The sequence below is a fragment of the Anolis sagrei genome, chromosome 3 (genome assembly GCF_037176765.1).
Source record: "Anolis sagrei isolate rAnoSag1 chromosome 3, rAnoSag1.mat, whole genome shotgun sequence".
NCBI classification, from domain to species: domain Eukaryota; kingdom Metazoa; phylum Chordata; class Lepidosauria; order Squamata; family Dactyloidae; genus Anolis; species Anolis sagrei.
Genome location: NC_090023.1, coordinates 32340283 through 32484461, shown reverse-complemented (window position 1 = coordinate 32484461; position 144179 = coordinate 32340283). Strand labels below are relative to the sequence as shown.

The 144179-nt window shown below is 40.1% G+C and overlaps 1 protein-coding gene across 1 annotated transcript; it reads left to right on the top strand.

Annotated features, from left to right (window-relative positions):
- Positions 1-82917: 82917 nt before the first annotated feature.
- On the top strand, positions 82918-122841 carry UBL3 (ubiquitin like 3). The gene is made up of 5 exons (XM_060770876.2): positions 82918-83925; positions 111085-111193; positions 115513-115599; positions 119935-120012; positions 121126-122841. Exons 1-5 carry the CDS (start codon positions 83899-83901, stop codon positions 121176-121178), a joined length of 354 nt encoding a protein of 117 aa, XP_060626859.1. The 5' UTR covers positions 82918-83898; the 3' UTR covers positions 121179-122841.
- Positions 122842-144179: the final 21338 nt, after the last annotated feature.

Below are 144179 nucleotides of genomic sequence, written 5' to 3'. Positions count from 1 at the left end.
TTGATATATCTTCCTAGAGCTGGAGGGGACCCCCAAGGGTCATCCAGTCCAACCCACAGCCATGCAAGAAGACACAATCAAAGCACTCCCAATCGACAACTTCCATTTGAAACCATTGCTCCCTTGTGCCCTGGAGAAAGTCAATTTTCCCCCTTCTCCTCAATGGGACACCCATTAAAATCTTGCAACACAGTTCTCATGTTCCCTCTTTATTTTGTCTTCTCCCAGATAAACATCCCTAGGAGGAAAGGAAGAAGGAAAAAGAGAAGGAAGGAAAGGAAAGGAAAGGAAGAAGAGAATGATGGAAGTGCAGGAAGGAAGGGAGAAAGGGAATGGAGAGAAGGGAGGGAGGAAAGAGAGGAGGAATGAAAGAAGGAAGGAAGGAAAGAAGGGAAGAAGGAAAGAAGAAAGGGAGAGAGGGAAGGAGGAAAGAAAGAGAAGGAAGGATAGGATGGTGAGAGAGAGGAGGACCTGAGAAAAGAGCTCAAAGCAGTTTACACATAAGTAATGGCAAAATTCAATGCCAGTACAAACAAATCACTCATTAATTCATCAAGGACACAGTACTGTATAGACTTCCAAACTTGTAATGTAGCATGTAAAGTAATGTAATTAAATATGGATTTGGATCCTGCTTTATGATGTATTTGCTAAAACAGATAGACTAATAAATCTTTAACTTACGAGGTGAACTGCACACCAGAACCTGAAAATGTTAACTAAAATTATTATTATTATTATTATTATTATTATTATTACTTTATTTGTACCCCGCTAGCATCTCCCAAGGGATTCGATGCGGCTTACAGCAGGCCGGAGCCCAACACAATACAACAAAACAGTACATAGCAAATAAAACAGTTAAAGCAGAAAACAATAAACAATAGCAATGCAACAGGACAATTATTAAAAACTGAGCCGGCCGGAGTAGGGGTACAGGATTAAAAAGTGCTGAAGTGTCGGAGGGATTCAACTATAATTCAACTATAATTCATTATACTCTGGCTAAAATGTGTAACATTTTTCAATAAATTGCAAAACTGTTCCTAGAATATATTTTTAAAAGAAAGAATAATATTATTCTGGTTCTTCGCCATCATTCAATCAATGATATGACATGTAGGGCCTTTTAAAAACTTAAATAAACATGGTAAATTCCTTTAACAAGGTCTCCTATTAATAAGACACCTTTTGATTACTGTACTTCTCTTTGTAGATCTCATAGAGAGGCCATAATGATGATGACAGGTAAAACATACAAGTTGAAATAAGGAGACGGAAACGTGCCTGTAAATGTATATGATTGCACGAAGCGTTCTTATTTAACTGCTGCGGGGCTCTTTGTTAGCATGTGGCTTAAAGGAAAGAGCATCCAGATGATAAAAACATGCCTTTTAGTGTGGTGAAGCATTGTTAATTCCAGGGTTCCTTTGCTTTGCCCTCTGTAGTTCCAGTGTTCAAATGATTCCATAGCTGTCACAAGTCGTCCATGAGTAATTATGATAATCAGCCACTGAAGCAGTGCTGCTAACTGTAGGTAGCTCTAAGCCCAGGAACTTGTTATACCTGTCATAATAAGCTTCCAGAATTGATCATTGAGCAATAATAAGCAGGTCAACAGGATGCAGAGAAGGTGATTAAAAAATTATGACTCTTAAGGACGGAGAGGATGTGAAACAAGAGCTGAAGTATGGAAGGAATACTATTACATGGAAGCTGGAACTTGTTGTTCCCATTACTGCTGAATCATAGAATGGATGTGATGAATCTTCAAATGCATTTTGAAAGGATAAAATGTTAAACAGCCAGACAGGAAAACCCTGCAGTGAGTTGCACAATTCGCGCTGCCTAATGTATGCTCCAAGCCCATTCTGCCCTTAAGCAAAGTCCACCTGAGGTGCCAAAATAATTTGGCTGGTGTCACATGCTAGGAATCTTCAATGGGTGGAGAATTCTCATTTGCTGATCTGTCTCAGGTGGCAAAGAGTCTTGCAGTTGGGAGCATCCAGCTGGAATGTGTTCAGAGGAGGGTGACTAAAATGATCAAGGGTCTGGAAAACAAGCCCTATGGGGAGCGGCTTAAAGAGCTGGGCATGTTTAGCCTGAAGAAGGGAAGGCTAAGAGGAGACATGATAGCCATGTATAAATAGGTTTATTTATTTATTGTGTCAGGAGTGAACCAAAACAGTTGTACTGCATTAAAAACAAACAAACAAAACACAAAGTTTGCAGATTTAGTATTCTATTAAATGTCCTTTGACCAGTAGCTGGCCGCTTGGAGTGCCTCTGGTGTTGCTGCAAGAAGGTCCTCCATTGTGCATGTGGCAGGGCTCAGGTTGCATTGCAGTAGGTGGTCTGTGGTTTGCTCTTCTCCACACTCGCATGTCGTGGATTCCACTTTGCAGCCCCATTTCTGAAGGTTGGCTCTGCATCTCATGGTGCCAGAGCGCAGTCTGCTCAGCACCTTCCAAGTCGCCCAGTTTTCTGTGTGCCCAGGAGGGAGTCTCTCAATTGGTATCAGCCATTGATTGAGGTTCTGGGTTTGAGCCTGCCACTTTTGGACTCCCGCTTGCTGAGGTGTTCCAGTGAGTGTCTCTGTAGATCTTAGAGAACTTTTTCTTGCTGAAGTCATTGGCATGCTGGCTGATACCCAAACAGATATAAATAGGTGAGAGGAAATCATAGGGAGGCGAGGAAGCTTGTTTTCTGTTGCTTCGGAGACTAGGACATGGAACAATGGCTTCAAACTACAAGAAAGTAAATCTGAACATGGAAGGAAGAGCTGGATCAATATGTAAATCTGAACATTAGGAAGAATTTCCTGACTGTGAGAGCTGTTCAGCAGTGGAACTCTCTGTCCTGGAGTGTGATGGAGGCTCCTTCTTTGGAAGCTTTTAAACAGAGGCTGGATGGCCATCTGTCGAGGGTTCTTTGAATGTATTTTCCTGCTTCTTGCCAGAGGGTTGGACTGGATGCCCACGAGGTCTCTTCCAGCTCTATTATTCTATGATTCTATGCCTTAGGCTTACTCTTAATATAAAATGATAAGAACAAGAGCCACAAAACAACATCTTCATTGTTCTTCATAAAGCCACAAGAGTTTCAGAATCCTAATGTGTCTCATGGGGATGGAAGAGCTCAGGAGACCACGAGTCCCAAAAGTCCCTTTTCCAGCTTAAGGAGGACTTCTCAGAGGGAGGGTGGTTAGGTCTCCAAACCTAGCACAGAGTCTCAGAGTCGTTTTACTTTCTTCTGTTCCTCAGGATAATAAGGAGGTCTATCAGGGCAAGAATATTGCCTTGAAAGATGTCTCTCTGTGTAGGCCTAACTCAGTTGACAAAGCTTCTGACAAAGAAACTCTTTTTTTAAACAAAGGTTTGTTCTACCTGCTCAGCCTTCCTTTCCTCTCTAACAGGCACCTTGAGTCACCTCCAGATTGGAGAAAGGTGGGGTAGAAATGTCATAAATAAATATATAAACAGCAGCTGCCTCCAACATCTCCCATCATCTTTTTTTTTGGGGGGGGGGGGCTTTTAGGTTATAACATTAACATTTTTTATTCAAGCAGGCTTTTAAAGATGAAGATTTTTAAGATTGTCAGGGGCTGCTGGGATTTTATATGCTTTCATGGTTTTAAGATGGCCCGGAAGACGACCCAGAAATTTCAGCAGGTACAACGGGTGGCAGCCAGGCTCCTAATTGGAGCAAATTATAGGGAGCATGCAACGCCCCTACTAAAACAGCTTCACTGGCTGCCAATAAGTTGCCGAGCTAAATTCAAGGTGCAGGTCATGACCTATAAAGCCCTAAATGGTTCAGGCCCCACCTATCTTCACAATCGCATCTCCTTCTATGAATCAGTGCAAACTCTGACATCTTCCAGGGAGGCTCTTCTCTCGCTCCCACCACTGTCACAAGTGCGGTTGGTGGGGACGAGAGAGAGGGCCTTCTTGGTGGTGGCCCTCTGCCTCTGGAATGCCCTCCCAGGGGAAATAAGACAGGCGCCATTTCTCTTTTCGCAAGAGCTTGAAGACTTGGTGGTTTCACCAGGCCTTTGAAAACAACTAGTCCTAGTCCTAGCCCCTAGTCACTGTTACAATCTGGCCAGCTCCTCCACCCATTACCCCAGATAGTTTCACAATAGGCCATGGAAATAGGCAGTCACAGGCCTCATTTTTGTTAATTGTTGGGACCGGTTTTTTGCACTTTACCCGTTCCCCTGGACTCTCCATGTCCTGCCTTGCAGTAGTCTTTGTCTGGCCTTTTTAATTAGTTTAGGCCCTTCTTGAAACTTTGGCCCTAACAGTAATTTTTGCATGAAGAATAGGGAAGAATTCGTTTTTAATGTATATATATTGTTGATAATTCTTATGTTTTTTGCTCACTTTGTATGCTTTGGTGTTTTGTTATATGGAAATTGCCCTGAGTCCCTTAGGGGAGATAGAGCGGTATATAAATAAAGTTGTTGTTGTTGTTGTTGTTGTTGTTATTATTATTATTATTATTATTATTATTATCATCATCCAGAATTGCTTTTAATATTAATGACATTTAACACTGTTTTAATATTTGCATATTTATATATTTTAAATTGAATTGTAATTATTTTAGTTGTGAGATGCTTTGAGTCTCTGTTTGGAGAGAAAAAGCAGGCTATAAATAAACATACTAAATAAATAAATAAATAAATAAATAAATGTGTCAGGAATACATCTCCTTTGTTAATTGCTGTATATTCTTATTTGCTTCATTGGTAGGTGTGGTGTTTTTTATTTGAATGGCATTCTCGATGCAACTATGGTTGATACTTAGGTGCTTATCATATTCATCAGTTTTTCCGAGTTGTTCCATTGGCTTCATTCATAATCACAAAGAGAGCTGAATGCTGACTCTGCACATCACACCCTCATCACATTTGCACCTTAATAACATAACATCGACTGTTTTCTTTTATGAACTATATATTCTGTAATGATGACAATGCTGTTCACACCCCAATTTTCTGCCTTGCCTCTTTGTCACCACTGGATTTCTTTGAACTGTTTTTAAAAACACAATTGTAATAATATAATTATGTCACAGTATTATAGCAGTCCCCGAGTTACAAACGTCTGACTTACAAATGACTCCTAGTTAATAACAGGAGTTAGACAACAGGAAGTGAGAGAAATCTACCCCTAGGAAGGGAAATTCACTCCTAAAAGAGTTATCGGGGGAAAAGATGTCTCCACAGAAGCTTTATCACCAATCCTTGTTTCCACAAGACTCATTTTCTGTTAGTCACAGGAGTTCTGTGTGCCAAGATTGGTTCAATTCCATCATTGGTGGAATTCAGAATGCTCTTTGATTGTAGGTGAACTATAAATCCCAGCAACTACAGCTCCCAAATGACAACAATCAATTCCCTCCCAACCCCACCAGTATTTAAATTTGGGCGTATCGGGTATTTGTGCCAAATTTGGTCCAGTGAATGAAAGTACATCCTGCATATCAGATATTTACATTATGATTCATAACAGTAGCAAAATTCCAGTTAGGAAGTAGCAACAAAAATAATTTTATGGTTGGGGGACAGTACAACATGAGGAACTGTATTAAGGGGTCATGGCATTAGGAAAGTAGAGAAACACTGATCTACAGTAACATGTTCATTATTTTCATTTATAGAATATGAAAGTCCCCAAATTTTATTTCCAAGATAGCAGATACTGCAGGCAACAGGGGTCTAAGTCATATCATTAGAGTTGTGTCACCCAGTGTAGTAATTCGTGGTTTCAACACCATCCTCTCTCCCTTTCATTTCATTTCCCTCCTCCTCATCCTGCTGCTTCTCCTCATATTGATCCAGCTCTTCCTTGCAATCAGAGCCGGACAAGCTCTGAGTCCCAGGTGGCAAATTTCACTGAGCTGATCCAGCTAAGCTCAGAGATGGAAAGAGCCAGAGTCACTACTGTCAGAGGCTGACCTGCTCTTCACTCAGTAATAGAACCCAACCATTGTCATTTTGGTGCTGACCCTTCTGATGGTGTCACCTGGTGAGGTTCGTGCCCTCTGCACCCTCCTAGTAATTCCATTGAGGGATCTGTTCCCCTGTTGATCAAGAAGCAGCAAGCTGTCATTCTCACCTCCACCCCTTCTGCAAATAATCTATGGTGCAAGTGGAATTTATTTATTTTTATTCCACCTTTTTCTCATAGAGACTCAAAGTAGCTAACAATAAGATGATACAACACACTAGAATTTAAAAACAAGGCAAATACATATGACTACCATGATTAAAAACTATTAAATACTTGTATCATGGATATTTAAAATACAATTAAATTTACATTTAAAAATTAAACATTTCTGCAAAATCACACCCAGCAGCTTGCCCCTCATCATCCCCCAAATGCCTGGCAAAGGTATGTCTTCACCTGCCTGCAAAAGGCAAGCAGGGATGGGGCTGTCCTGGTTTCTCTTGGGAGGGAGTTTCAAGGTCTGGGAGCAGCCACCAAAAAGGCCCTTCTCAGATGATTTTGGCATTCTAACAGGCTCACAGAGAGAGATATGGCCCTTCGAATAATCTGGAGCCAAGATGGAATTTTGACAGGGACCATGCTTCTCACTGTCACAATAGAGATTGCACACCAAAGGGGTGGAAACATCAACCAGCTGCTTTCTGGTTGGCAGGAGAATAGACCTCCCATTGTTCATGGTGGCTGCTGCTTGGTATGCTGGCATGGGGACAGGCTAGGAGATATTGCTTAGCTACATAACTAAGGGGGGTTATAAAGCTAGGTACATAATTCCAGCCACTTTTAAAAAAATGTAACACTGGGACAGTAATACTGTGGCACATGATGGAAAAGTGGAGGAGAGATCATTGGAAAACATTCCCATGCAGCAAAAAACATCTCAATGACTTGCAAAGGAAACTGGACAGGATCATAACATTATCGCACTACAACAGCAAACCATTTATATAAAAGTGATTGCAAAAAACCTTCAGAAGAGTTTCAAGAATGTAAAATGTAGGCAACAGACCATGAAACATAGCTCCCCCCCCCCCCCAAAAAAAGCCCTGGTCTTCCCACCCCAAGCACCAAAGGTTGTCTGAGGCTTCCTTAAAAGAGATTTCCTTGGGAAACCAAGTCACCACCTCCACTAATCGGTTCTTCTAACAGTGAAACTAACTGAGACATTCAGACTGGTTACTGAACCATAGTGAGAAAGGGGTTCACTAAAATGTTACAGTTTGACCCCCATATCTGTGAAATCCATAGTTTCATTTATCCATGTCTGACAAAATATGTCTTCTCGGCATTTTCCAGGTCATCCACTGGGACTCTGTGGTATTCTTGGACCAGAAATCCTTCGATTTCATAGGGTTTCCTATTATCCATGTTTCTGTGACATTGGGAATGTATCCCCATGGATATATTGTACTCCCAGCAGACAAAAGAACTGAATTCCCAATACATCTACAGTACCACATCAATGGGACAACCCTGTTACATTATCCTTGTTGGCAACAGCAGGGCCTGTCTAAACTGATATCACAGGTGGGGTTGTGTCCACATTTCAAGTTTTAGTCCAAAAAAACCTCAGCATCTAAGAAACCTTATCCAGGGACCACACTAGAACTTTTATGGGAATCCAAATGTGATCAGAAAGTCACTTCCCAGGGTCAGGGTAGGCGAGGAATCCTTAATTCCCATTTTCGTGAAGGAAATTGATTTTCTGATAGAACAAACTACTGGCCCGTTTGGAGAAGCCCTAAGACTCTTGGCATGCATTCCTTACTCCAACTACAAAGCTAGACATGTAAACAAGCAGGCATACCTCAGCAATGGTTCTGCTTGCTAAATATCTCTAACTCATTTTGACTCAACGTGTTCATTTACCTAATTAGAGCCTATGACCATGTAGACTGTAATGGGGCACGTGCATCACATGGCAATTGGTATTTCTATAGCTGATAGTAATATAATGTAATTCCTCTGTGTATTTATGGTTTTTACCAGGGTGATGTTGTCAAGAAAAGGGGATAGGAAGAAACTTGAGATGAACTGGTCTTCATGTTCTGGAATATTGTTTCTCCTTTACCTCTTAAAGAGCCAACACTGCAATAGGAGAACCACCAGAATATTTTGTTAGATTGTCCTTACAAAAAGGCTGCAGGGATGCGTCTTTGCAGACGTCCTTCCTTAACTGTGTTGGGTTGCCATGGAAATCTCTGACATTGGAAATCTGGTGACTGTCAACCTTTCAATGCATATAACCTGGGCTGGCACTAGTTTGTTGTGTCAGAGCTGCTTCTATTGATTTCAGAAAGGATGAAAGACATTTATATTGCAGTGCACATTATATTATCAGCCACCTAGACCTTGCTCTCATATTGGGGAGGACAGACGTTTCTGAAGTGTGTTGCAGACGCTCTAAGTCATCCATTCTTAGCATTGAGATCCTAAATGTCATTATGCTATATCTGCAGGATGATGACAGTTGTAGTTCAGCAATATCTGATTGGGAAATGCATTAAAATTAAACAGAGCAATGGCAAAAAGTTCAAAACAATATGTTGTAACAAGGATTTTATTCCCAACTAGAGCAGATCATTATAACAGTGCAATTTACTTATGTGTTGATTCACTGGTCAACAGCTGATTTAGGAAGTTTACTGAAATGGGCCAAAACTAACAAACATGAACTTCAGCAAGGTGAAATGTAAGGAACTACACTTATGCAGGAAAAAAAATACAAATATAGAATGGGTGACACCTGGCTTGACAACAATATAAGTGAAAAGAATCCAGGAGTCTTCACACAGGGCAAAATAGCCCTGTTTTGCCACTTTTATTTGCAGCTTGGACAGGGCCTGCTGAACTCCATGAAATGACCAATGGCAGATCCCATCAACATTCCTCCTAAATTGGAGGGGAAGTACCAGAAGGCATTTCCTCCACCACCATGGTGAGGAAAGTGTGATTTGAGTAGCTCCAACGGAGCTACCAACGCTTTCCTCCCTTTTTCCCTCTATGATGGGGGAAAGGGTGGTGGAGCAATGTGCATTGCCACCCTTTCTCTCATCTGATGGGGACAGAAGCAGGATGTCAATGCAAGAAATAGCTTCCTAAGATCTACAGAGATACTCTCTGGAACACCTCAGCAAGCAAGAGACCAAAAGTGGCAGGCTGAAACCTGGAGCCTCAATCAGTGGCTGATACCCGATGAGAAATTCCCTCCTGGGCACACAGAAGACTGGGAAACTTGGTGCTGAACAGGCTGCACTCTAGTATCACAAGATGCAGAGGCAATAATAAGAAATGTGGCTATAGAGTTCACAACATGCAAGTATGAACATTAGGAAGAACTTCTTGACTGTGAGAGCTGTTCAGCAGTGGAACTCTCTGCCCCAGATCATGGTGGAGGCTCCTTCTTTGGAAGCTTTTAAACAGAGGCTGGATGGCCATCTGTCAGGAGTGCTTTGAATGCAATATTCCTGCTTCTTGGCAAGGGGTTGGACTGGATGGCCCACGAGGTCTCTTCCAACTCTATGATTCTATGGAGAAGAGCAAACCAGAGACCACTTACTACAATGCAGTCTGAGCCCTGACACATGCACAATAGAGGACCTTCTTACAGCAACACCAGAGGCACTCCAAGTGGCCAGCTTCTGGTCAAAGGAAATCTAGTGCAATGCCAAATTTTTAACCTTGTTTGAGGTTTTTTATACATTATAATTGTATTCTCAATATGCTTCTGACACGATAAATAAACTGTATTATAGGGAAAATAGGGAGGGTGCATGGGACGCCACAAGCCACTCTGCATGCCTCTCTTTTTGCCGGTGACTGCTGGCGAAACGGCACAGCCCAAAAGGGCCATGTGAAGAGATCCCTAGTAGATGACAAGCCGAATAAGAGTCAACAATGAGATGTAGCAGTTAAAAAGCCAATCTGATTCTTTGTCGCATCAGTGAGAATTTAGTATTTCAGTAGGGGGAAGTCATGGTCTCACTCTCTTCTGCTTTATTCTCTATTCTGATCTCACCTGGAATATTGAGTCCAGTTCTGGGCACTGCAATTAAAGAAGCATATTGACAATCTTGAACATGTCTCAAAGAGAGTTTTTAAAAAATCAAATGTTAGGAAATTATGTTCTTTGATAAGTGGCTTAGGGAATTTGGTATGTTTATGCTGGAGAAATGATATCCATGTTTAAACATTTAAGGTGAAATGATATCCATGTTTAAATATTTGAAATGATGTCATATTGACGATGAAGCCAGTTTGTTTTCTGCTGCTTGAGAGACTAGTACATGGAGCAATGGATTCAAACCACCATCTAAACATTAGGAATAACCTTTTGACAGTAAGAACTGTTTGACAGTGGAATTAGTTGCCTTGGAGTTGGTGAAACATCTTTCTTTGGATGCTGGATAACCATCTGCCTGGAGCATTTTGATTGTGTATTCCTGCACGGCAAGGGGTTGGACTGGATGGTCCTTGTGGTCTCTTCCAGCTCTATGATTCTATGAAATTTTTTTTACCTGGAAGCGGGTTAAACCAGATAATTTAGATGTAGATATGCATGTATGGAGGGCAAAGCTAGTCAGACCTTCAGCCCTGTTTTACTGTCTCTGAGCTGTGCATTTCTAATTTCAAAGTCAAGGCTCTCTCAGTGAAAGAACCATTTGTCCCTTTTCGGCAATCGCCTCCCTCCATCTGCAAAGCTTTTCCATATGTTGGCTGGCCTCCTTGAAGCCAAGCCTTTGAACTGTTCTGTTCACGGGCTCTTGCTAGCTATGATTTCATCACAGAATATATAAACTTTGTTCATCCTCCAGATTCCAGACCCGTGGAACACAGGGCTCATTCACAACCTGCCTCTCCTAATAAAAGCCAGCTTTGCTAACAAGATATGGCAGGGGCTCCCCTTTCTTGCCACCCCCATATATATATATATATATATATATATATATATATATATATATTCTTTCACAATAGGTGGTTGTACTTATCCCTGTCTCCTTGCAAAAATAGTTGAGACAAAAAAGGGAGACAATCTAATTGCAAATATGGGTAAGTTGCAGAAAGGTGAGGCAGACAGGGAAGGAATCCATGACCCACAGGCTGAATAAACCCAAACACCGATTAACAAAATAGATTAGCTCCTTCCTTACCGAGTGACCTATTCTACTTGGTCTAAGATCACTGTTGTGAGAAGAGCATTGCACCAAAAGGCCCTTTCACATTATATACTTATACTGCTATAATTCCAGCTTAACCATCATGGCTGCATCCTGTGGAATCCTCGGGTTTGTAGACTGTTTAGAAACCCCAGATTTATGGCAGGGACTTCTAAATTGCAAATACATGTGTTAAACCGCTGAGCTGCTGAACTTGCTGAGTGAAAGGTCAGCAGTTTCAATTCAGGAAGTGGGGTGAGCTTCCACGGTTAGCCCCAGCTTCTGCCAACCTAGCAGTTCGAAAACATGCAAACGTGAGTAGATCAATAGGTACCGTTTTGTCGGGAAGGTAACAGCACTCCACGCAGTCAATCTGGCCACATGACCTTGGAGGTGTCAACGAACAACACCAGCTCTTTGGCTTAGAAATGGAAATGAGCACCACCCGCCAGAGTCCTACAACAACTAGAGTTTAACATCAAGGGGTTATCTTTACTCTTTACATATGAGTATGTTGACACTACACAATCAACATGTAAATTTATGGCTTTCGGAAATAGCATGTTTGATGTACAATTGACCCCCCACATCTGCAGATTTCACTTTTGAGGATTTGATTATTCATGGATTTGATTACTATATTCTCTCTATCAAACTGTATTATTTGGCAGTCTAGGTCCTCCTGTGCAACTCTGGTGTCAACTTCTGGCAAAAATCAATTTATTACAAGCTGGAATGGGTCCAGGGGAAGGCGGTCAAAATGGTAAATAGCCTGGAAACCATGCCCTATGAGAAGCAGCTTTGAGAGCTGGAAGAAAAAATGTTAAGAGGTGACAAGATAGTCATGTTTAAATACCTGGGGGCATTTTATGTAGAAGATAGTTCACACTTGTTTTCTGCTGCTCCAGAGACTAGGACATGGAGCAGTGAATTCAAATTGCAAGAAAAGGCATTCCACTAAAATATTCGAAAGAATTTGCTGACTGTAAAGCCATTAAACAGTGTGACAGACTGTGTCAGTGGGTCTTTGGAGGCTGGATGTCCATCATTTGATAGTGCTTTAGCCATTTACAAATCAGCCTTCCATATCCACAGATTGTGCATCCATGGGTTCCACCATCCACATCTTGAAATGTATAGAGTTGGATGAGACCTCGTAGGCCATTTAGTCCAATCCCTTGCCAAGAAGCAGGAAAATCACATTCAAAGCATCCCCAACAGATGGCCATCCAGCCTCTGTTTAAAAGCCTCCAAAGAAGGACCCTCCACCATACTCCGGGGCAGAGAGTTCCACTGCTGAACAGCTCTCACAGTCAGGAAGTTCTTCCTAATGTTCAGGTAGAATCTCCTTTCCTATAGTTTGAAGCCATTGTTCCACGTTCTAGTCTCCAGGGCAGCAGAAAACAAGTTAGAAAAACTATCCAAAAAACAAACCTTAATTTTGCAATTGAATAAAAGGGGTGTACTTTTACTATGTTGTATATATGTAAGTTGATCCTCTACAGATTTCAGGATCCCATGATAGGGGGAGGTACTAGAACCAAAAGCCCACAGTACTTCTGTGTGGCAGTGATGGAACTTGAATGGCCTTTTCCGATAAATGATTCCAATGTCCCTGGGAAGCCATTGTCGGGACTAAAGGACACTTAATCATATGTCTGCAGGCAGAGGAGAAGGGGGATGTCCAATTTTTGAGGGAAGGATCGAACTCCACAATCCCCACCTTGCATTAAAAAAACTTCATCAGTTCTTGTGGTTCTAAGATCACTTGAAACCACTCAGGTTCCTACCGCTGTTCAAAGTTTCCACTCTAGTTAATAGCTATGATCCTTCGCCAGGTCCCTTGGCACTAATCAACAGACTCATTACAGTGACATTTAAAGACATCCTTAAGAGTCCAAAGAAAAAGGTGCTAGGTGCTAGGCCATAAATAATTTATGGTTTTTTCCCCACCTGATAATTAAATGAGAAAACTCTCTAGAAATGTACCTGCAGGCTGGTTGAGGTTTCTGATTAATATGACACAGGGCATCTTCGGGGTATCCGAGAGCCAAAATATTCATTTGGGGAAAGGAAATATATTTCACTGAAAGTGGTCTCTTTTGACAGTTTTGCGAGGACATTTTTTTTCAAAGGTGACTCCATGGGGCTAAAAAATACCATTAGTGGAAGGATGTGTTCTTGGGAGTTGATAGCATTTTGTAGACTTCAGTGGTGCCTTGCTGTGTTACTGCAATTTTAAAAACCAACACAGCATTGAAGTCACTCGTTGCAATTTGCTGCATTTCTGCTCGTGATAAAGAGCCTTCAAATAGATTGATGGACAAACCTGTCTAGATTACAGGAGGAGGCTGAGATCATTTTATAAGGTTATATCCAACAGTGTCCTTCAGCTAGTGGCATAACTACGGCTAGCAGAGCAAATTCCCCTTCTTTCATATTGCTCCTCCTCCTCACCATTTGCCTCCTCAACTCTGCTTTATAGGGTTGGCGAACCCTTCAGAACAAATTGGGGAAATGCCATGTAGGCAGGTGGGGACTTTCCATTTGTTTGTTTATGTTGAAAACTGATTTTCTGGCTGAACAAGAATGCATCGGAACTCTTGTTATTGTTGTGTGCCTTCCACTTATTTCCAATATGTGACAACCTCACCATAGGGATTTCTGGGGCTGAGTGTATATGACTCATTCAAGGTCCCCCAGTGGATTTCCGTGACTGAGTAGGGAATCAAACTCTGGTCTCCTGAGTTGTAGTCAACTTCCCAACCACCATATCACAAACTCTGAATCAGACAAATCTGGATCCTATTATATTTCATCCTACTCCCATAACTGTATAAATGTGCTTTATATCTTGAGGCCTGGATATCACTCCGTACTACATCTGAAGACAGGGTTTCCATGGCTGAGCAGGGAATCAAACCCTGGTCTCCTGAGTTGTAGTCCACTTCCCAACCACTGCACCACAAACTCTGAATCAGAAAAATCTGGATCCTATTATGTTCCATCCTACTTCCATAATAAATGTGCTTTATATCCTGAGGCCTGGATATCAGTCTATAGTACATCTGAAGACGTGGTTTTACATGTATGAAGGTGAAGGTAAAGGTTTCCCTTGACATTAAGTCTAGTCATGTCCGACTTTGGGGGGTGGTGCTCATCTCCATTTCTAAGTCGAAGAGTCAGCATTATCCGTAAATGCCTCCAAGGTCATGTGACTGGCATGACTGCATGGAGCGCTGTTATCTTTCCACCAAAGCGGTACCTATTGACCTACTCACGTTTGCATGTTTTTGAACTGCTAGTTTGGCAGAAGCTGGGGCTAACAGTGGGAACTTACCTGCTCTCCGGATGCGAACTGCCAACCTTTTGATCATTAAGTTCAGCAGCTCTTCACTTTAACCTGCTGTGCCACCGGGGGCTCCTACATGCATGAAAACTCATGCTAAAATGAAAACCAGCTACTCTTAATGTTAAATTCATTCTCTTTTCACCATCGCTTCTTCACATCAAACAAAGTTAATATGGTGCTCTTCTGAATAGGCAAAAGTGCCAGGAGGTTTCAATTCTAAGTTTTCTTTTTGAAAAAATCCAAATGATATTTCTGTTTCTGCAAACTCCTTTCTGGCTCTTCACATCACCAGCTGCAATAATTTATTTCCACTCTTAAGTTTAATTATGAGATATATTGGCCAGGAAGATTTTCAGTAGTTTGGAAGGAAATCTTCATGAGTTCCATTACTTTGTACTCCTCATGATTCCTTTATCACCACCCAAATCCTGGCCATATATGTCACTGTCATTTCTATGGAAGAATCTTTTTATTTCTGCTTGTCAAAAAACAAGTATTAATGGTACAGGGGAAAAACATGGAAAAACAATTGGCTATTCCAATGTGTGAATTGTAGGTTACCAGTTCCCTAAAGCAGGACAGTGTTCTTTGGTCTTTAGTAATAGTTTCTAAAATGGATATCTTGCATTTTCCATCAGAGTACAGCAATGGTGAAAATATACAGCTGCTGAAATTTAGCTATGGAATCATTATAATGTTAGGATTCATGGGATTCATGGAGGACAGAGCTCTAAATTGTTATCTGTAGAGTTTGGGGATGGGGTTAGACTACATCTTCCAAACTCATCCAGTCAACATAGCCACTTGATATCTAGAGCTTCCAGAATAATTCAGAATAACACCAGTCATCCCGGGGAACAAATAGTAGGAGAAAGCTATTGGTTTCAAGTTCTGATTTTGAACTTCCTAGAGGCATCTATATAGCCGTGACACCTTGATAAGATATGTGTTTGGTTTGATCCAACAGGGCTTCTTATAGTCTTCTTATGACCCTTTGTCCTGTGTTGTGCCGGATGGTCTAACCAGACACAGCCATCTGGTTCTTTGCACGTTAATCTAAGTCCCACAATATCTTGAGCCTCCTGTATTTCATTTGCAGTGAATACCATTCCACTTGTTCACTCAGCTTGGCCCTTTTCCATGAGTTTAGTTTAGTTGCTCTTTCCATACATAATCACAAAGAATGATCATTGCAGACATATAAAAATAGCTTCCTGTGAGGAAGTTGCTTTCAGCTGGATGTAACTGAGCCAAGATGTATGATGTATGTAAAACAGCAGGTGTCCAGCGGGATAGGGAGGTAAAACCTAAAACCTCAAACCATGTGAATCACCAACACAGTTATTTGACCACTAGCTAATTGGGTTTCTATGGGCATTCTCTCAGCAAAATAGTTGAACTGCAATTAGGTGTTGACAGGTTTGTCTTGTTTGTGAAGCTTCCATGTGCCTAAGGAGGTAGCTGCCCATCCCTTGTCTAACATGAACCACCTTGACCATCATCCATGCTTTTATCATTCCACACATGTGAGTATCAGCACATGGGTACATCAGTTCACTTGTGGCCAAGGAAAGCATGGCAGTGACAATACTGAGCAACAGTGCAGCTACACTCGGCTAGTTAACAATCTACAAGGAATTTTCCCTTGTGTTGATCCATACATTCTTTCTGCATTTTGTATTTATCCTCTTGGATGACTCACGTGTTCTGAATCCTCTTCAACTGGATTTCTGGGCTAGTTTTGGCACTGAAACAGCACTCGGTGCGCTGTTGGATGATCTAAGTTGTGAAAAGGGCAAAGGCTATGAGACCCAATTAATTGGTCCTGAGTCTCACTGCACCTTTTGATGCCATTGGACTTAGTATCTTTCTGGACAGGTTGTCTAAGGTCCACACACAGAGTTTGGACATAATTACTGTTTGGATTGTATCTCCCAGAATCTCCCAGACAAAATAGCTAGTGGAAGTTGTTAATTTCATTGGTGATGTAGTTGAATGTTCCCCATGCTCTGACCAGCTTATATATTAGTGTTATTTGTACTTCTTAAAAACTGTATTTAAATTTTTTCCTCTGATTTTGAAGGAAAACTAGGGAATTATTTGCTTATGAGTGGAAGCCCACATTTTCTCTGATGGAAATTGGTCCTTGGCATGATTTCTTGCCCCTGAAGAAGGTGCTTCTTCCTCAGACGGCACCTCTTGTTTCAAAGAGCAGTTGAAGGAAGACAGTTTTAAGAAACCAGTATTGGTCCAAAATACAGGTTGGGATCATAGTTTAGATCAGGATTCCACATAGTTTGCTTTCCTTTGGAATAAAATGTATTTATTTATTTATTTTATTTCTACCGCGCTCTATCTCACCCTGAGGTGGACTCAGAATAGCTTCCAATTTTGGCAAACATTCAATATAATAATAATAATAATAACAATAACAATAACAATAACAATAATAATAATAATAATAATAATAATAATAATATAAACTTTATTTATACCCCACCACCATCTCCCCAAAGGGGACTTGGGGCAGCTAACATGAGGCCAACCCCAGAATTACAGTACAACAAAATGAAATAAAATACAAACAGCAAATAATAACATCAAAATAAAATACATATAATAACAGAAAATGAAATAAACAGATGCAAAATAACGTGATGAAGAAATAAAATAAAAGCACGGTGGGTGGGCCAAATGCACAGAATAAGACTGATAAAACCCTGGGTGAGATAAGTAAATGGAAAATACCACAATTATATAAAGATCAAATGAAACATACACAATTAATCATTAAAACCAAACAAACAAATGAAAATCAATTAAAACATGTAAAACATAGCACCAATCCTGAAATTGTTGTCCAGGTTACTTCTTATGTCGGTCCTTGAGAGTCTATGAACTTTTGTCTCTATTCACCAAACGCCTGCTTCCACAGCTAGGATTTCACTTTTTTCCGAAAGGCCAGCAGGAAAGAGAACAATCTGATGTTACTGGAGTGGGAGTTCCACAGCCGAGGGGCCACCACTGAGAAGGCCCTGTCTCTTGTCCTCACCGATCATGCCTGTGAAGGAGGTGGGATCAAGAGCAGGACCTCCCCTGCAGATCTTAACGCTCGGACTGGCTCATAGAGGGAGATACGTTTGGACAGATAAGCTGGGCCGGGGCCAACATAGATTTACGTTTCAACAAACAATGTGGAGTGTGCTCCTATGACAGGGAGTGGGAATTGATTATTTATTTTTATTTTCTGTATTTATACTCCGCTCTTCTCATGCCAAAAGGGACTCAGGCAGCTTACAAGTAGGCAATAATGCAATGGCGTATATACTGACTGATAGGAATACCTACTGTTTCATTTTTACCCAGATGGTTCATTCTATAGTCTGTTACTGGGAACTGATTCTTTACCCAACAATACTTGAGTAACAGGCACTGCTGCATCATACCCAGGTTCAGAAGCAGATGAAAGTCTCTCTCTTCATCCCAACTGCCACTGCCCTGACCATGGAGAGAGAGAAGGCAAATCAGGCAGAGCTCCATTTATGCCTATGCTTATGTGTAGATGAAAGGCCCTCCCTCCATCTCAACTGCCATTGCCTTGGATGTGGAAGGATTGAAGATGAGGAAGATCATGACCAGATCCAGAAGCAGATGCAATGCCATTTCCACCAACTCAGTTGCCACTGCCCTGTTCATGGAGGGAGATGAGAAAAGGCAGTTTCTGCTGGACTTTGAGTCTGCCCTTCCTCTTTTGTGTCACATCTTAATTAATAAGCCAAAGGGAAGGAAACTGGGGTGGGGGGTGGGGGGGTGGTTGGTCTCTTAGTTGTAAAGCATCACGTACACAGCACTATATAAATAAGTAATGATGAAGTTGTGGCATTCTATCTGTTTGCTCCTGTCACGCTGTTCAGCATGAAATCACGGACTTGAACTGAAAGTGTAATGTCATGTACGCTTGATATAAAATATTCCCTTGGGAAGCACGTTTACTCTTCCGCAGTTTTAATGATCTGCAGAGTGACATTTCTTAGGTTATGACATTTAAAAAACAGCCAGGAACTGATCTGTGTATCGGCTGACCCCATCTTTGTAATTTTCAAGCTTTTATTGTAGCTCCTTCCTAGTATGTCTTTATCTGGCAGCACATCGCCGGAGGGCTTTTGAGCCACGTGAAAGTCAGGCTTTGCTTTCATGACCTCTCTGTTTTGATTGTGGTACATCAAATACAGACCATTTCCCAGTGTTCTCGGGTAGCTTCTTGATGTATTCTGAGAATCAGTATAATGCAAGGAACATTGGGGAAACTCATGACTATGAACAAGCTTCTAGTTTTCTCCCTCAGCTTTCCATATATTAAAGAAAAAATAACTATCATTAGGTTTGGTGCATGTTTGTGTGTGAAAGCCTGTAGTCCTAAATGTAGGGCATGATGATGTGTCCAGAGATCTTGTAAAACTTATTTTTGAACTATAGCTCCAATAATCCCCATCCCACAAGTATTCCAAAAGTCCGCATGGCTATTCTGGGAGCTGTAGTAAAAAAAATTATAATCAAATAGCATTTCCAGGGTCTGCTTTAAATTATATAAAGGTTTCATTTCTATGGGCTGTCTGTGCCCTACCCTAGACCTATCCAAGGAGGCAAAAGGCTTTTCCCCTCCAGAGTATTGAATTTTGCAGCTCCCTTCAAGGGAATTGCAAACTTCAATGGCCTGAAAAAGCAGCTGCCTCCCTTATAAAACTGGGGCAGGGCACAGAGAACCTAGCCAGATAAAGCCTCCATAATCTCCTAGGCCAGGAGTGGCACCGGGATGGCATCTGGCAAGTTAGAGCAAGATGTGATGTAGTCTAGTATGATCGTGGAAGGAACTGTTGGGTTAATGGTGAGGTGGGGCTTCAAAGACACCACTGTGGCTTTGCACATATTTGCACATATTTAGGTATATGAGTCGCCGAAGGGCTGAGAAGACCGGTATACAAATGTAGTAAATAAATAAATAAAATAAATAAATATATTTAGTACTGTAAGGTCTGGAAGCCATTTCCTATGAGGACTGGCTTAGGGAGCAGGGTATGTTTAACTTGTGTAATTTTAATTGGATGTTTTTATATGTGATATTTTAATAATTCAGTTCTTGTGGGTTTTTTTCGGGCTATATGGCCATGTTCTAGAGGCCATATAGAGGCCATATATTTCCTCACCAGGAAATTTTAATAATTGTTTTAAATGTAAATTGTTATTATAATTGCCTTGTTTGGGCATCTAATGGTTGCCGATTGTGAGGCCACCCTGAGACCTCCTTCCCCTCCCCTCCCCCCGGAGTGAGAAGAATGGGATGCAAATGTACAATATCAATCAATAAATAATAAACTTGGAGAAGAGAAGGTGGAAAGAAAAGATGGCCAAGTTGAAATATGTGAAATATATATGTCATATGAAGGAAGGAGCAAGCTTTCTTTCTGCTGCTCTAGAGACTGACATAGAGTAAGGCTTGGTCCCCCAATGAGGTCTTTACCATCTTTCCGAAGGACAGGGGGGAAGGTGCTGATCTAATCTCACCAGGAAGGGAGTTCCATAGCCGGGGGGGCAATCACTGAGAAGGCCCCCTCTCTCATCCCTGCCAAACGTGCCAGTGACGGTGGTGGGACTGAGAGCAGGGCCTCCCCAGAAGATCTTAGTCTTCGTGGTGGTTCGTAAAGGGAGATGCATTTGGACAGGTAAACTGGCCTGGGGTCACTTAAAACAAGATCGGAAATCTGAAATTATGCACAACAAGAGCTGAGCTTTGCTCACAGACTGAACAAAGAGGGCACCTCATCAGGAAATGGTGTGTATTGGCAGTGGTGCCTTGTGTTTCCTACATTAGTGAGGTAGTTGGTTAACCCAGGCACAGTTCTCATGACTGAACTTTAAAGGAGCTATCCAAGGTGCTGAACTCATTGAGTGAGTAATTTTTTTTTTTAAAAAAAAACTCATTGAGTGAGAAAGGGTTCCTGACCATAGATAGCTTAGTGAAAGTTAAGAATAAAGCTTGGAGTGAATTCATTGCCTGCTCTGACGCTGAAGCTGTCAGTTTCCACTCCACTTGGTCCACAACTCTTCCCTGACAGAAACCTCTGCAAAAATAGAAGACACAGCCTCTTCACTCAATTGCTAAAACATTCGGCTGCCATGTGACCCAAGCCAGTAGTTTTCACCTCCTGGCAACTTCTTGATTGAGTCATTTCCTTCTCTTGTTGTTCTCGTGTCTGATGAAGCCATTTTGGCGAGCTGTAATTGAGTTATGTTTACTTTTCATTCCAACTTCAGCCTGTGTCTGGTTCGGGTTGTATTTGCTATGAGAGAGATCTGTAGTGCCTGGAGTCCTCTCAGCAAAGTTAAGTTTAATTCCATGGAGGCAGTCTTCTTCTAACTTTGTCAAGTTTATTAACTGGGAATTAAGGGAAGTGAATGCATCCCCTAGATTTTTTTAAAAAAAAGTTAAACCAATATCTCTGTGTGTACATATGGTTGGGACTCAGTATATGCATAGGTGATACACTAGATGCACAGATATTCTTTACACATAACACTACAGGTTGGAAGCATTCAAGGGGGAGGGAGTGTCCTGCAATTCCTGGACCCTGTAACCAGCATAGTCATTGACTATGCTGGTTGGAGGAATATGAGAGCTATTATACAAAATAGTATTGTTTCCAAACTTTGTAATAAGAAATCTGCTATTTACCGCACTAAAACAATACAATCAACCATCCACATTCACTGGAGTTGGAGTGCAGGATCCCTGCAAAAGTAGAAAAAAATATAAATTAAAAACATATTTTATTTTATTTACAATATTCATATTCCGTTTTTTTTCACTTTGGGGGGACTCAAAGAGGTTTACACAGAAATAATGGCAAAGTTCAATGCCTTACATACATAGACCAAATCACAGATCAACACCATATAACTAAGCATAAAATCAATAAGACAATTCACTATAAGATAAGAAAAAGCAACATTTAAAACATGAAATATAAGAATTAAAACATCTAATAAAAAAACATTAAAATCACATGATCCAAGCTTGTAGACCCAGCCATTCCAGGAATCTCTAGCTCCACCGGTACATATTTATGGTCAATTTCTGGTGGACCTTTAGATTCATAGAGATACCAATACTAATCAAATTTACAAATAATATTTTTTATCATTAAGTACAGGGTGAGGCAGCATAACTTCCTTTTTTAAAATGCATGCCATTCAGTCGGTTGAAGATGTAGCGGAGCGCTAGTGGTCCTGTTCAAGAGGCGGGAGTATAAAGTTTTGTCCTGACACAGTTCAGTCGCCATCATGTGTTGGAACAGTGAGGAGCATGCTTTTGCCGTTGAGGCCTACTTTTCGAGCGGATTTGGAGTGGCCGGCCCAGTCTCCAGATTCGGCCCCTTGTGATTTTTCCTATGGGGTTTTTTGAAATCCCGTGTTTATGTGAACCGTCCAAGGACCCTACGAGATTTGAAGACCAACATCCAGGAAGAAATTGCCAATATAACGCCTGCTAGAGTCATGAGAAATGCCAGAAATCAGTTTACTCAGTGTATGGAGAATGGAGAATGGGGGACGTCACCTACCTAATATATCTTCAAAACTACATAAAACAAAACTTTAGGTATGCACCTAAATTATATAAAAAAAAATCTGAGTCATAAAATGGGTTTATAATAAGTTTTGAAAAAAGGAAGTTATGCTGCCTCACCCTGTAGTTGCTGTACTTCTGTTTTTGAATATAATGGCTTTAAAATATAAGTGTCCATCTCTTCCCATTCCGAGATGTTGTCATGGATCTCTGGTTTATTCTGAAAGTGTTTGTATATATGTTAATTTGTGCAACATTGATACCCCAACAGCTAGGAGCAAGGGAGGGAGATGGGAGAAAGATGAGTGCATATACTTGGATTCATTCTGTAATTTGGAGCAAGACAGGAGGTGGAATACAGACTTTTTGTTATACTAAAGGCAGTGACATGGACCTGCCAGTACCCTTGATGCCTGGCAGTGAATCTTCTACAATCTTCACCAAGAACATAGGGCTTCCCAATGATTCATATGTGCTATTGGGAAACTCATAAAAGCTACAAAACCTAACAGAAATAAGGGCAACTGTTTGAGCCATTGGGCATATTTTGCCATTTGCTCAGCTACCGAACAAAAGCTTTTCTTTTCTGGCTCTGGCTTACTCTATTACCTGGATAGATGGGTTTTACCTAATTTTCTGGATGTATTTATATAAATTCTCCTGATGCCTGTTTTCCCAACCACCTGACTCTCTGATAATATAAGACCACAGCTCTAGTCTCATGTTTAGGCCTTGAAATCTTACAAAGCACAATGCGGTTGACTTGGCAACCAAAAGTGGAGAGGCACTTCTCCCTTTTCCACTTTGTTCAGAAGCACAGCTGGTAAACAGAGCGAAGGGTTTTTTGGGTGACTAGACCAGTCCTGAAAAATATCTTGTTTCATGAGGTTTGGGGTCCCCTCTCAGGTTATCTTATAGAAGACATTTCTATTCTGTCAGATATTTAGTTGCTTAGCTGAATGAGGACTATTTGCCTGAATAATATTGTTGGCTTTATGAGAACAAGCCCATTGAATCAATTGTTGACTGTTGAGTAAATGCTGAGGATTAATTTGGTCTACTCATGTTGAGACTACAAAGGATTTGTGTTTTATCTCTTCTGCCTGTCTCTCTGCATATGGAATGGACAATAGCATTAGTTTTTATTAAGGCATGATTAATTGTTATAAGCCACAGCTATTGTTGGAATGGCTACTATTCTAGTTCATATGAAAATATGAGGCACAATACAAGTGTAACTGTCTATAATGGTTACATACATGACATTTTTGTGGGGTAGATGGAGGATTTCAGAAACTTCATTTGCTCATGGGTGAACACTCATCATCATGGAAGTTGGCATAAATCAGGCATAGGCAAACTTGGGCCCTCCAGGTGTTTTGGACTTTAACTCCCACAATTCTAACAGCCGGTAAGTCCAAAACACCTGGAGGGCCCAAGTTTGCTCATGCCTGATATAAATACTGTAAATGTATCAGATCCTATCTTATCTTGGAAACTAAACAGGGTCATCCCATGAATCCCAAATACCATTATTTCAGAAGAAGGAACTAGTCGAATCATTTTGAGTATTTCTTTTCAAAAGAAAGCCCTATGAAATTCATGGGATCACCAAATGTCAACAGATGACTTCAAAGCACGCACACACAGGTCAGTAGATGCCTGTTGTTAGCAGAGTTTGGACAAGCTACATGAAAATATATAAGGAGCGGGAGTGTGCTAGCTCTACTCTTTCTGTTATTCGCTATAACACTTTCTACACACAGAAACTGATTTATCTGAAGTTGAGAATCTCTTCTTTCTTCGAAGGCTCTCCACATGATAGAGTGTTAGGAAATCAAGGTTTCAGAAAATCTATGGTGACTCTTTACCAAAGAAAGGGGGGGGGGGACTCTTCCAAAAGTGATCCTTCTTTGCAAAAGGGTGATAACAATGAATGAAGAAGTATGGAGCTAATATGTTCCCCTCCTGATGTATTTATTGAACATCTTTTCAAAATACAGGATAGGAAATGGAATAGCATGTGACTGTATTACTTCTTGGTATGCATGGGCAACATAGTTCCTTTTCTCCCAAAGGACCTAATTTGGCACATATTTGCCTTGGGGTGTTGGAAGTGAATCACTGCCCAATTAACTACAGCATATCTCAGTCATTTGGCGTCTTGCCTCCTGTGCCAAACAATATCTTTGGGAATGCGACAAGGAAGGGGGAGAACATCAATTTGGCAGAACTGGAACTAATGTAGAGTAGTAGTTTGAGTATTGGACTACAGCCCCAAAGGCCAGGTTCGAATCCCCACTCTGCCATTTAAGCCACTGGATGACTTGGACAATGACCTCATCAGATGGGGGAAGAATCGGCAGCATGCTCCTCTTTGCCATTCCTTTGAGCATGGAACCCACTGGCTCCTATTACACAATGCACTATTATTTCCAACAGGGCTCCATGCTTAAAGGGGCAGCAAAATTGAGCATGCCACTGCTGAGGCAACATGAGAGACTTCCTGTGTTGCCTTGGATCAGTGGGGTTAAGCCAGGGATTGCCCCGCAGACACAACGGCGGTTGCCGTATTCGCCACAATGCATGGCAATTCCAGTGACCAGGTGTGCAAAGGTCCTATGTTACACTCTTTCAGCCTTAGAGGAAGGCAATGGCAAAATGCTTCTGAACATTTCTTGCCAAGAAAACCCTGTGATAGGTTTGCCTTAGAATCACCATAGTCTGGAAATTACTTGAAGGCACGCACTGACAAGAAATGGCATGGGAAGAGAGGGTTAATCCTCTTCTGACAGGTTGAAGTCTTGATTCTCCTGTTTTTTCCAACCAACTGCTACCTTAAAAGTAAGAAACTAGAAATGCAGTTCCAACCCACACATTTCAATTTCATGTGTGTCTGCCTCTAACCTAGCAGATATATTCAGATGATTTCAGTGAGATCAGATTAAAAATTGTTCTTGCTCAATTTAAATTTGTGCTACTACCTTGTCACAAAGGGCTTGTTACAGTGGCAAACACAGGTTTTGCCCTAGATCATCCATAGAGCCCACCAGTTGCCATCAGATGATGCAGAGGAACTTCTGGTGGAGCTCTGTGGATGATGTAGGGTGGTGCATGTCGCCACTGCGGCAACACGGAATGCTTCCCATGTTGCCATTGGGGTCCATAGAAAGTCATGGGGGGAAGCCACTGCATTAAAACTTCCCCCAATGGGATCAACATAATTAGAAGCCGGGCGATGTGGGGCATGGGATGGCGGGATCCCCCCCCCCCCCCCCCAGAGAGTCACCGGATTCACCACGATGCATGGCTATCCTGGCGACTATGTGACAAGGTCCATAGACATATGCAAGAAGGATGTGTTTTTTCCCAAACTCTTCACTTTTCTAACATTGTTACCCGGACAGTTTTAAACCATGCTAATTCATTTCCCAGCTAAACAAACTCCTTGATACACACACTCTCATGGCAGTGTAGCAGAGAATATTAAAGTACATGGAGTACATTTGCGAATGATTTAATATGACCTTCACCATCATAGTACCTTTCTTCTGGCTTGGGTGATAGCTCCCATCATGTTCAGCTGGAGTGATAGAGATTGTAGTCCTGTTCATCTGGGGAACATGATGTTGAGCAAGGCTGGTTGACTGTATCCATCTCTTCACTTGTCTTCTATGTTTTCTAAAAAAAATGGCATGCTTTTTTTAAATGGGAGTAGATAAGAATCCCATTTCAATTCTTTTTTAATAAGAATATACAAACATTGAGAAATGACTTCATATTAAAAATGGTGAGAATTCAAATATAAAAAACTATACCTGAGAGAAACCAAGCAGTCATGCTTGTTTATGAAGGCAAATGATTTTTGGTGCTTAACTCTTAGCTCTAGATTTGAATCCTATCCACTCAGCTATTTAATATAATGCCAACTTTTAATGCCATGTTTAATATAATGCCAAGCCCTTGAACTTTGTGTTTTTAAAATAAATTACAACTGTGCCCTTGGTTTGCTTCTGATATGATAAATAAAAAATAAACTATCTTACTGTATTCATCAAAAGCCTGGGAAAAGTCAATCTCCAAGCACATGTGGACAAAGGTTCACAAAAGTGTCTTTTCCGCTTTGTTCTCTTTCACATGCCTTCAGCTAAAACATCCCCTTCTCCTCTTCTTCCTAGCCAATGTGGGGTTTGACGTTGGGGATGGAAGATTGCAAGGAGTCAATCTCTTGCAGAAGATACACTGGGGCCAATCTCTCACTTGCATGTGCCATGTACTTTGCCACTTGTTTGGTTTAGGCTCTAAACTTTAGGGAAATCTTAAATATAAGGAAAGACAAAAACACAAGGATACTAAAAGGGATTGAAAGGTGAGTGTAGGTTATAAAGTTTGCACAGATGGGCCAATGCTGCAAGCATGGAGGCAACCCCTTCCTGGAAGCACTTTACCTATTTGTCCAGTAACATTTCTCAACCCATTTCTGCATCATCTGAAACAACATTTTCCCAAGAGGGAGGTGACAGCTCTTCTGTCTTCAAATACACACAAAAAGACATCCAAACATATTAGCAGTAGTTGGTGGCTTCCTGTGAGGTATAAGAGACTGGACCTTTAAAAAAAGAGGATAGGGATAGCTGTTTTAATTTTGAAATAAAACCCAGAACAGAGCAGAGAAGCCACCGGCCAGTGATGCATACACATGTATACATTTTTTTCTCCAAAACCAGCCCAAATAAGTATAGACCAATGGTTCCCAACCTGTGGTCCATGGACCACCAGTGGTCCACAAGAACAAAAATATGGTCCACAGCCTCACCATTACTACATAGTTGCCTTGAAACCACGTGGCAACGAGAGCGGCTGGTCACGCGAAACCTGCATATAGTGTCAAGGCAATGGGGATGTTGGGAGGGGAGAGGCTGACTACCCACATTACAACTACCACATCAGCTCTAGATTATTAAATATGGTTTTCTGTGGGTGAGCAGATGGTGACTACTGGATGGCATATGTTCTGTATCAGAAACTAGTGCTGATGTGGTCTATCCAATGCCATCTCCTGAATCAGCACTCCAAATAATCAAACCAAATCTAAAGTTGACCAAAAACCCATTAGTAACTCTTTTGGTACTAATGTTGGTGAGTGGTCTGTGGTCAAAGTAGTCCCTTGTCAAAAAGAGGTTGGGAACCACTGGTATAAACCAAACTGTTCCCATAACCCAAAATGACTGTATGGTTTGCATTCCTCATTTCATTTTCTCTTGCTTAAAGTGCTTGGACAGGGAACGAATGAGAAACAGCAAAGCAAAGTTATTGAATGAGTGTAACGCAAAATTAACTTTTTAACATCCCCAGAATCTGAGAGTTGTAGCATAAAAAAGGTGACTTACTTCAGCTCTGGTTAGAGCAATGTTTGGAACAGAAATCTTTTATGTGTGTTTGAATGGTGTAGTGCAGCAGCTAAGAAGCCAAGCAATTTCTAGGTGCATCAGGAGTATAATGTCTAGATGGAGAGAAGTGATCATACCACTCTATTCTGCTTTGGGCAGAGCTCACCTGGAGCCGCCCCGAGTCCCTTCAAGCAGAGGGGGGCGGGGTACAAACAAAGCTTATTATTAATACTGTGTCCTGTTTGGGGCACCACAGTTCAAGAAAGTGATTGACAGGTTTCAGCGGTGACCAGGGGAGCATTTGCACAGCTTAGGCTCGTGCGCCAGCTGCGCCCGTATCTTGGGAAGTCTGACTTGGCCACGGTGGTACACGCTTTGGTCACATCCCGCCTCGACTACTGCAACGCTCTCTACGTGGGGCTACCCTTGAAGACGGCCCGGAAGCTGCAGCTAGTCCAACGCGCGGCAGCCATGCTGTTAACCGGAGCAGGACGCAGAGAGCATACAACGCCCCTGCTGTCCCAGCTCCATTGGCTCCCGATTCGCTACCGGGCCCAATTTAAGGTGTTGGTGTTATCCTACAAAGCCCTAAACGGTTCCGGCCCAAAATACCTTGCAGACCGCATCTCGGCCTATGAGCCCACGAGGGCCTTGAGATCATCCGGGGAGGCCCTTCTCTCGGTCCCGCCTGCCTCACAGGCACGCCTGGCGGGGACGAGAGAGCGGGCCTTCTCGGTGGTGGCCCCCCGGCTGTGGAACACCCTCCCTGTTGAAGTTAGACAGGCGCCCTCTTTGATGGCCTTTCGGAGGGCCCTGAAAACATGGCTCTTCGAGCAGGCCTTCAACTGAGTGTATCTTGAACGACTCTGGAATGGACTAGGATTATGAAATTGGCTATGACCCCAGGACTTGACGAAGCGGATTTTTAGCACAAGTATATGTTTGTTTGTATTGTCTGGTCTGTATTGTCTTGACTTATTGTATACTGTTCTTTTTGTTACTGTGCACCGCCCCGAGTCGCCTTCGGGCTGAGAGGGGCGGTCAATAAATGCAAATAATAATAAATAATAATAATAATCTAGAACATGTCCAGAAGAGAGTGACCAAAATGGTAAAGGCCTGGAAGCCATGCCCTATGAAGAGCAGCTTAGGGAACTGGGGATGTTTAGCCTGGAGAAGAGAGGTTTTACAGGTGACCTGATCTTTGAAAATGTCATATTGAAGATGGAGGCAGCTTATTTTCTGCTGCTCCAGAGACTAAACATGGAGCAATGGATTCAAGCTAGAGGAAAAGAGGGCCATGACAAGCTAGAACATGTCCAGAAAAGAATGACCAAAATGGTAGTGACCAAAACCACCTTCTCTGGAGGTTTTTAAACGGAGGCTGGATGGCCATCTGTCAGGACTGATTTGATTGCATAATGCAACATTGCAGGAAGTTGGGCTGGATGGGACTTGTGATGTTTTCCAACTCCCTGATTCTATGAAAAGGCATTCAAGGAGAACTCACAAGAAAATGTTGCAGTGCAGCATTCTTTTTCAACATGGCAAACAGCCTGCCATGCCTTTTTCCAGAATACTTAATTTCATTCATTTCCTCTTGATTTCTTTTTGTTTTTTTCTCAACAACCAGAGAGCAGTCTGTGTACATTGAACCATTTGGGAATTTCCCACACCATTTAGCTTTTAAAAATATAGATATTATGTATTTCTGCAAACCTTGGAGTTCCCCCAAGCCTGCTGATACCTCTTTCTTGTGCACAGATGGGTCTGTGTTGGCTTTGTGAAAACAAGGGGGAGGGAGGGAGGCAGCACCAAGTCAGGCGGAAAAAAAGGAGGACAAAAAGTACAATGCTCAATGAAAGACATTTAATAGTCATTTGTAAACAGTGGCTGTGTTTTGGAGTGAAATCCTCCTTTTCTGAGTTGAAACTTTGGGTAAAATAAGTATGAGACATCTAGTTCTTTCCTGCTGCTTGGTGCTTGAAACCCCATTCTCAGAGTCTGATTTTGTTTTGATCGCTAGACAGTGGTAAAGTTGTGGTACTGAAATACTCAAAAATCCCAGCTCATGAAAAAAAAAAAAACACTTTCACCCTGAAATGCGCCAGCTGCTTATGGGTCACTGTGAGGAGCCTCTCTGAGAGAATGGGTGTGCTGTGGGTATAAATGATATTCATGTCACAACCTGCATGCACTGGGAACTGTGACATTATGGTCTGTCCATGGCCTTTCTGAATGGTAATAAAGTAGGAAAGGGATGCAGCAGCACTCAATGTGGAAGGCTGCTTATACAACAGTGGTTCTCAATCTTCCTAATGCTGAAACCCCTTAATAAAGTTCCTCATGTGGTGACCCCCAACCATAAAATTATTTTCGTTGCTACTTCATAACTGTAATTTTGCTACTGTTGTGAATTGTACTGTAAATATCTGATATGCGGGATGTATTTTCATTCACTGGACCAAATTTGGCACAAATACCCAATACTCCCCAATTTGAATACTGGTAGGGTTGGGGGGGGGGGTTAATTTTGTCATTTGGGAGTTGTAGTTGCTGGGATTTATAGTTCACCTACAATCAAAGAGCACTCTGAACTCCACCAATGATGGAATTGAACCAATCTTGGCACACAGAACTCCCACGACTAACAGAAAACACTGGAAGGGTTTGGTGGGCATTGACCTTGAGTTTTGGAGTTGTAGTTCACCTACCTCCAGAGAGCACTGTGGACTCAAATAATGATGGATTTGGACCAAACTTGGTACAAATACTCAATATGCCCAAATGTGAAAACTGGTAGTATTTGGAGAAAATAGACATTAACATTTGGGAGTTGTAGTTGCTGCGATTTATAGTTCACTTACAATCAAAGAGCATTCTAAACCCTACCAACTATAGAATTGGGCTGAACTTTCTACACAGAACCCCCATGACCAAAATAAAATACTGTAATTTGTCTGATGGTCTATGGTGACCCCCCCAGGAGTCCCGACCCCCAGGCTGAGAAACACTGTTATATATATTATCAAAGGAGAGTCCCCCATCCTTTGAGACACTCAAATCCACTATCAGACAGCCCTTGTAGTCAATAAGTTCTTCCTAATGTTTAGGTGAAAACTCTGTTTTGAAATATGAATCCATTGAGTCATGGCAGTTAAAGTCGTATCAAACTGCATTAATTCTACAGAGTAGATGAACTTTAGTAGCTGGAGCAGCAGAAAACAAGCTTGCTTCATCTTCTACATGACATTTTTTCATGGCCATCATATTCATTTCTTAGTCTTCTCCTCTCCAAGGTGAACATGCCCAGCTCTCTAATCTGTTCCTCATAGGGCATTGTGTCCAGTACTTTTATCATCTTAGTCATCTTCCTCTGGATAAGTTCCATATTTTGAACTGAACTGTGCTGACTAGAACTGATCCAGATGTAGTTTTCCCTGCTGGTGGTTATTCCTCTATCCTTGCAGTCATCCCTTCATCTTGCTCATGGTTTTTCCTCTTCTCGCATCTGTTGAGCAAAGAACCAGTGAGAGCTTTGCTGAATCCATCAGCAAATATTGCTTCTGATTGCACTGCTATTATCTCAATAGAAAGAAACTGGGCTAAAATACTTGTCACATCTTTTTTTTTTTTTTGCAATGAGTGTGTACATTTATGTGTACAAAAAAGACCTCTGGATGTAAATGAAAGTTTACAAAGAATTCAGATAAATTTTGTAAAGAGGAAGAATAATACAGAATGACCCCCTAAATCCACTGAGGATTCGTCCCAGATTCCTTGTGTATACATGAAACCAGATAATAGTGAACATTATATTATAATTGGGCTATTTTATTTATCATGTCAGAATCAAGTTGCAGGCACAGTTAAAATGTATTTAAAAACACGAAGTATAAAAAGAACTCGGCATTATGCTAAATGTCCTTTGACCAGAAGCTGGCCACTTGGAGTGCCTCCGGTGTCACTGTGAGAAGGTCCTCCATTGAGCATGTGTCAGGGCTCAGGTTGCATTGTACTAGGTGGTCTGTGAATTGCTCTTCTCCACACTCACATGTCATGGACTCCACTTCGTAGCCCCATTTCTTAAGGCTAGCTCTGCATCTCGTGGTGCCAGAGCACTGCGTATTCAGCACCTTCCAGGTCATCCATTCTTCTGTGTGCCCAGGAGGGAGTTTCTCATCCTGTCTCAGCCACTGATTGAGGTGCTAGATTTTAGACTCTCACTTTTGGACTCTTGTTTGCTGAGGTGTTCCTGAGAGTATCTCTGTAGATCTTAGGAAGCTGTTTCTTAATTAAGGTGTTGGCATGCTGGCTGGTATCCAAACAGAGGATGGGCTGAAGATGAAACTGTCTTGGTCCTTTCATTGCTGGCTGCTACTTCTCGGCAAATGTCAGGTGGTGTGATACCAGCAAAACAGTGTAATTGCTCCAGTGGTGTGGGACGTAGACATCCTGTGATAATGCGGCATGTCTCATTAAGAGCCACATCCACTGTTTTAACATAGTGAGATGTTTTCCACACTGGGCATGCATACTCACCAGCAGAGTAGCAAAGCACAAGGGCAGATGTCTTCACGGTGTGCGGTTGTGATCCCTAGGTTATGCTAGTCAGCTTTCATACAATATTATTTCTAGCACTAACTTTTTGCTTGATATTCAAATAATTTGGCTGGAAGCATACCATATAATTGCACTGAAGACTAAAGAAGCTCACAAACATTTTCAGGAGGAAATTTTTTTTGTACTGTGGCTGGATCTACACTGCCATATAATTCAGATCCAAGCAAATAATCCAGATTATCTGCTTTGAATGATATTATATGTCTACACTGTCATATTGCCCAGTTCAAAGAAGATAAATCTGGATTTTATATGATAGTGTAGATGGGGCCTGTGTGTCATGTTCTGCAGTTGATGGTTGATGATGGAAGGGTTAATGTGAATATTAGTTCTAGAGGGTTTGGTAATATGTAAGTGGGGGTTCATGGGTGAAAGCAATTAGGGGTGGAGGTGTGCAGGAGATGGGTTGCAGCTGGCTGTTACTGGATTTAAGGAGCTAACCTTGAGACTGATTTTTGGGAGAAAAGTTTCTGTTGCATTTTGGTGGTGGATGTTGCTGGTTTCCCCCCAGGTCTTGGATTTTTCAGTATCCTGACCTGGAGTTTTCAGTATCCTGTAATATTGGGACCCTGGAACCTTGAACCTTTGGACTGGCTTTTGACTATGGTATAGACTCTTGATCCCTGGACTCTGTTATTGAACTCTCGGCATTTGACCACTGGACTGGACCGTTTTGACTAAGACGTTATTTTTGCTATCAGTTTTTGTTTATTCTGTAGCTGAGTGCTATCTTTGTGTTTTATAGTTTGGTCTATTAAAACAGCCAGCAAGTAATTAAACTATTTGATAAAACTGGGAGTTTGATTAATCTCTACCTAAATAAGGTAGAGCCCTGGCAATGTGACACTGTGTAAAGTGAAAGTGTGGATATTGGGTGCATATATACATACACTCTAGAATTAATTCAGTTTCACACCAATTTAACTGTAATGACTCAACATGATGAAATCCTTGGATCTGCAGTTTGATGAGAGCACCAGCACTCTTATGCAGAGAAGGCTAGAGAGAGACCCCTGAAACGGTTAAACTGGTGTCAAACTGAATTAATTCTACAGTGTAGATGCTTATAGAATCTTAGAGGTTCTAAGGGACTTTAATAGCCATTGAGTCCATAGATATTGGGGTCATGCTCTATCTCTGAATCTGAGGGTCTTGTCTGGTTCCTTTGTAGCAACTTTCATCTGTTTTCTTAACCATATCCTCCATACTGATTCATGTCCGATCCAAGGTATAGAAAATCTTTTAGCATTTTGATTTCTTTGCTGTGAACTTTAAAGCTATTCAGTTTTTCTTGTAGTCATTATTTTTGTCTTCTTAACATCCAGGTGTAGTTCTGCTTTTGTACTTATTCCCCCAGCTTTAATCAATGTGTATTATATATCAAAAAAATGGAGTTCACATTGTTGTAACAGCCTCTGCAGCAACAAACAAAGGCATAAACCTCACTAGAAATTTTACTTTGACAGCCGAACAGCCTTTTCTCTGGAACCATGACTCAATCAACAGATTGCTTGCTATGCTATTGCAACCATGTCACTTGCAGAGCCAATACCTGCTGCAAACCCTGTAGCTAATCTCAAAAGGGATGCTTTGGTTTTCACAGACTCAGTCAAGGGTTTTGTTTTGTTCTGTTTCAAAAACCACATCACAGTTCCTGCAATTCAAGATGGAGTCAGCATTTGCACCTAAGGAAATTTTTCAGCAATCATAAGCATGAACTAAGTGCTATTTTTAGAAAATGTTTCATACCTGGTGCTAAAAATGCCTCTGAAATCAATTTTCACTGGATATGCTACAGAGGAGAATGCTGCTAACAGGAAATAGAAAGATGTTTTAAAATAAAGTATATCCAGCTAGGAAAGTTTTACATTCAGAGGACAGATGCCTGAAAAGCAAAACATATAAACAGTATCTGCAAAAAGGTATTTGAACTAGGAATGAACAACAGAAATGGCAAGTGGTGGGAACCATGATGTTTTGGACTACAGCTCCCAGAAAATCCAGCCAACATAGCTGAGTAAGGGCTGTTATAGTCCAAAACATATGCAAGACCAAATGTTTTCCATTCCTGATAGATACAAGGCTCCCAAATCCCGATTTTGTCTTTTGATTCCAGGCTTGTTTAAACCCAAACATAAGGAAGGAAGGAAGGAAGGAAGGAAGGAAGGAAGGAAGGAATCTCTATTTATACTCCACCACCATCTCCCCAAAGGGACTCAGGCAGCTTACATGAGGCCAAGCTCAACAATTACAACAAAGCAGATGTACAACATAAAAATACAGCGATAAAATATAATGAAAATAATAATACAAAAAACAATACAAAGTAAACACACAGTGCAATATAACATCACAATAATTGAACACAATGGGCAGGGCCAATTGCAAAGAACTTCATATTATAGGTCCTTAATTCAGTCTAGAGCCACATTAGATTTTTTTTTTTCATGTCAGGAGCAACTTGAGAAACTGTAAGTTGCTTCTGGTGTGAGAGAATTGGCTGTCTGCAAGAACGTTGCCCAGAAGAGGCCCAGATGTTTTGATGTTTTACCATCCTTGTGGGAGGCCTCTCTCATGTCCCTGCTGACAGAGGGAGATCATCCGCGCTCTCCCCGGATTCGAACCTGCAATCTGTAGGTTTTCAGTCCTGCCAGCACAAGGGTTTAACCCATTGTACCACTGTCTTTTGCCTCAGGATCATAGATGGATATATGGGAATGACAGCTTTAATTCAAGTTGAAACTTGTAAATTATTTAGGTTCTCTATCTACGCTTTGTTCACTCAAACTATTTTAAACTTGTTATTTGTAAAATGCATAAATACCCTGAGATGATAGCTCCTAGTTCTCTTTGCTTAATGGTCTATTTCTTTGGGGAGTATGTCATTCAACTCCAGAAATTTCAATGTAAAGGTATGAACAATCAGCCCTCCATATTCTCTGGGATTAAGGACACAGGACCTTAGTGAAAGTGAAAAACTCTTAATAAAAGAATTGCTATTATTTTTATCTAGGAGACATTAAACTCTACTACTCCTTTCCACATACTGCTAAGGAGGCTGTTTAGGTCCTGAACTGGCGCTTGGCAGCTGTGATGGTCTGGATGAGGGTGAACAAATTGAAATTGCATCCAGATAAGACAGAAGTACTCCTGGCTCAACAGGCTATAGGGTTACAGCCTGTGCTGGATGGGGTTATGCCCTGAAGACACAGGTTCACTGCTGGGGAGTTCTCCTGGACTCGTCACTGAGCCTGGAACCCCAGGTTTTGGTGGTGATTAGGGGGTCTTTTGCACAATTAAAACTTGTGCACCAGTTGTGTCTGTACCTTGAGAGGCCAGACTTGGCCATGGTAGTCCACACTCTGGTTACATCCTGAATAGACTACTACCACATGCTCTGCGTGGGGTTGCCTTTGAAGACTGTTCAGAAGTGGTCAAATGGGCAGCAGCTAGATTTCTCACCAGAGCGGGATACAGGGAGCACACAGCTCCCCAGCTACGTCAGCTCCACTGGCAGGCAGTCTGCTACTGAACACAATTCAAAGTGCTGGATTTAGCCTCTAAAACCCTAAATGGTTCCGCCCCAGCTTACCTATCCAAACCTATCTTCCTCTATGAACCATCTTGGAGCTTGAGAAGGGAGGCCCTTCTCTTGGTCCCACCTCCTTCACAGGTGCGACTGGTGGGGATGAGAGTCAGGGCCTTCTCAGTGGTGGCCCCTCATCTGTGGAACTCCCCAATGAAATCAGATCAGGCCCTTCTCTCCTGACCTTCAGGAAAAAACTTAAGACGTGGCTTTGGGACCAAACTTTTGACAAGCAACTGGAGCAGTGCAATAAGTGATAATGAATCAATATGATTAACAAATGGGACGGCCCTGGATTATGATTTGTGTGGCATGATTTTAATTGATATTTGTAATAATTCATGTTTTAATTGTTGGTTTTAATGGTAATTGTTTATTTTTTATATATATGTACGTATGGCATCGAATTGCTGCCTGTTGAATTGCTGCCTTTAGTCCTCTCTGGGGTGAGAAGGGCAGGATACAAATATGGTAAATAAAATAAAATAAAATCTCTGGAGGAATTTTTATATCTTCCACTTTTACCATTCAGCACTTGATCAATAATTCTAATTCAGTTGGAAATAGAAAATGGATTTAGGTTACTGAGTGACCACAACAGAGGTGTGAATGCTATAGCTCTCCAAATGATGTTAACCTGCAATTTCTAGCATTCTTCCCCATTAACTATATTGGCTAGGGCAGCTCGGAGTTGCAGTGTTCGGGCATCTGGTGACTGCATGATTAGCATCCCTGAACTATGTGAATTTGCTTTAATTTACAAAATAAGAAGTTCTGCCAGACAAGAAGATGACCTATATCAACTTTGTTCCTGATTTACATACACATGTTAAACCACTGAGCTACTTCAGCAATATTTTGTGTGAACCCGCTTACTTTTCCATGCCTCTCATCACTTACAACTTCTGTGGAACTGTATTTATTACTATGGGGAAGTTACCACATATTCTGCAGTAAAGACATTGTGGGTTTACAGTACAGATACAAAGCCTGCTATGAAACCATGCAAACAGATTCAATTGCTTAACCCAGCTAGAATAGACGAATGGTAAAGCAAGGCAATCCACCTCTGAATTGTAAATCAAGATGTATGGAAATCGAGCTGTATTTGCTGCTATGAATGCATCACTGAGATTTTCCACCCATATTCAATCCTTCCTTTTGGAATTTTCCGGCATGAAAGGACCAGAAGAGTAATTGTTGCGAAGTGGGAGCCAATTTTATCTCTTCACCGTTGTGCTCCCTCCCCTCTCGCCAATCACATTTCACAAGGCTGCACTGTCAACAGACTTGGCAAAAAATTATCTGATCTGAAAAGTAATTTCTAATTTCCATTTCTAGAAGTTCCCATTACAATAAGTCATTTCAAGTTTCTGTGTCCAAAGTTTCGGGGAATGTGTTTGGAGATTATCTGGAAGTTTGTGGGTTGAATTGATTAATACTTCTGGATGCTTTCAGGAGTGTGCCATTTGCCCCTTTGAGCGAGTTTTCTCTTTGTGTTTGGAATTGGGGAAGGGATGTTGGAGTCCTCAGAAAAAGGAAGGGACTACATGTTTCTCATTTCCGTTCTAGAGGGCTGGGATTGGATTTAGTTTATGTCAGACTTCACTTCTCCAAAGTTTGAGTGTTGGGGAACTCTGATGTATAATGTCACAATGCTGTGCTTTGATCCATTTTCTCATGGCAAATTAACATTATGGGGTAATCTGAACATGAAAATTGGAAATACTTTTATGTGGAAGATATGGTTTTAATCAATTGATTGGTTCTTAGGATGAGTTTCTTTCATTCATAGGATTAAGGGTGAGATACAATCTGCCAACTTCTGTAGAATGTCAATGTGTTGTTACAATACATGCAGATACATAGAAGTAGCTCTGAAACTTTGAATTACTTAGATTTTCTTCCACTATGAGGACATAGATTCCCAGATGGAAGGAGATCCTGACATGGGTTTCCTTGGCGTGTATTCCTCTTAGCATGTTTCTCCATTTCACCCTCTATTCATGCCTCTTCAAAATCCACAGCACTGTTGGTGACAGCTGACCTCCAATTAGAATGCTCAAATGCCAGGGCATCCCAGTTCTCAATGTTTATTCCACATTTTTAGGTTACTGTTAAGCCCATCTTTAAATCTATTTTGCTGCCCACTGACATTCTGTTTTCCATTCTTGAGAGTAGACTAACTGCTTTGGGAGACAGTGACCGGGCATTCGGATAACGTGGCCAGTCAGCAAAGTTGATTGCATAGGAGCATCGATTCAATGCTGGTGGCCTTTGCTTCTTCCAGCACGATGACATCTGTCTGCCTGTCTTCCCAAGGCATTTGCAGGATTGTTCAGAGGCAATGCTGATGTAATCATTCCAGAAGTTTGGAGTGATGTTTGTAGACAATCCACATTTCACAGGTATATAACAGGGTTGGGAGGACAATAGCTTTATAAATAAGCATTGTGGTATCTATATAGATGTCCCAATTCTTGAACACTCTCTGCTTCATTTTTTAAAAATGCTGCTCTCACAGTGCTCAGACGGTGTTGCATTTCAGCATTACACCATTAAGCTTCATTTCTGATATTATAGGCGAATTGATTGATGTCTGCTGGTAGAGCACTTTCTTGATGTTCAGTGAGAGGCGAAGCTTTTCATATGTTTCCGCAAAGATGTTTGAAATGGTCTATAGGTCTCCTTCTGAATGAACATAGACTACATTATTGCCAGCATATTTAAATTTGTTGTTGTGTCTTTGGTTTTGGCTTTCAGTCTGCTTAGGTTAAAAAGCTTGCCATCTGTCCAATATATGATTTCCAACAAGGTGTAGAATCATAGCTATGAAGATGGAAAATAAGGTTGGGGTAATAACACATCCCTGGTTGTCATCTAATCCCACCTTAAATTGGTCACTTAGGGAGTCATTGCTGTCTAAGACTGTTGACATCATGTCATCATGGAGGAGCCACAGTGTGTTCACAAATTTATCAGGGCATCTGATTTTTAGAAGGATGGTCCAAGGATCATTCACTGTGTTGAATGCCTTTGCAAGGTCAATGAATGCCACATACAGAGGTTGATTTTGTTCCCTGTATTTTTCTTGGAGCTGTCATGCAGTGAAGATCATATCCACTATTCCTCTGGAGCACTGGCTCTCAGCTTGTGGATCCCCAGATGTATTGGCATTCAACTCCCAGAAATCCTAACAACTGGTAAAGTGGCTGGGATTTCTGGGAGTTGTAGGCCAAAACACCTGGAGACCCACAGGTTGAGAACCACTGCAGTCTGGAGAGGTTGAAGGCCATTCTGCGGGGAGGGTGTCTTCTGAAATAGGTAGGAGGCAGTTTGCAAGGAGTCTTGCAAGGGTAAAGTTGGAGAATGGTCCCTGGTCAATGTGGTCCCTGGTTAAAAAAAAAAGGTTGGGAACCACTGCTGTAGTGCAACAATTGTGTGACCACATCTAATAAAATTGGCCCCTGAAAGGAACAAAAAAAAACCTTATTTCTTAAGATCCTCACTATACCACATTGTTATTCTTTCTTAGGGTTTTAAAGAAATAAATTGTCTTTCGTTAAAAATGTATGGTGATCCTAAGGGCCCTTCCAGACAGGCCCTACATCCCAGGATCTCATCCTACATTTTCCGTTTATCCCAGATTATCTGGCAGTGCGAAATCATATAATTCATTTTAAAGTGGAAACCTGGGATCAGATCCTGGGATATAGGGCATGTCTGGAAGGGCCCTAAGACAGAATGAGTGTGCTAAATCTGGCCCTGTTCGCTGCCAGCTTTGGTCCTCCATGTGGGTCATAGCAAATTTCCTCAAAAACAAGGGAAAATGATTGTCCCATATACTTTAAATGCACAAGGTGATGGACTAACATCCTAAGACTCCTTACTCAGAAGCAAAACTACTAACAAAGACCAGGTATTGTTGGTTATACGTTAGAAAAGGAACCAGCAAAACCATCTCATGCTTAAGAAAACTTTATGAAATGTATGGGGTTGCCCTAAGTTGACAGGTAATTTAGAGGCGTGTATATACACACAGCTCTAAAATCAGTGGGACACCCAAACACAGTGATGGCTGGAACTGAACTGCAAATTATCCTTGTCGCTAAAATAGCCCAACATACCCAACTAATTGCCTGTGGAATGCAATTAGGAAGTCATTACTTGGGTTTTCCAGCAATGTAATAACAACAAGGAAAGAAATGGCAATAATGAAAGAGCAGCTGATTCCTGCTGTGCTCTGTAAAATATGATAGGAGGTATGATGGGTATTTAGAACAAGATTCCTGCTCACATCATTGTGTGATAATGGCTTATGACACTCTAGATCAGAGCCAACCAAGCAGCGTTGCTCCCAGATAGCGGTAATTTGCTTTTTACCATGGCTTTGACAAAAGAGCTTCTGTGCTCATTCGAAGGAGGAGGAGAAACATTTGGGTGTGTATACAAAAACAGCAGAGTGTATTTAATGAAACTTGTTCCATGTGGAAAAATAACAGAGGGTTTACTGCTCCCAGTTCGGCAGAAAAGATTTTATTTAAGCTATATTTAAAAGTGAACCATATATGGTGCTTTTAATACAGTGCTGGGCAGGATTGAGGTCTGTGGATTCTAAAACTAAAATAAAATAAAGTAAAATAAAATAAAATAAAGACACGACACAACATAACACAAAGCCAAACCACAGATCCCTGAAGAAGCCCTGGTGGCACAGATATGACAGAAGGGTAAAGGATACCTCTAAGCATATCCACCTCGGATTTCTCTTTCCCGTTGAGTTCTCTGTCCCATTCAACACTGCCATATAATCCAGATTATCAAAGCAGATGGTCCACATTTTCTGCTCTGAACTGGGTTATATGAGTCTACACTGCTATATAATGCAGTTCAAAGCAGATAATCTGGATTTTATATGGCAGTGTGGAAATGGCCTTTACCTACTAAAACACATTTTTCTGAGAGACTGGACAATTTAGTTTCATTTGCATTTTAAGTGAAGTGACCCAATTCAAAATTCCTGTGTATCTGAAGCTATCCTGTGAATTTCAAATTGTTTCAATTTTGTGCTGTAGCTCTTGGCTCAAAAATGAATTTAAAATGCCCATTTCAATGGCAAATGGAGAAAAAAGTTGGGAGATGAAAGAATCCAGCAACACCTTTGAAACTCAATGGTTTATTTTAGCATGAGCTTTTGTGGATATCAACCCATTTCTTCAGATGCACAGAAGTGGATTGATATTCACAAATGCTTATGCTAAAACAGAATTACTCTCAAAGGATTGCTTTATTTGCCTTATTTTCCATGTTTTCATAGTGAAACGTACTAAATAGTACATATTAAAATAAACACACATTTTTGTGCAACTTTAAAAACATTCACAAAATGGTGTGAACATGGATGGCACAGATTTAGGAATAAATAATGCTATGGTTGACAGGTGTAAGTGCTGATTTAGTTAATCTTTCGCCATTGATATTTTGAATAAGCAGAAAATGAGTCCTTGGCTTCCTTACTCCCTTTTGTTCTTGCCAGCAGGTGGCAACAGCACAATCACAGCTTACAAAAGAGAGGCTTTGGAAGCAGAGAAAGAAGTGTGCATGTACATTTGTGCCCATATGATCCCCATTCTAGGAAGTGAACTTCTACTGTTTGGGACCATATGACATGTCATTTTAAAATTGCATTCTCCTGAATTTCCTCCTGGGTTTCATTTTCATACATGGGACAGCTGTAGTGGTGCACATGCTGAAATGACTTTTTGCCTCTAACTCTCATCCATGGCAAACATACCCAATAGTATGACTTCATGGGAGTCAAGTCAATGTATTTTGGAGGCTCATGAGTTGCTAAGCTTCTTATGTAAAACAAACTGTTGACGTTCAAGGAACATGAAAGGCACTGCAGACTACTTCAACCAGAGAAGTCAGCAGAGCACCTGATGAACTAACCTGTACACATCATATTATTTGAGAACACAGAAATGCTGGACCACTCTAACAGCCATCATGTCAGACTACACAGAGAAGCCATTGAAATCCCCAAGCAGGTGGACAATTTCAACAGAAAGGAGGAAACCATGAAAATGAACAAAATCTGGCTACCAGTATTAAAAAAACTCAAAAATTACAACAGCAAAACAACAGAGGAAAAACAATCAGGACATCTAATCACCTCTCAACAAAAGATTGCCCCAGGCACTGCCAGGCCATCAAATGCTAATCAAGGTGGTCAGTTGAAACATTCACACCTAGCTCCATCAGACAAGAGTTCTTTGTCCCACCCTGGTCATTCCACAGATATATAAACCCATTTTCCTAGTTCCAACAGACCTCACTACCTGTGAAGACGCTTGCCATAGATGCAGGCGAAACGTCAGGAGAGAATGCCTCTAGAACATGGCCATATAACCCGAAAAAACCTACAACAACCCAAACTCTTGCATGTCACCTCAAAAACTAACCAATGGATTGCTAGGTGTGCTTTCTGTACTAAAATGGACTTGAACAGATATATATTTTGTGGATTGGAATTTGTGGACTAGAATGATTTATTGATTGCCTGTTTTTCCCACAGAGGAGACTCAATGAGGCAACAATCCATTCTCAGATGGATGCAGTGGCCTCCCTAGGGAGGTGCGGTGGGTATGAGTCACAACAGTCATCAAAAGGAGTGACACCAACATGACATGCACATGACCTTTGTGCAGAGTTTGATCAGAAATTTGTTATTTTTATTTTTAAAATACCTCTATAGTTAGATACAACTATAAACACATTTCCCAGAAACCCAGTTTACATGAACTGTATCAATATCCCTACAAGACTGAAACTCTATTTTGATTAGGCTTGTGCATTGGGGGTAAACCTTGACTCTTTATGTGTTCCAGCTTTCGGTGTGGACACCGATCCGTTTTTGGGAGCCTCCTGAAGTTGGGAGGGCAGATATCTGTTGTCGCTCTGGAATGCTGAAAGATCCATTTTCTATCAGACCACTATTGGGGTGGGGGTTCTTACTGTTTCTACTCTAGGCGCTGAGCTAAAGGCACTGGCAGGCACATGCTTTCTGGGCCTGCACGCCACACACAAACTCTTTCCAAGACAAGGAGGCAAGTTTTGTGTCTTACTCTAGAGTAAGAGGCACTCAGCTGCAAGCACTGGTAGGCGTGCATGCTTTCTGGGCATGCATGGCACACACACACTCTCTTTCCAAGGCAAGGAGGCAAGTTCTGATGCTTGGTTGCAGGTGTGAGTGCTTTTTCTCCCAGGCTACACCATGCCAACCAGCCACACACACATTCTCCAAGGCATTTTAAAGAGGAATCCCACTTTCCAGATAAGGAAGAATGATGACTTCGTAGAATAGGAGAGTCATTTTCAGGGAATGAGGGTTTACTTTTTGTTTGCTGGGAGATTAATAAAAAAAGATTACACTGTGATGTCAAAAAGCAGACCAGGAGCTGGGACTCGCTCCAGCTTGCTTTTGTGTTGAGCTGATTTTCGTACCAGGAGGGGCCTTTCCATTATATGCTCCCAAAGTACCAAAAGACATGAAAGAAATAAAGGAAACAGAAGAAACAAATACTGTTTGCAATTCCAAGGCTGATTGGGTTTTGAACCTTCTGATGTGCATATGGTCCAATCAGAGCTGTCATTATTACCTAATTACAATAGCATTTCAAATCAAAACATCTACATATGCTCCAAGCACACACTCTAGTTTTAATTTCTGTGAGTTTTTTTAATAGTTGCTAATTTTGTCAATTTTTAAAGTATTCTAGTTACAATATTATATCATTGACTGGTGCAGGAGGAGGTCGAGTTACCATGAGTAACTCAGTGGATGACACAAACTCCAGTGACAAGACAGATAGGTAAAAAGTATCCATAACTGCAGGATCGCTCTATCTATCCCTATCTCTCCTACAGATACAAGGGTTGTACTGTACTGTATTCCCAAAGTGAGGGCCAGAGCGATGTAGTGAATGTACATTTGACCATGATTTTGGAGACCAGAGTTTGAATCCCAATTTGGTCATGAACCCACTGATTAATCTTGGAAAAATCACACACACTCAACCTCAGATGAAAGGCAAGGAGAAACTTCCTGTAAACAAATATTGCCAAGAAAATCCTGTAAGAATAATAAATATATCTGTCTGTATTTAGCAGACGTTAAAGCAACTAAGTAAAATAGCCGTCTTGGCTTGAAGAGGGGAGAACTCAGTTGTATTTTTTTATATTCTTTATTTTTTTTTTTTACTTTTACTTAAAAAGGGGGTGGTGGTGGTGGTGGATAGAGCTTATTTGTTAGGTTTAATTAGCAAGAAGTTGTGGGGGAATATTATGATATTGAGTTGCTGTCAGTTTTCCGGGCTGTAGGGCCATATTCCAGAAGCATTCTCTCCTGACGTTTTGTCCACATCTATGGCAGGCATCTTCAGAGGTTGTGTGGTCTGTTGTAAACTAGGCAAATTGAGTTTATATATCCGTGGATATATATTATATATTATGATATTATTTTTCTATTTGATTTTTTTAGTGTCTTTTTTATTTTCTATTTGTTGGATTTAAGATGCAATTTAGAAAAATCAATAAAAATGATTTTAAAAAGGAGAACCCTGAGATAAGCTTGCCTTAAATTTGCTTTAAGTCAGCAACTATGTGGAGGCACATAACAACAAAGTATTCCCAGATGTAGACATGCTGTATGTATCTTGTATTGTGCTATGAAAAAGGGAGGCGGTAACTCAAGTCTAAGCAGGTTGTATGAGATTCCTGGAATAACTGGAAGCATGTGATAGGATTTTTCTACTGTGTTTTATTGCACCACAGCCCATGACAATTTATTCAGTTTTAAATAACTCTACCTTTACATCACAAAACACCTACGAATCTTGCCTGGAATCTTGCACATATCTAACATTTGACTTGCAATTATTATCCAAGGTGTGTGCACACATGCACACACTGAATGGTGATAACACATGCATCATGTTATGTATATTTAAGGGAAAACTCAGTTCACTTTATTCTTTTTAAAAACTCTGTTAATGATCTATGATGGTCAAGAAAAAGACCATCATAAAAACATGTGCCAGCCTTCATAGGAGAGAAAATAGATGTTTTGCATGAGTGGTTACAGGTATTTCCAATTCTGGCTGGATTGCTCAAAACAAAAACAAAAAAAGAGTTAAGGTTAGGAAAAGTAACTAGCTCGGGTTATCTGAGGATGCATCTACACTGTGTAATTTATGCAGTTGGACATCAATTAACAGCCATGACTCAATGATATGGAATCATGGGAGTTGTAGTTTGGTGAGGCATTAGCACTCTTTGGGAAAGAAAGCTAAAGATCTTCATTCTCAGACCAATCCTGAAATGCTGTGTCCAATTCTGAGCACCGCAAGATGTTGACAAGCTGGAATGTGTCCAGAGGAGGGTGATTAAAATGATCAAGGGTCAGGAGAACAAGCCCTATGAGGAGTGGCTTAAAGAGCTAGGCGTGTTTGGCCTGCAAAAGACAAGGCTGAGAGGAGACATAATGGTCATGTATAAATATGTGAGGGGAAGTCATTAGGAAGAGGGAGCAAGCTTGTTTTCTGCTGCCCTGGAGACTAGGATGCGTAAAAATGGCTTCAAACTACAGGAAAGGAGATTCCACCTGAGCATTAGGAAGAACTGTGAGAGCTGTTCAACAGTGGAACTCTCTGCCCCGGACTGTGGTGGAGGCTTCTTCTTTGAAGGCTTTTAAATAGAGGCTAGATGGCCATCTGTCAGGGGTGCTTTGAATGTGATTTTCCTGCTTCTTGGCAGGGGGTTGGACTGGATGGCCCATGAGATTTCTTCCAACTCTATGATTCTATGATTCTACAATTATCTGAATCCCATGGCTTTGAGCCATGGACATTTAAAGTGATGTCAAACTGCATTAATTCTTCAATGTAGATGCACTCTGGGAGAATTTATAAGGCTAATTCTGGAAGATCCCCAGGGGAGAACATGATTCATTTTAGCAAACATCATTCCAATCCCTTGGGCAATGAACCTTGAGGGCCAAAAGCATATGGGCAAGACTGGCAAAGGCAATCTGTGTTGTAAATACTGAAGGGAATCGGTTATGCAAATACTGACCACTGAGTGGTATTTACAATAGTTATTTGAATAGCACTACAAAAGCAAAACATTGTTTAAATATTATTTTCTCATTGCTATGATACTGAGAGAAAATTACTCTTGTGAAGGTACTGCTTTCATTACGAGGTAATACTTACACAAGGGTTGTTGTTTTTGTCCCAATGCAACTTGCATTTTTAGGAGAATTTTCATCAGATTTTTCAGAAACAACAGACTTGCATTTCAGAATAAGAATTCTGCCTTCTCCATGACATTTTCCTTCCCTCCCCAAATTTCCTTCATTGCAGTAACTTTAAAACTTTAGTTGACCATGTAGAAATACAGTATAGGGATCCAAAGGAAAAAGAACACACAAACAGAGGAAATAGAAAAACAGATTTCCATGTTTGAATATTGGAAATCAGGGACTGAAAGGAGCCCCCGAAGGCGCAATGGGTTAAACTCTTGTGCCAGCTGAACTGCTGACCAAAGGTCGGAGGTTCAAATCCAGGGAGCAGGGTGAGCTCCCATCTGTCAGCTCCAGCTTCCCGTGTGGGGAAATGAGAGAAGCCTCCCTCAGGATGATAAAACACCCAGGCCTCCCCTGGGCAATGTCCTTGCAGACAACCAATTCTCTCACACCAGAAGCGACTTGCAGTTTCTCAAGTCGCTCCTGACACGGAAAAAAAAAAGGGGGGGGGGCTGAAGGAAAATTTCTTGGGGTCAGAATTTTATTTGGGGCAGGGGGTTGTTTGACACCTGATAAAAAGTGGATATTAAGAATATGATAATTAAATCGTGTGCCTTGTGGATGGCACTCTCCATGTAGCCTTAAAAACAGAGGCACAAATCTCAGAGCTCTGATGTGCATTAAGGGCTTTGTTTCACATACTTTCCTTTGCATTCATTGCCTAGCTTCCACAGTTTGAAGCTATCTCTGAACTGCATTAAATGGTCAGTGTAGATGGGGTATATGTATGTAAATTGCTATCTTATACTACTTTGTAGCTTTGCTTATGTCCTTCTCCCTAGAAAAATGTATTGGGAGGCATCAATGTTCCCTCCTTTGGTGAAACATAAGCCTATTTTCTGGTCCTAATGGGTTGTTTGCTATTGGCCAGATCTAATAAATCAGTATAGGGAAGAATTGTACAGAGAAGTGGTAGGCTTTACTTCTGTAGGCATTTGTCAACATCCTCAGGCTGCGGAAATAAAATTTATCCAAGCAAGGCCTATCAGTGGGAACATCCTGTATTTGCACAACAATGAAGGTGGCACTCAGTCAGAGGATTTTATCTGTTAAATGCCTTGAAAATACATACTTCACAGCTTGCTTCTGTCAATCCTAAATATTTGTCCTGAAGGGCGAAACAAAGAAGGTTTTTCACCACCCAGAACAGGTCTGTTGAATAAAGGATTTATAATAATAAAAGAGAATGCCTATGTAGCTGTGGAAGCTAGCTTTAACTCACCAGGGCATTTAGCTAAATGCTTCAAATCCCAACAGGATATTTTTTGGAACTGTGCAAGTTGCCTTAACCAGTTGCAAATCAAAATTCAAAAGAAGGGATTCACTAGAAGCCAAAAAGAAAAAAAGACATTGTTCCTTAAGAAGTGGTGGTAGATACTTCACACTTAACCAGTGGTTTTGTTGTCATTCAGTTAGCAGTGTCCAGTTTTAAGATGACAAGTCAAAATCCCCAAAGCATAGGTTTGTCATAACTTGTCAAGAAATCATTGTAGACCCAGATGGGCAAAGAGCAGTTGGTGGGTTACATGTGGCTCTCAGGGCCATTTTGTGATATCTTTGCAGAACCTCCCAGGGCTAACATTTAATTTAACAAAAACTGACCAGTTCCAATTTCAGCAAAAGAGATACTACCGAGGAAGAACTTCTGGATGGTAAGAGTTGTTCCGCAGTGGAAAACGCTGCCTCAGATTGCAATTGAGTCTTCATCTCTGGAGGTTTTAAAGCAGAGGCTGGATGGACATCGGTCGAGAGTGCTTTGATTGTATGTTCCTGCATGGTGGTAGGTTGGACTGGATGGCCCTTGGAGTCTCTTCCAATTCTATGATTCTGCATCCCCAAATGCCCTCAGTGTGCAGCATTTTTAACAATATTCACCCCTGGAGAGTGACCTTTTTCAAATCGTAAATGGCTTTCAAAAAAGTTCTAATTTAGGCTGTCCTGGGCCAGGCCTCACTCAGGCATAGTCACTGTGGCAGTGCCAGCAGCAGCGCAAGCAGTGTGGTGGAGGAAGGGAGGCATCCACCTGCTCCTCCCCTTGTTTCTCCTCCTCCTCCCTGGCTCAAGGCCCAGCAGAGCAGCCCCAAGGCTTCCTCGAGCCTTAAACCAGGGAGGAGGAGCAGGAGCAGGAGGATGCCTCTCCAACTCTACTTCTGTGCTGCCTGTGCTATGCAGGCACTGTTGCACTCACTGTGCCTTGGTGAGGTCTCACCCACCTTGCCCAGGCACAGTCGATGTGACAGCACTAGCACCAGCATGGGCAGTGTGGCAGTGGAGGCAGAAGGGACTCCTCCTGCTCCTGCTCCTCCTCCCTGGCTCAAGGCTCAAGGAGCCTTGGGGCTGTATTGTCGAAGGCTTTCATGGCTGGAATCACTAGGTTCTTGTGGGTTTTTTCGGGCTATAGAGCCATGTTCTAGAGGCGTTTCTCCTGACGTTTCGCCTGCATCTATGGCAAGCATCCTCAGAGGTTAGACGGTGTGACCCAATTGTTGATCTGGTTTGCGGATGACTAGGACATCTAGAAAAGGCAGTCTTCCTTCATTTTCTTTTCCATGGTGAACTGGATGTTTGGGTGGATGCTGTTAAGATGGTCCAGGAACCTGCTGAGTTCTTCTTCTCCATGGTTCCAAGAAGGAGCCAGCGCTGTGGAGGTAGAGAGGCCTCCTCTTGCTCCTGCTCCCTGGCTCAAGGCAAATGAGAAAGGGGGCTGCCTCCACCCACTGTGTATGTGTGTGCCTCTTCCTCCAAGTGCCTCCTCATGCTGTTTGGCTGGCAGAGGAGACCTGACAGCCATTCTGGGGAGGCGAAGGAGGCAGGGCCAAAGGAGGCAGCAGCACAACCCCTCTCAGATGGCCAATCAATCCCTCTGGGGGTTGTGACCACCAGGTTGAGAACTTGCTGCTTTAGGGTATTAGATTGGAGAAGGCTTGTTGAATGAAAAACTTATAACAATAAAGGGGAATGTCTGCTGGTACTTTGCAACTGTAACTCAACAGGACATCAAGCTAAATGCTTTTACATTTGATAGCATTTTTGTTGTTGTTGTTGTTGTTGTTGTTGTTGTTGTTGTTGTTGTTGTTATTCAAATTCCAAATGAGGAAGATTTCCTGAAGGCCAAAATGGCAGGATTGAAATAATTTATTTTTAAAGAGGGGAGAAAACAGGAGAGAGCTCTCTGCTGCTGAAATTTCAGAAGAAGTGGGGAAAGGTGGCAAAGCAGAGGGCTAAGGTGTTGAATAAGATTGCTGTTTTTCTTTTTAAGACAAAGTTTTTTTCTTGGGAAGTATTAGTAAAATTCTTGACATAAAAAGAAAAGGAGAATGTAAAAGCATAAATCTCTGTGATGGCCCCTTGGGCGTATTAGTTACAATCCTGCATATACATCAGTTAATATACAATTTTCCTATAAGATTCTAAAACCACTCATGAAAGGATGCACTTTTCAGATAAGTGGAATTTGCTGGCTAAAATGCTCTCCTTGAATTGAAAGACTTAGCGGAAGGTTTGTAAATGTTGCTGAAGCAGCCTAATGCTATTTATAAGCAAGAGACAGCACCCAGCTTTTGAATGCTTCTTTAAATCACCTCTGTAGCATATAACCTTTGCCTGCCTTTCGTCATGAAATGGTTAAGCATCATTTTAGAAACTCAGGAGGTAGACTCATTCTCATTTCTGCTGTATTTGGTGTATTAGATTACCCGGGCTTAGAATACGGCTGTGGGAAGTGGAAGCCATAGCAGTGCTTTATTTTTGCTTTTAGACTGATACTACCATGCAGTGCACTAAACAATGTCTAGTATTCATTAATCAGAGACTCTTTTGTCTATTTAAGAGGCTTACAAAGATGAGCTATATATGTAATTTCCAGGGATACAGTTGGCACACATTTTATCCAGCAACAGCTTATTTTCTCCCCACAACAGCTGAAGTGGTGGGGTTAATGTAAAAAGGAACACAGAAATCAGAATGTTTTCCCATTTGTTCTTGGGGAGACTGGACAGCAGCACAGTTCCCATCTTTGTTGAGTGTTTCAAAAACTGAAAAAGAAGATGGCCCAGGTGGTTGAAACCGGGTGTGTGGCTGGAAGACAACTGACCGCTTGCCAACTCCTCTGAAATCCCACAGCCACTGTAATCCTGGCTGCAGACGGACTCATTGCATAAGTCCGTTTACATCGTCTCATGTGCAAAACAAAGCAAAGAGGATGAAACAGATACACCGCTTGCTCTGATTCTGCCCCTTGTTAATGTATGGTGCACTCAGTTCTGAAAGTATAGGCGTTGTTGTTTACTAGATGCAAAATGAGAGCTTAGCCTGTACACATTCATTGGAAAGCACATGACGATGATAATTCCCGGAATGGGAAAATGGGTCAGTTTTGGTTTTGTCAACATTTTGAGGTTTAGTGCCACAAGTTCTTTATCCCTTAAATATGAGGACATTTGAAAAATGTGGATAAATTCTTCAAAAATGAACTGAAGTGCAGTTCTCTCCCACCCACTCCTGCCAAATTCGGAAATATTCCGAATTTGGCAGCTTGAACAGGAAGATGTTGTACCTGTTGCTAATAGTGGTGCCTCCCATATCAGTGAGATGGCGACTCTGCTCAGGGTTGTCATTTAAAATTTAGGGGAAGTATCCAAGTTGTTGAACTCAATTCCCAGAGTTAGTTGAGCGCATGGCAGCTCCTATAAGGTTTCTCAGCCAGGGTTCCCTGGATCCCTGTGGTTCTTCAAGAGTATCCTTTAAGGCAGAGATTTCCAAACATTTCATGCTGCTGACACACTTTTAAGGCATCCATTGTTTTGTGACACAGTAATTCGGTTTTACTAGCAAACTGGAAGTTAAATGAATCCCTTATAAGAGACATGGACACATGCATAAATCTCATGAAAATCTTTTATTTAGAATCATAGAATTGGAAGAGACCTTATGGGCCATCGAGTCCAACCTCCTGCCATGAGGCAGGAAAATCGCATTCAAAGCATCCTGACAGATGGCCACCCAGCCTCTGTTTAAAGGCCTCTCACAGCTCTCACAGTTTGGAAGTTCTTCCTAATGTTCAGGTGGAATCTACTTTCCTGTCGTTTGAAGCCATTGTTCCATGTCCTAGTCTCCAGGGCAGCAGAAAACAAGCTTGCTCCATCCTCCCTATGACTTCCCCTCACGTATTTATACATATAATGTATCCTCTCAGCCTTCTTTTCTGCAGGCTAAACATGCCCAGCTCTTTCAGCTGCTCCTCATAGGGCTTGTTCTCCAGAGCCTTGATCATTTAAGTCACCCTCCTCTGGACACATTCCAGCTTGTCAACATCTCCCTTCAATTGTGGTACTCAGAATTGGACAAAGTATTCCAAGTGTGGTCTGACGAAGGCAGAATAGAGAGATAACCTGATTTCCCTGGATCTAGACACTAGACTCCTATTGATGTAGGCCAAAATCCCATTGGCATTTTTTGCCACCATATGAGATTATTGACTCATGTTTAACTGGTCCATGAGGACTCCAAGATCTTTTTCATATGTACTACTATTGAGCCAGGCGTCCCCCATTCTGTATCTTTCCATTTCATTTTTTTTCCTAACTAGAATATCTTGCATTTGTCTCTCTTGAACTTCATTTTGTTAGTTTTGGCCCATCTCTTTAATCTGTTAAAATTGTTTTGAATTCTGCTCCTATCTTCTGGAGTATTGGCTATCTCTCCCAGTTTGGTGTCTGCAATCCTTTAAAATATACTTTTTTTGCTTTTCTCACATAGACTCTGAGGTTTCTCACTACATTTCATGACACATCTACAAAGTGCAGCCCACCCACTAAGGACCTCATCAGATGGGGATAATTTAACATAATAGGACGCTTCCACCCCATCTAATGGACGGAACCCCATGCCAGTCATCCCATGCCCCAATCGTGTGACGTCGGGTGGAGACCCTGCCCACAACTTGGGCGAAAGTGATGCTGGATGCTTTCTCCACAACACAAGAGGCTTCCTGTGTTGTCAGCGCGATGCCTCCTTGAGAGGACAACGCTTCCATGTGATGGGAAAAGCATTGGATTCTCCCTGCAGTCCCTCTCTTTTCTTGGAGAAGCCAGGTGAAGCGAGATGCTTCGCCTGGCCTTTCTGATGAGGCCTTTATGTGTTGCAATACACAATTTGGAAAGTTGTGCCCTAGGGTGAAAAGGTTGAGAAAAGCTGGCTTAGAGAAATACAGAAGTGGATTCATAGCTGCAGTGCAGTGACACAAAATTTGCCAGCAGCAACAGCCAGCTATACAGGTAATACAAATGATTAGCTTCTCACTAGAAAAAGAGAGTGATAACAACCCGAATACAGCACTAGCATGGCTGAATGCACAGGGATCAATAACCTGAGTCTTAAAGAGTTACTCTCAGTGCCTTGGGCCCAGATGGAACAATCTGTCGGCTTTCTTCCACCTCGGTTAAAAAATCACACCAATAACCTCAAAAACTCTTTCAGTCCTAAAGTTGAAGCTATCTGCAAGCTTTGGGAAATTCCTATTAAAATTAAGTGTAAATGAAATTATCTTCCTTTTCCCAATGTTTGTTCATAGATAAGCCTAAGGCTGACCTCCTCTCCATACTTACCTGTAGCCAATAAACAGTTATAGTGCAACCTGATAAATATCTCCTGAAAAGCAAGAACTACTACATTTATATCTATTGAAAACTCAACAAAAATGAGCGAAACAAGCATGTACATTGCCATTCAATAGGCTTTACAGCATCACTCCTTTGTGACATGTTATTCTGCTCCAGCCAGTCTCGTGAAGGTAGCTGGTTGTTATTCTTTGTTGCATCCTTGGCACATTTCTCTTTGAGAGGAACTACTTGCATATTTTTGTCCACATTAATAGGATCATTCCTGACTTCAGTACCCCACCCATCTCAATATAGGTCAAGCTAGAGTTTTATGACAGTATAACAGTAAACAATAACAACAATCAGAAATAAAAATCAAAATTAGAAGGGATGAAAAGAAGTTTAATCATACTGGAAATGTCATTTCTCCTGCTTGAGCCCTGGAAGTGGTTGGGGACTTTTATGCTACTGACTTCCTTGGGAATCCTTGAAGGAGGGATAACTTGACCACCTCCAGACCTACTAATGGAAGAAAGGGCTATGAGATATCCATTCCCAAACTGGTTACTGAATTGTTGTAGGAAAGAAGACATTAATGGATCATTCCCAGCATTAAAAGAAATACTTTTCAATGACACTGCAATGCCATAATGCCTGGAAAACAATGATGGCTAAGGCAAAAGTAGGACTAATGCATCACTATGAATGTTAAAATCATGGTGTGATAATATTCAATGTCATGTTTCACTTCATTCTAAGTGCTATGCATCTAAATACTTAGGACTGAGGAAGATTCTCAAATATTTGGCATGTTAAAATGTCCACTTGTATAAGGAAATTATATATCTTCATATAGGAAATCTGTAACTGTCCAGATGTTATGGGTCTACAACTTCTTTGTGCCCTAGCGAACATAAGCAGTTGTGTGGCATAATGGAAGAGCAGTCCAGCCATAACTGAAGTTACGTACTCTCTCTATTCATGTTTTTAAACCATCAAAACTGGCCATTTATAGGCCCAGAGACAAACTGGATACCTTTCTAAAAATCTGTTTATGTTTTTTATATGACAGACCTTATTCTCGCTCATAATCCAAATCCCTGGATTATCCAGATGTAGTCCTGTATCTTTTATAAAACACATATTCACAGGACTGCTTCAAATAAGAAAGAACCTGGACTCAGTATGTGTTATTGTCCTTGTGTTATTGTTCCCAATAACTGCCTTTCAGTCCAAATAATCTGGATAGCAAAGAAATCCTGGAAACAGTCCAGATAGGCTGAAAATAATGCTGGAAAATGCCAGATCAGTGAATGAAAAACAACTGCCATGTATGACCTGGTCCTGATTATGCATTCTCATAACACAGAGTTGTAGTTGGATGAGGCTGGGGGGATTAATCTCTTGCAGCTTTGTCTGCCAAGGGTCTCTGTGTAGCAGCAGGAAAGACCTGATGGGTAAAAAGTGGGATTACAGTGGTCTATTAGGGTTCTATCAGAATGTGTCATCTCCCAGTTTTCTGGGTTTGAGTATGTTCATTTGAAGGTGGACAACAAGGACAGAATAGGCAATCTGTTGGTGTGCCACCCACACCATTGATTTGCATTCTCTTCCCTGAGCAAATCAAGATGTTGTTGTTGGAATACCCTTCGCTTGTAATGCTGGGGAAACTTCAACATTCATGTTAAGATAGTCAGAAGTGGCCCAGGACTTTATACAGCTGGAAAAGATCTCATGATCATTGAGTTCAGTCCAATGCTCAATGCAGCGTCTCCAGTAAAAGCATCCCCAGTAGGTAGCTGTCCAGCCTTCAAAAAGGAAGATGTCCAAGGAAAAAGACTCCACCACCTCTCTAAGCAATTTGTTCAATTGCTGAATCACTCTTATTGTCAAGAAGGTCCTTCTAATGCACAATAAAAATCTACCTTGTTGTAACTTTAAACCATTTGACCTGGTCCTACCATTTGAGGAAGAAGGGAACAAGACTACCTCCTGCTCTCTGTGAAAGCCCTTGGGGCATTCAAAACGAAATCAAATCAGTCTCCTCTTCACCAAGCTGAGCATACCCAGGTTTTGTCCTCCATACCTCTTATCATCCCTGTTGCCTTTCTCTGAACCTGTTCTAACTTCTCTATATTCTCATGAGGCACTTATGTCTTCTCCACATGCGCCACCAGAATCGCCATGTATCGTAGCGAATCCCTTGACTGCTGTCCGAGGGCATGGGAAACCTGTTGCCCCATGTCTTGCATCGCCTGTCGTACCTTTAAGCTGATTCCATGGGGGAAAGCATCAACTGCGCGGCTTCCTCCCATTCCTTTTGGTGCAACACAGGAAGCTTCTCGTGTTGCCGCCATGGCAGCATAAGCCTATTCCATGCTAGTTGACCCACAGGGCCCCACCAGAAAGTCCTTTGCATCATGAGATGGGAGCTAGTGGGCTTCATGGGTCAGCTAGGGCTGAATCAGTGTATGCTGTCAAATGAGGTTGTTAGAACTGAACACTCCATATTATGTCTATGCTAACAACTATGGACCTGTCCTACTGGTGTTTCAAGTCCTATCATATGACACAAGGTCCATTTTCTCAGATACACAAAGGCAAAGAATCTGCCATGAGTACTTTTTGAAAAACAGGAAACAATTGACTTTAATAATCTTTAATTTCGTTGTGTGTTTCAGAAGCACAGTTTTTTAATCTGTGGTGGGTAAACCCACCTGCATCTTGTCTTCTGTGCCAGTAACATGTCTTTTGAGCAAATTTTGGGGGTGGTCTTTTCAATTTGCTCAACTCTTCTTTGCTGAAATGGCCAGCAGTACACTTCTAGTGGCAGTCAGAGAAAGAGCATTATTGCTTCCTTGTTTAAAAGGAAACAGTAATGAGAAAGTGGAAAACGTTTATTTTCCACTTTACCATTATTGTTTCCTTTAAAACGTTTGTTTTTACGTTTCTCTGTTGGGATGGAGGCCACAAACTTGGGTGGTTGAGCAAGATACGCCAAAAAAATTAAGAAGAGGAAGACAGTGATCTAGGGGAACATGGCACAGATTGGGAGGAGTCATCTCTCAGCTGTGTGATAAGTCTGATGTGCATTCATTAATTAGATATGGCAAAGAAATAAGCACATGAAATGGGGTGAATAGGCATCCATCTAGTCCTTATCTAGCATTCTAAAATGATAGGGTGCCTACTTAAAATGGCTTTTCTGAGTTGTGTGTGCGAAGGTCCTTAAACAGGTTTTGTGGGCTATATTTCAAGGAAAGGGTCAGTATAAATCAATTGGAGATTTAAATGCACACACACACACACATCTTCATAGAATTATTTCATTTCTATTGTCCTTCCTTAACTGTGTACAGATATGGCGGAATCACCGCTTTGCCAACTTAATGAAAAAGAAGCTCACAACTCTTTGCAGAATATTAAATGCCACAGGGCACACTGTGTGGCTTCCATCTTCTCACCCCCCACAGCCACCACTTTCTCCAAAGGTCAAAGCTGCCAGTGGGCAGTGCTCTCATCCTATACATACTTAGCTGAGAATAAGCACAATTGCACACAGCGGCCCTTACTTCTGAGTGAACACACATAGGATCCTTCTGCAAACGCTCCAGCAATTATCTTCCAGAGCTGAATTTGCAGCTGAAGGCAGGTAACAGCTACCTGTGCAATGGTGGTCTCATCGTGAAATGTGACTAATGTGACTAACTCCCTAATTAATCTTAGAAATGTCACGGCCAGCTGGAAGTAATCAGGTCTGATAGTTCAAGGACCAATTAACATCATCTTGGGCTTTCATACGTAGCTTCTCCCACACTTCGTGCTATATGACTCTGCTTATATGTAGTGCATGTATCTGATTTGGATGAACTGGCACTAAGATTTACTTGTGGGAAGTAATGAGTTGTGAGGCCACAGTGTGTTTTTGGGGGCAGTCACAAAGAATTCCCCTGGCAGATCCTGACTTGAAAGGAAAACAACATGTACAGAGAGTTCAGAGCTGGTCCAGAGGGAAAAGCTCAGGTGTAGCCACTGTCTTGTTGATAAACTTCAGATGTTCTAGCCAGAAATGCATGAGGCAGATCTACTCATTCCTTACTTCAGCTATGTGATTTGCCTCTAAGACCCCTTCTACACTGCCATATAAAACCCAGTCCCCTCCCACACAGCCGAATAAAATCCCACATTTGCTTTGAACTGGAATATATGGCAGTGTGGACTCAGATAACCCAGGTCCCTTCCACACAGCCCCATATCCCAGAATATCAAGGCAGAAAATCCCACAATATCTGCTTTGAAATGTGTTATCTGAGTCCACACTCAGATAATGTGGAATTTTTCTGCATTGATATTCTGGGATATGGGGCTGTGTGGAAGGGCCCCCAATTCAAAGCAGGTATTGTGTGGTATTTTCTGCCTTGGTATTCTGGGTTATATGACTGAGTGGAAGGGCTCCAAGATTATCTGCTTTGAAATGGATTATATGACAGTATAGACCAGGGATCCTCAAACTAAGGCCCGGGGGCCGGATACAGCCCTCCAGGGTCATTTACTCATCCCTCACTCAGGGTCAACCTAACTCTGAAATGACTTGAAAGCACACAGCAACAACTATCCTACCTCATCAGCCAAAAGCAGGCCCACACTTCACATTGAAATGCTAATAAGTTTATATTTATTAAAATTGTTCTTCATTTTAATTATTGTATTGTTTTAAAGTGTTTTTTGCCCTACCAGTAAGATATGTGCAGTGTGCATAGGAATAAATTCATGTTTGTTTGTTTGTTTTAAAATATAATCTGGCCCTCCAACAGTTTGAGGGACTGTGACCTGGCCCTCTGTTTAAAAGGTTTGAGGACACTTGGTGTAGACTCAAATAATCCAGTTGAGAGCAGATAATGTGGATTATCTGATTTGATAATCTGGATTATATGGCAGTGTAGAAGGGGCCTAAGTTTTAAATTGTGCAGTCTAGATTTGCATTAGTGCATATGTTGGTGTCTGTGTCTATCTATCGGCTTTTCTCCAATGAGCTAAGGCAACATACATGGCTCCTTCCCAATTAATCCTCAAAAAAGTCCTGTGAAATTTGTTAGGAAAACTGCCCCAGGATCATTAATTACACACTGTAGAATTAATGCAGTCTGGTGCCATTTTAACTGCCATGGCTCAATGTTATAGAATCCGGGATTTGTAGTTTGGTGAGACATCAGTACTCTTTGGCAGGAAGGGCTAAAGACCTTGTAAAACTACTGCATTAATTCTACAGTGTAGATGCACCATGGTCTGTAGTCCAGCATTCAAAACACTATTCCAGGCTAAAGATTGGGATTTCCAAGCTTTTATTTATACCTAGATCTAGGGTTGGATCTACACTGCCCTTTATCCCAGAATCTGATCTCAAATTATCTGCTTTGAACTGGATTACATAAATCTACACAGCCAGATAATCTGGGATAAGAAGATAACTTGGGATCATATCCTGTGTACAACCAGCCTAAATTGGGTTCAGATATGTTCAAATAATGCTGATTCAAAGCATGCCCTTGCAGAGTCCTCCTTTTTTTTCAATTTTTGCAGGTGTTCTGAATCTTAAACTAAATAGTATTCATTGCTGGCAATGAGAGTGTTGGGAAAAAATTGGGAAGATCAATGAGAAGAGTATGCATGTGCATGTTTTGCAGATGCTTTCAAGCCCACAGCATTTGTTTCATCATTCTTTTCACAAAGTGAAACAATAATTTGAGCTGTAATTTAGATGTATAGCTTTGGGAGCACAGCCACAAAATGATTAGAATTTTGAATAAGCAGAAGCACTGATTTTTATCCATGGTTACTTTGACACAGAACTAATTGCACAAATAGTTTGGGTGGCTGCGTGTTTTGGACAATGGGAGATTCACTGCTTATGAATATGGCGTGTGTGTGCTGGGCAGAAGCTCGTGAGAGGTACAATGAATGATGTCACCAGTTTCCTTGGTGATCCTTTGTGTTTTCCATTTCTTTTCACTTGCCTGCTTTCCTTGACCTGACAATTCACACTTCGTTAATGAATGTTACTTTCCTTACACTCCTCAGCTGTCTGTGATTATGGAGCGAAAACCTATTTTGCAGGAGAATCACATATAACACATTGGGGTCGTCATTTGGACGGGAAAGGTTCTCAATTAATTAATGCTTCTGGATGAAAAATTGTCAGAAAAGAGGGGATAACAGAGAGCACCAATTTGCACACAGTGTGCATATGTTGATTTATAATACAGATCTATATATATGCAAAGATGGAAAACATGGGAGCCTGCATAGCGTAGTGGTTTGAATGTTGGACTACAATTCTGGAGATATGGAATTGATTCCCCGTTCAGTCATGGAAATCCACTGGGTGCCTTTGGTAAGTCACTCACTCTAAGTCCCAGTAAACGCTGTGAAAAATTCACCATAGGGTACTTCTACTCTGTAGAATTACTCCAGTTTGATAATACATTAACTGCCATGGCTGAATGCTTTGAAATTATGAGAGCCATGGTTTTATAAGGTCTGTAGCCTGCTAAAGGATGCTATTGCCTCATCAAACTACGATTCCTATAGTTCAATCGTATTGGGCATGGCAGTTAAAATGGTATCAAACTGCATTAATTCTACAGTGTGGATGCAACCTTAGAGTCACCATAAATTGGAAATTACTTGAAGGCACTCAACAGCAAGAAGAAGAATACTTGATTATTGTTAAATAGAATAGAAAGTTATGTTTAGACAGAAATACATCTCACAATAGAGGGGAAGAATATAGTTTTTTCAGTGTCTCCTGTCCATAAAGTTTAAGGCAGTGTTTCTCAACCTGGGGTTTGGGACACCTGGGAGAGTCACTAGGAGGTTTCAGAGATGTTGCCAAAGATAATCAGAAAACATATATTTCTAATGACAGAGAAGGCTAAAGATCTCTCCTCCTGTCCTCTTCCTTTTTAGAAACAGACAGAAAATCCCAAATCCCTCCAGTATTTTCTGTTGGTCACAGAGATTCTGTGTGGAAAGTTTGGCCCAATTCTATTGTTAGTGTGGTTCAAGGGGCTCTTTGATTGTAGGTGAACTATAAATCCCAGCAACTACAAATGTCAAGGTTTATTTTCCCCAAACTCCACCAGTATTCTCATTTTGGCGTATTGAGTATTCCTGCCAAGTTTGGTCCAAATCCATCATTATTTAAGTCCACGGTGCTCTCTGGATGTAACCGAACTACAACTCCAAAACTCAAGGTCAATACCCACCAAACCCTTCTAGTATTTTCTGTTGGTCATGGGAATTCTGTGCCAAGTTTGGTTCAATTCCATCATTGGTGGAGTTCCGAATGCTCTTTAAATCCCAACAACTACAACTCCCATATGAAGAAATCCCCCCCCCCCCACAACCCCACCAGTATTCAAATTTGGTATTTGTGCTAAATTTGTAGATCAATAGGTACTGCTTCTGTGGGACGGTAACAGCGTTCCATGCAGTCATCACCTTGGAGGTGTCTACGGACAACACCAGCTCTTCGGTTTAGAAATGGAGAGGAACACCACCCCCTAAAGTCGAACACAACCAGACTTAATGTCAAGGGAAACCTTTACCTTTACTCTACCTTGGTCCAGTGAATGAAAATCCATCCTGCATATCAGATACTGACATAACGATTCATAATTACAGTTACGAAGTAGCAACAAAAAAATTTTTATGGTTGAGGGTCACCACAACATGAGGAACTGTATTAAGGGGTCGTGGCATTAGGAGGGTTGAGAAACGCTGGCTTAAGGTATATTCAGCAGTTCAAGTAGAATACTTTGATACCATTTTAACTGCCTTGGTTCTACACTATGGAGTCCTATGCTGGATCCTTATTTACTGCCACATTTAGAAATCCATAATGCACTCCCTTGAATTATAGCACTAACAGAGAATTCTAAGGACCTCACAAAATTACAAATCCCTGGATTTCATAGGAAGGACTCATGACAATTCACATGGCAATGAAGCAATATAATTATGCTGTATATACACCCCAGTGCATGGAAGGAACTGGCTTGATACAACTAATTGTTTGTAATTAATTTCCTTTTGAAATAATCAAGGCACAACTAAATTGTGTTCAAAAAGAGGGAAGTGTGACTATAAAGAACCCAGCAGAACCTTTGATTTATTTTAGCATGGATTTTCATGGATTTTATTCGACTTCTTCAGCTGCATCAGTGGAAAACAATATTAACACCACTGTATTTAAGCAGCTATGGCATGAGAACATAATGTAATACAATGCATATGATGGAAATTATAGTTTAGTGGATTTAAATGGCACCAGGATGGAGAAGGCTGGAATATGGGACTGTCCTCTATGATATAAAATACACAGCCATTGAATGTACTGTTAAATTTCAAGGAAAAAAACCTATTGTGCATTGAAATGTTCCAATCCAACATCATGTTAGGTACTCAGTATACTGGGAATACATTTAGAAACATTTGTTCTTATTCTGTTTGTTAAATTAGCACTGAGATACTTAGCATGGTTTCAATCATGAATAATTTTAAGCCCTAAAGGAGGGGGGGGGGGGAGGGAAGAAAGCAATAGTATTCCCTGGGTCTATCTGCATTATCACCTTGCTCTTATGCTTTAATAGCTACTAATTTAATGTGCATTAGGCTCTCAGTTACAATGCTATAAGCCATTCTGGATAGAGGATAGAGGATGTTGTTTCAGACATTCAATTGCTGTCAGAAACATGTTATTTCAGTATTGTATGAGTGACAGCTGACCAATTTTTGCTTGAGATGGTGTCAGGGTAAGTAGGGGAGAGGAACAATTCACAAGCATTGACCTCCCAAAACATTTGAATGCTTGGGGAAGAATATCCCAATAATCACACACACACACACACGTATAATAGTGATTAAAAATATAGTAAATTATGTAGCATAGAACTTCCTACATTTTTCATTGTCTTGTATCTGCATTATCTTTCTCCCAGCGCACAGAATGTAACTCCAAGATCCTGTTTTGAAAGCTAAACAGGATCAGCATGGTTAGTACTTGGATGGGAGGCTACCAATTAATGGCAAATGTTTGTAGGCTCTATTTCAGAGGAAGGAACTGGTAAGATCATTTCTGACTGTTCCTTACCTAGGAAAATCCCATGGAATTCATGCTGACAGTTGACTTGAAGGCATACATAAACAACTTTTCAGTGTCAACTAGTTTTGATGTCTATATACTGTTTGGGCCAATATGCTTATCTAAACATAATGTCCAATCTCGATAAAATAGTAAAGGGTAGAGACATCACACTGGCAACAAAGATCCGCCTAGTCAAAGCCATGGTATTCCCTGTAGTAACCTACGGATGTGAGAGCTGGACCTTAGGGAAGGCTGAGCGAAGGAAGATCGATGCTTTTGAGCTGTGGTGCTGGAGGAAAGTGCTGAGAGTGCCTTGGACTGCAAGAAGATCCAACCAGTCCATCCTCCAGGAAATAAAGCCCGACTGCTCATTGGAGGGAAGGATACTGGAGACCAAGTTGAAGTACTTTGGCCACATCATGAGGAGACAGCAAAGCCTAGAGAAGACATTTATGCTGGGGAAAGTGGAAGGTAAAAGGAAGAGGGGCCGACCAAGGGCAAGATGGATGGATGGTATCCTTGAAGTGACTGGACTGACCTTGAAGGAGCTGGGGGTGGTGACGGCCGACAGGGAGCTCTGGCGTGGGCTGGTCCATGAGGTCACAAAGAGTCGGAGACGACTGAACGAATGAACAGACAGAAACATAATAGGGCAGTAGTTCACAACCTTTTTTTGACCAAGGACCACTCTCCAACATTAGTACCAAAAGGTTTACGAATTAGTTTTTGATCAACTTTCGATTTAGTTTGGGGTGCTGATTCAGAAAATTGCATTGGATAGACCTCATCAGTTCTGGTTTCTGAGACAGAACCTATGCCATGGTCAGCGACAGGGAAGGAGTGGCAGGCGGTGCGAAAGGAGCAGAAATAAAATAAAAAATATAAATAAAGAGGAAGGAGGCTCGCAGACCATATATTCGTCCTTGTGGCCCACTGGTGGTCTGCGGCCCACAGGTTAAGAACACTGTAATAGGGTACTATTGTGCTCTCCTGACTTATCTACAATCATCTTGTTGCCCACTGTACAACAGAAGGCTGGTCTATATTTCTCTTTGGTTTGATTCAGCAGCACATTTGTTATTATCTAGCTTATGTACCTGGTGTTGCCCAGGTTAGGTATTTTTTAATACTATGTATTAGAAATAGTCCTCGTTTGGTTTTGGATTTTATGAATGGTTGCATTAGAAAATGCATAGCCTCATAATTGGACCATTTATAAAATCGTACAGCTGATGGGGTGCAACTCCCATCAGACCAAGACCTGAGACCTCATCATATACAGTGAGGGAAGTGTCTTCTCCACGCTTCTCTCCACTGCCGGCATGGAATTTCCTGAAGCCCATCACATGATGCCATGTGGCTCCGTGCTGGCAAACAAAGGAAGAGGAGCCAAAGAGGAAGCAGGGGACAGTGAGGAAATGTCATATAAAGGGATGAAACAGATCTCATAATAGTTCTCTGTACTGCCCCACAATTTTTCCTACTTTACCCTTGGCCGTTTGATAAGGTCTCTGGTCAGAATGTAACTCTCATCAAGTTCAGATCTGGCTGGCTGTAATTCCCATTGCCCCCAGATCTGGCAGAGTGGAGTTCCCATCACCTCCAGATTTGTATGGTGTTGAATTCCCATCAAGCCTAGATCTGGGTGGGTGGAAGTGGAGATTCTGCTCCAAACTGGTCTGATGGGCCGGTCCTTCTGTTGAGGTGTAAGTCCCATCATTCCCAGGCTGTGTAGTGAATGGGATAATTTTGGGAGATGCAAACTAGCAAATAGAGTGAGTCATGTGATCAGTTGGAAGGAGAGGCACACCCGGATGTGACTGGATTTGAACTCCCTTCTAACCCCACCAATATTTTGAGTTAGAGCATGAAGGACATATGTACCAGGTTTGGTCCAGATCCATCATCGGTGGGATTCCCACAACTCTCCAAATGTGTGTGGACTATAACTGTCATCATCCTCTGTCAATCCTCCCCCCTTCACTCCAAGCCTATCCGTATTTTAAGTTGGTCACTATAGGTATATGCACCAAGTATTGTATATACAGATTCGCAAGAGTGAGATTAAATTTGGACATAGACGTTTGATGGAAAGAAAAGGGCTAACACCCCCTGCATGCTGCCTTCTATTAGAAATTATCAGCAGGATAACATATTTAAGTTTTTAAAAAAATAAGGTCAGAGAAAAAATATTGTGCCCGGGACAGTACATATTGTATGCATCTTGTTTGAGCATGAAGGTACCAGAAGTTCTACGAGGTAGCAATTTGCCACTTACTGAGTGGCAATTTCTTATGTTTTTCACATTTCCACCATTCTAGGAAAACCATCTTAATACCCCATTAATTCTCATTCTTTCCTGGAAAGCTTTAGATTTTCTATATCCTGTGTGAAATAAGGTAATAAAAATTGTGCTATCAGGATTTTAAAAAAAGAAATAAAAGAAACCCACTGATTAGTCAGCCGAAATGGAATCTTACTAAAGAGTGGATTCCAATTTAAGAAATAGTCAGTATTCCACTTATTGTTAGAAAAGATGATTAAAACATGGGAAAATTCATTTGCACTTTAGGAATGGGCCATTTGGCAACATGGTTGAAGTCAAATCTGTTTTTGAGATGGTATGGGAGAAGACTGTGGAGCTGAGTGAGATCCCTTTCACACAGTTGTATAAAATCCATATTGAACTGATTTATATGGCAGCATGGACTCAAACAACCCAGTTCAAAGGAGATATTGTGGATTATCTGCCTTGATATTCTGGATTATATGGCTGTGTGGAAGTGCCCTGAAGGTGGACCGTTAAATCCCACAACAATGAGCAGGACAAATCTCTGCTCACCATTGCTACTTTTTAAAAAATCTGACCCAAACTAGAATAGAATCATAGACTTGGAAGAAACCTCGTGGGCCATCCAGTCCAACCCCCTGCCAAGCAGCAGTAAAATCACTTTCAAAGCACTCCTGACAGATGGCCATCCAGCCTCTGTTCTAAAGACTCCAAAGAAGGAGCGTCCACCACACTCTTACATTTACATTGCAATTAAAATTGAAATCTTGGATCAAAGACTTTGACTATTGGGGTCAATCATGTATAAGTGTGGGATATCTTATTAACTTTGACTTGAGACATTTTGTTGAACGACAGACAAGATGTCAGCCTTACATTCTGGCTACAGAAACTGAACAGAATGAGAGTTGCGTCTTCTTTTAACACTCTCAGTGGGAGAAATTTATCCATCACATTTGAAGACAAGAGGCTGGTTTAGGCAAACATTGAAGGAAACTACAGAACACACATGACTCTGCCCTTTGACACGTTCAGCGCCACTCTCTACTTTCTAGCATGGATTGCCCAAAAACAAGTCCCTCTGCTGAAGAGTAAGGCCAGCCTTGCCTTTTGTGATAGCTTATCATTATCTTTTCTGTGTATGAAATGAGGAAGTTTCCCAGTGATAGTCTTACTCAGTAGCATGTTTCTCATAAAAAATTAAGATTTCAGAATATTGGTGGTGAACTTCTTGCAAATAACCCGGGCACTGCTGGGTCCCCAAGCTAGTTGAAAAATAAAAACAAAAACCTTGCCTAGAGTTATGGTACGGACAGAGGCAGCCCTAGGTAATTTTCAATGGTAAGCAAACAGAATTTGCCCCCCCCCCCCCCCCGTGCGACCAATCACTGATATATATTTTCTGTTCGTCATGGGAGTTCTGTGTGCCATATTTGGTTCAATTCCATCATTGGTGGAGTTCAGAATGCTCTTTGATTGTAGGTGAACTATACATCCCAGTAACTACAACTCACAAATGTCAAGGTCTGTTTTCCCCCAAGAGCGCCTAAAGAGTGCCCCTGGGCAAAATCAACTATACTGCAAATGCTTACTTTGTGTTATGGGTTGAGCCACCCCTGGGTACGGACATAGTCTGGATTTTTGATGAAGGACTTGGCTAGTTTGCTGACATCCTGAACATGATAACATCTTTAGCAGAAACTTTGACACCAGAGGCAAAAATAAACATGGAAGAGATAGGGATAGTTTCCCACACCACTAAAGAGAAGCGTAACTCAACATGTTTCTGTAAACTTTTAGTTCAAACCTAGTAATAGGCACATGTAAAATGAAACAACTAGACCAGGAAGATTTGCATAAATATTGTAAACAAAAATGTAGTTTGAATCTTCTAGAGCAGTGTTCTTCAACCTTCTTAATGCCATGACCCCTTAATACAGTTCCTCATGTTGTGGTGACCTCCAACCATATAATTATTTTCGTTGCTACTTCATCATTGTAATTTTGCTACTGTTATGAATCATAATGTAAATATCTCATATGCAGGATGTATTTTCATTCGCTGGACCAAATTTGGCACAAATAACCAATACTCCCAAATTTGAATACTGGTGGTTTGGGTTGGCGGGGGGAGGGGGTTGTCATTTGGAAGCTATAATTACTGGGATTTATAGGTACCCTACAATCAAAGAGAATTTTAAATTCCACTAAAGATGGAATTGAACCAACCTTGACACATAGACTTTCCATGACCAACAAAAAATACTGTGTTTTCTGATGGTCTTTGGCGACCCCTCTGACACCCCCTCATGACCCCCAGGGGTCCTGACCCGCAGTTTGAAAAATGTGTTCTAGAGATTACTTTAAAGCTTCTTCCAAAATGCATCCAGGGATGATTTTAACTTTGTCAAGTTTTCATTTTTCTTATGATTTCAATTTTGAGTGATCAAACCAAAATTTGCCAATAACCAGCCCATGAGACCACCAACTGCAAGTGCCAAATTTCAGAGAACCACTGCAGTTACCCATTTGAAATCAATGTGTTGTTGAAGGCTTTTGTGGCCGGAATCACTGGGTTGTTGTGAGTTTTCCAGACTGTGTGGCCATGTTCCAGAAGCATTCTCTCCTGACATTTCATCCACATCTATGGCAGGCATCCTTTGAAGCTGCAAGGCATTCAGCGCTAATCAAAGTGGCCAAATGTCACATTCACACCTGCCTCAAGCAGACAAGAATTCTTTCTTCTACCCTGGACATTCCACAGATATATAAATAAACCTCACTTACCTAGTTTCCAACAGACCTCACAATCTTTGAGGATGCCTGCCATAGATGTGGGCGAAACCTCAGGAGAGAATGCTTCTGGAACATACAGCCCAGAAAATTTATAGCAACTCTTTTGAAATAATTTCATAATTACCTACTTTATTATCATGTAGTTGCTATTTAGATGTTTTGCCCAGGGCACTGAATTGTTTGGTGTTCGCTGTATTTGCCTAATGTAAATATTTGTTCTGAGACAAATACACTGAAGGTAATTGACTTGTCATTTGCATAAATATAAGAAATGCAAGCCCATGGCCTAAACTGAAATAGTCTGACTCAGATCCCTTTTTAAAAAATTACATTTGAGAAACTGTGCTTTGTGGCTTTTAAACTATGCCTCTGTTGACTAAAACTTAGTGCATTTTCCAAAGGGGTAAAAGAGATACAAATTCACTGAAATGTTACACAGTCAGAACAAACTGTGAGCTTCTTTATGAACCCAAGGGCGGTCTTTTTCTTAGCATCAAAACAGCCTAGTAGAAAGGATAAGTTACTGACGGCTGGAGAAAGGTACAACAAGTAATTTCAAAGGCATGGTGTCCACCAGGAAAGCTCCTTATTCTGAAAAAACACCAGTCCTGAAACGAGTAAAATTGTCAAGTTGTGCTTGTGCAGTTGGTAGCTTTTGAGTGCAAGAGATATCATACACAGCACAAGGTCAGTTAAGATACTGTAGTTGATCAAAAGAAAATCAACTCAGACTAAATTTTAAGGAAATCATCTACATTCTTACATTTGTTTTTGGGACTAGGATTCAGTACCCTTAATAGTTCTTTTATATTTTGTGCTAAAAATTAGAGGGGATTTGCCATGTGATTGACATGGGAACTCTATGCTGCTGCTGACACTGGGCTCATCCACTTTGACTTAATACACTGGCACTATGGTTAACAACCTTAGATATGCAGATTATATCACTTTGATGCCTGAAAGTGAGGAAGAGCCGAGGAGCCTTCTAACCAAGGTGAAAGAAGAAAGTGCAAAAGCTGGGTTGCAGTTAAACATAAAAAAACAAACAAACCAAGATTATGCCAACCAGACTGATTGATAACTGGCAAATAGAGGGAGAAAACCATGGTGGCAGTGACAGACATTGTATTTCTAGGCACAAAGATTACTGCAGACGCAGACTGCAGCCAGGAAATCAGAAGTCATTTACTTTTTGGGAGGAGAGCAATGACCAATCTCGATAAAATAGAAGAGTAGAGACGTCACCCTGGTGTTTAATCCCAGAATTACGAATTTTGTTTCCAAGTTCCAGATGTCACACTGGTAATTCCAGAATGCTTCAGGATTTCCCTGAGTCTCCTTGTTCCTATCAGAAGGATGACTTAAAAAAACAAACAAACCCTTCAATATTTTCTAATCTGCTAGTCTTCTTTTTCATCCATTTAACCCATCTTCTGCACATTTTATATTGAATCTGCAGTTGAAGATTTCTTCCCAAATATAGCCTCCCTGTCTCTCTATCTCTTTATTCTTTTAACTGGTGGCAGTGGCTGGTGAGGTAAGCTTATATAATCTGTTTGCCTCCTTTCTCTGTTTTTTCCCCATGTCATGCAAGCTCAGTAGAGACAGCTGCTATCTACCTTGCCTGTTGAAAGGGAAGCTTAGCAAGGTTAAGTCCCATTTCACTTCTTCTCCCACCAGGAAATACTTCCCCTATAAATCCAACACCTTTCCCTCCCAATTGCCTGCAAAACTGTCCCCTTCAACAGGGTGAAGGGCATTCTAATAGAGAAAATAAAAAGGAAGGGGGACCCACATCTGCTTTTCCATTTTTTTAATTGACCCATTTTACAAAGAGTAGAGAAAGTGTGGTGGAAGATAAAAGGCAAGGCGGGAAGAGAAAGAACTGGATGAAGAAAGGAGAAGGAAAGGATGGGGACACAATAGCGCAGTTGCAGGCTGGTGTGATAATTATTTTTTTAAACTGGCATGTTGCTACTATGTTCCCATTTGCTTCAGCGATTGCGATAAAGTCCATAGTCCATTACACCACGCTACTCCATATAAAAAGTCTGTTTGCAAAATATTTTGTCTCAGTTGAAAATACCAACCAAGTGGTAGCTGATTCTTTTCATGTTACGGGCTGAATGTGAAATCTGAAAAGTGGGACAAGAAGCTGTCGGAAAGATTAACATCTCAAATTATGAGCAACATAAACATCAAAGCTTTAATAATGATATTGTATGTAATGTAATTGGAAAGCAATTAGCAATTAATTGCATAAGTAATTAGCTCTTGTAAAAAAAACTGGCAGGAAAATGAAACAAAAGATCCTCTGTTCAAACTGTTTTTCTCTGAAAGGGTAGATATTCATACTAAATTTCATCAGCTTAGTAACATACATCTTTTGAATAAATAAAATACTAATCAGTGCCCTAATGTTACTTGTTGAGAGTTTTAAAAGTAGCTTACAATTAATGTATTTACGAGTTATCTGGAAAGTAAGGTTACAAGATTTTTTTAAATACAAAGAATGAATATATGGATTGTTACATAGGTATTACATTATTTTTCCACATAATCACCATTCAGTTCAATACATTTTGTCATCAATGGAATGAGATTTTGATGCCTGTGTCATAGAAGTTTCCCACCGCCTTTTTCAGCCGTTTCGTCACTTTGATTTTAGGCTTGTCGTTGTCAGAAAAGTGTTTCCCACCAAGGTGTTCCTTCAATTCAGTGAACAGATTATAGTCACTGGGTGTGAGATCCCGGCTGTGAGAGGGGTAGCTTAAAACATCCCAACCAAATGAAGTCAACAACTCTTGTGTTGCATGAGCGGTGTGCAGACACACATTGTTATGGAGGAGACAGACTCCTCCCATTAGCATCCCATGATGTTTGTTTTGGATGGCTCTGCAAAGTTACTTCTTGGTCTCCTAATATATTCCGTACCCCTTTTGTCACATGCTGTCTTGCCATTATGTCCTCTCCATAAACTTAAATGATTTCGCAATGTATTGCAGCGGCTTTCATGCCCTTAGCATTTAGGTAGTGTATTACAGTGTGAACTTCACACTTGGAGGGAAATGGAATGAGGATGCTTATCTCTAACCTTCACCATAATGCCAGCCAATGACTGGCACTGCTCGTTCGCTTCCACTGGCTTCCTCAGCAGTGATACCAACTTTCCCGAAGAAAATTCCCCACAAGAGCTACATGCCCTGTAACCTTATTTTCTGGATAATCCTCATATATCATGAAGCTAGCTATTCAACTGGTTAATATAATCTGTAAGAACCCTTATTTTCTTGAGGAGATGAGAAATGCATAGTCCTATTCTGTTGTTGTTGTTGTTGTTGTTGTTGTGCATTTTGAAGTTGTTTTTGACTTATGGCAACTCTAACCTGACTCCATCTTTGGTTTTCAGGATGTTTATTCAAAGGTGATTTCCCTTTGTCTTCTTCTGAGGCTGAGAGAGTGTAACTTGCCCAGGGTCACTCAATGGATTTCTGTATGTGAGTAGGGATTAAATAATAAAAAAGAAATAAGCAGCTACTAATTGGCTTTTAAGACAAAGGTAAGAGATATCACATGGTATCATACAATACAGGCAGTCCCCAAGTTACAAACACGATTGTTTCTTTTGGTTTGTTCTTACTTTGAATTTGTATGTAAGTCAGAACAGGTAATTTTTTTTAAAGTGTAACTCCAGCTAAAAACACATTTCTTTACCTTTGCCTGGCATAGGGATGGATTAACACCCTTGTGGTGTTTGCTTTGCTGTCTGTTCCCCTGTTCAGAAGATTTCATCTCACTTTCTGTCCCTGTATGAATTGTATTTTGAAAAAATTGGCTTGGTGTAGAAACAAAGATTGGTGATAAAGCTTCACTGAAGACACCTTTTCCCCATGACAACTCTTTCAGGAGAAATTTCCCTTCTGAGGGGTAGATTTCTTTCACTTCCTGTTGTTTGTAAGTTGGACATTTGCAACTTGGGACTGCCTGTAATGACTTTTACCAGATGTGATGGTCATGCTCTTTTTCTGGTTTTCCATCTTCATGCGATAAAGTCCTCACAGAGTTAACAATAGGTTGCCAGAAAAAAAGGAACCACACAAAGACTGCAGATCCACAAATACAAGATTCACAGATCATCCAGGAAAGCATGTAAAGGCTAATAGTAAAAAGAATCCAACCCAGGAGATTGGTACAGACAAATATTTATGCTGGTGTTTCTCATTAAATGGCTTGCGTGGGAGGACCCTCTGTGACATTTAGATACATTATCAGTGAGTAAAGAATGCTGATGGAGGCGGGTGCATAGAATTGATCTTTTGTTTAATTTTGAATCAACAGAGCTCATAATTAAGCTTTGGGAATAAATTAGAGAGATGGCCTGCTTTGTTGCTGTTAAGAACTATCTTCGCCAACTCAATATTCTTATTTTCATAAACAGATGTGTAGATATTTCAGAAATCTCTGTTAACTGTCAGTTGACGTTACAGCAATCAGATGGTGTTTTCTTTCTTTTTAAAAAGTGCTTTCTGTGTGGCCACAAGGACATGATTAGATACAGTACACATAAAGCTACTATAAAAATAAGCATGAGCTATAGAACTGGTATCTTAAAGAAAAATCTACCAGAAAAGTTAGAGCATGATCATTATAATTTTTCAATCATACAGTAGTTTCTTCAATCAAGCAATGTGTATTTCATTTCTGCAATTCATTTCCATGGCCCATGTTAGCCTTTCTCCTTTCTGGATCTCCTTTCCTCTTTTTTTTTTTAAATCCTATAATAAAGCATACTATTCAGTAAAGTAAAAAGGGGTTTATTCAGTGTTTCATATAGTAACAACATTCATCTTTGAGAAGTCTTTGTTGATTGTGCCTGGTATCTATAGTAAGAAATGTAAAGGAATGAAAACTCTGGTGTTCCCATATCCCAGAGAACACTAAACTATTGTTCCATTACATATAGACCATAGTTGCAAAGAGCTGTCTGCGCAACTGAAAATGGTATCCATGTGTCATATGACCTCTTTGGCAAATTAAATGGCCATATTTATACATGCTTTTCATTTAGCCAGAACTGTAGGCAGAGCATGAAGAAATCTGGATAGCACAGCCTTAGTTCCAACATTGTATAAGTGTACTTTGAACCCTGTTTCATCTCCATATATGTCTCTGTTGACATGTTAAAGTCTAGCCATTGTGGCTCAAACCCCAACATCCAAATCTGTCAATATAGGTGAGGAAATTCAAGACAACTGTTCCACATTTTCCTTTTTTTGCATTTGCTCAGTCGACTCCAAACTAGTTGGTAAACTGTATAGTGTTTCTTTACCACTTTATCAACAACTCTGCAGCGTAATGTAAAATCATGCATTGTTTATATTTGATCAGTCCACACAATGTCTTGCTAGAAAAAGAAAATATGTCACACAGATGATCAACAAAGAACAAGTACTATACTCTTCATAATACAGAACAACATATATGCGATCATGTGATCTGTTGCATCGACTCACATAATCTGCTTTTAGAGAGATTTAAAATGGTCTTTCTTTATCCACATGGAGAAACTCCTTCCTGCTGCTCATGAAACAAGAACACACTCCAAACTGTCTCTCTGAGCACCTGCACAGCTCAAGCATGAAAAATGTAACAGTAACCAAAACACACAGGCTCAGCTAGCTCCCCGGTGTACCTCAACCAATCAGCTTTGTGCATCTTATTTTACAGTCGACACACACACACACACAAACCGATTTCGTACATGCCATAACAAACTCTAGGGGACAGATAATTAAAAAGACAATGGAAACCACTAGTACATTTTCCCCAGAATAAAACTGTTGAAAATTGATGTGATTTTGAACTTTCTAGTGTTGATAAGAGAGAAGATAAACTGTGTGTAGGGAAATTAATGGAAGTGAACTTTAACATAATTTCTGTGGAGATTTGGGGATTGCTACTCTCATTATTCATCAACATTGGATTTCGGGCTTGGGGTTCATGGGAGCTATGCTCCAATATCTGGACAGCATCATGTTCTGCAGTCTTGTTCTCCTATCAGTCAGTTCGCATGGTTCACATGAATAGGCAGATCCCTGTTATAGATGGCTCCTTTTCAGGGCTTGAATGTCTGCAACTGGTACCCTTTGGATGTGTTGGACTACACCTTCCAACATTCCCTAATGATAATGGCCATGGGAGATTATGTGATTTGTAGTCCTAGAGGGCATCAGACTGGGGAAAGTTTCCAGGGTTAATGTTGGAGTAATTAATTATCTGTGAAGTCCCAATATCAGAACAACAGTTACAAGACGAAGAGCTTTCAATGAAGCAACAGTGTAAGAAAACGCATGCAGTGTTTCTGGAAGCTTGAGTTAACAACACCTCATATCACCCATGCACAGGAGGCAACAATCTGTGTGCATCAGAGACCAAATGATCCATATTAATGTCATATAATCCAGTACAGTACACGTACAACTCGCAACCGGTGAATAGCAAAGAAATTGTAGCTCTTTCCATTATACTAACTGGCATAGTACTGCTAAACACTTGCAGAGAGAACTCTGCAAAATTGCACATAGCACTATTGTCCCTTTGAGAAGAATTGGCACTTTTCAGAGGAGGAAAAGAAGGAAGAATGGAAGCTATAATAACAGGCTCCCGTTGCAGGGAATCCTATGAAATCTGCAGTAACTAATTGGAGAGAGGCTTGTGTGATAAGGAAGCGAATCAATAGGGCACGGTTCTATTTGGGGAGATTTAAATATGTGTGTTAGAAAAACCCGCAATTTGGGAGTCATTCTGTTTGGCACTATGTGATTAAAAACCCGGGACTTTCACTCCACAGTGACACCTAGACCATAGAAAAAAATTTATCAGTGATAAAGGATAGTCTTGCCATTAACCAGAATGAAACAGTTACCACTGGTATAATAATAGATTCCTAGAGTTGGACCACAAGAGCCATCCGGTCCAACCCCTTCTGTCATGCAGGAACATACAATCAAAGCACCTCTGACAAATGGCCATCCAGCCTCTGCTTAATAACCTCCAGAGACGGAGACTGCGGGTAGCAATTCCACTGCCAAACAGCTCTTACCATCAGGAAGTTCTCCCTAATGTTTAGGTGAAATCTTTTTCCTGCAATTTGAATCCATTGCTTTGTGTCCAAGGTCCCTTCCACACTGCTGTATAAAATCCACATTGAACTAGATTATATGGCAGTGTGAACACCAAGTGCTCGTAACACACTGCAGACAAAAATCACATGATTCAAAGCATAATTTTAATTCAGAAATAATGACAGCTCTGACCAAAGCAAATGTGCATTAGAAGGTTCAAAAAGTCAGCACAGAATATTAACCTTGAACTTATATTGATACAGTACGTGCCAGCTGGGCTTACAAAAAAGATTTTTGCGGTTATATCTAAGTACAAGGATTTTTATTTATTAAAAATAATGTATTTTCTCTGAAATACTGCACAAAAAAATCATGGATATTCATTTTGGTGTCATTCCCTCTAATGGTGTCACCTGGTACAATTTACATCTCCCTAATGATGCCACGATATATATTCATTTACTTGAGTGATTAATTTATGTGCAGATAATCCCAGAATGGGTCATACATGTGAAGAAAGGAAGCTTTGTTTTGGAACTGCTCCAGGAATCCAACCACTTTATTAATCTGATCCCATGAGCATGTGAGTGCGACGCATTACTTTGTGGACTTTGCAATGAGTTTTATTACAAACTAGCATATGTACTGGGCGTTGTCCGAGTTAGGCACTTTGTAATGCTATTTATTAGAAATATTGTTTGCTTTCAGATTTTAGGAATGGTCCCATTAGAAAATGCATAACTGTTTAATGGGAACTTTCATAAAATCATATAGCTGATGGGCTGCAAATTCCATCAGCCCAAGATTTGGCCAGCTGCAACTTCCATCAGCCCCAGATCTGGCCAGGTTTCAACTCCTGTCTGTCTCAGATCTGGCTGGGCTGCAACTCATGGTTCTCCTCCTAACTGTTGAGACTGGTCTGCCTTCTGGTTGGACTCCCATCATCCCCAGCTTACCTAGCAAAGGGATAAGGAGATGCATCCTGGCAAGTTGACTTAGCCATTGGACAGGTAAGGAGAGCTGTGCCCTTGATGGTGGATGGGAATCACACGTCTCTCCAGATGTGGCTGGACTCAAACTCCCATCATCTGCTAGTAATCCCCCAAACCTCACTAGTATTTAAAATTGGATCGTAAGGGGGTATGTGTACTACGTTTGTTCCAGATTCATCAAACCATGGAGATGGTATAGTTAAAAAAAAGTAATTTTCCATGTTTTGACTAAATCTAATGTCAGTCCCAACTAGAGCAGATCCATTGAAATCAATGAGACTTAATTAAAAATTTTTTTGTTGTGTCAGGAGTGACTCCTGGTGTGAGAGAATTGGCTGTCTGCAAGGACGTTGCCCAGGGGACGCCTGGATGATTTGATGTTTTTATTATCCTTGTGGCAGGCTTCTCTCATGTCCCCACATGAGGAGCTGGAGCTGATAGAGGGAGCTCATCCACTCTCTCCCCAGATTCGAACCTGCAACCTGTCGGTCTTCAGTCCTGCTGGCACAGGGGTTTAACCCACTGCGCCACCAGGGCTCCTTAGTTAAATGATGAATAGCAAGTCTTTCAACTAGTTTACTTCAGATTAAACTAATACTGGACTTAGTGTATACTAGGCAAAAGAAATGAACTGTATCTCTAAATCTATTAAATAAATAGTCACTCTTTCTGGCCTGAAGGAAAAATTGTCTTTGATGATGGCACAGGTTTTTAGATTCACATTGTTATCGAAGGGACCCCCACTCCAAATAAAAAGGACCTATAGTTTGGGGATCTGTAGTTTGCTAAAAGGCATCAAGCTGAAATGATATAAAAGGAGTTAAGTCTTGGCTAGCTTGCACAAGGATTAACAGCAACAAAAACACCTCACTGTTAAGTCTGTGTACATTTCAATCAAAGTTTTATATATGTATTTATAACAAAATGTGATGTAATTCATGCCATGGAAGATATTCCCTAGTTAACCACCAAACGACCTTCAATGACTCACTAACAATGCCTTTGATTTTAGCTGGAGGAAGAGACATCTGCATATCTATGCTCTAGTCTGAAGAGCAATCATCTGATGATATTGAACTTATTTCTCCTATCTTAAAATGTATCCTTTCTATATAATCCTGGGCTCACTTAGAGGACCCAATGGACTGAGTCCTTCAGGTGTCCAGGATTCCTCGTGTGTTTTATTAATGAATTGCATTTTATGTTTCACAACCCCCCCCCCCCTTTTTTTGAAAAATATTTGCCACCAAGACCTTTTACCTAATCCTTGGAAAACTTCCTCCAGTTTCCTGGGACACATCTGCATAACATTGCACTAACCACCCAACAAATCTCAAGACGAGTGGAAGAACTGGTTTCCCTTATGCCAGGGGCAAATCTCCCCTCGGAGCAGCTGCGTGGACATTTTAATTTAATCACCTAGGTAAACTTATGGAGGACCAAGCCTATAGCAAACACCCCATTTCCTTCCCAGATATTCTCCAGATAAAAAACAATATTTCTGATGGGCTGCACAACTATGTAGCACCTGAAGGAGTTTTGGTTCCATTTAAGGAACATCCACACTATGCAAAAAGATAATAAGACTCCTATTAGGGCCAGATAGCCCGATTCATTTTTTTATTTTCCTGTTTTAGGACATAATGTCTCTTTTAATCACCACTCCATACTATTGTTCATTGAATCTCCCGCCTCGCTCTCAGCAACTGGACAGTGCCTGCTGCAATGTCAGAAGCGAGGGAAGCCTCGTGGTTGGCTGATGAGAGGTTTAATCCCTCCTGCAGGAGGAACTCCACCAATCAACACAAAGCCAGCTCTGGCTGGGCGGGCGGGAAATTTGAATGATGAAATATATAGAAAAGTCTGTTTTTTGCTGTATATGGGATCTCTACTTCCTTTGGTGAATGATTGGGGGTGAGATCTTAATCAATTTAAAATACCTCGATGGCTTTCTTCTTCAAGCTTGGGCGAGCATTATTTCAAATTACCTGGCTTCCATCAGCTCTCCAAGTATAGACCTTCAGGGTGGCCTGCGACCTTCGCTTGGGGTCAGGCACTGGGCTTTATGTTTCCACAGACCACGGCTTGGGTCTCACTGCCCATAGCTACCCTAAATTCCTCTATTTCAACATCCAAAAGAAATTGCTCCCTGGAAGGTAGGATATCAGAGGCAAAGATGAAGTACTTTGGCCACAAAATGAGAAGACAGAAAAGCTTGAAGAAGATAATGATGTTGGGGAAAATGGAAGGAAAAAGGAAGAGGGGCTGACCAAGGGCAAGATGGATTAATGATATTTTTGAAGTGACTGGCTTGACCTTGAAGGAGCTGTGGGTGGCAGCAGCTGACAGGGATCTCTGGCGTGGGATGGTCCGCTGTTCTGCCCCCTACAAGCTCCTCTGTCACAAATATGCTTTTTCACTGCTATCTCATCCAGAGTTTTATCATTTTATGCCGTGCATTTGGCCTGCCCACTGTGTTTGATTCTTTACGTTATTTTGCACTGTTTATTTTACTTGGATGTTTTATTTATTCTATTGTGATGTTATTTCTTGTTCTATATTTTATTTTGCTGTAATGTATCACCAAACTTGGTCTCATGTAAGCCGCTCTGAGTCCCCTTTGGAGAGATGGTGACGGGGTATACATAAAGATTATTATTATTATTATTATTATGAGTCGGAAATGACTGAACGAATAAACAACAACCAACTAAAAAAGAAATATAAATATGCCGTGTTTGTATTAAAGAAGTGTTGACTGCAAACATAACAGCTGAAACTGAGGCTCAGTTGAAGGGCTGAAGGCAAATGGTTGTCTATCCCCGATGGAGAATTATATACCAGGGCTTTCCTTGATGCTAAGATCAACAGAGGTGTTTGCAGATTTTAAGCCCTCTCCAAGGGCTTTCCCGAAGGTAAACACATAAAGTATATTTGCCTGGCCCTGATTTGCTCTCACCGCCTAATCTAATCAACTAATGGAACCAAAAGAAAGAGAGCTGTTTCATGTCTTTGGTTCTTGCTCTTGAGTAACCTCCTTATCTGTTTGCATCCCTCCGTCATTGATTGCTCCCTTTTTATAGGCCATACTCCTCAAACCAGTTAAGCCAGAACACTTTCAAACCAAACCAGACCTACAGAACTGTTCTGCTATTGCGATCCCATGGAGTCAGTAATCACACTCCTTCCACGTAGCCTAATAGTCGTAATGACGATCCCATGAACTTCACAAGCTTTTCCTGAAGCTTGATTAGGTCAGTGTAGACCAGGTCTGGGCAAACTTGGGCCCTCCAGGTGCTTTGGACTTCAACTCCCACACTTCCCAACAGCCTCAGGCCCCTTCCTTTCTTTCCTTTCTGCTTAAGCAGCTGAGGGGGGAAAGGAAGGGGTCTGAGGCTGTTAGGAATTGTGGGAGTTGAAGTCCAAAGCGATCTAAGGATCCAAGTTTGCCCAGGCCTGGTGCAGACAGATACTCTCCCCACCCTCTGGTTACATCCCGATTAGACTACTGCAACACGCTCTACGTGGGGTTGCCTTTGAAAACTGTTTGGAAACTTCAACTACTCCAATGGGCAGCAGCCAGGTTATTAAGTGGAGTGACAAACAGGGAGCACACCCTCCCCTGTTGTGTCAGCTCCACTGGCTGCCAGTCCACTTCTGAGCACAATTCAAAGTGCGGGTCTTGGCCTATAAAGCCCTATACGATTCTGGCCCAGCTTACCTGTCTGAATGTATCCCCTCTACATCCCACCTCGTAGCTTAAGATTGTCCGGGAAGGCCCTGCTCTCAGTCCCGCCAGCCTTGCAAGTGCCCTTGGCGGGGATGAGGGACAGGGCCTTCTCGGCGGTGGCCCCACACCTGTGGAACTCACTCCTCAACATGATCAGGTCAGCTTCTTCCCTCCTTTCTTTTAGGAAGGAGGTTAAATCATGTCTCTGAGACCAGGTTTTTGGACAGCAAACATGACAGCACCTTGGATGTTGAACTGGACTGAAATTGGCTATATGGTTGATGACAATGTTTTTAATGTGTTTTTAACTTAATGTTTTATTTACTGTTTTAAACTGTTGCTATTTGTGTTCATATTTGTATTATATTGAGGCCAGAGGCGGCCCTAGGTAATTTTCAACGGTAAGCAAACAGTATTTTGGCACACCCCCCCCTCCCCAACCAATCACTGATATATATTTTCTGTTTGTCGTGGGAGTTCTGTGTGCCATATTTGGTTCAGTTCCATCATTGGTGGAGTTCAGAATGCTCTTTGATTGTAGGTGAACTATACATCCCAGTAACTACAACTCGCATATGTCAAGGTCTATTTTTCCCCAAGAGCGCCTCAAGAGTGCCCCTGGGCAAAATCAACTATACTGCAAAATCCTACTTTGTGTAATGGGTTGAGCCGCCCCTGATTGAGGTTTTGAATTGTGGCCGGTTTGTAAGCCGCCCTGAGTCCCCCCTGGGGGGTTGAGAAAGTTGGGATAGAAATATTGGAAATAAATAAATAAATAATTCTGAAAGTTCTAATGGTGCCAAAAGTCATTGGGTTGTTGTAAGTTTTTCAGGCTGTATGGCCATGTTCCAGAGTCATTATCTCCTGACGTTTCCCCTGCATCTATGACAGGCATCCTAAGAGGTTGCGAGGCCTGTTGGAAACTAGGAAAATGGGGTATATATATCTGTGGAATATCGAGGTGGGAGAAAGAACTCTTGTCTGTTTGAAGTAGGTGTGAATGTTTCTATTGGCCATCTTGATTAGCATTTAATGGCCTTGCAGTTTCAAGGTCTGGCTGCTTCTTGCCTGGGGGAATCCTTTGTTTGGAGGTGTTACCTGGCCCACACCTGCTTCAAGCAGAGACGAGTTCTTTCTCAGATGGAAAGGAGATTCCATCTGAACATGAGGATGAACCTCCCCACTGTGAGAGCCGTTCAGCAGTGGAATTCTCTGCCTTGGAGTGTGGTGGAGGTTTCTTCTTTGGAAGCTTTTAAACAGAGGCTGGATGGCCGTCTGTTAGGGGTGCTTTGAACGCAATATTTCTGCTTCTTGGCAGGGGGTTGGACTGGATGGCCCATGGACTGGATGGCCCATTACGGCGCTGGCCCAGCGTACCTGTCCGAACGTATCTCCTTCTATGTCCCACCGCGGAGTTTAAGATTTTCTGGGGAGGCCCTGCTCTCGGCCCCACCTTTATCACAAGTGAGGCTGGTGGGGACGAGGGACAGGGCCTTCTCAGTGGTGGTCCCTCGCCTGTGGAATTCACTCCCCGAGGAAATCAGGTCGTCAACATCTCTCCTCTCCTTCAGAAGGAAGCTGAAGACATGGATATGGGACTAGGCATTTGGGTCAGACCTGTCAGACTAACAAGGTAATGATGACTAGAGTTGGAAAGGACTATGGTAATGCTAAATGGATTGACGGATTTTAGAACTCGATAAACGCGGGCTGTAGATCGGTTTTTAGTTGATATTGTATTAATTTGTATGTTTTTAACTATTGTGTTTATTGTTATTGCATTTCTATTGTAATTGTTGGCATCGAATTGTAAGCCGCCCTGAGTCCCCCCTAGGGGGTGAGAAGGGCAGGGTAGAAATGCCCGAAATAAATAAATAAATAAATAAAATGAGGTCTCTTCCAACTCTATGATTCTATGATTCTTTCTCCCACCCTGGACATTCCTCAGATACATAAACCCCACTTTCCTAGTTTCCAACAGACCTCACAACCTCTGAGGATGCCTGCCATAGATGTGGGCAAAATGTCAGGGGAGAATGCTTCTGGAACATGGCCATACAGCCTGAAAAACTTACAACCACCCAGTGATTCTGGCCATGAAAGCCTTCGACAATACAGAACATTAATTCTAGAGTGCAGATGCACCCTGGAAAACATGGGGCTGGCTTCTATAGGGACTCGCAGTGTGAATTTACTTCAAGCAGAGTCACTTTTTGTATAAGCTACCTGGCATGATATAAGAGCCTAGAGTTGCTGAATTTATCAACTCCTGAGGAAGGGGATTGCTTTCCCCGAAACAGGGTACAAAAATACCCGGGCACCCCTGTTGAATGCCATTGGGACTTTCCTTTGAAGACTTATTTTGAGAAGCAGTGCTCCATTTTTCACTGGACTTGAGTTGGATCTTTTCCATGAAGATTGTTTTGAGAGTGGCGCTTCATCCTCCTTATTGTCTTCAGTTTACATATAGCCTCATGACTCAATGCTTACTTTGTTTATATGACTTTTCTCATTGAATGTATCCCTGAAGCCTATATACAGTGGAATCCCTATCCAGACCTAGAACTGTTACGTTTGAGAGCGGTTGATCCTTTTGTCTCTCTCCTGAGGAATCTGTACAAGGACCAAGTAGCAACAGTAAGAACTACCCACGGAACAACAGACTGGTTCAAGATTGGGAAAGGCGTACGGCAAGGCTGCATCCTCTCACCCAACCTTTTTAACTTGTATGCAGAACACATCATGCGATGTGCAGGGCTGGATGAATGCAAAGCTGGGGTGAAAATTGCTGGAAGAAACATTAACAACCTCAGATATGCAGATGACACCACTCTGATGGCCGAAAGCGAGGAGGAGCTGAGGAGCCTTCTAATCAAGGTGAAAGAAGAAAGCGCAAAAGCCGGGTTGCAGCTAAACATCAAAAATACCAAAATTATGGCAACAAGAATGATTGACAACTGGGAAATAGAGGGAGAAAACGTGGAGGCTGTGACAGACTTTGTATTTCTAGGCGCAAAGATTACTGCAGATGCAGACTGTGGCCAGGAAATCAGGAGACGCTTACTTCTTGGGAGGAGAGCAATGTCCAGTCTCGATAAAATAGTAAAGAGTAGAGACATCAGACTGGCAACAAAGATCCGCCTAGTCAAAGCCATGGTATTCCCTGTAGTCACCTACGGATGTGAGAGCTGGACCTTAGGGAAGGCTGAGCGAAGGAAGATTGATGCTTTTGAGTTGTGGTGTTGGAGGAAAGTGCTGAGAGAGCCTTGGACTGCGAGAAGATCCAACCAGTCCATCCTCCAGGAAATAAAGCCTGGCTGCTCACTGGAGGGAAGGATACTAGAGACAAAGTTGAAGTACTTTGGCCACATCATGAGGAGACAGCAAAGCCTGGAGAAGACAATTATGCTGGGGAAAGTGGAAGGCAAAAGGAAGAGGGGCCGACCAAGGGCAAGATGGATGGATGGCATCCTTGAAGTGACTGGACTGACCTTGAAGGAACTGGGGGTGGTGACGGCCGACAGGGAGCTCTGGCGTGGGCTGGTCCATGAGGTCACGAAGAGTTGGAGACGACTGAACGAATGAACAACAACAACCACTGAATTGAGCTATGTGCTGGGGATTTTGTTGTTGTTGTTCATTCGTTCAGTCGTCTCTGACTCTTCGTGACCTCATGGACCAGCCCACGCCAGAGCTCCCTGTCGGCCGTCACCACCCCCAACTCCTTCAAGGTCAGTCCAGTCACTTCAAGGATGCTTTTTTGATAATACACTTTGACATTACGCATAGATTGTTTTGTGTTTGTGCTTCTATAGGGAAAGCCCTTGGACAGAAACCTGCCACACTCTCCCTTTTCTTGTCTCAGAGTTCAGTGTTGTCTTTCCAGCAGCAGGGAATTTCCCGTCGCTTAGCAACAGAGCGGGCTGCCACCACCACACCAGCAGCTGCCAGCAGAACGCTGACGTCACGTCTCTAGTTATTTATTTATTTCCCTTTTGAAGGGGGAGAAGCAGGCAATGCAACCCCTTGCGCATGCGTGAAAAGGAGACGCGGGGAGTAATTAGACGCAGGCGCAATAGGAGAGGGGGAGTAGGAGGATCCTCGAGCGGGGGCGCATGCGCGGAAGGGCTGAGGGGGCGGAGCCGGAGCCGAGTGGGGGATGGGGCCAGTCGGGTCCGTCTTCTTTCCCCCGCCGTGTCCCCTTTTCTCAGCCGCCATGTTGGCTTGAAAGGAAGATGACAAGCGGCGGCTGCGGGAGTCGTAGCGGCGAGAGAGGCGGCAGGAGCCGTGGGAGCGGCTTGTGCTGAAGGGGGAGCTTTCTTCTCCTCTGAGGGGAAACAACAAGGCGCCTCCTCGACTGTTAAAGGGAAGCCGAGCCTGAGGGGAAAGGAGCCGCCGCCGCAGCGATGAGGAGAGAGACCTGAGGAAACGGAGCGGCTGGGCCTGGCCTGTCTCCGCCTCTCGATCCCTCTGCGGTTTAAATCCCCCCTTGAGCTGCGGCTGCTGCAGTTTGAGGGGGGAAGGTGTTGCTGCTCCTGCTTTCCGTAGTAGGCCCTTCTTCCCCTCTCTCCTTGGCCCAAGTGTTACAAAACCAGGACCAAAAGAATAACAACAAAGCCTCCCCTCGCCCAAAACAAGAACAACTTCGGCTTCAAAGGGAAGAAGAAGGAGGAAGAGGAGGAGGTCTGCTGGAGTTGCTCGCCTTTCCTTTTTAATGAGAGGGTGACTCGGACGCAGAACTAACTATCCTCTGAATCACCTCCAGTCATTCATTATTGGTCAAGGCTGGGGAGGAAGCGGGAGGAGGGAAAAGCCGCACATCCTTCATGTCCTGCTCTGTTCCTGGCTGCTCTACCTGGCATCAAGGTGTGGGAGCCGACGAGGGTCTTCAGCCCGTCTCCCTGGCGTTTCCTCTCATTGGATTTTGCTCTCCCTCATCCACAGCTGTGGTTGCTTTTGTTTTGGGGTGGAAACAGAAATCTCAGAACTGAACCAAAAGAGTGTTGGTTAAGCCGAAAGACCTTTCTTTTTTGGCTGGCTTTTAGAAAAACAAACAGAATCTTTTAAAAGTTTTTTGTGTGTGTGCGTGTGAAATCAAAGGGAATATCAAGATGTCTGGAAGTGTTCCATCTGATATGGTAAGTTTGCCTTTATTTTCAGATATTCTGTACAGTGAGAACAATTTGGTTTCAAAATATGTGTGTGGTCCTGTTAATTCGTTGGCTGTTGTAGATTGACATGTTATATTACGAGTATGGGCAGACTTCGGCCCTCCAAGTGTTTTGGACTTGAACTCCCACAATTCCTAACAGATTCTCAACAGTGACAAGAACTTGATTCAAAATAAGTGGTCCTGTTTATTCATTTTGCAGAAAAAGACAAAGGAGTTTTTTGGCTGTTATTATTTATTATTTACAGCATTTATATACCGCTTTTCTCACCCCGAGGAGGACTCAAAGCAGTTGTTGTAGGTTGACATGTTATATTACAAGAATGGGCAGACTTCGGCCCTCCAGGTGTTTTGGACTTTAACTCCCACAATTCTTAACAGATTCTGTACAGTGAGAATGACCTGGTTTCAAAATATATGGTCCTGTTTATTCGTTTTGCAGCAAAAGACAAAAGAATTTTTTGGCTGTTGTAGGTTTTGATGCTATATTACAAGCATGGGCAAACTTCGGCCCTCCAGGTGTTTTGGACTTTAACTCCCACAATTCTTAACAGATTCTGTACAGTGAGAATGACCTGGTTTCAAAATATATGGTCCTGTTTATTCGTTTTGCAGCAAAAGACAAAAGAATTTTTTGGCTGTTGTAGGTTTTGATGCTATATTACAAGCATGGGCAAACTTCGGCCCTCCAGGTGTTTTGGACTTGAACTCCCACAATTCTTAACAGATTATGTACAGTGAGAACCTGGTTTCAAAATATATGGTCCTGTTAATTCGTTTTGTAGCAAAAGACAAAGAGTTTTTTGGATGTTGTAGATGGACATGCTATATTACAAGCATGGGCAAACTTTGGCCCTCCAGGTGTTTTGGACTTCAACTCCTACAATTCCTAACAGCTGGTAGGCTGTTAGGAATTGTGGGAGTTGAAATCCAAAACACCCGGAGGGCCAAAGTTTGCCCTTGCCTGTGCTATAACATAAACCTTTCATGGACTAAAGTCCACCTCCTTGTAGCTAGATAGATCAGAAAGGAAGAACCAGATTTCTCCTTTACATTGTTGGAATTTATTTCTTATTTTTGTTGTGTTGCTTAACTTTTCATTATTTTTGGTATTTCAACTTTTTAACATTTTAGATTTTACGTAGGTGATATAACTTAAACTGGACAATTCTTTTAAAGTAGCTTACGTTTTGCTGATTTTCCTTCCCTTTCATCTTTTTCTACATTTTTCCACTGGAAACACATTTAAGGTCTCTAAAATAAGGCCATTCTTTTAATTCTGAGACATAACATAGACATTGATGCTCTTCTTCGAGATGATTGTCTTTTACTGTGACAGACTTTTTTGGAACTGAATTTGAACATCCTGTATTAATAAAGTTCCCTAGTGGTGGTCTGAACACAAAAATGAGAAGAAAGCTTAGATATGAGAGGGTACCACCTACAGGTGCTCTATTGAACCAGATTTGATCAGCCAGTTTTGCCTAAATTTTCTGATGTCATTAGCTTGACACCTCTGTCTATATTAAAGAAAAACATTTTCTTGCTTTTCATGTGTAAGACTATATTTTGTGGTGTATTCTTCCAGCAAATTCAGTTTAAGGATGAATGGTTATGTTTTTGAGCATTAAAATGCTGCTTATGCTTTGTATATGGTGTTTAAGATTTGAAGGCTTTGTCAGTGTGACATAAGATGTTTTAATGGCTTTGCAAAACAGGAAAACAGTAATTTGTGACAATGGCATTAGCATAGGGATGACTGTCCATGATTAAAGGTTTAACATTTTTGCTCAAAGTGACTTCAGGAAAACGCTGAAAAATATGGAAAACAGTTTGAAGTATACTAATAAAGGAAGTTTGTATCTTTTTTAAAAATCTTTTTATTTTCATAGTGTTTGTAGCATCTTGGATGATCGCATTACTTCAACATGTTTCGTCTCCAAACTTTCAAGGTTGAATATAATACATGCTCAACCTTGAAGGAATGATTTTTTTGTTCATGCCTTGGAGATTATACTAAACAGTCACTAATAACTGATTGAAGTCTTGCCAGAGTGCCCTTTAACCAGAGCTCTGATCCTTAATTGACATGCGTGGAATGGCTGAAAAGATGTGTGGTAGGTTTCTATTTAAAATAATAAAAATTCCCCCTGAAATATAGCACTGAAAACATTTGACTTTGTCTGAATGTCACCTTTGGTAAAATGTCACATTCTAATAAAATTATAATAGACATTTTAATCCTTTTGTTTCTTTGTTACCTGCTCTAAATTCTTGGGAAAGATTGTATATAAGAATAGTTCATTTGGCCATTGGAATGAGAAGTACAGATTGTATTCCGTGACTGTGTGAACTTCCTGGTTCTGACCATAGAACTGATTTCCTGTTCAAGGCAGTTTGGCCTAGTTTCAGCAACTTTAAAGTACAACTGCAGAGGCACATATACACTTAGTTACTAATTAAAATCTCAGTTGAAAATTAAAGTTTTAAAATATAGGGGAGTTGTTTGGGAAGGATGTACAAAGAACATTCTGAATCCTTTCTCAAATGATTAATATCCCTATTGATGCAAAATAAGGATGTTTCATTCATACCAAAATTAGAAGATCAGATGCTATTACATGTTCTTAAGCTGACTGCTTGAAGTGATACTTCTTAGGCTCAAGTTTGTGTTAAATGGTTGGAATGCAGGCTGCAGTCTTTCTTGACTTAATTGGAGTCAAAAGTACTGTCATAACAAATGTTTCATCATCTTCAAAGGGATAGTCATTTATAGCAACTCTTTCCCTTTATCAAATAAAGCTTGGCAAGACAGTATATTTTGTAAAGCAGCGGTTAATATCATTTTTAACATTTATACAGGTGTTTAGGACTTGCCAAGATCACAATTTTATTAATGTCTGAATGAATAGCACTATAAGAGTGATTATACCTAATCTTTCTGACAGTTTTCAGAATTTGAGTCATTTTGCTTGTATGCAGTATTTTTCTGCCAGTAGATATGCAGATTTTTGAATGCATGAACAAGTGATTATTATGATGTCATTATTGCTCTTAAATCTATACCGAGCCTAACTGTAGTCTATAATCACAGAAAACAAAGGCAATCAATTAAATGATAACTGAAACAATGATAAAATTAATTGACTGTTAACATATAAAGTCATTCAAAGTTAGCAATAGAGCTGATAACAGAAATACAAATTAAAGGTTAATTGTCTGTTGGAAAGTCTTAGCTTGGATCTAATTGCGTATAAACAGGGCCCCAAGTGGCACTCCCCAGGAAGGGCATTTCAAGAGCACATACTGCTGTGGGGAAGACTCTTTTCTATTGTAGTTAAGTGCCATACCACTGAAAGCTGGTTGCTCCCAAATGAGTCTCTGAAATAGATCTTTACAGCAGAGCACCCCATATGGGTGAAAAATCTCTTTCATGTCAACTGGTCTCGAAGCTGTTGATGTTAGATGTTTGTGTATACTCTAAATAAAAGTCTCATGAATAGGCTGTACTGCTACATAGTTCTGTTAAGCTATTTTACTTAAAGGTATCCCCTATATTTCATACTATCTAAACATCATTGGGACAAAGCTTCAGCAGGTTTAAAACTTTGATTGTTTCAATCACGTTGGATCTCCTTCTTCAGGTGCAGTTATTTTTCTAGTTAAATAATAACTGGCAAGACCACCTCTGAGTATTCATTGCCTGAGAACACCTTATGAAGTTCATGGGGTCTCCTTAAGTTGACATTGTGATTTGATTACATACATTTTTTTAAAAAAAATCATCGTTCCTAAAATGATTAACTTAATAATTTTCTATAATATGTATTTCATTGTTGTTTCATTATTGTAGATAATTAAATCTCACATGGCAAGGTTGCTTTTGTATTGTTGATGTAGCAAATGCCATTGCTAAGCACTGAGGCCTAACTTTTTTTTTTTTACATTATCATGGTTCTCTCCCTCTACACACACACACAGTTACCTAATTTTTCCATGTTTAGGTGTACTCCACTCACTAAAAGAACGTTGCTTGAGTGCCTTTATCTTGTGCCTCATAGGAAATGTTTCATTTGAACTAGAAATACATCTAGAAGTAAAATGTTTGTTCACCTCTATTGTATGAAAGCAGGGAAATAGGAAATAAGAATGGGTAATTTCCATTTTCTGCAAGGAACAAATTTTCTTCATAAATCTGGAAGATATTCTGTGAATGTGTGCTATGAATGTAGACACCATATGTTTTCAATACTTGATGTAAATGTATAATTTTAAAAGATGTAATGCTATTTACCTTATCTTGGCTGTTATTTTTCACCTCTCAAATGCACATGAGCACACAGAAAATCACTCCTGTCCCCTAAGATCCTGCTTCTTGTGTAACACTAGTTTCATACTGTAGTGTTTTGGGTTTTTTTTTTTTGCTACAAATCCTTACATGCCCCCACACATGAACAGGAGTGGGTTGGAGATTATCAGCTGCTACATTCTACATGTCTAGCAGAAAGGAAAAATTAGTGTATTCCTTTTTGTACTTTTGAGGCAGGACAGTCCTTCATGTCCAGGCTATTCTCTGGAATATGATGGAAGATGGCGGGGGGGGGGGGCACAGGGGGGGCAGGCAAATGGCTATCTATTAAAAGGTTTACTTTAATTCACACAGTTGTGAAATCCAGGGCAATTTAGTATAAGCACAATTAGATATAAATATACATTTCATTGTTAATTCCAATAAGTTATATAGCATTAACACACTTGCTGTTTTATATTTTCTTGATACAACATACATTTGCATGTTTATTATTGAAGAAGAATATTAATGAATGATCTGAAATAATTTAACAGTGGCTGCTCCACTAAGAAAAGAGTCTGAAAAGAAGTTCAAGAACCCAAAGCCTTCATACCACTGCTCCTCTTTGTGTGATGATCTGAATTTGCCTAAGGAGATAAAGATATCTCTTGTGATATAAGCTTAGACCTTTGTGGGGTTTTTTTGTCATAAGTTGGATTAGTCCAAGGGATGTTGTAATGTCCAGTTCTATTAAATACACTGTCAAAACAAAGTCTAATGTTATCATGAATGTAAGATTTATTTTTTTAATTCAGATGTATGATCATGCTGGAGGATCTTACCAAATTTGTTTCATATGTTTAAGCACAATTTTGTATTCTTAAATGTTTTTAGATGTGTAATGATCATGGAAATATAATGGTAGGAATTTGGAAATATTTGTCATATTCGAAAATAAGATGAATCCAGTTAGATTAAACTGAAGGTCTATCTAATGCAATATCCAGTTTTCTTACAGAGATCCTAAAGATGTTTCTGGAAAGCCTAGAATTAGGAACTGGGATCAATAGGCATCACTTGTTGTTGCCCTTTAGGATTTTTTATTTGTTGGCACACTGTCTCAAGACTCTCATTATTGTTGTTCCCCACAAATTTCTCACCCCTGCTTTAAACTCTGAGCAAAAAAAAAACATCTTATAACTGTGTTTCATCAACTTATGTTTATCTAGTGCATTAAGTATTTCTTATTTTTTGTCCTGATTATCTTGCTTATGCATTTGATTTGGTGTAATGTGTAAATAAGCATAGAATCAAAGAATCATAGACTTAAGTGCAGGAAATCTTAAGGGCCATTTAAACTCAGCCTAGGCAGGAATGTGCAATCAAAGAAATAATAATACATAACCATCCAGTCTCTGTTTAAAAATATTCAGAGACAGATTTTGCCCCATTTTGAGGCAATGTATTCAAGCTTTTACCATCAACTCTTACCATTCCTAATGTGTAGGTGTAGTCTCTTTTCCTCTATTTTGAATCAGTTGCTCTGTGTCTTAGTCTTTACAGAAACAGAAAACAAGCTCACTCTTTCCTCAATATGACATTATTTCAAATATTTAAACATAACTATCATGTCACCTTTTAACCGTCTCTTCTCCAAGGTTAACATACCCAATTCCCTAAGGCGCACCTCATAGGGCTTGATCTCCAGACCTTTGATCATTTAGGTCACCTTTCTTTTGACATGTTCCAGCATATCAATATCTTTCTTGAATTGAGGTGCCCAAAACTAGACATAGTATTTCATGTAAGATCTGACCAAAGCAGGTATTATTACTTCCCTCAATGTAAACACTATATTCCTGTTGATGCAGACTAGATTTTCATTGACTTTTCAACTGCTGCATGACACTATTGATTCATTTTCAGCTTGTGATCTACAAAGACCCATAGATCCCTTTTTCATTGGCATGGCTGTCAGGCCAGGCGTTACCCATCCTAAATCTCTACATTTCATTTCATTTTTTTCTTTAGTGTAGTACCTTACTTTTTTCTTTTGAAATTTATTTTGTTACTTTTTAGTCAGCTCTATATCTGTTAAGGTAATTTTGGATTCAAATCCTGTCATCTGGGCTATTAGTATCACTCATAATTTGGTGTCATCTGAAAATTTGAATAGCATTCACTCTGTTCTATCATCCAAATCACTGATAAAGATGTGGAATTGCACAACATTATGTGTTATATGTGATAAAATATGCCTTAAATGTTCATCTTCCTATAAGATCTTGTGTTTGCTTTAATGGACAATTGTAAAATGGGGGAAATATTCTTGTGTTGTATGACACAACAATAGAAAAATCTTACTACATATGCCTCACAGAAATGGATTTTGTGTCTGCATAGAAGTCTAATTCAGAAATTTCTAGAGCTGAATATGGCATTATCCTCTCCTCTTCCATACCAACTATGCAAGCTTGAGCCTCCCAAGCTATTTTACCTCAATTTCTTTTGGTCCATGGTAAGAGACTTACTTTTTATTTTCACTTGCCGAATAGCCTCATTTAATCTTAATTCTATCCTCAAATCTTCATTTTCTTCATTTTTGAACTTCTTATTTTAATTTACTTCTGACTAACAAAATCACTTGTTTGTATTTCACATTATTTCTGTTTATTTCCCTTCCCACTTTCCATACTTCTCAATTTTCCCCTTTTTATGGCCTCCTCTTCAGCTTTGTTTAAATTCTGCCACCTGTGGATTCATATCATATGCATATAAGGGCTTACCTGTATTATTTGAGGGAAACCTACAACATGCAGAGTGCACAATTTGCCAATGATTCACCTCCCAATTTCTAAAATATATCTAGTGTTACTGCCTTGAAAAGCCTTACGAGTAACTGAAAAGGTGACATTGACTTCAGCTTCTTCTCCTGAAGTTATCTTAAAGGAAAAATCATAAGAGAAATCATTATAGAACCATCTTCTGTTTCCAGATGTGCCATTCAGATAGATTCAGGATTTGGAACTAATACCTGCCCAAAGCAAAACATGGCTTGGAAAAGGCACACCCAGCTCCTCCATCATTATTTATACTGTATGAACATAAACAGTAGGGTGTGTGTGTGTGGGAAGGGGGGTGGAGTTTTAGCATGATCAACATCCATAGATATTGGCTGTGGAAACATCAGCTCCAGAATCTATTGTTAAGGTAATCGTACTTTTACAGTCTCTTTTGAACTTCTGGTTCCTACTCAACATCCTGTACAGCATAGAGAATGACTCTCCCTGATACCAACTGCAACGTCACAGTTCCTGTGGGACAGTGAGCCATTACCATGATCTCATGAAAGGGATACATTTTCTTTCCATAAAGAATATTGTCTTTTGCATCCTGACTATCACTACATCAGTTTCCTACACAGATATTATCAGGAACTTCTATGCAGAAGTTCTGATGTTATAGTAATCCTAGTCATCATCATACAGGGGGTCGATATAGTCATGATGTTTCATACCAATTACCAAGAAGATCTCCATCTCAATAACAAATGTGTTCCTGGCCAAGGACACCAAGGCATTGATCTGCATTGTGTTGGCTGACCCATATAGACAAAGAGCACTGGAACTAAGACCTCCTCTGTTTCTTCTGCCACAAACCCCAGCAGCAATGTTAAGACCTCATCTATCACCACTACGGATAGAGCATCACAGATTCTTGTGTTGTAACTGTAATAGATCTGAGTTAAACCCTAGAACTTTTGAATGTTCCTACTGTAGAATTGTTTTTGGTTTTGTTTTACTCAGCCTTCCAGAATTCCGATACACAGAATTACTACCCTGCTGCTGCAGGATGATGCTTTGAAGAGATTCTGCCTTTATGAAAGACAGTAATCTTTTCTCACTTCTTTGTGGTTCTGAAGCAGGATGAAAGCCTCTGTCTTACGTTGGATCTTTGCAGTGTCAACAAGTGCATAAAACCAAGAAAATGTAATATAGTAGCTGTATCTATTTTGCAGTTTCTTCAGAAGGGAGATTGATTTGTATCTATGAGTCTCAACTATGCCTTCTTGTACATCAGATTCAGGTCTCAACATTGCAGATAGCTTTGCCATTGGAGAAGCCTGTCAATAGAGATTCTTCCATTTAATGTTTCGACTGCACCAAGAATCTTCACTAAAAGCATGGCAGTAGTATTCTCCTCAGAATTTGGGAATTTCATATCTGTCCCTATCTAGATTTGGTTATTGGTGGTGTCTTACAGAATCAAAGCATACATCAAACTTTGAGCCTACTTCAAAACTTAGGACTCAATGTGAATCCAAAAAAATCTGTATTGGTATCTGCAAGAATTCTTGATTTCATTGGTGCCAACGTGGATTGTATTATGGGGAGAGCTTATCTTCCGAGAAGGTGAATTGACATACTGCAAGACAAAGTACACTCTGCCCTCTAATGGCATTGCCAGTTAGTATTCATAATACAATTATTGTTGGTATGATGGCATCGACAATTGTAACTTAACTGTTTTGATTTAAGTTACACCTTCTTCGATTCTGGATCATATGACACACAACATGGGTGCCTCAATGCAAGAGAATTTTAATATCTCAACATGGTTGCAGATCACTGATATTGTGGACAAAATATTCTCACTGTCAGTGATGCCATTTCTGTTTCCAGAGCCTTCCACTGTTGTCACTACAGATGCTTCCCTAGCAGATAGGGGTTTACATGATTATGTAAAGCAATTGGACAGTGCAGGAGAGCCAGCTTCATAAGATGCCATATAATTATTAGTGTTAATAAAGGTGTCCCGTGCTCTTGATTGTCATTTATGAGACAGAGGACCTCAGGTCACCATGGACAGCACAATCATAGCATGCTCATAGACCATCTAGGAAGCAGACAGTCCTTCATTCTTCTAGACCTTGTGACCATCCTTTGCAACTGGTTCATCCAGAGATGGGTCCATTAAGTCACTATTTCATCTGCTAGGAATAGACAATGTTGAGATCTTAAACACATTTTTTTCAAAGCAAGTCTTTGAACATGGAGTCATCACTAGATAGATTTTTTTTATCATGACATCCAACAGAAAATGTATTTTATTTTGTTCAGGAGCAAAGATAGGCCACAATTACCTGGGAGATGCATTTCTTGCCTGATTTACTTCCATCCCATATTCTCTCTGATAGGGAAAGTTGTAGCAAAACTCAGCAGAAACAAGACAGATACCATTGTGGTAACATCTTACTGGCCAAAGCAGCCATGATTTGCTATGATACTCTCAATGATATGAACACCTAACCCCATATCTTCTTTCTCAATCAGAAGGATAAGCTTATTATTCATATCTCAAAATGTTGAAATGGATAGCATGGAGTTTGATCCCATGGCCTCATTGGGTTTAACTTGTGTTCTGACAACTTCAGGAATGGCACCAGACAATGTTCATATATTTGTTATATTTGTGTGGGCATGACTAAGCATTCTCATCTTGTAAAGCCCACCTGGCCCCTACAGTGCCACATCAACCTACTTCTTCACCAGCAACTTCATTGTATTATCAAAGGCTTTCATGACTGGAATCACTGAGTTGTTGTGGGTTTTTCGGGCTATATGGCCATATTCTAGAAGCATTCTCTCCTGACATTTTGCCTGCATCTATGGCAAGCATCCTCAGAGGTTGTGAGGTTTTTGCATATTGTATTATCTGTAAGGTTTCCATTCAAAAGTCTTCACAATCCATTGATCATGTCCAAGTTCACTTAAAACTGTAAAAAGGGAACTAGCTTACTAGCCTTGGGTGATTTTCATACCAAATGGATATGCCAAAGGAACACTTAGGTCTTTATTAGGCCAATCCAAACAGAATTCAGTGTGCATATTTATAAAACTACTTGTTTCTTCATCAGGTAAAGATTTTTTTTTAAGCGTTCAAGGAAAAGAGACATAGGCCCAGATCTGTTGTTAGTCCAGAGTAGAGTCAACTTGCTGAATGGAACAGTTTTACCTATTAGACTAAGGGCCCTTCCACACTGCTCTATATCCCAGAATATCACGGCAGAAAATCCCACAATATCTGCTTTGAACTGGGTTATTTGAGTCCATACTGCCATATATTCTAGTTAATGTGGGGTTTTCTGTCTTGATATTCTGGGATATAGGACTGTGTTGAAGAGCCCTGACTATCTAACAGATAGTTGAATGGCTCAACTCTAGTTGGGACTAACCAGCAGAATTTCAACCATCTGTGTAGAAATGGCATGGAAGAAAAATTTAAAGATTATTACAGTAAACCTGGTAAACTACATGTAACCTGCTTTTCTGATAATATACAGACTCCCTTTCTGAAACATTCCCTTTCCTTCCTTCTTTGGTTTTTGTACCAGCTTTTTTGGAAAAAAAAGATGTTACTTTTGAAAGTTTGCACAGAGAAAATTGTGGTACTTTGTTTGACCGTATTACCACAAAATGGGTTTGAAAATTATCAGAGTCAACATGCCATTTCTATTTTTCTATTTGTGGAGCTTTGTGAGAATTACTTGTGCCTGCACAGTGCATCGTTCAGAAACTGTTAGAGTGATTATGTTAGCATTTTGGCATAAGCACCTTTTTTACTGGCTTCTACTGAACAGTGACTACTCTTGCTTTGGCTTCTTAGTTTTCCTTCTGTGTCCTATAGCTAGTCTGTTTTTGGTAAGATAATAGTTCATGCTTCTTTTCAAATGCAACAGGTCACTCAAATTGATTCAATTTAAGTACTGAGACTTATCAATGGTCGCTATATTACAGGGAATATTTCAGTGTTACAGAGCACTCTTTGCCATTTTCAGCTGGTCTATATGTGAAAATTCCATGTAGATCAAAACAAGAAGAGTTGATCAGGAGTCTAGTGTGCTCTATCCACATTTTTCTCACCTGCTCATCCATTAGAATTATATCATTGGTTACCAAATAAAAAGAGGATGATAGACCCAGAAATTCTGCATTACTCCCTGCTTTCAGGGAGGAAATAATAGTGCTCATCTGGACTGTTTCTGGACTCTGAATTGTGTCTTGGAGTTTTTGAACAGCAAATGTTTCTCCTGCAACATCTAGACTTGACATGTATGAAAGAAAGCTAAAATGTACAGAGAGCTATCCAACATCTGTTTAGAGACTTCCAATGAAGAAGAGCCTGTCATTCTCTTAGGCATTGTATTCTAGTGCTGAATAACTCATACCACAAGAAGGCCTTTTTTAAAGTTTAAATGAAATCTCCTTTTTTTATTTGAATCTGTTGGCCCTCATTTTTGAAACAGCAAAAACCAAGTTTTTCTATATTTTACATGGCACTGCTTCCAATATTTAAAGATGGCTGTCATGCCATTCCTGGGTTGTCTTATTCTTGTATGCTAAATTGTTGTTGTTGTTGTATTGTCGAAGGCTTTCATGGCCGGAATCACTGGGTTGCTGTAGGTCTTTCGGGCTGTATGGCCATGTTCTAGAAGCATTCTATCCTGATGTTTTACCTACATCTATGGCAGGCATCCTCTGAGGTTGTGAGGGCCCCCACACAGCCCTATATCCCAGAATATCAAGGCAGAAAATCCCACAATATCTGCTTTAAACTGGGTTATCTGATTCCACACGCAGATAATGTGAGATTTTCTGCCTTGATATTCTGGGATATAGGGCTGTGTGGAAGGGCCCTAGGTTCAATGTTTGAGTCATGAAAAATTTGACACAGTAATAAGTTTTTGAATGCCATGCACTTACACAAATCTGTTAGCAACAATGTGCAGTTTTTACAGTGGATTCTGCAGAACATTTTTCATCTGTCCTCCACAAAAAGGAAATCAGCCTGTTTAGCAAGACTTGAACATCCTGATGTATTATGAATAAAATATTCCAGTTCAAAACAGATATTGTAGGATTTCCTGCCTTGATATTCTCGGTTATATGACTGTGTGGAAGGGCCCTTGAACACCCAAGCTGCAATATTGTTTGTCCATTCTACTCAGGTTATTTGGATTTATTCTATATAAAAATATTCACTCAAGGTGGTTGATTTTTTAAATTTGTTTTTGTATGAATCAATTTGTTTTCTAGTTTAAAATTATTTGCAACTCCCACTTTAGGGTGCTTTCCTGTAACCTTTCCATAAATAGCTGGTTCAAATCTGGGGAGTGGAGTGAGCTCCTGCTGTTAGGCTCAGCTTCTGCCAACCTAACAGTTCAAAAACATGCAAATCTGAGTAGATCAATAGGTACTGCTTCTGCGGGAAGGAAACAGCGCTCCATGCAGTCATGCTGGCCACATGACTTTGGAGGTGTTTACAGACAACCCTGGCTCTTCGGCTTAGAAATAGAGATTAGCACCAATCCCCGGAGTCGGACATGACTAGGGCAAACCCTTAACTTTAAAACAAGTACTTCAGTGTTTGTAATGCTTCTTCCCCAAGAGTATTTATTTTAAATAAGTCTGTTCTTTTGTCTTACTTTTATGTACCACCAAGAACATTCTATAGTTTTTTATCCTTTGCAAAAAAGATAAAATGGAAATGTTTCAGTGTTAGGTTAGATTTTTGACTTATAAATAGCATGGTAATTGAAAATAAATTGATGCTTTCTTTGATTTATGAATTCTAAGTGGAGTTTGGTCTGATTCAGCTGAACTCCTAGGTAGTTTTATGTGCTGATGCTAATATGACTTCTACATTACCTCAAGGATGCTGTGGTTTATGGAAGAGATTGCAGCAGGTAATTATAATAGGCTCTTCCTTTGCATTGTTAATAGCCCCTGAGTGATTTTACTGACGCATTTTGGGAGGTAGGTGAAGACTCTTGGCTGATTGAGTGCATACATGAAGTGCTAATTAAACTAAGACTATTGCTACTGATACAGGTATTATAAACATGATTTTTAGATGTCGGAAAAACCATGCCAATAGTTATTTTGTTGCTTATTTTGTGTGTTACCTAACATTAGTGTGTCCCTAAGTCCTCCCTCCGTTTTCATTATACTTTGGTTTCCAGGATGTGTTTAGAGCTTTAATATGGAGCATTTGGAATCTGTTGCAAAAGGCATGTCCATAAAATCAAAGATTCTGAAGCCAGAAGACTGTATATACCTCATACTCCTTCCATACTTAGATCCATGGATAGATATCCAGGCTTTCTTCATTTTAGCAAAACAAAGGTTTAATTTCAGACAGCTAGCATTTGAGGAAGATGCAGTTTTATTCCAAGATCACAATAGTGGCAGAAACAGCACCCCAATTTTTGAAGTTCTCAAATGTCACTTCAAAAATGCTTCTTGGAAGATTTTATTCAAAGTGATAAATAAAGAAGTGAAACAGGACTTTTTGTTGTTCAGTTGGAACAACTCAGTAACTATGAATGTTGCCAGAGATTAGTGATACAGGAAGTGGAGGATCATATACATTAGGACAGGGGTCCTCAAACTAAGGCCCGGGGGCCGGATGTGGCCCTCCAAGATCATTTACCCGGCCCTCGCCCAGAGTCAACCTAAGTCTGAAATGACTTGAAAGCACACAACAACAACAATCCTATCTCATCAGCCAAAAGCAAGCCAACACTTCCCACTGAAATACTAATAAGTTTATATTTGTTAAAGGTGTTCTTCATTTTAATTACTGTATTGTTGTTAAGTGTTTTTGCACTACGAATAAGATATGTGCAGTGTGCATAGGAATTCATTCATGTTTTTTTCAAATTATAATCCGGCCCTCCAACAGTTTGAGGGACTATGATCTGGCCCCCTGTTTAAAAAGTTTGAGGACCCCTGCATTAGGATGTCAGTCATTAAAAAATTCTGCTGACCATTTTGGATCAGTAGCTATTATTTGTATAGTAATAAAATAAATACATCAGTCTTGAATATTAGAATGATCTTGACTTAATGTGTTATCCTTTCCTATTAAATGTCTTGTCATTTTTTCAGTTATTGGCTTTAAAAGGGACATTATTTCCCTGTAATACTTTACTATTCTTTTAACATTTGAAATTTATTATACAGGGTTAGTCAAAATGCATAGGCCAATAAGCCATTCAATTGAATGGCTTATTGGCCTATGCATTTTGACTAACCCTGTATACTGAGTCAGACCTTTCACCAAAAATTGTCTACTCTGACACCTCAAAGCTTCATGCAGAGATTTTTCTGGCCGTGAAATCTATATTCCTTTTAACTGAGTTAGGACAGGTAAACTTGGAACCTGTACTCTGGCATCAAATTATATTCTTTCTCCAGTATGTTGTTGTAATTTTTTAATTCTTATTTTTAAAAGGCTGCTTTTTAAAACTGGTTAGAACAGATGTAGCTTTTAAACCAATATTTCAGAAAATAAATGAAACAAAATTATTAGAGCAGGGAAATATAATGCACAGTATAGGGTGGTTTTAGCATTGCTTTTTTACTAGCCTTAAAACATGACTTAAGAAATAAAGTTTGATACAAAGTGTCTCATATTCAATATTTTGAAAATCAATAAAAAAGATAGCCAGCCTAGATGACTGTTTAATCCAACTTGTTATAGGAGGACAGAATTTGTTTTGGTCACGAAGCAGAAATAACTTTTCTTCTTGTTAGAATCTGACATATCTGTTTCTCCTAAAATATCTGAGTATATTAGTAAGCAGGGACTTTGGTATAACATGCCTTGACTGTCATGTTAGAAGACAATTTACTGTTGATTAGATAATCAAAAGTATGGGTGGGGGAGATGACTCATTGACTCTAAAAAGCTTCAGAAATTGGTATGTGGTGGGAATAATTTAAACCTGTTTACCTAGAACTGAGAATACCCTGAATTTTACCACATCTTGCTTTTGTTAAAAGTTGTTTCCGCTTAAACCAGACTACATCATTACTTTTGTTTGCTGAAATATGTTGTATTCCCTGCAGAGGCATCTGTTCATTCCAGAGTTGAATATGAACTATGTAAACAAGAGTATCATTTTATTTGAGATAAATAAAATGAGAAAATTATTTAGAAAAGCATCAGCCTACATTTAGTATGTTCAGAGAAATCTTTGGAATATTCAGAAATAGTGCCAGAGGCGAAAGGAATAAGGCAGTATTTTATTTAGTGGGCACTATTTCATTTGGAAACTTTTGTCCTTAATGACATTATTCCATATATAGTTAATCCTTAGTATCCATGTATTCTGTATTCACAGCTTGAACCACCCATGGCCTTAAAATATTCCAAGAAACAAATAAATCAAAAACCGGAAATCTTGATTTTACCATTTTAGATTAGGGGTGCTTTTTTATTATGCCATTGTATATAATGGATCTTGAGCATCTATGGATTTTGGTATCCATTTGGGGTTCTGTAACCAGACTCCTGCAGATACCAATAATATATCATAAAACTTGTCAGATATCATAAAACTTGCCATTATTTGGATGATCATGTCTGAGGTTAAGTCAAGAGACATGGTTTCTTTTCCCCTCCTTGTAACTCCTTATTTATTTATTTACTATATTTATACCCCGCCCTTCTCACTCCGAAGGGGATTCAGGGTGGCTTACAAATTACAGCGAAAATTAAATGCCACACTGTGCACCTAACAATAAACATACTATATAACATTTTAAACATACAATGAAAACAGTAATACAGACTAAAAGCCTACAAAGTGTCGCATCATAATTTCCTAACTTCATAGTTTTCCCATAGTTGTTATACAGACTCCTGAGCTAGAATGATATACAGTAGTAACTGGACTCCTTTAACCCTGCCTCATTTTTTATAGCTGCACCCTCCTGGAGTTGGTTAGTCTGACCAGCTGGAAATGACCTGAGGTTGCAGTCTTCCTCACAAGAAGCCCCAAAGGCAGGAGAGCTTGCTGGAGATGTTCCAGCCTCTTCTATAGCAGCCTCAGCAGCAGACTCCTCTAGCCCTGCCTGTTTTTATAGCTGCACCCTCCTGGAGTTGGTTAGTCTGACTAGCTGGAAATGGCCTGGGGTTGCAGTCTTCCTCACAAGGAGCCCCAAAGGCAGGAGCAGAAGAGCTTGTTGGAGATGTTCCAGCCTCAGCAGCAGACTTCTCTAGCCATGCCTCTGTTTTTATAGCTGCAGCCTCCTGGAGTTGGTTAGTCTGACCAGCTGTAAATGGCCAGGGGTTGCAGTCTTCCTCACAAGGAGCCCCAAAGACAGGAGCAGAAGAGCTTGCTGGAGATGTTCCGGCCTCCTTCATTGGTTTCTTAACATTGCTCTCTCAGTACAATTAGATATTTCTATGTAACTGACGTTTCCAGTTTAGTCTTTATTTTCCTGATTTATACAGAGTAGTTCATTAAAGTTTCTTCCTGTTGAGAAGTGATGAAAAGGGGAAAAAGAATTGATCATACTGGTTAACTAAAGTGATCATCCAAATTAGTCCATTGTGAAGTTATTAGGTGCTAGTTTAGAAAAAAAAGGAAAGAAAGAAAGAAAAATATTTTTGATGGCTCTGATCAAACTCAAGTATTTTGTGCTTATATTTCACAACTTTTGCTGGTCATTTGCCTAGCTAAAAGACTCAATAAAATAAGCATGAGTTGTTCAAATTAAATGGATACTTGGCACAGACTTGTCAATAGGCTTATGTGTCATATTGCAAATAGCAGTTTAAATCTTAAACGCTGAAACTGCATCTTCATCTTGGCAGGTGGGATTAAGATCCTGTTCTGATCTATCTGCCTTAGCAGTGAAAACCTTAAGGAGAAGCAGTAATTCATGACTTCCATTTGGAATGCTTTGCCATGTTTCTTTGGGCTCAATAAGATCCTAAAATGTTCATTTGTGAGCTGTACTTTCTTTCTTTTTGGCAAAGATAGGAATATGTCTTTTCTACAGTGTTCTTAAATGAATGTTAAACTACAGTTAATGGTCACTCTGCATGCTATGTTTTCTGGATATCCAAGATTCAGGTGAAACATCCATAACTGCATTTTTGCTGCCTTTGTGTATTCTGTCATGTTGTAGTCTAAGGAGCATCATAGTATTGCTATACAAAGACATTTCAGATGAATTAATGTTTCACTCTACCATTAATAATTCTGCATTTAAAATAGAAGTAAAATTTAAACTTATAAAATGAGGCCAAATTCTGCCAGATCCAAAACTGATATTGAATTTTAATATGCTAATTTAAGATAATTATATTTGCCTTCCCTCTCAAATAATTTGCAGGGACCTTCTCTTTGTCATTTGTGACACAACATGCAACCACTCCAAGCTTCTTCTTACTTGGTTTTGTTAAACCATTCCCCCCCCCCCCCCCCGATTTTTAGCTTGAATTGCCATGGAGCATTACCCATCTTTGCTAACCATCATCTCCATCTGTAACACAGAATATTTCTAACCCTGGATTAAATAGTAAAATTCTGTCTGCTCTTACTGTCTTAAAATTGCTTGGTGGTGGTGGTTGTTATTATTGTTACTTTATTTATACCCTGCCCTTTCTCTCTACAAACAAGACTCAAAGCAACAAAGAAACCAAAGTGGCTAACAATAACACTAATTGGAAATCTAAAAATATACAGACATTAAAAGAGAAGTCAATATTAATGGCATTAAAAACAAACAATAGTGGTTTATGGAACTCTGAATGTCTAATCAGTAGAAATATATAAGATATTATTCCCAAAACTATATATATGTTACATATTCAACATAGCAAGGAGATTTTGTGCTTTTAAAGGAAAGAAAAATGTATTGCTATCAAGTCAAGTAATATCTTTAGGCTTACCAAATATTTGACAGTGTTATCAATGCCAAAGGGGTTTCACAATTACAACAAATCTATGATCACCATTAAACTGAGATCATTACATAAAACCTTTTTATTCAGGTAGGCTTTTAAGATCAAGTCAAAGAGTGCTGTGGTTTTAGCTTTGAATATGTGTTGACCCTGAAAGGCTTTCAAGACACTCCTCTCCCAAAGAACTAACCACTAGTAAAACAGAATTTGTATCCCCTCCCACCCTCTCTTGAGTTAAATATCACTATCATGTATTCTAATACCAGATCAAATCTTCCTGTGCTTGCACTTATCTAGCTATAATGGTGCTGTCAACCATGGTGCCGCCAACTTGGGATAGCAGTTACATATAAGTATCAAATACAGTGGGAAAAATATCTTACCTTGAAAAAGCTCCCATAGTAATGAATGGAATGCTGAGAGACTATGCTCCCTTCTACACTGTCCTTATATCCCAGGATTTGATCCCAGATTATCTGCTTACCCCAGATTATATGGCAGTGGAGACACATATAATCCAGTTCAAAGCATATTACTGGGATTGGATCCTCAGATATAAGAATAGTCTATAAGGGGCCTAAGAAGAAAACTGAGAACTGAATGGAATGTCTAATAAATTGAGTTATTGTATAGGAAGGGGCAGATCAGTACACTTGGGATTTGAGGGTGGGATGGGGGACAGAGAGCTATCTCAAAAATAAGACCCATGTTGTTAGACAAAAGGCATGCCCATTTTAGTATTTTGTTCACACTGTAGTCAACCAGAGGCCCGTGGAAGGTCAAAAGACAGTATGTGTGAACAATCATTACTTTTTCTTAGTCCCTCAGCAGCTACTATTGGGAAACATGGTGGGCCTAATTACCCTGTCTTTGAAGCTAAGCAATGTAAGGCCAGTTTTATACTCATTGAAGGAGGAGGATCTGCCAAAGATTCTAGGTGCTTTCGTTATTTTTCTAAGGAAGGCAATGGTAAGCCATCTCTGAATATTCCTTGCCCTATGAAATTCCTGTGGTTGTAGGTGACTTGAAGTCGCATGTACATTCACACACAATGTCTCCCGTATTGGAAACAAATTATAGCTATCATGATTTGTAGTAAGTGGTAGTTCTGTCTCTATGAACTTCTCTAGCTTCCTTTTAAAGCTTTCCAAGTCTAATTATTACCATATAGCTAATTTTCATTTTGCCAAACAGCTCTAAAAAGCCATCTCTTCTATTTTGTGATATCTTTTTCCATGTACATTGACCACAGTGATGCACAACATTCAAAGTGTGATTGTATCATTGATAAGGGCAGTATGATATTATCACTTTTATTTCTGAGTTGTTTTCTGATTTATTTCAAAGCAGAAATTAGTCTTTTCATTGCTGTCAGACATCAGTTTTTCATTTAGCTAACTCCCCCATGTCAAGAACTTTCTTGGTTATTTAGCATCAACTTAGATTCTATCAATATATATGTTATGTTGCAGTTTTTCTTTGCATTGAGTTAGCTAATCATATTTGGAGATGTATTTTTGTTGGGGATGTATTTTAGATGTTTTCAGGAACAGAAGTGAATGTATACCCTCTTGCCACCCAACAGACAAAAATAGAAAGATGTCCACTGAAGTCTGAGCATACTCTGGTCGTGAAAGCCTTCGACAATAAAAGAAACTAAAGTATTTTGTCTGAGATTGTATCTACATTATTTACTATTTGGTAAAGGCCAAATGTTCTTCTATAGTTAGAGCATCCCATCATCTTGTTATATCTGCCTAAATTGTGTGTGTGTGTGTGTGTGTATTTAATCAAAGTGTTTCTCCTTAGAAACACTTTGATTAGAAATATTGGTAGTAAAATACTTGTGTGTCTATTGCAGCAAAACAAAAAAGATGTCTATGTATTTACCAACTGTTTGTTCTGAAATTTGCAGTTTACATACAATGCATGCAAACAGTTTGGATGTAATATTTTTTGTACAGTTGTGCAAAAGCCACATCACAATGTATTAATATAGAATCTTGCTCCAGGGAAATTGGCAGCATTAGTGCCTTTGATCCTCTGTGCTGCATGGGCTGGATGTTTACAAATTAATTAAAAGGAACATAATTCATGTTAGTTTCATTCTTGTCTAGGCTACTGATTTTTGCTAGGTTGAACCAGCTCTGTACTTCAGAAGCACATGAAAATGATATTTGATATAACATTTACTTGGGTCTTCACCTAAAATTGCTGTTTCCTAATGGCCAAACACTGAAATGACCAAATATTTGGCCACCTACCTGATGTACCTTGTTATTGGAACTGTCCTTTGGATACCTTTGGTAATACCTCTTTCTAAAAATGCATCGACTTATCCATGTGTTAATATAAGTATTGTACCTTAACTCTTATAAAAATGAAGCACCCTCTTCTCTATGTAGAATGACAAAAGGCAACAGCTTAGAGTCCATCCTGGGAGAACCTAAAAGGAGCACCAATCCCCTCTTTGACATGGTTCCATTTCTGACCTTATTGAATACCTGCCTGGGCGAGGAAATGACAGTGGTGGTGCCAGAGGTGGCTGGCTCCCTGAGACAGCATTCTTGCTTTCTCCTCTCTTCAGAATGGCCCCTGTCTGATCCACATATCATATAATAATCCATACTTTTAGACCCAAAATGTGTTTTTGACTTATACATAAGGCTGACTTATTAATGAGTGTATATATGGGAGTGCTAGAACAGAGGTAGAAGTTTAAGAGTGCAGCACATAATACAAGTTCAGTATCCCCTATTTGGAAATCTGAAATGCTCTCAAATGCTTTTGTAGTACATCTTCGTAAACATTCATCTGTAGTTTAGCAGCATGAATAACTCTAGATATTGGGTAGGGGGCATAGCAGATACCCAATAAATTGTGTACTAGACTATATACTGTGGAAAAAATAGTGCTAAAACAGAAGCAAAGGTTTAAGTGTACAGAATATAATACAGGTTGGGTATCACTTATCCTAAAATATGAAATGCTCCAAAATACAAAACTGACCAAATTACAGTGATATTTTTGCTTTCTGATGATAGTTCAGTGTAAACTTTCTTATGGTTCAGGCAGATGGCTTCTAATGCTGCTATTTGCAGCTCAGAAGGCAGCAAAGAAACAGAATGTATTAAAAGGCAGAAGCTTGCCTCAGAACAGACAGAATATGGATTTGTTACTAAAGTAGATAGGGTAGCTGATGGAGCTTTGGATTTCAGAAGGAACGGAAAACTACCTATGGTTTGGGGGGAGCCTATATATTAGAATATTAAAGTTTAATGTATTTTCCTTCTCTACCCAATAAACATATCCTTCTTCTTTGAAATCTGTAGCTGTGTGTGTTTGGCAAGTCGGGCTACAAATACTTAAAACAGAAGAACTCACACAATATTACCACAAGTCCACATTGAAGGGGTTACCCTGAACCCCAGCAGTCCAATCCAGTAGGAGAATAATTAGGAGATAGAGGGAGGGTGAGTGGCAGGATTCGAGGTGTTGGTGTTTTGGGATCAGCCTTGCTAAAGTGGTCTGTTGTAGGCAGCTTATTTCCTTGTGATTTCTAATAGTAGCAAATGAGTGAAAAGCAAGACAGGGATGAGGGATTAGTTTGCTTAATAAGGAGCCATTATTTATAGTCGTTTTATCAAAAGATGAACACTGTTTTAGAGGTGAAGAGTCGGCCAAGCAAGTGGCATAAAATACAGTTTCAGAGTAACTAGCCTACTCTGAATCCTTTGATAACATAGGTTGGCATGGGTAAAGTATTAGTGGAGGACACAAAGGAAATCACAACACTGAATGTTTTCTCCCTTAGAGTTAGCCAAAAAAAGCACAGGAATCCTGGAATAAACAGATTTCTCACCAGTTTCATTCACTTTACCCTATTTCAGATAGTACCAGAAATTTTAAGCATTGAAGATGCATATTAGAAAAAATGTTTTTCTCCATTTGGGCTGGCACTTGCACTTTGGTGTTTTGATCAAGAAGCTTTCCCCTAAACTTCCCAGCCCATTAATCAATGGATTCAGCAACATTCTGATGGTCTTTTAATGTTGATATTACCCCCCAAATTGAAAGGCTATGCTTATAGTTATATTTATGCCTCTTGTCAGAAAATGATTTGGTAGGATATCTAAGAATTTTGAATTACTAAAATATATTTATGAAGAAGATAAATAAATTGATGTTATACATACAAATAGAATGGTGTTATTGGTGCTTTAAAAGGCATGTGGCACTGGATCATGATTTATTATTATTATTATTATTATTATTATTATTATTAGCTATTCATATTTCTGTTTCTAGTTGCTCTTATAGGTTCTGTTTTCAGGTAAATACTGAATCATGAGTTGGCTATTCCTTAGTGAACCTTACTCTAGCATGCTCCCTGTTTCTTTGTGAACAATATTCCTTGACCTATTTCTGTTTAGTACAATCTAAACTGTATTTTTGAAGGATTCTCCTCAAACAAACCTATTCTTGGAATGGTAGAGCGGATCAAAGAATTGAGGGAAAGCCTGCTGCCCATGCTAAAAGATCTTTACTACTGAAGAGTAAACATCTATACAATGGCTTGTATAACAACAAAACAACTTGCAATGCAGATACTATTGTGTGTATAAATTAAATTAAATTCCTGACTTATAGGTTATGACATCAAATTTGGACCTCTGATTTGCAGTATAGATTATTGTCGGAACTAGTCACTGTTCTAAAATTGGAATGTCCAAATTCAGTGATTATCCCCTTCCTGCAATGGCAATAAGACAGCATTACAAAGCAACAAAAAAGTCAACATTTCTGGTGACTTAAAAATATTTTGTTTCTTTTTTTAAAATAAATTTTATTCAAATAAGAGATGAAATAAAACACACCAAGAGGCATTTTAGATACAAAAATGAAACAACTACAAACTGCACAGTACAACTAAACAACTATTTAAAAAGTACAAAATTCGTACTTTTCTATCTGATGTGTTATCCCTTATTTTCTTTATCCTTTATAATGATATTATAATCTGCTAAATACGAACTTTGTAATGATACCGCTGATGTATCTTTTCAACATGCCAGATGAAGAATTCGAAAAGAAATTTGGTAAATTTTTATTTTATATGACAGTGGCAGCACAATTAGTATATGCCAAATATTGGAAAAGCCCAGACTTACCTGATATAGAAGAATGGGAAAAATACTTCATTGATTTGCTGATAATGGATGAAATAACTATATTCTCAAGAGGAGAGCAACTAGAGGACTTTGTTAAAGATTAGCAGCTGTGGTATTTATATACTGCCCTTCTCAACCCTGAAGGGGACTCAGGCGGTTCACAGTGTTGGCAATAATTCAATGCAATTGATAAAATACAGTATAAAACATCGAAATTGAACATCCCCTGATAAAACATTAAACACAGCACATAAAATCACATATCACATATCACACAAAGACATAGTTGTTATCAGTAAACAGTCCTGGGTCATTGCACTTTCCAATTTCATTTTAACTTTAAATATTCCTATGAGGATCCTACAAGGCTGCAGGCAAAGAGAAAGCTTATACTAGGGACCTCATCCCACTAGAGAATGAAACCACTTGAAATCCATATACTTCCTCCTGCAGAATTCTGGGGTTTGTAGTTTAGGGAGGGCTGTTTAACAGCCTCACTAAACTACAAACCCCAGAATTCTGCAGGAGGCAGAAACCGGATTTAAAGTGGATTCATTCTCTAGTGCAGGAGTCCCCAAACTAAGGCCCGGGGGGCGAATGTGGCCCTCCAAGGTCATTTACCCCGCCCTCGCTCAGGGTCAGCCTAAGTCTGAAACAACTTGAAAGCACGCAACAACAACAACAACAATCATATCTCATCAACCAAAAGTAGGCCCACACTTCCCATTGAAATACTAATAAGTTTATATCTGTTAAAATTGTTCTTCATTATAATTATTGTATTGTTTTAAGTGTCTTTTGCACTACAAATAAGATATGTGCAGTGTGCATAGGAATTCATTCATTTTTTTTTCAAATTATAATCTAGCCCTCCAACAGTTTGAGGGACTGTGACCTGGCCCTCTGTTTAAAACGTTTGAGGACCCCTGCTCTAGTGTGATGTAGTAGTTAGAATCTCTGATTCTCTTATCTGTCTTAAATACCAGAGAGTCCTTAAATATTGATATGTAAAAGTTAGTTTTGGGGAGACAGAGATTACCTGAAATAAAACTTTTGTGCTGAGTGCTGGAATGCAGCAGACCTCCCTGCTTCCTACAGAGTAAGTACACCAGAACTCTGATATTATTCTGAAGATTAGAGGCAGTGTGGTTAGCACACACATTGACACTTTCTTTTTTCACACACTTGTTTTCTTCCTCCAGCAAAATTCCTCTCCCCTCATTTACATCTCAGTGGGGTAGGCATAAATGAAAGCTAAAATTAAACTGGAAGTTGTAGTGCAAGAATCACTTGTACCTCTGAATCTCCGTTTATAATTGCATGCTTCAGAATTCATTTAAGGGAGGGAATCTTGTCCATGTTGGATATTATATTAGGAGATTCTGAAGGCTGAGCGATCCTTATGATTACAACCATGGCTTGTAATGTAATGTTCAGAGTTGCCTCTAAGAAAACAAACTTAGTGAGCAATCAATCAGCACTTTAGGTGAACATAGTGCTAAGTACTGCGGCAAAAAATAAAGTAGCATTGCTATAATGAACAAGTACTAGTTCTTATATGTTCATGAAGAACTTCAAGCCAGCCATAATAAATAAAATAATAAAAATTAAGATTCTTTATTGTAATGTATTAATTACACATGAATTTTGAGGCTGTCCTAATGTTTGAAAGGTTTGTGAAAGTCTGGTATTTCTCAGTCAATCATAGTCTGTTAAATGTAACCAAGAGGTTGAGCACATCAAATTGGATCTCTTATTTTGGTTTTGAAATACCCAGAGTCATGGCATGACATTCTTGACGTGTTTAAACTGATGATATCCCTATTCAGAGAAGCAGCTGCTCCTAATAAAGGGCTAAATACTTTATTTATATCTTAGGTTATGCATATTTATTGTATAACCAAAAATAGATTCTCAGTATTATGATCCTTTAAAGTGTTCTCTACATTTGACTGTCATCTCTCAGGATTTTTAGTTCCCAAAGAATCATTTTCAGAAGTTCTTGCATAGGGAGCTTCTGATGGAATGATGTGTTTATGGGTTTCCCCTCAAAAATGTTATTAATAATGTTTTTGCAGACTGTACAACTCAATACTTTCAAATATGTTCCAGTAAAAGAAAATGAGAACATAGACAATAAACTAATGTTTGACTAGATCTAGCTCTGGTTTATATTTCTTTACATCAAATTTCTTAATATGTTTTGGGCCAGACTAGCTATATGTATGGGTAGGGATTCTGCTTTTATCATGAAATGGAGTGCATAGGGGATGAAACCATAATATGCCCTCACTTTCTTGCCTCATGGTGCTCTGCTGCTTGGAGAAGTTTTATCCAGTTGATTTACATTTGATATAAGATTACAGGAAATGAAGAAAATAGAGGGCCAGTACATTTCAATGTATTCAAATGTAAAGCACATGCATTCTCTGATCAATATAAGGAAATGTTGTGCATGTGTGAAATAGTTGGGTTAAGAACCATGGGCATTAATCATATGCAGAACCTGAATGTGTGTAATTTCTGTACACTATTATTTCCAGTTGAACACCCATGTACATTTGGGTACAACCTGGAGACCACATATTTAAAAAGCATATTAGACACATTTGAAAGAGATAGTGACTGAGAATACATACAGCTGGATCTGGTATTTGGTATCAGTATTAAACGACTATAAACAACCCAGTTTTGCTTTTAAAAAACCCACAAAAACTTCTAGGAAACCACTGGATTATAAATTAGCCTGTAGATTTGAGGGGAGGGGCTGTTATAGGATCACAATCAATGTTACCTTGAACTCATATCTTCTGTATCATTGTTCCTACCTATTTTATCCCATCTAATAACTATACCACTCTAGAGGAATATTTAGTGCTTTCCTATCCTTGAAAGGTTTTTTTCTGAATAAGGAAACATTTGTTTAGCTAACATCCAGTGAGGTTGGAAGGGTCTATGTGCACCAGTGAGTCTGCTCCCAAGTTTTAGTCTGAAGTTTAAGGATATAAGAAATGTGTTAAAATTTTCTCCAAAATGGAATGCAATTACTGTTCCACTGACTTGTAAACTAGCACTAGTTGCCTCTAAGCTTTTTATAGGATTGTGTGCCCAAAGAAGAAAAATGACTGAGATGTAACAATTCCTTAAAGGCCTAAATACTCCAAAGGCTTTATATCCATTCTGATCCTGGAAGCTAAACATGATTAGACCTGGTAGTACTTGGATGGGAGAACCACTAATGAATGCCAGGTGTTTTGGGATATATATAGGATGAAGGAACTGGCAAAACTACCACTGAATGAATAGTCCTTGCTTAAGAAAACCTTATGAATTATGAAATTCATGGGATCCCCATAAGTTGAAAGGCAACTTGAAGGTATACATACACATACATAAAAGTTCATTATTTAGCAATTGCACTTTAATTCTATTAGTATAAGTACACTTTCCCTGTAACTTTTAGATTAGATATGATTTTCAGAAACACCCAGCATAATTAACCTTTGTATGGCTCTTTTGAGCATTAACTATTGCCTTAATTACCTCAGATTTAATTAAAGGACTGTTATTTTCTGGATTGTAATATAATACTCCACAAGAATCTTTTCAGTTAGTTGTTTCTCGTAAGTCCAGGTAATTTTGAATTAATTTCTTTGAGAGAGAGAGAGAGAAGCATGCTCATGAAAGTGTTGCACTTTCTACATTGCACCAGTTTCCTGAAATAATGAAAATGCTATCTATACGTATAAAGTATATGTTGTGCATCTTTTAGCATAAGTATACTAAATACAGAGTCGGACACTACTAGACATAATGTCGGGGAAAACCTTTACCTTATAGTTTTGTAATTGTCAATGCATTTTCCTTTCTTTGATGTATTTTCCTGTTTACTTCTTTCTTACAGATAAATTTGCGCCTCATTTTGGTAAGTGGAAAAACAAAAGAGTTCTTGTTCTCACCAAATGATTCGGCAGCAGATATTGCGAAGCATGTATATGATAACTGGCCAATGGGTAAGTAATTTAGAACTATTCCATCTGTTTTCAGGAGCTGTTGCATGGGATGGAAACAGACTATCTTTCCTCATAAATGCAAAAAACAACAACAAAACCCCTTTACAATGTTGAACTACAAAATGCTTATTATTGACCCTCCTTGTGCTTTTATTGTTTTCATCTCAAATAGTTCTTCCCCTCTACATTTATTTTTTCTGATGTACCATATTGTAGGGTTGTCAAAATAGGATAAGACTACTGATGAAAAAGTGCTATTGCATTAGCACCAATTCAACCTAGAATTGTATTTTGTCAATGTTATTTATGTTGAAAAGGAAATGTTTATTACACATAAATATTCTGAGTTGCACCACATTATATATCGTATTTTCTGGCGTATAAGACTACTTTTTAACCCAAGAAAACCTTCTCAAAAGTCAGGGGTCACCTTATACGCGGGAGCAGTCTTATATGCTGGGAGTCGTCTTATAGAGCGGGTGTTGAAACTTCCAATCCAGATTGGAGAATCTGTGGTTGCCGCATATGGTGGGGGGAGCTCAAAAATGGCAGTGGCTGCGTCCCTGCCATATGCAGCGACTGTATGAAAGCATTGAGGGCAACGCTGTACAAGTACGGTAGAAGAAAATCCATTCATCAGAATTTGTGGACTTAATGCGGTCCCGATGGTGAGGTGAAGGGGCACCTCACCGGGAAGATGTAAGTGAAGGGCGGAGCAAGCTGCAGGCGTCTGGGGTGCCTAGGGTATGGAAAAAAGAGATAGTGGCTCTGGGCCCAGAAAAACATACCTCTTTTACCTAACTGGTCCGCTCTTGTATCCTATTACCGTACCTCCTCCTCTGCTTCTCAGCTCTCACTCCTGAAGACTGCAGTGTGCATGTGCGAGATCTGAGAGGCAGAGAAGGAGGTACAGCAATAGGAAAATTACCATATTGAAATCAAATCAGATGGTTTTAAAATTTTTATTTGGTATGCGTAGGAAGAGGGGTAGTCTTATACGGCGAGTATATCCCAAACTGTATATTTTAACTGGAAAAGTTGGGGGTCGTCTTATATGCCAGAAAATACATTGTTTAAATCTTTACTAGAACAATGGTTGAAAATCCTATCTTTGAATTTTTACAGTTGTTTCCTTCTCATCCATGTTTTTCACTTCATTGAGAAGGAAAGAACTGCATTAATTTTTTGAAAGCTCCATTTCTCACCCAGTCACTGGAAAAAAGAGTGACTTAAAAAAAAGCAAATATATAGTAGTGCAGAAAACTGAATTTCTTAATGCCAAAGAGGGATAGGAAAGTGAACAGTTATAGGCTGACTCCAGTACTCCCAACTTCCAAACAAATCTAATAATTTTTAAAAATGTCAACTCAACTGACAACTCCAAAAGAGACTCTGGTACTGTTCCATTCTCCAGGCGGAATCCAAAAAGGGGCCTAGACAGAGGGGGGAAGGCTGAAGGAACAAAACAATTTTCCCGGTTTTTGCTGGTTATGCCCCCTCCCCCATTACATAAACAAGGGTTGTTTCGATAACTGCGACATGGGTAGGGGAGTAACAGGAAAGGGGGGGGGGGGTTATGGTTTTACTCCTTCAACCCCACCTCTTCTCTATAAAACAGACTATCCTTTTGTGTCTAGGCCCCCGTTTGGAGTCCGCTGGATAATGGAATAGCGACTCCTACATCATATGAAAAATAACCATGATTTGTAGCCATAATGATCAAAACCCCTCTCCACTATCACTACAATATGTGTTGAGTCCTGAATGAAATAGTAATATAACTGCAGAGTGGCCCAATGTGTAAACAAATATTTGCAAGACTGAAGCATGACAAACAAGATGAAGAATAAGAGAGTTAATTTTTATTTGGAGTTTAAGTGAAGTTGTGATGCTGCCAAAAGGGAGTTTAAGGGTCCTGAAAATGAAAAGGAGAGTTGGCAGGAGCATGTGAAAAACAGTCTAAAGTAAAAAAAATCCCCATTATTCCTCCTTTGTTTCTCCTCAAATCTACTTGTACGTCCCTATATCCATATTTCATCCTGCAGGCCTTCATTTACTGTACCATGAAGCGGTGACCCACAGGCTTTCCTTTTCAGCGTCTCCCTCATTGTAATGTTCTTGCTGTGTGTCTGTCTTGCAGGCAGTGGGAAGGGCCACAATATGACAAATGACCATGGTATTGTGATTAGTATCATTCAGTTTGTTTGGCATGATACTGTATTCAAGCACTTAGTTATGTTTGTCTCATCTGAGATATAGGAGAGAAGTAGGTGCTAACTGGACGGGATCTACAGATCTCTATAAAGCATTGCTTATTAATTCCATGAAGATCCTAAATGACTTAATAGACAGAATAGTGCTTTGGAAAATGCAGAGCCTCACATACTGAAGTGAGAATGACTGCCCCACCTGCTTTAACCATAAATCATCACTTTCTGGAACAGCTCATCCAAATAACCACTAGCATACATTGCCTACAGTTCTTATTCTAGGTATTCAGACTGATGAGAGATGCTAGAGAAGTGGCAGCATTGCATTCTCCTAGTTTAGGTAATCTAATGCAATGCTTAAAATGCTAAACCCAGGTCAGAAGCTGACTGATTTATGTTAATCAGGCTCCTGAACTTAATCTGGTTTCAAAATCACCAGCTACAGTTCAGCATTGAAGGGAGAGGGGTTCACATAATAGTATGACCTATTCCTGACCTTAAGGAATGGATTTTGTTGTGTCCTGCACCAGCCTGTATTTATAATAAAGAATCTTGTGGTATCTTAAAGAATCTTGTGTTAGTTCACACAAACCTTTTGTAGACTCAATCCTTCGTCATTCTGTATTAAGTGAAGGAAAGTGCAAAGATGTAATTGTATGACTTTCCATTAATACGTGAGAATGTAAATAATTCTCTGTCCATTAAATTAGAAATTCCCAATGTGCTCATTTCATTTCCCTTACACCAGCTTCTGCAAGAAAAGTGCTGAGTATGGCAGGCTTTTCCATGTCATAAGGGGAAAAAATGACAGTGCTTGCAATTCCTAGCCTTTGCTCCTGTTGCAGACAGGACATGATGAATGCATGGAGATTCCTTCCTATTTTGAAGATAGTCTGTCTGCATGAAGCCATTTCACTATAATGCTTAGAAGGGTATTTTTACTTCTCTGAGGGTTTCATAAAGGTTCATGCACAGAATCACATTGATTTTTTTAGCTACTACCTTTTCCATATGAAAACTCACCACTTCATCACACTAGAGAAAAAAATCCACTTAAAATACGGTTTCTGCCTCCTGCAGGATTTTGGAGTTTTAGTATAGTGAGTCTGTTAAAGGCTCCTCCCTAAACTACAAACCCTAGAATTCTGCAGGAGGTAGAAAGCGGATTTTAAGTGGATAAGGTCTTCAGTCATCATTTATTCTAGTAAGACTGGAAAGATATGATAGGTTTCAGTCACCAGGTGTTTTTTAACACACATGAAATGAATCAATATTGTATACTGCAAATTACATTTGTATTTACAGTTTAAGGACTTACATATGGTTCTTCAGACTGCAATGCATATACAATCATATAACAGTCACAACTTTCTAAAAAAAATCTTTATAACTCTGAGGCTAGCACCTTGCTGTATGCTGACATACATCTTTAGTACTACCAAGAATATATCTGCTCACCTGCTCACCAACCCATTATTAAGTCTTATACTTGTGATGTGTGCCTAAATGTTATTTTCTTCTATGATGCTTACACAGCAGTTTGCGATCCTTCATATCTTTCATCGCAGACTGCACTTCCACCAACAGGAGCATCTGATATTGACTATTTGAATTGCTGTAAGCAAGGAGTACTGATCAATCAGGCTGAGTGTTCCAGGAACCCTGAGGAACCAACTGAAAAGTGATTCCAGAGATTAGATGGTTGTTTAAGCAAATATTCTGAACAGATAGACAAAACATATTTCTTGACAATACTTTATACTAATTTTAGATAAGGACCTTTTTTAGATCTGTAGTTACCCAGCATGAGAGAAGCATTGTTTTATTTGCATGGCAAGAGAGAGGTTTGTCTTAAGGATTCTTCTTGCTGAGTTCATTATCTTATAGAGTTGAATGTGTTGTTGAACCTTATTTTATAAATAATATTACATATAATACTACATATTAATAAACATGTAAATAAAGTCAGTGTGTGTATTGGTTTGAATGCTGGGCTATGACTGATACCAAGTTTGAATTCCCGTTAAGCCACCACTGGGTGACCTTGAGCAAGTTTTTTTTTAACATTTGTTAATTGCCCTGACAATCTTTTCACTGTTTTGTTTACAGACTGGGAAGAAGAGCAAGTGAGTAGTCCAAATATTCTGAGACTTATTTATCAAGGACGGTTTCTTCATGGCAATGTAACACTAGGAGGTAATAAAAAATAGAGTTACATATACTCTGGTTCTATGGGTAATGTTAGGTTGATCAATAAAATAAAGTAATAAAATATTGATGCTACGATCATTTCCTTTTAGAAGCATACTGGGCATAATCAAGAGTCAAAATACTCTAGGTCTTGATATCACTTGGAGATTTCAAAAATGCTCTTGTTGAAATTAGCAGAACTTGAATATTCTCAGTTTTATATTTGATCTATATAATATTTTAATTAAAGTTTCAGTGATATACTTCTTCACACATAAATAAAGTTCTATGTTGCAATCACGTTTAATGAACATAAATGTTAATATTTTAAAAATTGGGATTTTATCCACAGCCGTCTCTGGCATGTCACATTTACATTTATTCAGCAAGTTTCCTTACAATAGTAATTGCCAAAATGGCAAACTGCAATATCAATTGTAATATACTGTACATAATTCTTGGAGAAAAATGTAATTATTGTGAGTTCTCATGTGCTTCATTTTTGCATCTATATTTATGTGCATACCATTGTTGTATCTATGTTCTGAATATTATAGGAATGGTATAACAGGGTCGTAAATCCCATTGTGAGTGGGGAGATACAGAAGGGGAATAAAACCAAGCTGGTTTTTCTGCATTTAGCATAATCTTCAGGGCACAAATCACGTTAGGATTAAATAGTCTGCCAAGAGAGTAGAAAAGCTATTCAATTGTGCCCTCTTGTGGTCTGCATTTCTATGTATGTTCTATTTTTTCCTCTAACAGCAGTGTGATGCACATTTCTATTCCTTTCCCTCTTACACTGGCAGTTCATAATGTTCTGCACGATAGTCTTCATACTGGTGTTAATTACCTCTCAAATAACTTATTCATTCATTGGATTTATACCCTGTGTTTCTTCCAGAATTGAATTCAAGGCTGGTTAATTAAATATACATTATTTTTTTGTTTGTATATCAACGAAGTTTTTTTGTACACTGGACTTGCTGTATCAGTGAGTTGCAGATCCAAGGATTTAAAATATTTGGGGGGAAATATAGGACAGTGGTTCTCAACCTGTGGGTCCTCAGGTATTTTGGCCTAAAACTTCCAGAAACCCCAACCAGTTTGCCAACTGTTAGGATTTCTGGGAGTTGAAGGCCAAAACATCTGGGAAACCCACAGGTTGAGAACCACTGATATAGGAGATCTAATAAAGTGAGCACCCTTACGTACAAAGGGAGAAGAGAGGAACCCAAGCCGCCTTCATCCATAATTCTCTAAATCCGTCTCAATAGGCAGGTTCAGCTCCAGATCAAAACTCACTATGCATATGCAATACAGCCAGGTAGGCAGCAGTGGAGACATGGCAAGCCCTGGCTGTGAAGCATGCATTTTCCATCGCCTCCAATGTGCCTGTAAGATACCCTCTTCTGTCTTTGAGCAACTTCCACAATGGCATGGCAACTGGTAGTTGTTGTGGTGGTGCTGCTTTTTCATTGCCTAATTGAAGACAAATGTCTGTGACTCCTCGGAGGCGGGAGGGCATGCATACCTGCCAGCACTTGCCACCATCTCCTCTGGTGCCTCACACCACATCATTTATTGGGACTATTATTTGACACATATATATTCTCATCCTGCAGGGGGCTCATGGTCGAGCACAACATATATATATGGCAAACATTCAATGCCAGGAGTTAAAACCATAAATATACACAAACATTAAAATCACTTATATCCACTTTAAAATCAGTTGCTTAAAAACCATCCCAGGACACAGTTCTATTATTGCCTCATTACACTGCCTCAAAGGATTGGTCCCACAGCCAGGTCTTCACCATCCTTCTGAAGGACAGGAGGGAGGGAGCTGATCTAATATTGTTAGGAAGGGAGTTCCATAGCCAGAGGGCAATCACTGAGAAGGTCCTGTCTCTCGTCCCCGCCAAACATGCCTGTGATGGTGGCAGGACCGAGAGCAGGGCCTCTCCAGAAGATCTCAGTCTTCATGGTGGTTTGTAAAGGGAGATGCGTTCAGAGAGGTAAACTGGGCCGGGCCCATTTAGGGCTTTATAGGCCAAAGCCAGCACTTTAAATTGTGCCCAGTAGCAAACAGGCAGCCAGTGGAGCTGACGTAACATGGGAGTTGTGTGCTCCCTATATGCTACCCCAGTTATTAACCTGACTACCTCTCGTTGGAGTATTTGAAGCTTCCGAACAGTCTTCAAAGGCAACTCCACATAGAGCGCGTTACAGTAGTCTATCGTGGATGTAACGAGAGCGTGGACCACCGTTGACTAGATCATCTGTGGTATTTGTTGTCCACATGGGGTCTTGGAACCAGATCCTGTGGGTACTTGAGGGCCCATTTGATACATGGACTTCTCTTCAGAATTTATAGAGCTATCCAAACCTGGTGGTGTGAGCTGTATGCTTGTCTTTTCAGTCTCCATTTCTTCTCCCACCAACCCATATTGATTGAACTGGATGACCCTTGTTGTCTCTTCCAACTCTGTGATTCTATTATTCAGTGTGTAACACCAGTTCATTTAATATGGATGGCTCTGTTGTCTAGTTATAGCAAACACAAAGTGCTTTAATTGTATTCATTTATTTATTTAAAGGCTTTTTACCCAGCTTCTCTGGACAGAAAAGGAAGGTCACTATTATAGCAGTCAAACTACAAGAGAGGAGATTCCATCTGAACATTAGGAAGAATTTCCTGACTGTGAGAGCCGTTCAGCAGTGGAACTCTCTGCCCCGGAGTGTGGTGGAGGCTCCTTCTTTGGAAGCTTTTAAGCAGAGGCTGGATGGCCATTTGTCAGGGGTGATTTGAATGCAATATTCCTGCTTCTTGGCAGGGGGTTGGACTGGATGGCCCATGAGGTCTCTTTCAACTCTTTGATTCTATGATTCTATGTCTTCAGATCTATAATCAGAATGGCATAACACAAACAAAAATTATTTGAGCCAAAAGAATGAAACAAATGATCTCTCAAGATGCTCAGTTTGAATTAATAATTCTAAATGACCAGGTGGAACAGTGGAGAAATCCTGCTTCACTTTCCTCCTTCTCCTCTAATCTGATGGAGGTTGTGGTGGCCCCAATTCTTGTGGTTCCTTCATATATTTCCCAGAATGGTAACTTATAATCCTGGCAGAGACTGGAGGCAGAAATTGTACAGAATCTTTTCTTTCAACAGTTTTGTGTACAGCATCTATTGTTGCATAGACTCTTATGCAATGTGTCAGATGAGGCAAAATTAATTAAATTATATAGACCACTCCCAGATGATAGTATAGCTGAGCAGAATAGCACTTATACTGAAGTAGAAGATAGGTTAAGATAGGCAGAGAGAATAAAAGAGAAGTGCCATGAAGACTGAAAGGAAAAATGTCGCAGCTCCCTGTACCATGTTCTTGTGCAACACAGGGACAAGTTCAAGAAAATAGGAATGGCAGTGCTATCACAAGTTGCTGGGTGGTGGGCTAAGTTTGTTGAAGTTCTAAAGATACAAAATCCTTCTCTGGATCATTTTTACACGCAAGATGATCCCTGTCATATTCTGAATTGGCTCTCAGACACACCCTTCTTAAAAGCACTGTGGTGAATAACAAACTCCTAGCTGTACAGAAAAGCATTGCATATAAGATATACCAATATCACCCTGAGGCGTGAGAAGAGCAGGATAGAAATGAAGTAAATAAATAAATAAATAAATAGTTCTTGTCATTTAATAAGGTGATTTTGCAACTTTATGTATTTTTGTGCCTTTTTTTGGCAAAAAATAAAATATTATTCAATCAAAGAAGCTGTATTTCTTGAGCTTTTGGGTGAAATGATTTAAATTCTTTTTACATGAAAAGAGAAATAAATGGGAAGTATAGACTGTCTGCACAAATAATAGAAGAAAGCAAGATTCTGCAATATAATGTTTTTATGTAAATTATTTACTATTTCACTTAAGAAATCATATATTCAGTTTTGAGCAGGCATTTGTGAATTGTGTCTGTAGGAACTCCTTTTGACCAAATATAATATGCTCAGTATAATATATCTTTTCAACCATTGTATTATATAATACTTTTTCTATAAACTCTTAGGCAGAGGCTGTAATTTCAGCTTCTTCCGTTTCTAAATGTTTGTGCTTCAGGGTGGATATTTTGCTGGCAAATTGTCATTTTTTATCTTCAGTTGTACTGAACTATATAATGTGATTTCTATGCACACATGAGTTACTATCAGTTTGAGTAGTATAAAGACAGTCTCTGAAAAGAATCATATTCAAGCAGAGTTCTGGCTTTCACCTTTGTGTGGCTCATGAGAAGTATTTAACAAACTATTCTTTTCTTTTAACATAGCATTAAAACTTCCTTTTGGCAAGACCACAGTGATGCATTTGGTGGCTAGAGAGACGTTGCCAGAGCCAAACTCCCAAGGTAAGATACAGTAAGGAAATTCCGGATTGGGATTAATGGTTGCACAGTCAAAGATGCCATGGATTGGTTGCCTTTGTGTAACAACTTGCCATTTACAGTTATATTACAAGAACTTAGAGTGTTATTTAGCGTTGGAAATACCAACCTTCTACAAGCCTCCTATACTAGTTATTTGTTATGCATATAATCGAGTGCTTACTATATTGTATACATGTATTGGTGTATATTTTTCCTTAACTCTGTGTTGTTAGAGGTTGTGGGAGGGACTACAGACCATGTGACCCAAATCTTAGAATATTTAGAGTGAGACTCCATTTTAGAATGTGTTTGAGTTAGTGAAGTCAGTTGGATTCAGTTAAGTCAGTTAGAAGTCAGTTGAAGTTTGAGTCAGTTTGAGTTAGAAGTGAGTGAAGTCGGTTGATGTAGGTTAGGAGTATACTCAGTATGTTGCAGTGAGATGTACCGTTAGTATACGAGTCGGTTTGCAGCAGCTGTATAGTACAATGTAGTACAGTCAGTTGAAATATAATACAGCATAGTACAGTTTTAAGTATAATTCAGTTAACATGAAACCAATAAGCAATGTACCTGTAAGCTAAATACATGAAGTTTATGAGTAAATGATAACTTTTAATGAAGACTACTTATTTTTTGGTCTCTTGAGAGAATGATTTAAAAACAATTTATTTTATGGGAGACTAGATGATATATTTTTGGGCAACTGAAATAACAATTCTGAAGATCTGCTGTATATTTTATGCATGGGCATATCTTTGTTCCTAACAGTTCAAAGAGATAACAGGGATTTCAGTCTAACGTCTGAGAAACCTAAATCGCCTTGCATGAATACTAGTGGATATTTACCACCAAGGAGAAGACTGACTCAAGCGAGTTTTTAACTCTTCTCAGGAAAGACCCTACTTCACAAACGGTTACAATCTTTCCAAAAGATTATGATTATTCCAAATAGTGTGAATGCTAGTTAATCTCCAAAGGGGTCACACTTGCAAAACCTCTGGAAATTTCTGGTTTTCCCAATATTTAGGATTGTTTTGTTCCTCGTAGAGACATCATTTTGCTTTAATTGTCTTCAATTTGTCTGTTGTTTTGTAGGTCAGAGAAATCGTGAAAAAACTGGAGAGAGCAATTGCTGTGTGATCCTGTAAATGCTCTGCTGTATCTGCTACTTGTGATGTAGAATAGTTTTTGTCTTTCATGCCGCTGGACTAGAGGAGACCAACATTGCTTCGAACATCATTAGGAACAGTCTACCTGTGAATCCGTTGAACTGAAATATTACATGAACGCTGTCACATTTTTTTCCTAGAACAATGAACACTTTTTTTTACCTTTTTACTTTTTAGGTTGTTGAACAAGCTTATTAATACATCACTTCAATGCAGTCTGTCTCTTAAGAAAAAGTTAACTATTCTCTTCAACAGGAATCATTTTGCTGCCATAAAATCATTCTTAATCTGAACTTTAACCAGTCAAGATTTCTAGATGCAATTTGCACTAAAAATGGTTGGCAAGACATAGACCTCATCTACAAAAGTTCTTAAGAATTTGAAACACAGAGAAAATGAATCAGCACTGGAAAATACTATCAGCAGTCTTGTTTTCTTGAATTCAGTGATGGCCAACTGAAACGCAGAAAAATAACTACTAAAATAATTCTACCTAAGTCAGCCTTGATGGCCAAACTGGCACAAATACTAACTAAAATTGTCTGACTATAGACATATATAAATATATATATTTTCACTGCAACAAACGATGTGCCTGTAATTTTAAAGCACTCTGTAGAGGGCTGTTGTAACTGATTTTTTTCATTGATATGCACTCTTCTCTTGTACATTAGTTGAGTGCTTGTTCAGACAGCACAAATAAGTGCAGAGAGTGCATTTCCTAGCCTTAATATGGGAGGGGTAATTTCCTGTAGTTCATAGGCTTTTATTAATGTGCATAAATATTAGAAGACCTCATTTACTAATCAATTTTATGTCTTTAATATCAACAGTTGATGTTTTTCAATCATTCTTATTCCATCTGTACCTTAGTGTCCAGAGTCATGCTTACTCATTAGTGACTTCAAAGAAAATGACGAAATGAAAAAAAGGAGGAAAAAAGTAGAAAAACCTCTGCCATATGCTGACTTTTTGTTTGTTTATGTTATCTGCATTTGGTATTAGTGCTTGCAATTGTATTGGGAGTCAAAAGCTGTTTTTTTAAAAAAAAACAAAAACAAAGCATACATAGTTACAAAGGATGCCATTCTTTTATTTCATAGAATTTTAAGAACTGATATGCTAAAAAATTGCACAGCACTAAAGCATGAGTTAGTTTCATCTAAACCTGTAAAAAATATAAAAGATTTTATATATATTTTCCACTAGGAAGAAATTCTTCCTAGTTGAAATTACAAATCTGTAGAATATATTTAATAAAAATCTTATAAAAACATGATTATAGAACTTAAATATAGATTGGCGTGTAGAATAATATGACAATAATCCATATAAATAGCTCTAGGCTTTAAAGAATGCAGGTTGACATTGTGTTCTGTACTTGAGTCCACGGCCCTTACAAACATGTGTTTTTTGAATGATCAACTTCATTTAAATGTAATCAGGTTATTTTATTCAATGTTATTGCTTTGACAAAATGCTTTATATGCAGTAGGTCTACAAAGATATTGTTCATAATGATCAAAATTAAATTTGTATAGAGCAGAGTTTTAAAACAAATTGTAAATAGCACTAAACATTTTCTTTCTGCAACCTGTACTGATAGATTCTTCTGTAAACTAAATAAAAGAAGAATACTGTAGCGCATTTGGTCGTGATTTGAGGGCCATGATGTCAGACATCACTCAACATGATGCAGTTTTTCTATTCCTTGTTTCTTCTCACATCAAAAACTTTATTGGGATCCATGGCATGGGCTGATGACGTGTTACCCTTTTTTGTTTGAACAGCACGCTCCTCTGCCATTTGATTGATTGACTGGCTGAGTGGCTTATATAATGCAATGAATATACATGGCATTTCAAGTTTGGTTTTTTAACTGTTTGACTTTAAAAAGTTAAGACTTGTGATTAGAGTGCTTTTTTTTGTGGGAAACACAAGTCTGAAGTATTCACGGACACATGGCACTTATCATTGTGGTCCTCTGCCTTTTGTGCTACTAATAGAAATGCACATGGTCTTGCCATAGTCTGGAATCTAGGGTAAACCGTAAACTAAACCCAGTGTTAGATTTCAGCTCATGAAAGAAGAATTTTCCCCCTTCAGGCCTTCTGTATCTGGAGGGCACCCTAACTGTCCAGAGCAGGTTCCAGTGAAGTATAGAGGGTAGCAGGGAGGGAGGGGATATTTCATCCACAATGCTGTCTATTCTGCTTCTCAAAAGACGCTTGGCTACAACCAAATACCAAAATTTTAATAAAAATAATGTGTGGCTATAGCAGTAGCCCACATACATTTTGATGCCTCAAATGTTAGATCTGCTTCTGGGTATATTTGACCTGCTGATTCCAAAAATGGCACCAGTTTTTCACTATTAACTCTAGTTTTTTGAGATACAGAAAATATGCCATAATATAGTAGAGTCTCGCTTATCCAGCATAAATGGGCTGGCAGAACATTGGATAAGTGAAAATGTTGAATAATAAGGATTATGGAAAAGCCTAGTCAATGTCAAATTACGTTATGATTTTACATATTAAGCACCAAAACATCATGTTTTACAACAAATCAAGAGAAAAAACAGTTCAATACATGGTTACATTATGTAGTAATGACTGTATTTACGAATTACGCACCAAAACATCACAATGTATTGAAACAGCTGTGGATCCGGACAGGAGGCAGACTGCGTTGGATAATACAGAATGTTGGATGAGCCAAGGTTGGATAAGCGAGACTCTACTAGTCTTCATCAGCTCACTCATAAAGAATCATGCTGACCATATCTAAGAAACTAGAGCAGATGCGGTCTAGCCAATGCAATTTTCTGAATCAGCACCCCAAATTACCCCAGGAAGAGGCCTAAAAACCCTAGACCCCAATAATTTGGGAGGGGTGTGTGTGCTGTGTAGCCAGTCTAATCCTCTTTTGCTATGCAGGAACACACAATCAAACCACTCCTGGCAGATGACCCTCTATTGTCTGCTTAAAAACCTACAGAGAGAGTTTACTCCTTGCGAATACTTTTACATGGTTGGATTGTTTCATAAACTTGCACCCTTTTCCAAAAATTAATTTCCAGCTATATTAAGACAGCAACATTTCTAAGGGGCTCAAAAAGTCAGAAAACAGCATAATTTTGATGTGATTTCTGATTTTATCAATTAATTTGAGGATTGAACCTTATTTCTTTGAATACTGAGGGCTAGTAAGTCTAGTTCCTTTGCAATACTTGCCACTGACCTCCAGTCTCTCGGGAATATGTTTTCTACAGTATTGAAGGGTGGTGGTATACTTGTTTTGAGGATAGTTTGAAAGTTTGCTACTTTTTAAACATGTTTAGCAGAACTTGATGTTTGTTTATTCCTCTCCTACCCCACCACAAAATGTCAAATTCAAATTGAAGATGAGTTGAAACTGAAAGGCAGCTCAGTCTGTGCAAAGATCTCAGGAAAGCAATTCACGAGAAATTAATAGCTAAACAAAAAGCTACTGAACAACAAACAATCACAGTACAAACAATTAACATTAAGTAAACCAACAAGATTATAAAAATACATTAAAATATTGATCATTAAGTATTAAAACTTAATACTTAGCCCAAATCCAAATTGTAACTCAGAGTTCCAAGGTCTATTCATTGACAGTTCTCATAAGTGTCTGCAGTTACTGCTCAGTCAGTTGGCCGAATGCTTGGTCCCAAATCCAAGATTTAAGCTTTTTTTCTAAAGGAGAAGAGAGGGAGTTGCCCTGATTTCACTGGGGAGTGTGTTCCATAGACAGGGGGCCACCACCGAGAAGGCCCTGTTTCAGGTCCCCACCAACCGTGCTTGAGAAGATAGCAGGATCGAGAGCAGGGTCTCTCCTGACAGCCATAAACTCCAAGATGGATCATAGAGGGAGATCTGTTCGAACAAGTAAGCTGAGCCAGAATCATATAGAGCTTTATAGGTCAAGACCAGCACTTTGAATTGTGCTTGAAAATGGACTGGCAGCCAGTCTGAAGAATCTGCTGTAAACGCTCCATGTTGCCAACAGATTGATGTAAATGTTCTTACTTGTTCTGTTCTACTTGTTCTAATTGGTAGTGCTGAGAGAAGGAAACACTGAATAACTTTTGGAGGTTCTGTGGAAAGTTGAATTTTTCAACCCTACTTCCCAACCCATCCTCTCCACTCTTCTTGCTAATAGGATGTAGTTACTGCCTATCAAAGTACACTGTATTCAGTACAGAAATGGTCAGTATGTACACTTACAGCTGCCAGTCCTCGGTTCCTGGAAATTATGTGCAACTGGGTGGTTTTGAAAGAACTTCTGCAAAACTATAGACCGTGGTTTGACACCTGCAATTGCAGCCCTGCTATCTGCATCCTGATGTAAATTATAGTCAGAATTACAGTAATGAATTACATCAAAGTGTGAATACGTCTGCAAAGCTGGACCTTAGTATTGGATGGGGAGAAACCACATTCATACTTTGTAGATGTTGCAGTTCATATTTGAGAATATATTTTAATAGGCTAGATTTCCTTGTTATTTAGGAAAAATGATCATTTATTTCTAGCAACAACTACCAGAACTGCCATTTTGGGAACTTGATTTTTTTTACAATGCCACTAACATAGGCTGCCACTAGTTTATGATCTGGAATTTTAAGGGCTGGAAGAAGCTGAAAGAGAAAAAGAGCAACTTTCTCCTTGAGTACATGAGTGCATACAAAGCTGTCTTTTACTGAGTCATATCACAGATCTGTGGTACTCTTGTTTTATTTGCTCTGCTGACTAATGAAACATCCTTGGGATTTAAGATGGGCGTTTCCCATTCTTACGTAGAGACAGAACCTAGAATCTTGTAGGTGGAAAGCATGCGATCTGCCACTATCCACAGTCTCGGTCTCTTGCTTATCCATTGGAAGAATTAAAAGAAAACATGGAGAATGAGAAAAAGGTTGTTTCATAAATACCCAGAATCTCAGAGTAAGTGGAGCTAGCACTGTGTTTCCAGACAAGCTGGAACCAGGGAAAAGGATGGGCAGCCATTCACTTGGCAAAGTGGGTCAGCAGTAGCTCATTTTGGATAGGTTGAAACATACAGTGAAATGTGAATTGGGGATGTACCAACTCTCCAGTTGTAGTATTTGGACGACTGTCAGGAAATTAGATTCAGGCAAAGCAAAGAAGGCAGCCAACATAAAGCAATAAAAGATGGCATGTGCGTTGTGTTTGCTTATTTTTTCTGAAGCGGGGACTAATATTCGGCTAACCCTAGGTGCCCTGCTGAGAACCTCCAACTAGTAATGTGCTTTGAATTTTGCAATGTTCCTTACAATGGGAAGAATTTGTCAAATAGGTGTTACCTGTGTCCTTTATTGTAGATGGCAGATAATGTCATCTCTGGATGCCCTTGCCAAGGGTACAGTAGGCTGATAATGCAAATCTCTTAGTTCCACAGCTCTTAACCAAGAAGCGATGAAGCTAGAGACCTATTGTCATCCATCCTGTTGCCCTATCAGGTATGTCTGAAAAGCCCATAAGCAGGACATGCCCCAATGTTCCTCTCCTAATTCACCAGCTACTGACATTTCATAGAATCATAGAGTTGGAAGAGACTACAGGGGCCATCCAGTCCAACCTCCTGCCTTGCAGGAAAACAATTAAAGCACCCCCGACAGAAAATGGGAAAGAAAATGGGGAAAATTGAAGGAAAAAGGAAGAGGGGCTGACCAAGGACAAGATGGATGGATGGCATCCTTGAAGTGACTGGATTGACCTTGAAGGAGCTGGGGGTGGTGACGGCTCTGTCGTGGACTGGTCCATGAAGTCACGAAGAGTTGGAAACGACTGAACGAATGAACAACACCAATAAGAGAAGCCTGCCACAGGATGGCAAAATATCTGGGTGTTTCATGGGCAGTGTCCTTGCAGGTGGCCAATTCTCTCACACCCGAAGCAACCTGCAGTTTCTCAAGTCGCTCCTGTTGATCTATTGACCTCTGAGCATCTGCTCAAAGGCACAAAAGTAAATAATGAAGTGTGCTACTTCAGTCAGCTCCAAAGCCTGGAGCAGCTCTTAACTTTTGTTGCCATTTACACTATAATACAAGATCAGAGTCAAATATGTCTGTTCTCTTAGCTGTACATTGTTGGAGGTGGGCACATGCTTGTTTGATTCTCTGGAATGTAAACACACTCCGGAACACTCAAAAGTTATGCTCTAGGAATCAAGTACAACTCTATGCACTTAACTCTTACACTGCATTGCATTGCTACACCACACACAGTTCAAACTACAAACAATATTTCATTACATTTAAACCAAAGTTCCAACAGCTCCTGACACAAACAAATAAATGAATAAAACCTCGACAGATGGTCATTCAGCATCTGCTTAAAAAACCTCCAGGGAAGGAGACACTCCATCATGCTCTGAGACAGCACATTCCACTGCCAAAGAAGAACTGCCAGGAAGATCTTCCTAATGTTTAGGTGGAATCTTTTTTCCTGCAATTTGAATCAATTGCTCCATGTCCTCAGCTCCAGAGCAGCAGAAAACAAGTTTGCCCCTTCCTCAATGTAACATTTGGAAGGATAGTGTTTCTGGCCCTACAGGTAATATAGTATTGATATGAACAGAAATAACAACCTCAGTTCATGAAGAGTTGTCCTGTCCCCATCTAATGTCACCTGGACTTGTGATTGTCAGTGCATGTGCTGACTGGGACCTCCGTAGATAAAAAACAGAACTGCTACTTCCCCAAAGAGCACAATTCTGATGAATCTGATAGATGCAACAACTACACAAAATAATCCCTCTATCAGCTCCAGCTCCTCATGCGGGGACATGAGAGAAGCCTCCCACAAGGATGATAAAAACATCAAATCATCCAGGCATCCCCTGGGCTACGTCGGCCAATTCTCTCACACCAGGAGTCACTCCTGATACTACAAAAAAACAAAACATAAAAACACTGGGATACTGATAGTTGTGATTTGTTTAGCTTATAAATGTAAGGTTGCTGTTTTCTTTTTTTCTTTTTTTGTATATTAAAAAAAACCCTCTATAATACCCACCTACCCTAATGTAGAGGCCACTTTACATGCTCAGGGGAGAACAATGCGTGTCCAATTTGTCCTTTCTGCACTGTGCTTTTAAAAACTGAATCATGCTGATCTCATTGAGGACTCCCAATGATTTTACAGCAGGGGAATCAATGATGCTTGGAGACCAAGGCTTTAATATAGGCCTAATGAGGCTATTCTCCCAAAGAATGATGGTTTAATTCAATCAGGTCGCATAATTGCTGCTGTGTTGGAGAGGCAGAAAACCCACGATTACCTGCCAAAACTGGAGAGTTAAGCCATGAACTATCCAGTATGACACCCAATATAAGCATTACTAAAGTGAAGGCATGCTGTTGTATTGCCATCAAAGAACAGCTTGATCCTCTGGACATACTTTGAAACTAATGGAATGAAATGGAGCTTGGAAAACTAAGTAAATAAAGTCGTGTGGACTTCTCAGGGCCCACAAATGCAAATCCAAAGGAAGAGTGATCCAAGATCAGCAGGGCTTGTTCTTTTGCAAACTGACAGGAGGTAACGCTCTGATTTGTGAAACTACTTGTGCTGTTACAAAAGGATTATTCTAGTTGAGGTCATTTCCTGGAAAATCAAGTACTTGCAGTAATGGATCACACCTTTGGAAATTCAAGGATGCTTCAATTACCTTAGTCCCAGCCCGCATGTCAAGAATCATAAAAACCTTTGTCCAAAACATCAGGAGGGCATTGGCTTGACAATCCCTGGGGGAGAATACCAATGCCTGCTTCCTGCATGGAATAGGGAGAAGGGAACAAAGCCATGCTATTTTGAGCCAACTGCTTCCTTTTGTATTTGAGGACTACTGGTAGGTTTGAAACAGCTTCTCCTTTTGTAGCAGACGAGGACAGTGACTCCTTCCAAGTACACTTAAAGAGATATTGCCGGTTTCATGGACACTGCAATAAATCCCAATAAAACCATTTGCCTTCTAGCAAGAGATACTTGTCATGACTTGAATTCCATTCTTCTTCTGCTGAGGACAGAATTTACTGGGGGAATTTACAAAATTTAAGGAGGAGAAAGTCCCTTATTGATGGATTCCTTAATCTTTATCCTGGCAGGCAGGGTATTTTAGTCTCCCAAAGCCACATTTTGTTATAAAATAGACAGATAACAAGACTTGTAAGTTAGGCATTTTATTACATTGTCGCCTCCATAGCTGACATGCGGAAGTTTGTCTTTTCATACAAAAGCAGCTGGGACAAAAATTCTCTCAAATTGTTGGCTAGATGTTGTTCGTGCTGGTGTAAAGGTGACTGATGGCTACTCCAAACAAACTATCCACCTCATGAGAAGAATCCACAGCATCTTTTAATAATGATTTTTATTAGATATTTGCTTACTTACTTAGGCGATCCCTCATAGCTCGAGGATGATGGTCCTCCAGATGTGGTGTCTTGGCGGTGGGTCCATAGGTGGCTGTGGAGTCCAATTCTTGATCCGCATGTTCTCCTGCAGTGAGGACATTGGTTTTCAAATGGAAGGCAGTCCTGGTCAGAGTTGGCTTGATGTGCCTTCCTCTTGGCACATTTCTCTCTTTCGCTCTCCATTCATGCCTCTTTGAATTCTGCAGCACTGCTGGTCACAGCTAACCTCCAGTTAGAGCACTCAAGGGCCAGGGCTTCCCAGTTCTCAGAGTCTATGCCACAGTTTTTGAGGTTGACTTTAAGCCCATCTTTAAATTTCTTTTCCTGTCCACCAATATTCCGTTTCCCGTTCTTGAGTTCGGAGTAGAGTAACTGCTTTGGATAACCAAGCATTCAGACAACATGGCCAGTCCAGCGGAGTTGATGGCGGAGGAGCATCGCTTCAACGCTGGTGATTTTTGCTTCTTCCAGGACACTGACATTTGTCCACTTGACTTCCCAAGAGATTGGAAGGATTTCCACAGATATATAAACTCCACAAAGGTTTCCAACAGACCTCACAACCTCTGAGGATGCGTGCCATAGATGTGGGTGAAACGTCAGGAGAGGACGCCTCTGGAACATGGGCATACAGCCCGGAAAACTCACAGCAACCCAGTGATTTTGGCCATGAAAGCCTTTGACAATACTTTGACTTTTTTCAAACAGCACATCCCATCCAAAAATGGGGGCGAGGAAGGGAACGAAAGGAAAAGAACAACTCGCGCTGAATCTAAAAATCACAAAGGCAAATGGCATCACATATGTCAAGTCATTACTGCAGCAAATACGCATCACTGACTCAATTTGATAAAGTCTGCTGTTATTTAAACTCTTCTCATGGACGTGACAGACCCCTGTCTTTCCTATGGGGATTTGACTTCCTCTTCAGCTGTTTTATAAGAGAAGAGGACATTCTCCCCCTCTTTGCTTCATTAAGGGTGACCAAGATGATCAAAAGTCTGGAAACCGAGCATTAAGAAGAATGCCTTGGGAAGCTGGGTATGTTTCAGTTGGAAAAGCAAATTCTGGAAATGGCATGATAACTATCTTTAAATATGTGAAAGGATGTTGTGTAGAATATGGAGCCAGCTTGTTTCATGCTACTCCAGAGACTAGAACATGAACCAGTGGATTCTAATTACAAGAAAAGAGTTTTCGTGTAGACATTAGGAATAACTTTTTTTTACTGTAGGATAGATTACCAGTGAATAAAGGAGCTATCACTGCCTAATAATCCACAGTGGTTTATATCTAAATAAATTACAGATGCAGTCTGCACGTATGATAAATAAACTATAGGTACAAAGAGTTAAGAAGGAATGGACTGTATAGAACCATAGAATTATAGATTTGGAAGAGACCTTGTGGGCCATCCAGTCCAACCCCATTCTGCCAAGAAGCAGGAAAATCACATTTCAAGCACTCCCAGCAGATGGCCATCCAGCATCTGCTTAAAAGCCTCCAAAGAAGGTGCCTCCACCACTCTCCGGGGCAGAGAGTTCCACTGCTGAACAGCTCTCACAGTCAGGAAGTTCTTCCTAATGTTCAAGTGGAATCTCCTTTCTGTAGTTTGAAGCCTTTGTTCCGCATCCTAGTCTCCAGGGCAGCAGAAAACAAATTTGCTCCCTCCTCCCTATGACTTCCCCTCACATGGCCATCTATAATAAGTTGCGACTTTATTTGGGGGAAAATAAAAATCCCCCAAAAGCAACAAGCAGCACACCACTTAGATTGAATGTGGCTTCTGTGATTACAAGCCCCAAAACCAAAAAGCTGTAAAAAAGCTGGAACTTTCTTCTGGCTGTAAAACCCTTTTTGGAACCTTCTGGTAGCCACCACTTAGAAGCGCTGATAAGCCCTTGGCTTACTGGGAGTAAGCCAAGAGTGTGTTGGATTTAGCCCTCTGGCTTGTGTTGCCGAGGTAACACTAAATATTGTTCTTTAAAATCTATGCTGCCACCATTAAGCTCTTGATTACTGCAGACACTGCTTTTAAAATTTCACCAACAGAGGCGCACGTGAGGCAGATGTTGTGAGCAACAAAACAATGATGTTTATTTAATAGAACAGGAACAATTCAGGTAAAAAGCTTGGCTGTTTAAGAAAAATACTGGCTTAAAAAGTGTGTGGTTACATAAAGCAGTTCAGGCTTAGTTACACAGGAAACACTTCTCTCTCCCTCCACAGAAATACTGACAGGATTGCTTCTCTGACTGTAAATCTACACCAGCACACATAGTCCTATCCTGGATCTATCTCTTCCCTCCTCTACCAGCTATTTCCCTAATAGTTGTAGAATTCTTTCCACTAGTTAACTCCACTAGCCAACAGACCAAATCTTAGGCCTCTTTTACTAACCCACTACACCACTCCAAACTCTTAACATCCTCTCCCTTTGACACCCAGGTTCCAACTCCTGACAGGGTTTTAAAAACCTTCCCTTAAAGTTATTTTTTTTCTTTTTCCAAGTTAAGCTCTGCCCACTCTAACTCAGCCAATTACAGTCCTCCCTCATTTCTCTACAAAGCTGCTCTTTCTAAACACGCCCCTTCAAGAAACCTTTCTAAAATGGCTGCCAAATTTCCTGGACCTACTTTTCTAGGCTTTTCCTAGCCTAGCAGGTAGGAAATTAACTACACCATCATTTCTCCTCTCAACCTTCTCTTCTTCAGGCTAAACATGCCTCGCTCTTTAAGCCGCTCCTCATAGGGCTTGTTCTCCAGTCCCTTGATCATTTGAATCGCCCTCCTCTGGACACATTCCAGCTTGTCAACATCTCCCTTCAATTGTGGTGCCCAGAATTGGACACAATATTCCAGATGTTGTCTGACCAAGGCAGAACCCGCATGAGGGGTAGTATGTTTGCATAGGGAACACGTCTTAATTTTACAAACTGAAAAACAAAAAAATGGAGGAAAACCTCTCCCTCAAAATCCCTAATTAATAAAAGCTTTTCTATTGATGCAGAACTTCTTTCATGTCAAAATGATCATTTCTGCGGGCAGACAAGCAAACAAGAGCAAGAAAAGTTGTACTGGAGACCTCCTGGTTCCGTATAAACTGATAACTAAATATCTCATTAGGATCCCATTCCAGGAAAGAAAGGCAGCTGGTGACATGTGTGAGATCAACATTATGGATTTATATTTCAAATTCCTCTTTTCTGGACTAAATAATGACCTACTGGAGTCTTCACAAATGCGTGAAACTTCCTTATACCATCCACCCAACTCTTAAAATTTCTTCACAGAAGTATGGGTTACAACAGAAGCAGCGCAGGAAGTGTTTTGCTTGTGATAAGAGCAGCTGAGTTCCACTAGTTTGTTTATGATTCATTGGGTGAGATATTTCTACTGTTCCTGTTAGTTTGTGAGAGGAGGCAGTAGAGCCAAAGGGTAGAAGCATGTAGCTGTCTCTAGTCAGAAGATTCATGGAAACACACGGTTGCTGATTGATTAGCTGAGTCAGGAAGCATGTGGGTGATTGAATGATCAACAATCACATATTTGATGCTGTCTGGGGTGCTCATGCCCTTTTCATCAATGCATATTGGCATGGGTTAGATTTTCATCACTTTTTATTGGAATTGTACCATCAGAATTCAATAGATGCTAACAAGGTACCCGTCATTGTAGTTACTAATAACATTCAGATTCAGTGTGGTGCAAGAAGGTGCCTTATTTTGCCTTGGAAAGTCCACCATATTGGCAAGGCAAAGCGATTCTCTACCATTGAAAAATCCTTCAAAACAACAATAGCAGCAGCAAGAGCAGCTGTTGCACCCTAACACTGGAAAACTCCTTTCACCCAGCACCACACCAGAGTCCAGCGATCCAATAAAAGAATGTTTATTAAAGAAAGCATATAAAAAAGGTTGGGGGGGGGGCAAATCTAAAACAGACAGTTGGGATATAATGCAATACCTTGCGAACCGCATCTCGGCCTACGAGCCCACGAGGACCTTGAGATCATCTGGGGAGGCCCTTCTCTCGGTCCCGCCTGCCTCACAGGCACGCCTGGCGGGGACGAGAGAGCGGGCCTTCTCGGTGGTGGCCCCCCGGCTATGGAACTCCCTCCCTGCTGAAATCAGACAGGCGCCTTCCCTCATGGCCTTCCGCAAGGGCCTGAAAACCTGGCTCTTCGAAAAGGCCTTCAACTAAGTGCTATGTTTTTTGGAATGACCACCGGAATGGACTTTGACTATGAGATTGATTATGACCCCAAACTAGACGAAGCGGATTTTTAGATGTTGTGTTATGGTCTTGATCTATTGTAAATTGTTGTCTTTTCTATGTTCTGAACACCGCCACGAGTCGCCCTCGGGCTGAGAGTGGCGGTTAACAAGTGCAAATAATAAATAAATAAATAAATAATAAATAAATACATAAAAGAAGCCAGAGTTCAGTAGCAGCAGTGAAAAAATGCCAGGTTAAACACCAAAACCAAGGAATCTAAAATCACAGAATTAATCCAAAGTTATATCCATGAACATGAAAACAGGAACTTATCCTGGATAACTTCTCCAAAGGTACATAGGCATAAACAAGAACATGAAACAGGAATCTCGACAATACAGAAACCATGAACTTGGAATCAACTTGGAATCATGAAGACTGATCTTCATTAGCAATGTTGTCTCCTCTGAGAGGCCTGGAACCAAACCACTTAATTTAAGCCTGCCAGGCACCCATGGCATCATACCTAACACATCTGGACTTCAAAGTCTTTTTGCGAATTCTCTGAGAATATCTAGTTTGCCTACTTTCCACTCCCTGTGTTCTCAGGTCTAATCTACACTCCCTTGAAAACTCCTCGGCTTCCCAAGACCTTTTCTCAAGGGAACTGGTACTTTCAATTTCCTCTGTTCCCTGGGAACCAGGTGAGGAATTCCAAACATCAGCTCATCTGCCTGCAATCCCCCCCCCCCCCCCAATACTCACAGACTCCTCATTTTGGAACCCTTCATCCCCCTCATCCTTTGAACATTCAGAAAAATCTGTCAGACTACAACAGCAGCAGACTGAAATATTTTGGTGATATAGTTCTATTCTTATCAAAATGAGTCCAATGTGTGCAGCATCTCTGGCTCAATTGTCTGGGCAATTCCAATCAATCCTCTATCATAACACCTAACATCTAAGCTACTGCACTTTAGTTTGGCCCCTTTCCTGCACTTCTGACACTTTAATGGTTAAGAGCATTATCATTCTAGCCCAGCTCTCTGTCACACTTTACCTCGGTTCTACGTAGGAATCACTGCACTTAAGAATCATGAGCCAGAACCCAGCATTTGTTGTTCAGCCATGATATTGTTTTTATGATGATGCCTGATTATGATGTTTTATTGATTTGTTGTCGATTGTATTTTCTATCGTTATTTTAACCTGTACTTCTTGGGCTTGTCCCTTTGTAAGCTGCCCCAAGTCCTTTCGGAGAGATAGAGGCAGGGTATAAAAAATAAAGTAGTAGTAGTAGTTGTTGTTGTTGTTGTTATTATATTTAAGTTGCTTTTAAATTGTCCCAGTTATCTTGCCTGCCTTGTCTTCAAATCATATCAATCGCTGCAAATGGATTCCTTATGATATTTATGAGGGTTGAATGAAAAGTAATGCCTCCACCTTCGTAACTCCTCAACAGATGGCAGTACTGGCATGCTGCAGGTACTGGCTTGTTCACTAGACTCTCCTCTACAGTTCCATTTTGGTAGGAAGCCTTAGCATTGGATGGTTGTGTTGTTAAAGTGTGAAGTATGATATTTATTAGGGTTGAATGAAAAGTAAGGCCTCCACCTTTGTAACTCCTCAACAGATGGCAGTACTGGCATGCTGCAGGTACTGGCTTGTTCAGTAGACTCTCCTCTACAGTTCCATTTTGGCAGGAAGCCTTAGCATTGAATGGTTGTGCTGTTAAACGGTGAAGTATGATATTTATTAGGGTTTAATGAAAAGTAATGCCTCCACCTTCGTAACTCCTCAACAGATGGCAGTACTGGCATGCTGCAGGTGCTGGCTTGTTCAGTAGACTCTCCTCTACAGTTTCATTTTGGCAGGAAGCCTTAGCATTGAATGGTTGTGTTGTTAAAGTGCAAAGTATGGAATCTTGTGCAGACAGTTGGTCAATGCAACTTAAGCAATGTTCAGTCATTGAATTCTTGACAGCAGAACGTGTCACCCCAAAGGAGATTCATGACAGAATGCAAGCTGTTTATGGTGATTGTGTTGATGTGAGTACTGTGCATCATTGGGCAAGTAAGTTTAAAGATGTTGAGGTAAGAACATCTGACTTGCGTGACAAACAAAAAGTTGGACGTCCTGTGACAGCAGCCACTGAGTTTCACAAGCAAAAGGTTGACAGATTGATTCAGGATGATTGTCGTATCACTCAGAGAGAAATTTCAAGCATAAACAGCATTTCACAAGAAAGTGTGGGTCACATTATTGCTTTATTATTATTTATTATTATTATTATTAACTTTATTTGTACCCCGCTAGCATCTCCCGGAGGACTCGATGCGGCTTACACAGGCCGAAGCCTCAAAACATAATACAATAGAGAACGTAACATCACAATAACAAAGCAGATCAAACAATAAGCAAAATAACATAACACCACAATAGCTAGGCAAATCAACAATAAGCAAAATAACCACAATGGCAGTACATCAAGACATTATTAAAAACTGGTTCGGCCGGCGCACTGGGGTACAAGGGTTAAAAGTGCTGAAATGGTAGGAGGCACGTAAGGTTAAAAGAGCGGTGTGCAGCAACAATTAGTTATACTAAGGTGCTACTAGGACTTGGGGTGGGGATTCCTAGTCTGGGAAGGCACAACGGAACAGCCAAGTTTTTAAATTCCTTCTGAAAGTGGTTAGAGTGGGGGGCCTGTCTGAGATCTTTTGGGAGGGCGTTCCAAAGTCGGGGGGCCGCATGGCTATAGGAAGATCTGTGCACGATGGGTTGCAGAAACAGAGTGCCGACTTCTTCCGTGACGGCTTCAGAAAACTTGTTCATCGTTGGCAGAAATATATCCAATTGTCTGGTGATTATGTGGAAAAGTGAATAATGGTAGTTAAAGAGCACATTCTAAGGATTATTTCTGTGTTTATTAAAATATTCCCATCCAAACCCAAGTAACGAAGGTGGAGGCATTACTTTTCATTCAACCCTCGTATTTGTATTCTTATCTTTATCCCATAGCCAGACCTGAAAGCAGACTGAAAGAGATCTGAACAATCAATCACATCAAGAAACTCCTGAGGCAGGAGCCACCACACATTGCACACCTGGCCTAGAAATGAAATGTTGGAAATTGGCTTCTAGCTGTCCAATGAGGTAGAATCCAGGGAAGGCTTTTTTAGCAATGCTCTTATAACTGTCTCCTTTAGGCATGATGGAACTCTATCTAGTTTTAGTTAGGTATTATCCACTCCTTCTACTCACTCTGCAAGTCCTCATCAGTTTTTAAAATAAACTTGGAAGAACAAGGATGTGATACACCTACCACCACACCAAGAATCAGGTCTATGCTCTTGGCATACTCAAAGATTGCAGGCAAACTCAAAAACTTGCATAACTTATAGGGCCATTCAGTAGTTCTAATAAAAAGTTGCCTTCCATTGCTAGTATTTGTTTAGAGTTATGGACTAGAGGTCTGTTTTGCTTTTAACTGGTCCATTTCCCCAAACTGTCCCCTAGATTAGTTGGATTACACCTCCCATCTTTCCCAGCAACTATGGCTATCACCACATTCATGTTTGTTATGATAAGTGTGCATCCAACCCTGTTTTAAATTAAATAAACAATTAGTAAGTATATACCTTGAAATAGAATACTATAGGATATCTGAGTAAAAATGTCCAGGCTTTGATTTTTCATGGCCAAATAAACAGTGGATGTTGCCTAGGCATCGCAGTCATGCTAGTAAATCTGCTGTCAGGGATGTCATTTGCTTTACTGAGCCAAATGCTCAAAGCCAACAGTCCCACGGGGGAGCTGTAGAAAAAGACTACAGCTGTCAAAAGGATGTGGAGGAAGAAATAGTGTCATGATGGTGGGTGCATCTTGGTTTAAAATTAACTCTCTCACAGAATGGTTTAGCTACTTTATAAAATGTATAGCGGAAGCCACTGGGAGGAAAAGGAAAGCCTTGTGTACCTTCCTTCAGCCTACACCTCCTCCCCAGAGTTTGGCTCAAGAAACAGAGTGGATTTAGGAGCACAAAGGCATGTAAGCTTGCAGTATTTCCTAGGGGAATGAAGATTGTAACAGGGAATACAAAGTGATTTATGGGAAGCTTCAAAATCAGACTAAGGTAAAAGTGGCTGGATCTACACTGCCATATAATGCAGTTTGAATGTGGATTATATGGTCAGGGTAGACCCATATAATGCAGTTCAATTATATGTCTACACTAAGCCCCCGGTGGCGCAATGGGTTAAACCAGTGGTTCTCAACCTGGGGTCCCCAGATGTTTTTGGCCTTCAACTCCCAGAAATCCTAACAGCTGATAAACTGGCTGGGATTTCTGGGAGTTGTAGGCCAAAAAAACATCTGGGACCCCAGGTTGAGAACCACTAGGTTAAACCTTTGTGCCAGCAGGATTGAAGATTGACAGATTGGAGGTTTTAATCCAGGGAGAGTGTGCTCTGTATGCGGGGACATGAGAGAAGCCTCCCACATGGATGGTAAAACATCCAAACATCTGGGCATCCCTTGGGTAATGTCCTTGCAGATCACACCAGAAATGTTGATTCACAAGATGATGACTGACATTACAAGAAAGGTTTTCATCAGAACCCCCAGTGGCGCAACGGGTTAAACCCTTGAGCCAGCAAAACTGAAGACTGACAGGGCAGAGGTTCGAATTTATGGAGAGCATGGATGAGCTCCTTCTGTCAGCTCCAGCTCCCCATGCGGGGACATGAGAGAGGCCTCCCACAAGGATGGTAAAACATCCGAACATCTGGGCATCTCCTGGGCAATGTCCTTGCAGTTGGCCAATTCTCTCACACCAGAAGCAACTTGCAGTTTCTCAAGTAGCTCCTGATATATATATATAAAAAAAACAAACTGACCCCATAATGCAGTTCCAAACTGCATTACATGGCAATGCAAATAATAATAATAACAACAACAAAAACTCTTTATTTATATTCCGCCCTTCTCACCCTGAAGGGTACTCAGGGTGGATTACAGTACACATACACGGCAAACATTCAATGCCGCTTTGTATAGATAATACACAGACAGACAGGAGGTGCCATGGAACAGCACCGGGGGGGGTGCTGTTGCTCCATTCTTTATGACAAAGAGCCGTCAGGACTTCCTCCTTCCTTTTGGTCACCCAGCATTCTCTGATCTTCCTTCTTTATGGCGTCGTAAAACACACACACCCTCACACACACTTTTTTAGCAGTACCTAATTTCTCTAATCACAGCTAAAGCTGTTTTTGAATTGCTTAGGTAAACAATGAGCTAGGGCTGACAGTTGGCCACGCACGCCAGCCCGGGGCTTCGAACTTGCAACCTTTTGGTTGATAGCTCTTATAATTGCTGAAGATTTACCAGCTGTGCTAAACCTCCGACCTTTGTGTTTGTTTCTTCAAAAATTACACCACTACACTGAAGGAAAATCCTCATAGTTGCTTATTCATTCTGTCTCTCTCTTTAACACAAGCACAAATCCCTATGCACGCACAACTGCTGCACATAGCCAGTACATACGCAGAGTTTGAGAAAGTTCTGTTTTAGATGATCACTTCCAGTTCCCCCTATCCAGCATGGCTATGTCTGGCAGGTGTTTAAAATATAGGGATATGACTTGTTATCATTTTGCAGCCCAGCTGCACCTTCTTATTATTTTGTCTAAAATCTGTATTTGGGTAATACTTCTACTAGACTAAACCAAGAAGCCATGAAAGAATATATGTTTGGGTTGGTTCTAATAAAGATAGTACTGTCCAATTGTGGATTCTGGATTTTTCCTTCCATGGGCCAATGCAACTATTTGTTGTTTTCTCTGTATCTGTCATGCGATATACGGCCACCTGTATCCATGGATTCTGCACCCACTGATTCAACTATTAATGGCTTGAAAGTATCTTTTTTATTTTGAAAAGACAAACATTAAATTTGTCATTTTATATAAGGGACACCAGTTCACTACACTATTATAGTAGAAGCAGGTTCCTTAGCCTTATATATGATTATGTGCCTTCAAGTCCCTGGGGGGTTATTGCAAATTCATGAATTTACAGTTTGTTTTTCTTGGACAAGGAATATTCAGCACATCTTTTCTGCATATGTAGAATCCATTATAGGTGTTTGTTCTCATAATCACAAACCCCAATGCAATGTCTGGAAGTGTCTACACTGGGCAGGTCTGCACACAGCACCAGCTTCAGCACTCTCATGCTAAATCCAGACAGTCTGGGACCACATATGTCCCTCTGAGTCTTTCACCTTCTCCATGTTGCTGCCTCTAATGCTGTTCCTAGCTAGTTATGGAGCTCTGTCTGGGCACATGGCCACTATGGGCACCTCTACTGATGGAAACAAAACAGGGAACGCACCTGATTACGAAGACAGAGGAGGGCAATTTCCCCTTCTCTGAAACGGATCAGAGGTTTCCTATGGAACTATAGCCCCATCTATGTTGACCATTTGATGCAGTTCAAAATTATTATTATTATTATTATTATTATTATTATTATTATTATTGTGACACAAAAACACAGTATGACACAGCAAACGAGATCTATAGCTGGATTTTGTACCACAAAATCGCAAGTTGAACACTTCCCAAGCGTTTAGGTCTGTGTGATGTATTTTTGAATGATGTGCGCAGATTAAAGTAAGGTGGCCTTTTGCAGTTGACAGATCATGATTTTGTCAATGTTTATTGTTTTCAAATGCCGGCTGAGATCTTTTGGCACGGCAGCCAGTGTGCAGATTACCATTGGGACCACATATACTGGTTTATGCCAGAGCCTTTGCAGTTCAATTTTCTGGTCCTGATAACAGCTGAGTTTTTCCTGTTATTTTTCGTCAATTCGAGTGTCACCTGGTATGGTGACATCAATAATCCAAACGTTTTTCTTTACCACAATCATGAAGTATGGTGTATTGTATTGTCAGTCTGTAGTCAAAAGTCCCACGATATTTTTGCATGTTCATTTTCCACTACCTTTGCAGATTTATGATCCCACTAGTTTTTTTTTTTACCACTGGCAGGTGATACTTGTGACATGTTCCAATGAAGCATTTGGGCCACATTGTGCCTCTGCTTGTAGTTCGTCTGTGCGATTTTCTTGCAGCAGCTGAGGATATGCTCAATGGTTTCATCAGCTTCCTTGCACAGTCTGCATTTTGGGTCATCAACTGATTTTTCGATCCTGTCCTTAATTGCATTTGTCCTGGGCTGCAATAAATAATAATAATAATAATAATAATAATAATAATAATTGTTATTATTATTTGAAATACAACAAGATGAGTCCACAGCAAACAAGATCATTCTGCTAGCTGTTGTATATTCCCAAGTGTCTAGGACTGTGTGATGTATCAGTGAATAATGCACGCAGATCCCAGTAAGGTGGCTTTTTGCAGCTGGCAGATGGTAATTTTGTCAGCGCCGATTGTATTTAAGTGCGGGTCAAGATCTTTGGCACTGCACCCAGTGTGTCGTGGGACCACCTTGACCAGCTTGTACCAGAGTCTTTGCAGTTCAGTCTTTAAATCCTTATATCGTTTCAGCTTTTCCAGTTGTTTCTCTTCAATCCTGCTGTCACCTGGGATTGCAACATCAATGATCCATATTTTGTTTTTTAACAAGATTGTGAGGTCAGGAATATTGTGCTCCAAAACTCTGTCAGTTTGAATGTGGAAGTCCCAGAGTAGTTTTGACGTGTTCATTTTCTGTAACTTTTTCAGGCTTGTGATCCCACCAGTTCTTTGTCACAGGCAGATGGTATTTGGGCACAAGTGCAAAAAAGCAAGAGAAGCCCTAATGTGCCTCAGTGCTCCGTGCTCTATCATCACCATCCGGGCCTCCAACTGGTTCCAGGATTTACTATGTAAGCATCTGCACAGAGAAACCACTTTTGTCACTATTGGGTTTAAATAGCATTAAATTGTCAATGCAGATGGGGCCTATGGTTCTTACACTGTACATTAGGATCACACTGGGACAGGACACTCTAAAATGGAATGCTGGCTTGGGACTAAAGAAATCATGGGTTTGATACTAAATCACTATTTGTCGACAAAGAAATAAATAGAACAAAAGCCAACAGAACACTGTTAATAATAATAATATTCCTTGAATAGAAAACAAACAAATCTCTAATGCTTTGCCAAAAGCCTGTAATGATGATACCTGCTAATTTGCAAAATATTTACACCTGAGGCCAATGTTAAGAAGGTCTTGTCCCTTCAATGGCTCAGTCTAAGCCAATCTCCAATACATACCTGGATTAGTCCCAAAAATCTTCCTTTTGAGATATTGTTACTAGAGTTTGGAAAGATTAAACATTGGATTATGTTGGCCATGCTGGTGGGAGATTACTGGAGTTGTAGTTAAAAGAAAATGTGTCCAAATTCTTCCGGAAGAGATACCATGAGATAAAATTCATGCTTATGCAGCTTTCCATAGGCAAACTGGAACAAATATGTCATCTCATTAGAATAGGAGTACTTCTACCTGCTGAATCTAACCAGGACTACTTTCCCAGCTACCCCCAATGTATTATTTGTGTGTTTACTGAAATTTTAGTAGGCTGTATAAGCTTCCTCGCTCCAGTTTATTATTGGTAATGTCGGCACACTCCAGATTGCTAAAGCTTCATTTTGTACTCAGATATAGAACACTGTGCTTTCCAGCATTTTGGGGGAGAAATGGTTACAAAAGACCGTGGGAAGACAATTCAAATAGATGTATTAATGCACTTGTGCCAGGAGGAGGAGGGGGTGGGTGTGGGGGAGGAGGAGGAGGGGATTTGGAATTATGGAATAATAGAAAATAATGTGGCTTGGCTTCTAGTTTTATCTCTCATGATTCACAGACTGACTCACTTGAGGAACATTGCCAGTTACATAACTGAATATGGAGGGGTTCTATTATTATATTGCTGATGCTCATCAGAAACAGCACATTTTGAGACAAAAGGCACAATGAAGGGCCGGAAGATAAAAAAGAGTCAGATGGGATTAGAATAAATCCTATCAGCAACATTTTTGAGATTTTTTATAAGTTAGTGCTAGAGGATTACATTGTGAGAATCATAAGCCTTAGTATTGGAAAGGGCTGCTTACCCATTTAAGTGGAAAAGCTGTCGTCATTGCTGTTATTTATAATTGGAATCAAGATACACACGCCCACATCTCTAATACACCAAGTTTGTAACTATAGTATAATCTTTCTTATCCAACCTTCGCTCATCCAATGTTTTGTATTATCCAATGCAGTTTGCCTCCTGCCCGGATCCACAGCTGTTTCAATACATTTTGATGGTTTGGTGCTAAATTCGTGAATACAGCAATTACTACATAGCATTACCGTGTATTGAACTGCTTTTTTTTTTTTTGTCGATTTACTGTAAAACATGATATTTTGGTGCTTATTTTGCAAAATCATAAAGTAATTTGATGTTTAATAGGCTTTTCCTTAATTCCTCTTTATTATCCAACATAATTGTAATAATAATAATAATAATAATAACAACAACAACAACAACAACAACAAAACTGAAAATTGTGAAACTGAAATCCAAACCAAACTCCATGTTGATATCAGTGCTAAAGATTCGGACGGTGTTAGTCAACCGTCCGAATCTTTAGCACTGATATCAACATGGAGTTTGGTTTGGACAAATGTCCGACAGTGGCACTGAAGAGGGAAAAATCATTGAAAGTGAGAGCATAAATATGCCCAATGGCCAAGTGATAAAGTGTCACCAGCCAGAGGCCTATAAATAACTGGGCATAGTACAGCTGGACAACATCAAACATAAACATGTGAAAACTGGTCAGCAAAGAATACACTCAAAGGATCAGAAAAATTCTCAAAAGCAAACTCAGTGGAGGCAAATACCATCAAGGCCATAAACACCTGGGCCATACCTGTCATAAGATATACTGCTGGCATTATAAACTGGATGCAGGCAGAACTGCACAATCTGGACAGAAAAACAAGAAAACTGCATTTATTTTTATTTTTAAATGTGGCTAGACTGTCTATTTAATAACATTATGTTACAACATTTGAATTTTTTTCTGTTCCTTGTTTGAAAGTGTTATTCCTGTTTAATTCTGCAGTACTTACTTTGAAAGTACTTTGTTTTTGTGGCTGCCACAAACTATGTTGAATTGGTTGAAACTTGATGAGATATTAATTGAAAACGGTATCAAAATGTGCTGCAGGGTGTCTCGCAAAAACAAAGCATTTGTAGTTTAATAAATGTTTTCAATGTTTTT

What these genes read in the sequence shown, in the direction of transcription:
- UBL3 (XM_060770876.2), top strand. Translation starts at nt 83,899, where the DNA reads ATGTCTGGAAGTGTTCCATCTGATATG. An exon ending in ATATGATAACTGGCCAATGG is followed by an intron (nt 111,194 to 115,512) that starts GTAAGTAATTTA and finishes TTTTGTTTACAG; the next exon opens with ACTGGGAAGAAGAGCAAGTG. An exon ending in GCCAGAGCCAAACTCCCAAG is followed by an intron (nt 120,013 to 121,125) that starts GTAAGATACAGT and finishes GTTGTTTTGTAG; the next exon opens with GTCAGAGAAATCGTGAAAAA.